The sequence below is a fragment of the Ornithodoros turicata genome, chromosome 2 (genome assembly GCF_037126465.1).
Source record: "Ornithodoros turicata isolate Travis chromosome 2, ASM3712646v1, whole genome shotgun sequence".
Taxonomy (NCBI): Eukaryota; Metazoa; Arthropoda; class Arachnida; order Ixodida; family Argasidae; genus Ornithodoros; species Ornithodoros turicata.
The window spans coordinates 9786330-9930508 of NC_088202.1; the positions used below are offsets into that span (position 1 = coordinate 9786330).

General features: G+C 45.6%; 2 protein-coding genes and 1 long non-coding RNA gene across 6 annotated transcripts; 1 reads left to right on the plus strand and 2 right to left on the minus strand.

Moving 5' to 3' along the window:
• Positions 1-1618: 1618 nt before the first annotated feature.
• Positions 1619-47600, minus strand: LOC135385179 (uncharacterized). The gene is made up of 3 exons (XM_064614369.1): positions 47436-47600; positions 12188-12341; positions 1619-2109 (listed from the first exon to the last, which is right to left on the minus strand). The coding sequence occupies exons 1-3, from the start codon at positions 47479-47481 to the stop codon at positions 1887-1889; spliced, it is 423 nt and encodes a 140-aa protein (XP_064470439.1). The 5' UTR covers positions 47482-47600; the 3' UTR covers positions 1619-1886.
• A 58-nt stretch (positions 47601-47658) lies between these two features.
• Positions 47659-51391, plus strand: LOC135385180 (uncharacterized). The gene is made up of 3 exons (XR_010420338.1): positions 47659-47941; positions 51027-51067; positions 51167-51391. It is a non-coding gene; the product is annotated as an uncharacterized LOC135385180 (long non-coding RNA).
• A 41502-nt stretch (positions 51392-92893) lies between these two features.
• On the minus strand, positions 92894-141524 carry LOC135383086 (uncharacterized). Of its 4 annotated transcripts, none has more exons than XM_064612708.1 (14): positions 141429-141524; positions 141078-141119; positions 139741-139797; positions 131571-131586; positions 119770-119864; positions 119161-119449; positions 113168-113490; positions 110807-111041; positions 109961-110132; positions 107974-108104; positions 104271-104394; positions 102849-103025; positions 95583-95702; positions 92894-93240 (listed from the first exon to the last, which is right to left on the minus strand). In XM_064612708.1, the coding sequence occupies exons 2-14, from the start codon at positions 141103-141105 to the stop codon at positions 93064-93066; spliced, it is 1944 nt and encodes a 647-aa protein (XP_064468778.1). In that variant the 5' UTR covers positions 141106-141119; positions 141429-141524; the 3' UTR covers positions 92894-93063. The 4 variants fall into 4 exon arrangements, with proteins under 4 accessions (XP_064468778.1, XP_064468777.1, XP_064468780.1 ...); XM_064612707.1 differs by having other exon boundaries at positions 119770-119867; XM_064612710.1 differs by lacking the exons at positions 131571-131586; positions 141078-141119 and adding an exon at positions 122991-123074 and having other exon boundaries at positions 141429-141523.
• Between the last annotated feature and the right edge of the window lie 2655 nt (positions 141525-144179).

Here is a 144179-nt window from a genome sequence, read left to right on the forward strand (position 1 = left end):
CTGATAGGCTGATAAGGTTGATAGGTGCCCACCAGCATGCTTTGCGCGGCGGCGAAACGTAATTGATGACGTAGGGGTGCAGGTCGTCTATAACCTCGAACCGGTCTTCTCGTGACGTCACATGTTTGTAAACAGAGGGTCGTCTATATCACTAAAGCCACTGCTTCGTTCCAAACAAAAAGGAAACGACTACATGCGTACTATCCTGAGAGTGCGGAAGATTGCTGCATAAAATACATTGCCTGTACATTTTGTTGTGCCATATCTGAAATGTTGCTTCTTATCTTTGTTCTCTGAAGCGTCTAATTGACCGCGTTGTAACACAACATTTCGCACAGCAATAGATCGCGATTTCAAAGCGAACGCCGAACGAAACCGAAACATGCGCATGTGTCACGTCAAACATGTGTCACGGAATCTAAACTTTGTCACAAGAAAAGTACGTGCGGAGTATCTGTTAAAGTACCTTACTTCTTTGTGAGGCAAGCGTTCCCAGGCGAACTCATCTTGGTTGTCGTTTAAGCCAGAGTTTATAAAGTTTTGGTTTGCTCCAATTGAGCGAAATTTCGGACCTGAAGTTCGAAGACCCAGCATGCGTAGCGCCACTTCTCAACTTGAAAACCACCCATTGGGCAGGAAACGTGGGTCATTCTTACCGACAGCAAGGCCTCATTAGATATATTATCGTCATATCGCCCCAGCGTAAGTGATTTGCGCGCCATGACACTTCAGAAATTCACTCAACTCTTAGCCACTGGTCACAACATCACGTTCCAATGGGTCGCTGGCCATGGCCTGTATGGAAACATCCGAGCTAACGCAGTAGCGAGATATGCGCTATGGCTGATGACACTTCGGCCCTGGCGCGTCTGCCGCTTACAGCCTCCACATGCTGTTTACATGTTCTTTGTCGGTGTGCCGCATGTGCCCGGCAGTTCCGTGTCGGAACTATACCATTTATAACTCATTCCTACGGTCTATCGACCCATTGATGGAGCTTGTCGTCGCTTGCCACTGCAGTCGTATATAGAAGAATATCTCCTCTGCCACCTACGACTCAATATGTTAAAACGTAATCCGTCGCTTCCCTTCGAAATGGGCCGGTTAAGTTCCCCAAACTGCACTGTCTGTGGCATGGAAGCTGACATCTCTCACGAACTCCTGTATTGTCAATAGCACCTTCACCTTCGTTGCGGTCTACTCCAGATTGGCTGTAATGACTTTTCCTTTGCCACTCTCCTTGCCCTCGTCCTGCACCCCAACCAGTGGGCTGTCACTGCCCTCCGTTTTCTGCGAACCGCATGTCGGTCCATACGTAACTCGTCGGCATCTTCGCCGCCTAAAGACGACGAGCGCCCAGCTCGCTGGAGCAAGCGACGACGAGCGCTCAACAGACCCGAGCGCGAGCGCCTGGAATAAACCACTTCCAGTTCTGACACTGAACTAGCTGGTTGTCGGCTCTTTCTTCCGTGGCACCTTTGCCACACTTTCTTCGTTTGGAAATTTACCCTCAGGGCGGCTGTATATAATCTGCTTTCAACAGGTTTGCGCAGGTATATCCTTGTGAATCTGTGGAATTCATGGGATTTTGTTCCATAATGACATTTTCCTTAACGGATGTCAATAAATGGGAATTTATTTATTTATTGAGGACGTAGCCCTCACACTCGTGGCCTTTGACGAAGTCAACGCACCTTTATCACATGAAAGATTCAGTAACACAAAAGCAACAACGCCCGCCCTATACCATAAAGAGGGCTACCACGGCTTTGAAATGACACTGTGAAGTAATTTGCACACAGATTCTAATGGCATTGGTTTCAATCGATGCGTCTTTAAATTCTCCGTCGGCTGGGATAATCGAGAACACCGCGATGTTCTTTCCGCTATTGAAGGTTTTGCTTGAAAAGAAGCGACGCAAAAACGGCAACGGTAGCCAGGACCCACGTGGGTTTCAGAGTAACACTTCCATTGAGACACTCGTAGTTGCACGGGCCACCGCCGAGGTTCTTCACTGTATCCTTGTTGTCGCTGATCATCCGCTCCACGAGTGAAGAACAGCCCCTGGGCTGTTTCCTTCGGTAACATCTTGCTAGTACTTTCTCCATACTGAAAGAAAAAGACAAAAGAAAGCAAAACACATAACGAACCCGGTGAAGTGCATTATGCTGTCATACCCTATATTTAGAGTGTATGCTAAAAATGTCGACAACGGGCACGATGCTCAACTGAACATACCGTTCGTTATCCTTATTAGTGAGTGTTATTAGGACCCTATACCTAGCGGCACCAACGACATGCAAGCTGCCATTGGTTCCGGTCAGACTTGTACGTAACGCGTTAGAAGTAATTGAGTTACTTGTAATCAATTACAGTCGACCCCCGTTTATCCGGACTTCAGTTATCCGGATCCCGCGGTATCCGGACAAAAGGCACGGGAACAGATTTTCCTCCATGTATTTTGTTCGCGTTTATCCGGACTTCAGCTTCCGGACTCGGACAAGAACTCCATGAAACGAAAGTCGAAAATTCTTGTAATTCAGCTTCAGTTATCCGGACTAGCGTGAATAAAAGGAGACGCTGACCCCACTTCGTCACCATTTTCGCTGTGTTTGGGTTATTCCTGTCACACGTCAGTGACCTACATTCTCCCGAAGGGGACGATGACCCCCTTTTCTATTTGTGTGCGTTCGGTCACGTTGACCATAAAGGTACGTTGACCATAAAGGTACGTTGACCATAACCCAAGAGGGTGGCGATGACGCCAGTGAGAAAGAAGGCCCCGTTGAGGAAGAAGCCCCTGTTGTGACAGTTGAGCATGCGGGATCGGCATTAAGGACTGCACTGACATTTTTCTAGCAGCGCAACAACGTGGCTCAAGTCTATGCAATTAGCAAAAGTTTGCAGGAATTGAGTGCCTACACTACTATGAAACGCTGTCATTCACGAGCTTTCTGTGTTTTAATTAAACCTTGCTCTGTATGACGTTTCTATTCGGTCGTTTCATTTATCCGGATGCCCCGGTATCCGGACGATTTCGCCGGGAACGGCACCCTCCGGATAAACGGGGGACGACTGTACTGTTTTTGTAATTTTTCGAGTAATCCGATTACAATTTTGAGTAATCAATTCCCAAGCAGCACAACATCTTGGCCCAATATTGGCAATGTGGGCCCAATATTGCTGCTTGGGTTACTTTTGAAGTAGAGCCACATTCCTAATACTAATGCTCTGTACCAAATTTGCTGTGTCTTTGTTGGGCCGTTGTAGTGTAGTGAGTGGAAGTCATCATAATAGCGTTCTGGAATTCTATGCCCCTCTACCTAATCCCCCTACTCCTCTTTCCCCACTGTAGTGTCACAGCGTAGTGGGTCATGCTCCGGAATCCTTGTGAGTCATGTGCAACTTCCCAGTACATACTAGTTGTCAGTCCCTTAGGTTTTCTACTGTTGAGTCCTCAAAGGGTCAATGTCTTGACAGGGAATAAACATGGTAGTCGTACCGTCGGCTGCTTATAGTTAGGCTGGTCTCTGTTAGTTGCGACGAGTTAGACTTGCGCGTAACTAGTAATTGCGTTACTTGTAATCAATTACTTTTTGAGTAATCAGTTACTGTACTGTCAAAGTAATTTTGCGAGTAATCAATTACTTTTCTGAATAATCGATATCCCATTAATTGATTACTTTTCCGGCAGAGATTTACTTATCTTTGAGATGCTCTGCCCCTCAAGCCTCTCGTGCCGTCAGCCTTTGTTGGGCCGTTCTACTATAGCAAGCGGAGTTCGTTGTAATGACATTCTGACATTTCAGGGTCGCTCTCCCTAATCTATTCCTACAAAAGTGTGGTGGTACCTGAACCTTTGGAGGTTTAGTGAGTCATGGGGAAGTTCCACGCAATGCTATTCTACAATCGGGTCAACGTCTTCCCGGACGATAAATAAGGTAGACGTACAGTACATATCTACTTGTCCTACACGCGTTTGTCGTGTTATTTCATCTGTTCCGCTGTTGAACCTTTTTTTCTTTCTTTTCTGAGGCACACAAAGACGGGTAGAATTTTCGTGAATGCAAAGTAACGACCGGAGTAACGCATTACTTTTCTACTCGTTACTCACTTACATTTGGAGTCGAGTAATTGGCAATCAATTAATTTTTTCGAGTAACGGGCACAAGTCTGGTTGTGGTTCTTCTGCCGACGTGAGATGCTGTCATCTCACGGGGGAAGGGACTTGGAGTCCGCAAGCGAATACCGAATGATCAAAAAAAAGAGCAGACACGGAGGACTACTTCAGCTTCACCATGCCCATGCTCAAAGTCATTGGGATGAAATGGTGTTGTGTCGCGGTACCCAGAGGCGGTATACCTTTCCTGTCCTAGCAACGCTTCCCTGTCAGTTCTCACCAGGTACCTGATTACACGGTAAGTGTTTTTCACGTACAGTGCTAGACATATCGTTACGAAACACGCTCAGCGCTCTGATTGGCCGTCTCCAATCTAAGCCTACCGATTGGCCCGTTATAAGCCCACTGATTGGCCGACTAACATTGCCTTCACCAGCACCCGTCAGATGGTGTGCTCGTTAGTGGCTTTATCTCAGATGTCCAAACTTACCTCGTTAGAGTGCTACCAGCTGGCGTAACTCTTTATTGGCTCTGCCTACTTCATGCTGATTGGTCCATTCTAAGCCTACTGATCCAGACTTCTAATCCAGACCACGCTATGCCTACTGATTGGCCCTTCACACTGGTTGGTCCATTCTAAGCCTACCAACAGCCGGACCTGATTGGTCCACGCTAAGCCTACTGCACAGTGATTGGCTAGCCTGAATTTGTCGGAACCGGGCAGTGGCTTTAGACAAGACACAACAATTGTTGATTTCAACCTTTATTTGGTATAACAGCCTCTTGCCATTGGTCCATCTGTGGGTTGGTCAACTGCATCAGAGAGATCATTGGTCACTCATGTATCGTTATCTACATGCGTCACATGTATCACAGCGTTGTGTGATCACTGTTTACTTTCGGTATACGTTTTAATACGAGTGGCCTCGATGACTCGAAAAACGTGATTTACGACCTCCGAAGCTTTGATATAAAACAGATGGCTCGAACACGTTGTGGCAGGCTCATCTTCAAGGTGACCCAGTTTCTCGGACTTGCAACCGTAGAGAAACAAGCGAGCATTGATATAAAACAGATGGCCCTAACATGTTGGGGCACGGACCGAGAGGGGTATATTACGCGCCTGTGTTCCGGCTATCTAGTTTTCTGTGCGGCTGGCACGATAAGCTGAGCACGGTCTTTGTCGACATGGGGGTACACTTGTGAACCTGGAAGGTGCGCGACATTTTGGTGGTGTCTATATCGGCGCATTTTGCGAGGTGTGCGCGGGCAGGCTAAAATCGTGTGAGTTGTCCACGCGGCCGAAATTAGTGCCCTGCTGTACCGCGAGTTTGTGAATCTATGTGCCCGTCTGTGATGCTCTTAAAATGAGCCCATTTTTTTAATGAGATGAACTTGTTCATTATGCGACGAGCATTGCATCATCCTAAATTTATATTTCTAATATGGGTGCTTCTAGTAGAGCTCTGTGTAGAAGGAACGCGGAGGTGTGAATATACGCAGGCTATATTTGCGCAGAATGTTCTGCGGGAGAGCAATCTCATATTGTGTTTCTTCATACTCAGCTTGGGTTGAATGTTGTTTTTAAGAGTGAGTACGCGCGAAGCTTCACTGCATAGCACCAACCAATTTCGATTTAATAAGCGTTGGAGCGTCAGTGAGAGCCTCACCACATAGCATCACTGTGCTTTATCATTCTGCTTGATTTAGTTAATTTCTTATGTTCAACGCACACTGTCTAAAACCGCAATATACGCCGACATGGGCAGGCTAAAGTCGCGTGAGCTGTCCACGCGCCGTCGGAAATTCGTGCTTCAGATATTGCAGCATGGTGCTCGTGAATCTATGTGCGCGTCTGCGATGCTCCTAAGGTGAGCACATTTGTTCTGAGCTGAACCTGTTCATAGTGCTTCTTACTGTTCAGTAGTCCTTTGTCTCGAAGGAACGCGTGCGAGGTGTGTTGCGTGAAATATACGCTGGCTATGTTTGCACAGAATGTTCTGGGAGAGCTCTGAAGGCAATCTGAAATTGTGTTTCTTCGTACTCTGCTTGGGTTGAGTCTTCTTTTTAAGACTGAGTACGTGCGATGCAGTAGAAACGATAAACATGCGATGCGATTCACTGCATAGCATTGTTTAGGAAGCGTTGGAGCGTCAGTGCGAGAAACAATCTTGAGCCTCACCGCATAGCACCACTATGCTTTGTCATTATGCTTGATTTAGTTAATTTCGCATGTTCAAGTGCAACGCACGCTGTCTAAAACAAAAACGAGCCCAAGCTTCACAGCTCTATATGGTTTCTTGATCATTCAAATTGTTTTTCTCTCAAACCAGCTTCTCTTCACAGCATCAACTATCGATATTTTCTTGATCACGTGCTACTTCCTGCTCAGCTATTTTATTTCGAACGCGTGCGGGCTTCGATGCTTAGCATCACGACATTTGTGAATTTTTTTTTGCCATTCTGCTTGATAACCATTGAAATCAATTTTTATGTTGAAGTGCAAAGAACGCACGGTAGGAAAACCAATCCTAGGCTTGTTCCCACGGTCACCTAACGCACACATGCAACCAGGTCAAGCCAACTTTACTTGTGTTCTATGTAGGTGGTTAGAGTGTTTTGAGATGTGTACATCATACCCTGAACACGTTTTATTTTATTTCCCATTAGCAACTGTGGCTATGAGAAGTGTGAACAGCAGGAGGTGGCGCCAGGTTGATGTAAGCTGTTTTATTCATGTTCAGCAATGAATGGGCCTTCTAACGCTGGCTCTCTATCTACAAATATGAACCAATAAGCAGTTGGATAGAAATGAGTCACCAATGCAGCTAGAATGGACCTTTTTTCACACCCGCGTTGCGGCTGTCCATCGCCAGCCTCAGCCTTCTTTGCAAAGAGGGTGCAAGTATATAACCTATATGGAGTATTCCCTGAAGGGCTTAAAGTCGCGCGGGTGACACCCATAATTAAAAAAGGTGGTGTACCTGGCTTCAGTAACTACCGACCAATTTCTGTTCTTCCCCTATTTTCGAAAATTGTGGAGAGATTGTTAAACAATAGATTAGTTTCTTATCTGCGGTCATGTAACGCAATTACCACTGCCCAGTATGGGTTTTTGAAAGACAGTTCCACAGAATCTGCACTTTTATTCGTGAAAGAGCGAATTCTGGAAAATTTTGAACATCGTCTTATGACAGCTGGTTTGTTCTTAGATATTGCGAAAGCATTCGATTCCTTAAGCCACAAGATTTTATTGGAGAAATTATCGTTCTACGGTATCCGGGGTATTGCTCATCAGCTTTTCAATGACTATCTCCATGGTCGCTCCCAGTATGTTGTTGTAAATGGTGTGCGCTCACAAACGTTACCTGTAACTAGTGGTGTGCCACAGGGGTCCATTTTAGGTCCCACGCTATTTTTGGTGTTTATCAATGACATTGTAAATGCGTCGAGCGATGTTAGTTTCGTCTTGTATGCGGACGACACGAATATATTTTTCCCTTGTGAGTCTGAAAATTCAGTTGCAAACAAACTGAACATTTTGTTGAGTGATTTGAGTAGCTGGCTACTAGCGAACCACTTGCGCCTTAACGTTAGTAAGACTAAGTATATGTTGTTTAGACCGCGCGGAAAAATGCTGGTCTCTGAACCAAATGTTGTCCTCAATGGTGCCCCTGTGGCGCGTGTACATGAATTGAAGTTTTTGGGAGTTGTTTTTCAAGAGAATCTCTCCTGGAATAGTCATGTTCAAATGTTGAGGCAGGAGCTCGCAAAGGCTATCGGGCTGCTCAACAGAGCACGAATGATACTCCCCATGCATGTTAAATTGATTCTTTACTATTCATTGGTGTTCTCGCGGTTATCGTACTGTATTTTGGTTTGGGGTTCGACGTCCCCAACCAATTTTTCAGTTATTCAACGCTCCCAAAACAAGGCTGTTCGGGCCGTTGGTAATCTGCCGTTTCTTTCGCCTGTAAGCGACATCATGAAAAAACATCGCATTTTAAGTGTACAGGCTATGTATCAGCATAACTTGGTGTTAAAATTTTTCAAGGAATTTAAAAAGAACCCGGACATTTTTTGTAGTAAATATGGTATTAATACTCTCGTTGTTCCTTATCTCTTACGTACTGCTCCACTGGTTTGTATCCCTAGATGCAGGACGAAATATGGGGAAGAAAGATTGTCTTTCTTAGCTGCTAAGTATTTTAACAGCTTTTATGATTTAATGGTGAAATGCGACTCTGTTCGAACTTTCAGAAAAGAATTAGCAGGTGTTCTCTTGTAGCTCTTCGGAGCATTGATCGATGAATACGTATCGTTGTAAGATTTGTTTTGCTTTTATTACTTTATTATTTTATTACTGCTTTATACTAATAGATTATCGTCTTCACTGTCTTGTTTGTTTGATTGTATTGGCTGTGCTCTCGCCATGTCGGGGACTGTGTCCCTTTTGCGCGTGCACATTACCAAATAAACCTGAAACCTGAAAACCAGCGCCATCTATTGTATATGTAGGGAACCTTCTTCGGCGCCGTCAGAGCATGCGCAGAAACGTTGCGAAAAAGTTTCATTGTGAACCAGTGAGCAGCCGGATGGAGGCATGGGCCAATAGCAGTGGGAGCCTACCAGCGTAAGACCCCGCCCCTAAACTAAACACATCATGGCTAAAGTTCCAATAGGCCACAGTTAAACTTATATTATCTTATCTAGAGATTAGAGGGAGTGACCAATGAGTGGCTTGCAGTTCGACGGACCAAAAGCAGTTAGATCTAGCAATGAGTGGAAGTGACCAATCACAGTTGGAGTCTGTTAGGGAGCTCAAGAGATGAGTGGCCATGAGTGCCTTTGAGTGACCAATGAGACGCTTGTAGTCAGATGGGCCAATGAGCAGACCACTTGCAGTTAGATGAACCAATGGCAGTTGGTGTTTACCGACGGAGCTGAGTAACCGGCTAGCAATAAGCGCTAGAGATGACCGGATAGAAATGTGAACCAATTGGGTAGAAGGTTCCAATAACCCTGGCTACACTTATCTCATCTAGAGATGAGTGTGAGCGACCAATGGGTGGCTTGCAGTTCAATGGACCAATAGCAGTTGGTGAGTGGCCACTTGCAGTCAGATGGGACAACGAGCGGACCACTTGCAGTTACATGAACCAATAGCAGATGGCATCTACCGAGGGAGCTGCGTGACCGGCTAGCAATGAGTGCAAGAGATGACATCATAGAATTATGGACCAATGAGTGGATTGATACATGTGTGACCAATGATCTCTCTGATGCAGTTGACCAACCCACAGATGGACCAATGGCAAGAGGCTGTTATACCAAATAAATGTTGAAATCAACAATTGTTGTGTCTTGTCTAAAGCCACGGCCCGGTGCCGACAAATTCAGGCTAGCCAATCACTGTGCAGTAGGCTTAGAATGGACCAATCAGTGTGAAGGACCAATCAGTAGGCATAGCGTGGTCTGGATTAGAAGTCTGGATCAGTAGGCTTAGAATGGACCAATCAGCATGAAGTAGGCAGAGCCAGTAAAGAGTTGCGCCATCTGGTGGCACTCTAACGAGGTAAGTTTGGACATCTGAGATTGAGCCACTGCCGAGCACACCATCTGGCGGGCGCTGGTGAAGGCTATGTTAGTCGGCCAATCAGTGGGCTTAGCGCCATCTGGTGGCACGAGGTAAGTTTGGACATCTGAGATAGAGGCACAGCGGGGCCACTGCCGAGCGGGCGGGCGCTAGTGAAGGCTATGTGAGTCAGCCAATCAGTGGGCTTATAACGGGCCAATCGGTAGGCTTAGATTGGAGACGGCCAATTAGAGTGCTTAGAAAGTCTGTAAAATGTGGAAAGTGATCAGTAGGCTTAGAATGGACCAATCAGTGGAGCCGGTTAATTAGCATAAAAGCTCAGCGATCAGCACGCACCAATCAGCGTGAAGTGGGCGGAGCCAAGTAATTAGCATGGGCCTATCAGCGTGAAGTGGGCGGAGCCAAGCCAACTAATTAGCATAAAGGAGCGGTGCTACGGTCAACCAATCAACGATCAGTAGGCTTAGCATGGGCCAATGAACGTGAAGTGGGCGGAGCTAATGACACAAATTAGATGGCTTAGAATTGGCTTGTGTTGGATTACAACTGGATTGTGTTGGATTAGAACTGGATTTTCGCTTAGAATTGGATTAGAATAGGCTTCTCTTGGATTAGAGAAAACTCTTGGCCATAGGACAACTACTCATAGTGCATAGGCCCCACATATTACACAAGGCTTGAAAGCTTTAAAGAAAAGGTTGTGCCAGATTTAGTTCGCTTACGTGACACATTGGCGCACACCGTGATTCGCTACGAGACACGGTCATAGTGTACCACCATACACCTTGGCAACTGTGTGCTGATGCTCCCTCCCCTCCAAGGTGAGTTCAAGCGCTGTGTGCACCACTCATGCGGTAGTCGTTGTCGCTGCGTATTTGAGTAAACGTTATATGTATGGAGCTTTGACGCAGAATACAAAGTTGGAGTAGTTGAGATTGTAGCCGGGGGGGTGGGGAGGGGCATGTGTTGCTATAGCTGGTGAGCATGGCAGAGGACGCTGACAGCCGTCATCACACTGTTTCTGGTATACGGGTGTATGAAACTTCACATATGATCAAGTAGGGTCCGGGTACCGAGATTTCGCGAGGCCAATTTCCGGGATTCCGGGATAATAAGTTTCGGCTTTCTTGACAACTAATATTCAGCGGTACGAGTGAAAAGGAAACAACGGTGTCTTACTGACTTTTGGTTTCGAACGTCTCTTTCCCGGAAAATATCATTTGCAATCCGAAACCTAACCAACCTCCTATCTGCTGACTCACGTGAACGACACAAACCACAGCTGAGACCCTGAGGCCCTCAGGCCTCAAGTATAGCATTAAATCTGCTACGAAATCAGAAGGAGCCTTCCGATCCATAAGGCTACACAAAATATTGCAGAATCTCCCTCTCTACAGAATCTCCCTTTTTGTTCTTTTGATCCTCACGAATACGTACATTTGAAAGTAAAAAGAGAAAATGGCTACAGGCTTTTCAGAAAACTAGACTCGGCTGCTCCAGACAGAACACCACAGTTACTGTGGATGAGTAGAAGGGTAGAAATGCAAAACGCACCATCCCATGTATTCACACAAGCGACATTCCCCAGAATACTCCAGCGGAAAATGCGAAAAACTTAGCTGCCTCGTAAGTACAAGAGGTCAACATTACTTCTCGTGCGCTGCTCACTGCGGGAAATATCCTGGGGCGCAGCCATAAGATTGGCAGACGACAAGAGGAGACGCGTTTTAACGCAAAGTCGATATTCCGGCACGGTGCGAATTCTCAGTAGAATACGCGGAAAACTTCTGGCCCGTGACGAGTTTTTCTTTTTCTTGCGTTTTCCTGTACTAGAATGCACGGTGGGGATGACAAGAAACGCGCATTGTATCGCAATTTGTGATAGCGTGGTTACGCAGGTGGATACAGTCCCATACGACATCTTGGGGATAGTTGCGAAAAATCCCGATCCAGTTCCGGGATCCACATTTAGAAACCACGAAATCTGGGATTTGCAAAAAAACGGCTAGAGATTTCGAACCCTGTCGTCAAGTTATTGCCAGAAATGGATTCTTAAGATGCATGCTCTAAACCGTCATTTTGTTACTCTCAGACGTGTCATCACATTTTGCGCTTAGCGCCCTCCAACGACCTTTCTGAGCCCCGTAGCAAGCGCCCTTTGCGTTAAGTTCGTCACATGCTTTCAGTGTGAGAGTCGTGATGTGATGTCATGTGATAAAGAAGCAAATGAAGATGTGAGTTTCGGGAGAGTCGTGAAGCTTTCCAGCCAGGTATAATGCATGGATGCCTAAGTGGTGCGAGCCCACCTAACGTAATCCACTTTAAAACTGGTATTTTCACAATAGTTCATAGTCAACAGTTGTTCATCTTGTATTTTTTCCGCTTTTTGTCGTACTGAACCAAAGACGCAGCACAGTGCGCAGAAAGCTTTACGTAAACCTGTATAGAGATGTATCAACTCAATCGCTTACCAGCATCCAATCTTGTGGTCCTGAGCATTGTCTTTCTGCAGAGTTCCCAATCCGGTGTGTTCTCCGAACTCGTCTATTTTAGCCAGCTCGGGAACGCATTCAAACTGAATCTTAATTGATTCTTCGAAGCCGCAACCGGATGAAGAAGGGAGAGCTGCGTAGTAGTACAATGAAATTAGTTCTCCTACCATTACTATGCATCTCGAACGAATCGAGAAACCGTTCACTGCACACATGCACGCACAAGATACTATTCACCCTTTCACTGTTTTCCAACAGAAGGCACAACCGGAAGTTGCCTAGAGTCCGAAGCGGCTGCATGTGGCGCCACGCCCTCATTTGAGTCATTTGTCACTCATTTGAGCTCAACCCTTTCACTATTTGTAAACAGTGAAAGGGTTTAACTGAAATGAGTGACACGGCGTGGCGCCACATGTGGCCGCTGACACTGGGAACCCTACCCAACTTCCGGTTGTGCCTTCTATTTGTAAACAGTGAAAGGGTCAACGTGTTTAAAACATGAACAAACAACGTTGGTGGAATGACTGTAAAGCCCGGCTTACACTAACCGGAAATACGAGAAATTCTCGTTAGCCTTATGAGACAGTTCAAACAGTTGACTGAGTCCGCACAAACTCTAACCGGCAAAATCGGGCAAATTGACGTTTCACGTGAAGCTAACAAACTCGTCTCACTTCTCTATACGCGCACCGTGCGCAGAGAGAGAGAGAGAGAGAGAAAAGAAGAGGGTTTTTGGTCTCTATATGTATTGGCATCGAGGAGGGTTTTTGGTCTCAGTGTGCTTTCTCTTTACATTACACGGGCCACGACTACGAAGGCTCAGAGGATAATCCCTTTACGAGCAGCTAAGCAACCATTTGTACTGGTGTCGGAGGTCATGCCCTAAGTCAGTGGGCCATTAAAGTAATGAGAAGAGAGAGAAAGACGATGCAGGAACCAGGATGGTGTCATCCACACCCCCACACCACCCATACGAGCCAGCACTATGCTGCGCATGCGCACCGCTTGCTCGGCGGATGGATACGGTCGGCGCAGTTTTCCCTGTGCGACAGCAGATGGCGACACAGAGTGACATGGTTCAATGAGCTTTCAGTCGGTGTATATGTGTACTCATATTTCATGCTTTTTTATAAAAACGAAAAGCGGTAGTCATATAAATTTGGTGTCTATCGATTCTTGAAATATATCGAAAAAATTTTAAATGATCATTTTTTTTCGCAATGGCTATAGAAGTAAAACATGTTCAAAGAGGAACGAGAAAAATTGTGTATTTTTTTCACGTTCGTGACGTCGCCGTAAAATACATACTACATGTTTCAGAACAAATTTTCATAAAAAGGGGAGTTGCCTTAGGGCGGTTTTACTTTCGCCATTGGATTACTCGACGGGGCTGCTACTAGGAAGCCGTATTTATTACCAATTCGGGGACTAATTTACAGATATATTTTCATCAACTTTTTAATTATTGACTTTAGGGAGCACATTGCAATTGTAATATTAAAGCCTGATCTTCACATGATGCGCTAGAACCACTGACGAAGCACGAAAGTAATCGCAGCGCGCGCCACAGGCCTAATTATTTCACCTCAGCCACCTGTTTCGCAACTCAAGTGGTCGGCAAAAGAGCGACGGTGACGTCGATATCTCGGCCCTCACTTAGCGTCACAGAAAAACGATCTTTGTTTGTTTTTCTTTTTCTTTTTTTGCTTGCAAAGAGCTTTGCGCATCACCAGTACATATCAGCGCTTATCGTACCGCGGAAGGGCAATAGCTGTGTCCGGCAGGATGAAATGACTGATGCGGCAAGCGACTGCGAATACATGAAGGAACGAAAGGAACGAAAAAGAAAAACAAAACAAACATCGTGAAACATACCGCGATAAGGGTTTGCATCGTGTGTGACGTTTTTCTGTGACGTTAAGTGAGGGCGGAGATATCAACGTCACCGTCGCTCTTTTGGCGATCACTTTGTTTCCAGCGGAAGACCGAGGTGAAATACTTAGGTCTATAGCACGCGCTGAGATTACTTTAGCGTATCATCAGTGGTTCGAGCGGATCATGTGGTGATCAGGCTTTAATGTTGAAATCGCAACGTGCTCCCTAAAGTCAATAATTAAAAAGTTGACCGAAATATCTTCGTTAGTTAGTCCCCTAATTGAGCAAAAAATTGGTTTCCTAGTAGCAGCCCCGTCGATTAATTCAATGACATAAGTAAAATTGCCCTAAGGCAACTCCCCGTTTTATGAAAATGTGTTGCAGATATAAGGAAACACCCTGTATTATTATTCAATCTGCACAGTGGCGCAGTGCTAAAAGTGCAAAAAATTTCTGTTTGTGGTGTATGCCTTCTCTCTTGCATGCTCCTGAGCGTCGACTTTATTATTTTACCACGTGATTCTTAATACAGCACTCAAATTTTGTCTGACTTCGCAGTTCGCACCAACGACGATGAAAAACAATGCTTATATTTACACTTTTAATGCCTATTTCGAGGTGCACAGTCAGTGCATATTTTTGGTAACATGGTTGCATGCATATTTCTGGAGTTCTTATTACATATTTATCTGTGATTATATTATTATCAGACAATGCGGTCCCGCTATATCGAAGCGTAATTTTCTGCGGCAATGTCACCGTAAAATCATAACGCGGAAGCACGGTGTGCGCTAGTTGCCCAAAACGACATCGGGCACTTGACGACATCATTTTCTTCACGTAACAGTGACCTACCCAGAGTTCATACTGCACAATACCCGTCGCATTTTGCCATCTACTCTCTCAGTTCCCCAGGCAGCAGGTATGTTGCGGTGCTACCAGTAACAAAAAGGAAAACGAGCGCCAGAAGGCTCTGATTTACATAACCGATATAATAGCCCGAATGCGTCACTTCTTTATGCGTTGGAGCTCGCCTCCACGCACACCTGCACTGAAGCGGTGCAGAACTAATAGCGCGAGAACGCCAAGGTCAACCCTCATCTCCTGTCCCTTACGGATGCCATCCAAGTGCAGCGCAACCGAGCCCCCGACTCAGAGTACTACAACGCTGAACGGCAGCCCTTCCACTCCCCTCCCACACACCCGATATAACATCCCAACGCGACGCGTCTTTATTCTGGAGCCAGCTCCACACCACAGTGACCACACCTGCGATGCAAAACTAATAGCGCAAGAATGCCAAGGTCAACCTTCCTTCCCCGCTTCTTAAGGATGCCATCCATCCAAGTGCAGCGCCGCCCCACCGACCGACATCCCGACTCCGAAGTCTGAATGCAACGTTGAACAGCAAATACCCTTCCCCTCCCTTCCACCGGCAGCAAGGTCACGCATACGACTAGAACCTTCCCGCTACTGGTAAACTCATTATCACAAGACACAAGGACAGGATCACTGAAACACTGAAACTGGGGCACCATATCCATGTTAGTCAAAGCATACTTCTATGCAACTCCCCGCCCCTCCCCCGGAATTGCCAATATGAAAACCGACAAACAACGACGGTATCAACTTGAAAAACTCATCACAGGGACTTCAAACTCAATATCACATAATTGCCCGTCATTCAACATCAAACGTAACATCACATCATTACTCATAATTCAACATGATTTTCAAAACCAAATCACATAATGCCGATCACTCAACATCAAACTCAACCTGACATCACATCATTGTCCATCGTTCAACATCACATCAGTCTGAGTGATGTGATGGTGAATGATGTTGGTGATGGCCGTCATGAGTGAATTCGCCGACCTATGTCTGTCAGTGTCCTTTCACCTCCTCCTCCTCCTCACGTAACCTATATAACCTCTGCAGCGGGACACAATACAGTAGCTAAAGTAGTGACTGTAGGACGCAAAGAATACCGCAGCAGGAGAGAATGAAGTGACGCCGAAAGCCCGTGCCCACATTTCCCCACCCTGCGACACCCAGAGTACGTCTTTCTGGGGTGAAATTTCATATCGTGTAGATGCCAACGATTTATAATGCCGATAATGAATCATAGATCTCAAGCCGGCGAAAAGTGATGCAGAGATTCCTTAAGTCGGGGAATACACTGCAGCAACACGGGAGCAAGACCGGGTATTAGTTGGTACTGGTTTATAAAAATCGTATTGCAGCCGAGTGACCAGACACAGGGGTAAGGTATAAACGGAATCAGACAAGGGCACTGCTCTGTCGCGTTGTCGGCTCTAGAAATTGATAATCTTTGTACGGACCGTGACCAGTTCATTTTTAAAATGCGATACCATTATAGGACTCACTCCTCACAAATTACTGTGCCGAATCTCTGCGCCGAAAACTCAGTTCGGACGATAGATGGCGCCTATAGTTACCGTGGGGGCGGAAAAGTTTGACTATTTCCCTGTCCCCGCATACAGCTCGCTGGCGGTTAGGAGTTCGTAGTAAACCATAGCATCGGGCGTGTCTGCGACGTGTGGCTATGGCGAGGCGGCTGCGGGCATCGGAATACTACCTTATATTGTTACGACGACGACGACGACGACGGTGTCAGCAGCGGCGGGCGCATGTCACGCACGGTCATTCTCATTCTGTCCATTAAACCATTGCCATCACCACGCTGTGCCGCCCGTATCATTTGGTGGAGGTGCGGGCTATCCTTTTTCGAAAGCGCTGTTGTCGTGGCCATCGACGCCCCAGCCCCGACCCTATGACGAGCCGACGACGACGTTCCGGACACGGCAATGACGAGGCCCCGAAGATGCCCCAGCCCCGACGACGCCCACGACGGCAGCGCCCTGTGAGGGATACTCTCGGCACCGACCCCGTGGAGGCAGCACAGCGTCAATTCACCAGCGCCCCATCATCGGCCACCTGTCCGCCCTTTGTACGACACCGAATCGAGACATATCTCCATCATCCGCCCCACCGTTGCCTTGCTCATCCTCGACTACATCGCCAGTTGTGCCCCCCGCAGCACCGCATTCTCCATCTGTCGTGCCCCGGAGGTCACGCCTCGGGGAGGGGGGCAATGTTACGACGACGACGACGACGATGTCAGCAGCGGCGGGCGCATGTCACGCACGGTCATTCTCATTCTGTCCATTAAACCATTGCCATCACCACGCTGTGCTGCCCGTATCAATATTACATCTTGCAAGCGAGACTGCCTAGGCGGAAGAGCGACGTCGTGCTCCGTCGTGTAGTGGGCATGCCGACATGACCAAACGGACTTCCCATGTTGGTGGCCTTTGTCTACGCGTTGCAGTAAACTCATTTTCAGGTTTCATGTGAATGCTTCAGCTCAATAAAATCAATGGCTCTCAAAATACACGTAAAAAAAACTGTGCATCATTCACTCGAGGTGCTTGCCACGGGCAACGCACGACAATCGACTTTGAAATTGATTGTGAAATTGAGATGATGAAAAATACCGATTCTGTAAAGCATATCAGAAATAGTATGCAATAGTATTACTCTGGTACAAGCACAGGTCATCCTGGCCGCTGTAAGAAAAAAAAAACTTCAGTAGTCGCGTGTCGTCCACTGGTCTCGCGCAGGAGGCTCACATATTGCCCCTAAAAGGATATGCAGGCGGCAGGGGTGGGCAGTAATATTAATATTAAGTAATATTAATACTTTGTACTATAATACTATTCCTGTAATTCTTTTGAGTATTTGTATTATGTGTTATGATAGTCAAATTCAAGTATTACATGTACTACGAATCTGTAAAAGGTGTGTAGAGGAGGTGGTGTTCCCCTACATCAGTCCTGACCGGCGATGATGGAATGTTCCAGCAGGCACATGTTCGAGGCCACAGGCTTGGACGGTGCCGGTAGAACTGAGGAGCAGGTGCTCCAGGCGCGTGTCCATCCTCGTCGTTCTTCAGGGTCTACCACGTCACTACCCTCTCACACGCGGAGCGGCGATAAAGCAGAAGAACCCACGACTTAACTGGAGGAAGACAGCGAGTGCGACCGTGGATGACGTGCACGGTTGAACAGGTGCATGGCACGGCACACGTTGACGAATGATCACAGCTGCTGAGCAACGGGAACGACAATCCGTTAGCCCGAGAAGGGCTGAGAAGAGAGTAAGGCGCTGTCGGAGTCGTGGTCCTGGGGTGCCGCGACCGACACGGGAGCCGAAGCTCTGAGAGTCCCAGGTTAAGTGAGAGTGAGGCTGAGGTTGTGCGAGCCGTGGTGAGATACCAAGACGCCGGCTGGAACGTGCCGTGGCATCGGCTGCCGCGACTGCCGCGACCGGCAGGTGAGCGCGAGGCTCGAGCGTCGCGGCCGGCAGGGAAAGGGAGCCGGGGTGCGGTGAACATCGGGCAGGAGTGGAGGTGGACGTAGCTGTCGAGTGCGTGTGAGCCGGAGGGACGTGCTTCGCAGTATGGCATCAGTAGCACAGCTGTGGTCTTTGCCGACTAGAGGAAGCCGTTGAAAATGTCGCAAGGTCGAGGCCAGGCCGGTTTGAAGGAGTCGAATCGCAGTTGGATGATCGTTGCGCTGCGTTGGGCGTAACTTTCACTCTTACATGTATTCTCACTCACTCACACATTCAAACTACGAGGTCGACGCGGGCGGCATCTGTTGAACACGATGGAAGTTGATGTTCTGAGGCTGAGAGCAATGAATAAAGAAGAAGATGAATGAATGAAAATATGCGTTCGAGTCCTACAGCTGGCTCACCTTTTCAGTGACTTCTTTCATTGTTCTTAGGCACTTGAGGCTTTGTGTGTTTGTCCATCTTCTCTGTTCCATCCTCAGAACATCAATTTTCATCGTGTCCAACAGATGCCGCTTGCGTCGACCCCGTCGTTTGAATGTGTGTGTGAGTGAGAACACGTGTAACAGTGAAAGTGGAATGAGTGAGTGAGTTGGTGTGATCTGTCCCTTCATATGACGCAACCTTGGAAGTCACTGGGGAGGAGTGTTAGCTTAGTTAAATTGGTAGATCCCAGGGGCCCGATGTTGAACTGAACATACCGTTCGTTATCGTTATTATTTGAAGCTCCCGCGCTTCACGTCATCAAACTACAGCTAAACCCCGCCCACGCAGCGGGTTAGCGATAGCTTTCGGTATGGGCGTAACGATTGGTATACTTTATCGCACCGTGAAGTTTGAAACGCGGAGAACCAGAATCATGGCTGACTTGTGCAGCCTGCTAGCTGCTGTTGTTGCTGTGCGTAGTTTTTGAAGGGTAGGGCTACATTAAGCAGACGACATACAAGGGAAGAGACGAGATTGCAGAGCAGACGAAATTTATTCCCGAAAGTTAATTCAATACAGCTATTACACCATGCATCCAAACGTATAAAAAAAGGCGACCCTGTTGTCGTTGTGTTCATGATTGCATTGAAAGTCGAATATTGTGTTACACAAAATGCGAGTACCACGCAGACGACACACAGTGCGCATGCACTATGTGGTTATCGATGTTCATACCTTGCTCCCGGCGGTATTTTCATTACTGAATGCACAGTTATGCATCTGTCAATATCACAGCGCCGTCCGTTGCTTCCTTGTGTCCTATTACTCCACAGTACGCAGACATTGGAAAGGGAGTTCGTGGGTGCGGGTTCACCTTTGAAAGTTTGCGAAGCACACGCAAGTTGCGCCGGTGATGAACCTTCGCCGAAGTCAGTTCGGTTAACGTAGATCATTCTCGAACCATAAGTACCTCTACTAAGAGCCACTAGATAACCTTATTTAGGGACTCTACTTCTGCTGTATCACACAAAATCACTCACAGCACACGCAACGTAGTCCCAGCTGCACACGTAGGGTGAAATGGAACTTCACGACACACTGAAAGACACCGAATGCAAATACCGGCACTAGGTAGTATTCATCTTCCTAAACACAGTATAACGGCGAAAACAACCACAAATATGACACAGTTCTTCTTGCTCTCCTGCTTCAAGCGGTCTTTATCAAAACTGATCGAGCAATACGTCACCGCTGTCCTTAAGCCTTTTCGAAGCGAGATCTACCGCCGCTGCCATTTTGGTCGGCTAGGGAATTAAACAAGTGCTGTCATTCGCCACGTTTGCTACTACGCTCTTGGCGATGGGAGGCGCTACGGTTAAGATAACTATCGGTATTGAGCAGCGTAACGAACTTTACGTATGTCATCAAAGGAAACAATAACGAACGATATATATGGACGGAGCATCCACATAACGAAAAGTTCAGCATCGGGCCCCTGGACCGGTAATCCAGAAGATGCGGGTTCAATTCCTACAGCTGGCTAATCCTTTTCAGTGACTTTCTTCCCTCTTCATTCATTGTTCTTTGGCACTTGATGCTTTGTGTGTTTGTCCTTCTTCTGTGTTCCAGCCTCAGAACATCAATTTCTATTGGGCATAGTTCCAAGAATGAAGCGGAGGACGGTAGTGTCGGCATTCCCGGCGTTCGGAGCACAGTGCGAACGAGAGGGTCGCCAAAGCCGTAAAAGCGGTGAATGAGTTTCAGGCTTTCGCGGCTTTGGCTGATGTGCTGTGAACGTTGCATTATGCATGGAATAGCGTGCGTGCGCCATATGTCCCAGGTATCGCGGCGCGGTGAGTCACGGAAGAAGCGCGCTGCGCAGGTGGAACGATGCGACGTTGGGTATCACGTGAAGTGTGGTGATGCAGGTGGCGGGAGTGGAAACCACAACACGCCAGGCCGTTCGTCAGGATGAATCCCCCGAGGAAGGTTCTTAGAGCAGAACAGATTGCTGCAAGGAAGGCGCGGAATGCAGAGGGGCTAAAAGCTCGCCGTGCCCAGATGAGCGAAGAAGCCTAGGTTCAACCTGCAACTGCGGAACGAGCGTATTGGAAGGAGAAAGAAGAAAGCACAAGTCTGAGCAATTTGAAGAGGAATATGTGAAACGTGCACTCTTAAAAATGAACTTCACCGCATAGCACGCTCTTAGCAAACCATCGTCCTGAATAGCATCGTTCTTGCCCCTGATTTGTCGAAAACAGGAGGCTTACGGCATTTTGTACCTTATGCAGTACATAATTGATACAAAAAAAGTGTACGCCTCCCGTTTTCAACAAATCAGAGGCGAGAACGCTATCATTCGGGATAATGGTTGACTAGGGTGCTATGCGGCGAAGTTCATTGTTAAGAGTGTATTTGTGTTCACCGTTGGCAGTGTGCGGATTCGCATTTCAAGCGTGCGATACTGAACACCTAGTTTGGAGCCGTTTGCAGTGTGGGCGACAGGCGTTGGTTCGAGAACGACGTGCGGCCGGTGAACAGGGTTCGAGGCGGAATGCATTCGTGAGATATAATTTCGAAATATTACCATGTTATATGTTAAGAACTCTCAATGACAGAGAAATATTCATGTTAAAGCATGCCCGCAATGCGTAGCGACACAGCTCTCGCTGTATTTCAGCTGCGAGTAGGCCTACCAAAGGTTGCACAGCTATTCGGAATTTTTTTAGCCAAGCAAAATACTTTTTCGACAGTGCGGAAAAGCACCTGCACATAGGCCGCAACAACGGCCCTGTGTCCTTCTGTCGCTTGGGAAGGGCGTCGGAAAGAATGCCGCGTAGCAGCCTGTGGCTAGGGCGCTAGCTCGGTGCAAAGGGAACCTGGCGAAATGAAGGCGGTTTAGTTGACGGTTGAGAGTGTCTTTCACAAGGTGGTCACAGGAACGCTTTAGGCAGAACTCAGGATATTGGAGGCGACACCTTCCTTTACAATTTTTGAAGATCAGGGGTCAACGGTAGTAGAACTTTAGCGGACTGTTGCCTGAACTCCCAACAATTTGTGTTAAAATTATGCTTTTTAAATACGACATTGGACGTTCATCATGGTGACAGTCGCTTCCTGATATTGTGGTCTTTCGGGTAGCAGGTTTTTTTTTTGCTTTCCCTGTTCGTTTTTTCTTTTTTCTGCTTAATGGAGCCGTAAGTGCGTATAGGGAACTAGGGGAAGGGGGCAGGTTATTATTTTTTTTAGAAAACTGTCCTAATTCGAAACGTACTTGGGGGAGTAGGCGTTTCAGTGAACTTGCTGCACTGGTCATCCCTCTGGATACTGTGGAATAAAAATGACGCGAATGTTTCACTGTGGCCAAAAGGTTTTAATATGCAGCAGGAGGCAGAGTGTTTCAGTATGCCCCAACCTTGGGGCAAGTATCAACAGGCTAAGGGTATGTTCAGACAACTGGGTATTGCATAAGGCAGGAATCAAGGATTTGCTGTGCACAGGTCATGGCAAACGTATAATACGTCTTTGATAATACAATCCCAATGTGACTAGCTTTTGCAAATCTTGCACTGAACCTGCTCCTAGCTCGGTTCGTACTTCTTATACCACACCAGGCAGTAATATTCTATGAAGTCATCCACAACAGTATTTGGGCGCCGTTTATTCCTGGACGTCCTAGTCTTTGCTCTGCTTAATGTTTGCAGTGTTTTGCTTCTCTCTGCGATGTACATACCACATTTACGATTCCAAGTTGAAGCACTTGTTGCAATCTGCCACATAGCAGCATGGTAAACGCCATTTTGGTGCCGAGGGAGACGCCACAAGATACTAGAGTTTCGGAAGTTAAAACCGCAAAAGAAGAACCTACAAGTACGTCCCAATTTCATGCTTCTTGTGCAATCATTCACGAGCACACAGCCAATAAATGTAGTGAGATAAAATTTGCTCTCGAGGCCAGGAACCACTTTTTGTTGTCTCGGGGGCGATCCGCTCTACGTAGCATCGTGACGCTGTTCTCAATGGAGCAGAAGTGTGGAACGATGCTACCGTAGAAAGGTGGAGCTGTTTGCGCCACAGGGGAACCAGAAAAGCGTACTGTTTCAGTATACCCCGTGTTTCAATGTGCCCCCCTTTCCCCTACACGCCTAACGGCCAATTTCTGTTTTTAAACTCGCGACTCGTTGCGATGTGTCGACAATTATGCGGTAGCTGACACCAGCTCCTTACTGTTATATTTTAAGCAGCTTGGGTTGGCTCGCGCAAGAGACATTGTAGATATTATGCAGCAAAAGGACACGCAAGAGCTCGTGGCGAAACACGGGCTGAAGTGATGCAGTGAAAGGTCAGCTATGCCGGTATCCTAAATAGTCGAAACGGTTGTGATATTCTGAAAGCCCACATCCAACTCTCCCCAAAATGCACCTTCATTCTCCCAGTTCGGTACAGTACCACGTAAAAAAAAAACAGAGAATTCCGAAACACACATGGGCGCAGCCATGTTTTATGGCGTAGATGCACCCGAACGTGCACTGTGACATGTACGGGCCTTTGTACTTGTCAGTAGATTCCAGCTACGGCATTTCGTGGCTTCACGTATGTTTGCCTGAAGACGACGGACAGCCGGGTTCCACTGGTTCCGCGATGAGTAAACAGTGCAGCAGCTGCGAATTCATTCGTGAACCAAGCTCTCTGCGATGTTGTGACTGGAATTCGTCGTTTCGTGTTTTGTGAGCTCGAACAATTTGTATCAACTCGCGTCAGCGTTAGCTCCCTTACAGCCCTTCAATGTCATCATGGCCTCTCGTCCTGCGCTGCTGCCCCACAACACGCGTCTCACGCTATATGCCAAAGACATCTGCTTATGGACATCTGCCGCTCGCCCCGACACCATTCAGCATCGACTGCAGGGAGGTTTAGATATCATCGTCACGTACCTTGCCGACCGCGGCCTCTCCGTTTCACCCAGTAAGACTGTGGCCATGGTGTTCACTCGTCGATCATTCAAGCAGTTCCCGCTCGTCATTGAAGGCTCACCCCTGCTATTTGTCCCGTACTGCAAGTATCTGGGCGTAGTACTCGACCGTGACACTTCCTGATCTCGCCACATTAAGACTCTCACCACCAAGATTAACAGTTGATTGGCGGTTCTTCGTTACCTTGCTGGTTCGCGATAGGGCCCGTCCTTCTCCGATCTCCACCGTGTCCACCAATCCCTCGTGCTGGGTTTTATCCGGCAGAGCCTTCCCATCTTGCATGGCCTCAGCCGAAGCAGAAATCGATATCTCTTTAGCCAAGCCAGGAGCCTCCGCGTCTGCTTGGGAGTCCCTTCGACCACCGAGACATACTCTGTCTTAGCCGAGGCACGCGAACCGCCGATCGACGTCCTGCGGGACGGCGCAACCCTCCGCGTTCTCGCACGGTACCTTACTCGGCACCCTCTACACTACCTTCGCCACGTCGATGAGGACTGCCCGACCTCAGACTTCGGCCGTGCTACCGTTCGCCTAAAAGGGTCCGTCCCTGCACAGTTCTCCCAGGGTGTCCCAGAAAACGTGTCATTGAATTATAATAAAAAAACTACGCCACCTAGAATCATGCGGTCAACAGCATTTGTTCTTATTAGGTTTTTGCCACCTCCTAATGTGAACGTCATGTACTCCAAGTTTAATTATGTAAATATCTGCAAACTGAACTTGGAAAGTTGCCAAGTAAAGGTCACTTTTTTACCGCACCAATATGAAGAGCGTGCCGAATTCACTCAAATTCATGATAATCCACAGTGATACTCACGAGCTATCCCATCGGAAAAGATAGCCGAATATCATGCTTTTCGGAGCACCGAACCATAGCGCGCGATGACTTTTTGAGCGCAATCGCTCGCAGTGCGACGAAAGGAGGTTCCAAAGCCAGCCCACAGAGTGAAAGTAGAAAAAGTAACAGTTCCTAAAATTGGGAGATTGAAAGCATTATCCCAGCGAAAGTCGGACGTGATAAGCCGTGCCTCTTTTATCTCTTTCTGCGACGTCGGGGAGGGCTGGGTTTCCAACCTCCTTTCGTCGGACTGACAAAGATTGCGCTGAAAAATTCATCGTGCGCTATTCTGTGCGACCTCCGTATAGAGCATGATGTTCGGCTATTTTCTCCGATGGGATAGCTTCTGAATATCCCTGTCAATTATCATTAATTTGACTAAATTAGACAGACTGAGAGCGATTGCGCTCAAAAAGTCATCGCGCGCTATGGTCCAGTGCCCCGAAAAGCATGATATTCGGCTATTTTTTCCGATGGAATAGCTCGTGAATATCACTGTGAATTGTCATGAATTTGAGTGAATTCGGCACGCTCTTCACATTGGTGGGGTAAAAAAGTGACCTTTACTAGGCAAATTTCCGACTTGAGCTCGCAAAAATTTACATCATTAAATTTACGTTACACGACATTCACACGAAGAGGTGGCAAAAACCCAGTAAGAACAAATGCCATTGACCGCATGACTCTAGGTGGTGTAGTTTTTTATTATAATTCAATGACACGTTTGCTGGGACACCTTGTATACTGATGGGTCGGTAGAGAATGAATCATCAGCGGCGGCCTTCTACAACTCGCAGGAAACCCGTGACCTCGCCCTTCGACCTCCCTACACAGTGTCCTCCACGGATGCGGAGCTGCTCGGTCTGCTCGCCGCTCTGCGGCATATCGCAGTATCTGCGGGTACACCCACCTCTCCTCGGCAGGCCACCGTATCTTCCTTCAGTGGGTACCCGGGCATACAGGGCTACACGGAAACACCTGTGCTGACGCGGCTGTGAGACGCGCCGCGATGGCTGCGGCCACGCCAGTGCCCCTACTGCCGCTCCCGGTGTCTGCGTGTCGCCTGCTAGTACGGCGTCTCTGCGGGGAAGGCACTCGCCCGTTTCTTGTAGACGCCATCCGATCTCATGCATTCCTGCAGTCCATCGACCCCTCACTGGAGTTTGTCATCGGCTGCCGCTGTACGCTGAACGTTGCCCTCACCCGTTCACTCGTGTTCAAAATGGGCCGCGTCCCATCTCCCACGTGCCCCTGCTGCGCCGTAGAAGACGATATCTCCCATCAGCTCCTCCACTGTCAGCGTCACCTTCACCATCGGGCCGTGCTCTGGCAACGCCTCTCAGAGCTTGGGTGCCCGGAAGTTTCCCTCGCAACACTCCTTGGCCCCGTGCAGCCAGCTATCCAGTGGAGTGTCACAAAGGCGGTGCTCCGCTTTCTCCGTGATACGGGCCTCCTGGGCTCTCTGTGAGCAGGTTTTTTTTAGTTATTGTTTTTTTTATTGTGATTAATTTTTTAGGGAATAGCAAGCCGGCGGGCTGCATGGCTGACCTTTCCCTTTTATCTTTCCTTTTCCCCTTTTTTCTGCCAATAAATCCCCCTCCCTTTTATAGCGCTTACCCAGTGTAGGGACAAGACGCAAAGGAAATACCAGAGCACGTATTGCCACTTAGAAATGATGTTTCGGGGGTCTGAAGAGTTAGGGCATAGCATAGGTCCTAGAATTCCAATCAGCGGGTGTACCTTATCCCTCTGTAGAGTGCTATTTCAACTCACAACTCAGCCCATGGGGTGTAAAAGTGATAGAGGCAATTTATGTGACTGTCGTCATTGGTGAAATCACTGCTCAGCCTCGGAATTAATTCCATTCGCAGGAATTATTGCACAAGTTACTTCTTACTTAATGTTTATCATGTAGAACATGCTAAGCAATTTGTAAGTTGCAACCATGTCTGCAGCATTCTCGACTGCCTCTTACCTTTTTCAGTTAGAGATACTTTACCAAACGATTCACAAAGGCAAGTCTTACAGGGCCCGTGTAACTCGAGTCTTCATGGAAGTTATGCTTTCGCATAACCATCGCACATGAAGTACAATTATATATGCTTGCATACAAAATTATTTTTTATGCGCATGCTATACCTTCCTAGTCATACATGTGCACATGAATAACAGTGAATATATGTGAAGTGGCAAAAAACAATGCTAGACTCTACCATCATTGTGCCCCATTAACTTTGCAACGTTTATGTCTTGTGAACAGGGAATATCTCGCTAGAAAAGACAACACTTCTGTATCGTTTGGTAAGCAAATAAATCTCTTTATTTACATTTTCCATCAATCAGCAATGTTGGAACCTGGTGCAAATATCAATGTCAACAAGGAAGTACTTACAAACTATTCCTATATAATCAAACGCAGATATGACAATGATCTTTTTGTACCTCAGCACAGTACGGTTTCAAAATTAACGAACTATACAGGACCAGCAATCTTAAAATAACTCGACAGGGGAATCACATAAAGCTCCAATAATAGGCTGGACAATCGAAGCTCCAAACGACAAAATAGTTCCAGAAAAATTTGAATAATTGGTTGCTGTTGTGATGTGTACTACTATATGTACAGTTCATGAATGGAACATGTTACCTCATTGCGTTGCCTCCGTGTAAGCACTACAACAGGCAGCTTTCCAGGTCGCTCTTTTTGTGTTTTTCTTTTACAATAGCAAACATGCCCGTAGTGAAACACAAGCAGCCAAGGACAGGATGAGACAGCTACAACACAACAGCTAGTTCTCAACTGATAGATTTATTAACAGACTGGAATATACACACACATGTTGCTAAACAAATGACAATTTAACCAATAGAATCACAGACAAGAAAAAAAATTATATATCTTTCCCCTCTCCTTATTCTATTTCACAGGCAGCCGTAGTACCACCCTGAGTGTACCCGTGCGTGCCCTTTGAGATGACGTATCTCGGACAGAAGCAAATCCTACCACGGACTGCTTACACATGCATTTGTCTTGGATTTCTCTAACCACTTGTTGTTGAAACGCAGCCTGTGTTCGGGAAATTTGGGGAGCATCCAGAGTCCCTACAATGTATTGCCAAGTTTCCTCAGGGCATCAAAAGTCTGCCCTTGGCTGCCTGTGTTTTTATTATGGTTCTCAGGTACAAACTACCCCATTTCAACACAGTAGTAAATACAGATTTGTAAATAGTACCTATTAAATTGTACTGTAAATTGTCTCTGTAAATAGTACTACATCTTGTGCGATAATGTCAGTAATACAAGAAAGCTAGATTTGAAACCGCTCTTACTTCGTAGTAGCAGTAGTTTTTGTGTGAAGCTACGCAATTCCTGTCCACCAAATAATTTAGACCATATGTTCCATCTGCCAGCATGATAATCCCTTGAAGGCAATTCTCACTTGGCTGGATCTACCGGTTCTAGAACCTATCCCTAACATGTGTAGCATCAGGGAGGAAAACCAAGGGGCACAGTGGAAAAGACAAACACACGGGCTATGTTCTCACTGTGTAACAGCTGCTCTGGCAACTAATATGAACATGTTCGAAATTAATACAACATGACTTGACACGATACGCTGGTGAAAGGTAAGAAATAAAATAAGTAGTTAAATGTACAATATATAAACACTTGTCATACCATGACAGTTTTCTTCCTGTATGCGCTGCCATTCCTCCCACTTTAAGGAAGTACTGAACTACGAGGGGTGTTCAAGTCAAACAGGGACTTTTCATTTTTCGCAAAAGTAAAATGAACTTCCAGGCGAGAAATTAGTTGTTTTTTTCAACGTAATCTCCAGCTGCACTAATGCACTTGTCCCAGCGTTTCACAAGGGCTTGAATGCCAGCAGCGTAGAAATCCTTACCGGCGCGTAGCAGCCATGATCGGACCGCATTCTTGACCTCGTCGTCGCAGCTGAAGTGGCGGCCCCCAAGGAACGCCTTCAGTGGCCCGAAGAGATGGTAATCGCTGGGGGCGAGGTCTGGACTGTAAGAGGGATGTGGCAGCAACTCCCAGCCAAGTTCCTGTAAGGTGCGTGTCGTGAGATGCGCGGTATGCGGGCGTGCGTTGTCCTGTAGGAGGAGGACTCCTTTGGTGATGAGGCCCGGCCGCTTTTGCTTCAGCGCCTTATGCACATCCCTGAGAACCTGGCAGTAATATGCACTATTGATGGTGGTGCCACTGGGCAGAAAATCAACATGAACAACGCCAGCCTTGTCCCAGAAAACCGTGGCCATGACCTTACCCGCAGACGGGGTGCTTCGGAACTTCTTGGGAGCTGGCGAGCCCGGATGCTTCCACTGTTTTGATTTGTTTTTAGACTCAGGAGTGAAATGGTGCACCCACGTTTCATCGCACGTGATGATCCGATCAAGGAACGGCTGTCCTTCAGTGTCGAAACGGTACCTTAGCTCTTGGGAGATTTCCAGTCATCTCCGCCGGTCAACCACAGAGAGCTGCCTCGGGACCCAACGCGCACTAACTTTCCGAAACTGGAGGTGTTCATGAATGATAGTGTTCAACGTTCCCACAGAAAGGTCCGTCTTTCGAGCCAGTTCGAGACATGTTATCCGTCGGTCCTTGATGATCAGGCGCTCCACAAGTTGGATGTTCTCAGGAGCTCTGACACTGGGCTCTGAGCCGCCCCGGCCGGGATCGTCCTGCACTGATGTACGGCCGTCTCGGAACCGTTTGCACCACTTAAACGCTTTGCTGAGGCTAAGTGTATCGTGGCCATACTGAGCCTGAAGTCTTCTGTGAATTTCAGATGACTTTACGCCTTCATTCACGAGAAAACTTCATGACAATTCGCTGTTCGATGTGCGCGCTCACCTCGTTGTCGGCCATCTTGTCCAGCACGTGTCTTCTGTTTTGCACAAACTTTGGACCACCACGCGGTGAACGCGGAGGCCTGTCGCGTGTGAAAATGACGAAAAAGAAGTTGCGCGAGCCATTTGTACTCCCAGGAGACAGAAAGTCCCGGTTTGACTTGAACACCTCTCGTATATTACTACATTTCGTGGCATTACACGGTCCTTTGACAGAACTTGAACAGCACTACATGGCACGGAATAAAAGTACAGTGAATATAATTTGCGGCTTTCCACTCACACTTAATGGCCGCAGCAGTAGTGCAGGAAGGCCACTGCAAAGTTGTGTTGAAAAACACCGCTTCCTGTTTGCCATGTCTAAATGAAGTGTACCTAACCTGATCCAAAGTAGGTGTTCTGAGGCTGGAACACACAAACAGAATACACAGCACAAGCCGCAACATTAACAGATAGGCAAATGAGCTGTGACGAGCTCCACCTTGGGACAAAGTCAACAAGTAATTCACGAACAGTCCATGAGTGCCTGAAATGTAGCATCCCTGAATGGTAGCAGGAGGGCCCATGTTCAACTCCTGGTGCTAGCACTCACTGGCTTTTTCATGAATTATTTGTTGTAGCTTACATGTGCCTGAGAACGACATGAACCACGCATCGACCACTGGATCCGCATGAAATGATGGTGGTTCGTCATCCCAAAGAGACTCCCTTTCTTGCATGTGTCCTCAGGGTTGCTCACCACTGCAGAAAAAAAAAGAAGAATTTAATGACAAGAAATGGATAGTCATGTTTACTTTATAATGATTTTGCACAACAGAAAGGAGACGGTTGAAAGCAGAGACGAGACTTTCGTGCAGAAGGCTGCACTTCTTCAGGTCTAACATCATGTTGCAAAATTCCAGAATGTATAAGACATGTTGTAAGGTAGAGAGCGAGGGTTGGTACAAACATAAAAATACCAACACATATAATAAAATAAAACGGGGGTATCACTCCATCAGTTTCAAACAGACAAGTGATGAATTGACAAGACACTGTAGCATAATACATGAATGGCCACAGTGGTGAGGTCAGTATTTGGCACAAAAGGCATTCATGGGCGACATTCAGGGAAAAATTGCTACAGTGTCTTGTCGACTCATCCTTTGTCTGTTTCAAACCGATGGAGTCATACCCCCTTTTTATTTTATTATATGCTTGTATTTTTATTTTCATGTTTGTGCCAACCCTCGCTCTCTACCTTACAGCATGTCTTATATATTCTGGAATTTTGTAACATGATGTTAGACCTGAGGAAGTGTAGCCTTGTGCACGAAAGTCTCGTCTCATTAAAATTTAGATGCCGTCAACAGTCTTCTTTTTGTTGTGAATCTCTATCGCCGGATACTTGCACATTGCTCTTCTACGTACTAGATTTTGCAGTAAGGTTATGGACTTTGAATAAAAAGACTACACAGCACTGCTCAGGTATTTTTGCCTAGTGAACAGCATGTTTGCAGTATGCACGCAGTATTTGTGCAATAGACCCACTAAAAATGTAATGAATGTGGCATTGCCCACAGTAATGCACCAAGTGCAACACAAGTATTGTAGAATGCAGGTATTTTAGCTAACGTGCCAATCCAGTATCACAATCAAGTGTGAAGTTGTGACAAATAAATAGTTCCCATTTTTATTAGCTCTCAGAACACAGACAGTGAATTAATAAGAGTAGACAATGTTAGCATGAATTCTGGGCTATTCTTCAATCAAACATTCATAGATAGTAAAGGCACCTTCCTCAATGGACGTTGATGACAGTGAAAATTCTAAAAACTTATCGGAAACGACATCAGCTTCTCCGTGTCAGAAAGGATTGTATGTCCAACAGTAATCCAGCTAACAGTAACAAAAATGTGCAAAAGGCAAATTAGCTGAACTAATGTAACGTACCTTCTCTTATCAGACAGTGAAGCTTGTACCACCCCATCTACAGGAGCCAGTGTTTGGACAGCAAAAGTGCTTGAACTGGAAGATAGCAGTTAATCGGAATGGCGATCTTTGTTTTCCACCCTGAAAGCAGAGGTTACAATGTTGAGGGCAGATTTAAGAGTAGAGCGAAGGATGTCTGCATGATAGCGCCCATGAAAGGTGGAATATAGGTGGATTCTCAAATTACAACATCACATTGTCATACCTGTTAGCAGCTAGACTGCAAGTGACGTGTCAGCAATTTCTTCACCCCTGCTTCATTTCCGCCTTCAGCATGCACCTGTGGTAATTCACAAGTTAGATTATCAATACTGTTGGTTCGCTAATCGATACTATATCACAGGAAGGGCAGTAGGACAGCTGCACAATCGATTCATGAAGCTTCGCATTTTTATATATGTTCCGCTTTAGGAGCTATATTTCTCCATAAACATCAACTTGAACCTCGACTTACCTTTTGCTCTCATTTTTTGCCTTGGTCCTCCGCGGCACGTTCAAAATTTGTGTGTCGAGCATCACTTCAGACGATTTCGTGCCGAGATTCCAAATTGCCTCAGGAGTCGCGCGTAACCTATGATAACATTCGTGGACGAAATCCTTGGGGTGGAACTGCGTCCGCACGGCTGTCGCTGTCAGAGCTTCGCACTGCTAGGTCTTTTGGCAAATTATGGTAGGCAATACTTGAATGCTCCGATGAATTGTTATAACAGCGTAGCAGCGTCGCATTCTCGACAACATCGCCGTGGCATATCACTAGGGCCAGGATTTTTAGGCATTTGCCTAAAAATGCCTATAAATGCCTAAACTGAACATTTTCATGCATAAATGCCTTTTCCAAGTTTCGTGCCTAGAATTGCCTATTCGAGGCAATGTGGGACCGGACCTTCTTTCATGTTATATACTATCACGGCAGAACGGGAGGTTTTGTCCCCTTCCAACACACATTTATTCTCGTCGCAACCTTGACGACTATATAGGGCAACCATCGCGTCACAAAGCCTGAAAAATACGTTGACCCCTCCGATAGCCATCTTTTCTGCACCCCTGTGACTCATCGACCCTTCTTAAGAGGGATACGTTGATCCCCTCGATAGCCTTCTACCGTGGGCCTCTGTGACTCACGGGCACGTAACCTCCTTAACAGAAACTCGTGTGAGGCTAGCTTTTTGTGTCTCCTGTCGTAGAGTAGAGTTAGTTAACAAGGCTGCTCACCGCATCAGTTGGTTGCCATCAGTACAACGCAGTGAACCGAAAATTTCTCCTGCCTGTCGACGAACATGAAAAAGCTAGAAACAGTTGCCATTTCTTTGAATGAATCTCTAAAGATCCTACAACGTGTCCGCTCTGCGCTCCAAAACCTGGAAGAGAAAGGCTCCAGAGCCACCACGAAGATGGAGGCACTCATTCAAAAGAATCGGGCCCTTTCCACACTGCTGAAGATTGGAGAGATCCTAAATGGCGGGGACACACCGACGAGATTTCATATTTCAAGTTTGCACCTGTGACGTCATGTGACGTGGAAAGAAGCTTCTCCCGCTACAAGGCCCTATTTAGAGCAAACAGATCAAGTTTCAAGTTTGCAAACTTGAGAACGACTTTCATTGTGCCATGCTACGAGAATAGTGAACAAATGAGTCAGTAGAATCTTACAATGTTATTGTGCCTATATTTGCCTATTTCGCTGTTTTTAGGGCCTAAATGCCTGCCTACTCGCACTTTCTTAGTGCCTAAAAGTCCTGGCCCTACATATCACATATCATATCGCTTCAGCTCATAAAAGGCAAGGTCAGAAAAAGCAAGTGCGCTTGACAAACGAAGTCGTGCCAAAGAGATGTTCACATGCTTTGTTTCCGGCTTGGCAATAACATAACAGCTGTGTGTTAACGCACGATGCACAGAGAATGAAACCAAAGAAGCCAAGCGGTCAAGCCAAGAGTCCATGCCAAGACAAATACACATAAACCTAGTGCAGTGACGGGGGTGCGCCCGTGCGCAGGCTTTGCCAACGATCTGACGGGTGTTTAAAAAAAATGTTGATCTAAAAAACTACAAACAGTTGGACCAAGATATTTCGCACACATATACAGTTTTCGCTAATGAACACAGAGCACGGGTATCGCTCAGTTCTGAGGTACTTTAAAATCGGCATATCTGACCTTTAAACTCGGGGGGGGGGGGGGACATGCTGATTAAGAAAAAATAAAGGAAAGGTCAGCCACACGGAGGTCGGCTTGCTATTCCAAAAAAAGGGGGAAGAAAAGAAAAGGAGAAGAAAAAGAAAAAAGAAAAGAAAATGAGAAGAGAAAGAAGAAAACAAAAGGAAAGGAAAGGAAGAAAAGGGGGAAGAAAAGAAAAGGAAAAGAAAAAGAAGAAAAGGGGAAAGGAAAGAAAAGAAAAGGAGCTGAAAAAAAAGAAAAGAAAAGGAAGAACATAAAACTAAAACTGAAAAGTCACACACACACGGTCACACAATCACAAGGCGTTGACAAGGTTCGAAGCGTGGGGAAAGCGGAGGAGCGCAGTCGTGACGGCCCACTGGGTCGACTGACGAACGGGACCCAGTAAGGTAGCCAGTGTCATAGTGCCGTAGCCAAGTTGGGATAGACGACGACAGAGGGCGTCACGGTGCAGAAGGTGTTGCCGGCAGTGTAGAATGCAGTGGGGAATATCACCCACCACGCCTCAGCTAGTGACTTTAAACTCACATTTGCAAAACACAAACACGTATGAATAATGGGCTACGAAGCTATAGTTACCATCATGCGATCAGTTGCAAATGTAGCGTGAGCGTGTTGACAGAAAATTTCAAACTCTATTTTGCAACTTAGCTTACACAGGATGCCGAGTGCGTTACCTTCTCGCATTGAATACGTTACACAGTAGGTATGTGAACCAAACAAACAAAAAAAAAAAAAATTCGGGAGTCAGTGTATGCCAACATGCTTCCCTGCTGAAAAAAATCACAGAGCCATCTGCATGAGCAATACAGCTCATATATGTGTTTATGTATCACATATGTATGTGTTGTATGAGCAATCACATGAGCTTCTATGAGCATGTTTGAGCTATATGAGCACTCTCAAGCTATATGAGCATTCTCGTACAGCGTATGAGCTATATGAGCATTCTCGTACAGCGTCTGAGCTACATGAGCAATCTCATACAGCGTATGAGCCATATGAGCATTCTCATTCAGATTTCAACAATGTATTGAAGACTGCAGTGCTGTGGTGTTAAATGACGGCTCACCGACATATTTCCGGGATCCCTCTTATTCAAGCTGCCTGGATATTACAGTCTGCTCTCCCGATCTGGTTTCTCGCATGCACTGGAGGACGGATTTAGATACACTAGGAAGCGACCACATACCTATACTCATCTCTTACTCCCCAATGGTTGCCGGATCACGACAAGAAAGAGTCACAGACTGGAAAGTATCCAAACGCAGGACAGAGGAACTTCTACAGAATGTCACCACTTTTGACGAATTCAACGAGGCGCTGTCATCTAGTATTGCAGCTGCAACAAAAAAGATATCGTGCCCGATCAAATATCGCAGCGTGGACGCCGAGTTCGAAAGGTTGCGGACAATACGTCGTAGGGCGGAAAGAAGACTGCGAAGATCGGGTTGCATTGAGGATTATCGCGAGCTTTGCAGGCTGCGATCACTAATTCGCACTCATCTTCAACGTCTAGCCAAGCAGAGATGGAGAGCACTCTGTTCTACATTATCTCCATACACACCTACGGGACATGTCTGGCGGATCATCAAGGGCCTAAGCTCCCCGGTTGAACAAGTTAAGCCGTTTGGAGCACTAGCCGTTCATCAGGGCACGACCGAAAAATCTGTTGGGGAAGACTTTTGTAGGCTTTTTATTAGGCCCTCAGATGCGTCATGCACAACATCCCACAGGGACTCGGCACAAGCCGCGTATAGGGCGGTTGTTTTTACACAGCCAGCTGAAGACCCCTATATGGACAGTGACATCACGATACAGTAATTGGAGGCTGCTATCCACCTGTCCACGAAGCGGTCAGCTCCAGGGCCCGATGGGGTCTCATACAAAGCTATAGCCTCCTTGGGACCGACGTCGCGCACTTTACTTTTGAATTTGATCAACGACTCTTGGAGACGCGGCTTTGTCCCTCCGTCATGGAAGACGTCGCAAGTTGTGCCAGTCCTGAAGCCTGGAAAATCACCTAGAGAGTTGACGTCATTTCGGCCCATCAGTCTTACAAGCTGCGTGTGTAAGATCATGGAAAGGATTATCCTACGCCGAATAGAGTGGTTCCTAGAGTTCCGGCGTCTGCTACCTACCGAAATGGCAGGTTTCAGAAAGGCTCGGACCTCGATAGACTGCATCATAAACTTGGTCACTCACATTGAAGAAGCTAGATTTCGGGGTGAGCTTACAGCAGCTGTTTTCTTGGACATAAAGAGAGCATATGATACGACGAGCTACAACCATGTCCTTTACGACCTATACAGTTTCAACGTCACTGGCCGGGCTCTTCGCTGGATTGCTGCTTTTCTTAATGGTCGGTCTGTTTTCGTGAGAACAGCAAAAGGCGACACGAGTTTGCATACATTGTCAGCAGGGGTACCACAGGGGAGCGTACTCAGTCCTTTACTTTTCAATGCTGTCATGGCTGCCCTGCCTCGTCTCTTGCCCAAAGGGGTATTTGTTAGTCTCTACGCAGATGACATCTGTATATGGTCATCGGGAAAGCAATGGCCTGCTTTACAGCGTCGCCTTCCGACTTCACTTGATCGCGTAGTGCACTTCCTGCTGGAGAGAGGCATGGACTTGTCTCCAGAAAAGACTGTAATGCTGCCTTGTACGCGTCGCCATCTTAAAAGATTTCAGCTACAAATTGGTCATCATCAGGTACGTCGTGTACCACATCACCGCTTTCTCGGCGTTACTCTCGACCGGAGTTTGTCATGGGTAGCGGAGGTGCGCTGTCTAAAAGCAAGAGCTGAGAGTCGTCTTAATGTTCTTCGTTACTTATGCGGTTCCCGGTGGGGCACATCTCCTCGGGCAATGCTCAGCGTTCACACATCTCTTATAAGTCAGATGGTTGCGCATCACATCCCCTTGCTACACAACCTCCCTGTTACCACAGAGAAGGTGTTAGAGTCTATCCTAGCAAAGGGCGTCAAGCTCTGTCTTGGCCTTCCTCGAGCAACGTCAAACGCTTTAGCCATGGCAGAAGCACGGGAACCACATGTATCAGCTCTCAGGATGCAAGAAACGTTCCGCCACTACGTGCGGTTGGCAACGCGTCACCATCGCCATCCTCAGCTTCGAGCCATTATGAGTCGTCACCACTCTTCTTTTACCCAAGCTATCCAGACACAACGTGGTCTTATTCCGAAACACAAGCCACATGCATTACCAGATATCCCAACATGGGTCCTGCAGCCTCCTGAAGTAAGAACTAGTGTGCCTGGACTCCCGGGAAAGAAGGATATACCAACGCATGTTCTTCGTTAGTTCAGTCTTGAGCTACTAAACAGCTCCGCAGGCAGGATGCAGATTTTCAGGCGGATGCCTCTACGACATCATCCGGCTCCTCGTGTGCATTTGTTATCCCGGAGGCGAATATTGAGAGAGCGGTGCGGCCGTCTCACGTCACCTCTGCAACGGCCGCTGAACTTTATGGAGTCCTCTTGGCAATAAGTTTCATCAACTCACAATCTTCAGCTGCTCGCTGGACCATCTATAGCGACTCAAAATGTGCGTTACAGACCCTAGCTACCATGTTTACTACGGGATCTCGGGCGACACCAGCACAAGATGTCTTACACGCACACCATGCAGCAGTTTTAAAAGGTCATGACATCCAAATGCAGTGGATCCCTAGCCACTGTGGCATTGCAGGTAACGAGGCTGTGGACGCTGCTGCACGCCGGGCTCTTCAACTAAGGCGCGCCCAGGTGTTGCCCATTTATTTCACCAAGGGTGACGCGGGGCGAATGCTGAACGAGTTAAAACAAAGAATGTGCAATACCTCCTGGTTAACAGGATCGGCTCGGGATTCGCTTCTGTATAAGGTCGACCCAGGGTTACGCTTTCGAGTACCACCTTCCTTTACGCGACAAACGACAACTGTCCTACATAGGCTACGGCTCAATGTACCGTACAGCGCACGTCTCCTCTTCAAAATCGGAAAGCGAGACTCTCCGAACTGTAGTGAGTGTGGCGTTGTAGAGGATGTAGAACACATCCTTCTCAGGTGTCAGAAGTACGTCGATGCTCGAAGGGCATTAGAGACAAGCCTCTCTCGTTTGGACTCCCGAGCCTTCGACATCACGAAACTATTAGGTCCTCCTTCGTCCGACAAGGCGCTAAGGGCACTTGAAGACTTTTTGCATGCAACCGGGCTTATGGACATCCTATGACACGGTGAATGTGTGATGTGTCCTGTGTGTGCCCCCGGTGATTCCGCCACTTTACTCTAACTTGGGCGCAGCTCTTGAACTTTTGACCTACATGTTGAACTCAATTATCATCTCTGTTCGTCTCTGGACATCATCCTTTTGCGTTTTCATCATCTCATCATCAGATTGAACTTTCTGTATTAAGTGTACTGGGGTAGCCAGTTTGACTTCGTCGAAACTTACATCCCCATTTTTTTCTTTATTCACATCACATCACATCACTCATTCAGATTATTCATGTACATGAATGCACACGTGCAACATGCGTTATTAAGCTAAAATGACAACACGTGATTACAAAATACCGGTTTATTCAGGTACTGGCGCGACGTAGGTCCCTCAGAAAGCTTGCCAAATGCTTTTTGATGAGCCTTTTCCGTTTCTGTACAGGCACCTTTGATGGCGATGGTATACCTTCTTCTCCATATGTGACGAAAGTGTCTCTTAAGGAAGAGAGAACAAATTCAGAAACTGCGCTAAATTTCTGCGTCTAGAAGTATTCCAGTTCCCTCAACTTATACAACCGTATGGGTTCATGCTTACATGAACATGATTAGGGCATGTTTTTCATCCCAAACGCATAGATCACACCTTCAAAGCATTAAGTTGCATTTAGTCAGTTAGAATAACGCACGAGGTCATTTTGCCGATTAAACTTGAACGTAACCTTCCTCCAATCAACGCGGTTCTGAAACATCTCAGTGTGTTTGCGCAGTGCTTGCAAAACTGCATGACTACATATAGTTCTTCTTCGCTGGCCACTACAGCAACAGGTTAGTCACACCCAGTGTTTGCAGCTTGCTTCAATTTGGGGCATCCAAATAAACACACTTTTGGAGCTTGCTAACAAGCGATTTCGGTGCGCCCTGGAGCACGTAGCCACAAAATTTTGGTACAAGAATTTAGTGCACGACTTTATTTAAACACTCCACACACATGTAAAGGCTATCAGCCAACGGTTTCAACAAAGAGCCTCAAAAAGCACGAATATTGCAGAGAGCTAACCCGATAGACATAACGAACGATAAATGAAAAACAGGACTGCAACGTACCTGTAATGCGCACACGCTTCCCACGGCTTCCGTAGGTTGATTCGAAGGTACACACACAAAACAGCTTCAGTGATCACTGAAACGCCACAAAGGCACTGCCACAGCATCGAGACGGCGAGGAAAATATGAGTTCCACGCAGAGCGGAGCAAAATACGTCCAGACGGCTCCGAGAAACAGGGTAGAATAAGCAAGTAAGCGCCCAAGCACTGAGACTGCACTCGCAACGGCTTGGATGAGAATCCAGGAGCCAACTAGAATGTTGTAGGAAACGGAATGGGCAACGTGCACCCAAAATTTGAACAGAATCGGACGAAGGGGAACGGGGTTACGGCAGTTACGGCCCGCCAACAGTGACGACCGTCTCCTGAAAAGCCATCACCAGACGCTGTGGCGCCAGCACTCCTAGGTGAATAACTGGTTAACTAAACGGTCCGCGCTCATACTTTCCTCGTACTGTTCAAAATGTACCTCATACTGCGCGTGACGTCGCTCATACTGCTCATTGCTTTTCTCATATTGCTTATATCTGCGCACATATAGCGTGTCGTTGGCCTCGTCGTACGGTTCATAACATTGCTCGTACTGCCATAACGTTGCTCATACTGGCCATAGCGTTGCTCATACGGCTAAATGATTTTCTCATATTGCTCATTGCATTTTCTGATATTGCTCATTTCTTTACACGTAGAGAGTTCTTTTTTTTTTTCAACAGGGAATTATTAATGAATTCTGCATACTTGCTTGGAGCGGGACACAGGCGACCAACTTTACAGCAATTGTTTACAGCGTTTGACATGCTTATAGAAAAAAGTGACATGTTATATCTTTTTTTCTTTAAATACTTCATTACGGAGGTAATATCACATGGGTAGACTCTTCCTGGTGAACTCCTACTCCCGAAAAAAGAGTACTAAACGTAGTACTTTTCGTATAATCAAGGTATGAGGTGAATCGCCCACCTCATCATCATCCTATGTATGTGTGTGTGTGTGTGTGTGTCGTATAATCAACCGCTTTGTATGAGAAGCATTCGTGTGGACAGAAGAACGGAAGCAGGGGATAGGCAACAACAGTAACTCCTAATAGACCTCTCCCCGTTTGTAAACAAATGACGTTATAGTGTTCGACAGCGCCACCAATTTGGTAGAGTTGAACTATGCTCGAAGCTAGGGGCGAACAAGGTCGCGCCCGACGTCATTCGTTTGATCTTTTTACCACCTGGTAGCTACTTATTGATGACTCTATGAGTGGTCGTTTATTATGGTCGTTATTATTATTATTACCACAGGGAAAACTGATCAATCCGTCGACAGTAAGCAACGGCGTAAGCGGCGGCGTATAGACGGCAGGCAGAAACAGAAAGGGGCAGATGTATAGTGACATGAGTGACAACTTGTGCAGCACGTCGTGCAGCCGCATCTGCGCGTGGGTTACCGGATAGGCCCACATGACCTGGAATCCATTGCAGAGAAAGAACGTGACCATTTGCACAGAGCCGATTGTATGCCTGGGTGATCATGCTGGGCAGGTCACGTATGATGGCGTGGCGGGAAGACAGCAAAAGAAGGAGGGACGCCCTGCTCTCAGTGAGGCCAACCCAGGACCAGGGAAGGAGAACGGATGTATTTTCGTTACAGTTTCCGTTACTGCTATATTTTCATTTCCGTTATCCGTTTCTGATAACGGCCTTTCAATTTCGTTTCCGTTACGTTTCCGTTACTGTTTCCGGTAATGATAGTAACGAAAATCTCCAACCAAGCTACAGGACGGGGATACCCGACGTTTCGGAGCCAGTTCGGCTCCTTCCTCAGGGGTGACTGTAGTGGCCGTTGGCGGCAGCGTTCTTGCCGTGGTTCGAATTTCGTGATGCGCCGGATTGTTTTTCAGTCACGTGACGGAGGCCGTTGACGTATACGCTGGGTAACGCTCCAACAGATCGGTTAAGGTTTCCAGGTGTGGATTGTATATGCCAGGACTCTACAAACATTCTTTTGATTTGATTACCCTCAAGGTCGATTATGCAGGCGTTTTGAAAGTCGATAGGATGGTCTCGAACTTGACAGTGTTCAGCGAGAGCGCTTCGTTCGATGTCCGACTTCCGTACATCATTCTTATGTTGCCGTAGCCTTTCGGGGAAGTTCTTTGTCTCGCCGATATATGATGCGCTGCATTTGTTGCATGGAATTTTATAGACTACACCTTGTGCTTTTTCTTTGGTGGGCGATCTTTGGGCCGCGGTATATAGTGTCCGATTGTTGAGACGGGTTTGTGAGACACACGTATTCCTTCCTTCGCTAGTATACGTGTCAGAGACTCGCTGATTCCCTTCACATATGGCATGGTGATTCGTCTAGTCTGACAGGTCTGGTCGTTAGTTGGACGTGGTCGGTTTCGGAGACCGCGAGCTTGACGACGGGCGACTCTCTGAACAAAGCTACTTGTGTATCCGTTCTTTTTTAAATCGGAAGTGATTGCTGCTTCTTCTTTTTTCCTGTCTTTCTCCGACAAACAAATCTTCTTAGCTCTCGAAAAAAGGGACGAAACCACCGAAGCCTTGTGACACGTAGGGTGATTGGAATCAAACCTTAGATATCGTCCCGTATGAGTGGGCTTCCTGTACACGGTGAACTTTAGGTCACTTCCTTCTCTCTTTACGAGTACATCGAGAAAAGGCAAAACGTTGTCCCTCTCGAGTTCCACGGTAAACTGGATGGATGGCTCGATGCGGTTTAGGCGTGCCAAAAACTCGTCAACATCGGAATTCTTCAAAATACAGAAGCAATCGTCAACGTACCGTAAGAATGTTTTCGGTTTAATATCGGGGGATTGCAGGGCCCTTTCTTCAATTGATTCCATCACCAAGTTCGCTGCGGTTACAGATATTGACGCACCCATTGCTGTTCCGGTAGTCTGCTTGTAGTACTCTCCGTTGAATGAGAAGTACGTTCCGCTGAGGCAGAAATCTAGGAGGCGGCACACTTCGTGAACACTGAGGTTGGTTCTAGTCGCCAGGTCGTTGTCCCTCTCAAGTGCCATCCTGGCAGCGTCCACTGCCAGTGGGACCGGCACGTTCGTGAAGAGAGACACAACGTCAAACGAAACGAGGCACTCGTCAGCGCTGATGGTGAGTGGTGAGACGCGCTCCACGAAGTGGGCAGAGTTTCGTACATGAGTTGGGGTGTTTCCGGTGAGCGGGGATAAAACCTTGTGTAGGTAGCAGGATAACGCCCGAAGAGGGGACGATCTGAAGTCTACAATGGGGCGAAGTGGGATACCGGGCTTGTGGATCTTAGGGAGACCATAGAAACCAGGCGCGTTACCGTTCCTGCAGATAAGTCGTAAGTAGAGGGCTCTTGCATCTGGGTATTTCTTGAATATATCAGCAAGTATCTTATTAAGCTTAGTCTGAATCTGCGATGTCGGGTCTTTTTTGAGATTTTCATACGTACTGTTGTCAAGGAGGTCTCGGATTTTGCCATCGTAGTCCTGCCGGTCTAGGACGACCGTTGAGTTTCCCTTGTCAGCAGGCAGAATGACAATCCTCGAGTCTTCCTGGAGGCTTCGAAGTGCTTTATGCTCTTCCCTGGTTATGTTGTGACATTGCTGTTTTTGGATTTTTGACATAATTCCAATCGCTTTCAGTCTTACTTGTTCTTGAATGCTGGAATCCAGGTGTCTTATACCGTCTTCGACAGCTGCGACCATCTTTGCCAGAGGTGGTCGTGCCGTTGTAAGGTTGAAGCCGTGACCTTTCGCCAGCACACTTGTCTCGATGGGTGAGAGCTGTCTCGAAGAGATGTTTTTTACAAATCCGGCGACGTCGGCGCTGGGCTGCGTCCTGTCTGCCTTCGTTAGCGACGTAAGTTTTCGGTCCTGAGATATCCGCTGTTTTTTTGCCACAGTGGAGGCACAAGTCCTGGCAAACGAGTCCAGTGAATGAAATAAGTCTGGGATGCGATGTTCGAGTTGCCGACGAATGAAAAAGAGATCAAGATCTTTTCTTCTTTCTGGTAATGGAACAGCTGTTACAGAGCTGCGGGAGGACAGCCCGTCCGGCTCTATTAGTACCCTGTTTTGCCCAAGCGCTGCTTCGGTGTCTCGCGTACACACTACACAAGTAATTTTGCGTCCTTGGGATGCGCACACCTTGAGTTATGTTCCTCCTCGGGGTGGGCCAGTTAGGTTCCTCCTCGGGGTGGGCCTAGCGATGATGAGACATTCGGCGGCCCAAATCCCGGATTGTACCGACACCTTGCTTGAAGAACGGACTCGCAGGCGAAGTCAACAGACAAACAACTATTTACATTTATTTACAACATATGATGGCACGTTGACAACCGACAATCAACCCCAATGATCAAGAAGCGTCGCCTTTTAACGGAAAGGCCACACCTCCTTCACCAATCAGATAATTACAAACTGACGTCAAGGTTTACACGTGAACATGAGCTGATATGGAAAACTTTCACTTTCAAACATAGCTTTATCCGAAGTGGGTAACAAAGGCATACTGGTCCGGCTGACCCGCTTTCCACGACTCCGGACGTTCCGATGGTTTGAAAGGGACGCTGGCTCCGGACGACCTAGACAGTATATACCGTAATCCCCATTGAGGGATCCAAAAGCGTATGTCGTTCTTCTAACGTGTCCTTCACGTAGGCAGCCAACAGATGCACATTGAAAGTTAATTAACAGCAAAATTATGTGTTTGCTCGGCTAGATGCCTAACACCTTGCAAGCCTTAAAATAAATAATGTAGGAACATGTCTTTGGTCACTCCGAGTCCAGCAACTCAAGATGTGCGTAACCTTCATCCAATGTCGCATTCATAAGCGGACGCTTTCAGTAGTAAATAATACTGCCATGGACACCGTGAAATAAAAAAAAAAGTACGAAATAAGTAACTGAAAATCGTAGGTTCTCATCCTCGTGCTATGTGTTGATGTCATGGAGTTACGAGGTCTGGGACGAGGTAAACGAGGAATGCACGCTCGAGATCCATTATTGTGCCTTCTTTCCATGCTGTCCTGTACCAGAGATGGGCAGTAATAGTAATACTGTGTATTATAATACTATTACTGTAATACTTTTGAGTATTTGTATTATGTATTATAATACTCATTTTTGAAATGTATTTGTATCTGTATTATAATACACAAAACGAGGTATTACATGTATTATAATACTTTTGAAGGTGTAATACTTTCCCAGAGGTCGTAAGTTCGACCTCCAAAGTGTCACCCGTGCACTTTATCAGTAATTTTTCGGGTCCCACAAACATTTGAACACGAACAAGGCTCCTATTACAGTGTTCCCCTGCCCCAAATTATCCCAAAGCGAGTGACTTTGGGGCCACAGGTTACTGGAGGTTTCCTCGCATTCCTTCTACTTCAGAATCCGTAAGGATGAGTCATACCAGTACAAGCCCTTTGTCTTATGAAAGAGTGCGTGCAGCCAGTCACCCCTGTACTTGGTTGCACTATGGGCAGTCACAGGTTTTTGAACGGCCCACATTTTATCGTCCAGAGTGGATGAAATCGGGGCTCTGCCACAGTGAGAGCAAGTTGTTCACTGCGATCGAATTGATCAGCGCTATCTGATCTTATTCGGAAAAATCAGGCAATGTGCAAAAATGTATGTGTGAATAAAACGTCATTGGAGAATGATTGTCTCGACAAGTAATGGGCATATATCTAAGTAATTCTTCTGTTCTTTTCCTTTTTTTCTTCCCAAGTTAAGTATATTACAAGCGTATTACAAGTATTACTCGTGTAATACACAGAAGTATTAGTATTATGTATTATAGTACTCATTTTTGAAATGTATTTGTATCTGTATTATAATACCGATTTCTAGGAAGTAGTATGTATTAGTATTATAATACAAAATATGAGTATTACTGCCCATCCCTGTCCTGTACTATGTAGAGCATTACAGGGAATGGAGTCATCAAAATTCAAAAACAAAAATGGAAAGTCACTCAAGTTCCATCGCACAACAGGAATAGCCATTACCCGAATTCAATGCCGGACGATAATTTTCGTTTCCGTTTCTGTTTCCGGTAATGGAGGACCGTGGTATGCGTTTCCGATTCCGTTACCGTTACCATCGCCAATTTCGGTAATATACTGTTTCTGTTTCCGTTACCATTACCGCTGCTGTTCCCTGGCCAGGACTTCTCAGGTGGCAGGCCAGCAATGTACACTTACTTACATCATACTTGTTTCAAGGGATTGAGGAACTGTCTCTAACTGCATGTTTTTGAAGCAGTGTTTGTATTATTGTAGTTCACGCACAAAGTCCCATACTTGTGTCCCGGACACGCTGCATAACACTAAACAAACAAACAAAAACAGAAGAAAAGAAAAGAAGCAGGGAATGCGCTTGTCACAGCTGTACTGACAGAGCGCGACGTTAAACGGGGAATTTTCCTGTGGAGAAGCTGGGAGAAGCAGACAGTTTACCGTGGGAGCAAATACTCTTCGCACACTCTCACGAAGAGGAGGACGCGTCGTTAGCGTCCGTACCCAAGCGGCACAATGTACTAGAAGTCCAGTGCAATAGGGGTGAACTGTATGTATCTTATCAATGTTCTTTAGTTTCACGAGACTGTTCAAGGCCTTCCACCTACCCGTCCACCCTATTGCGCTCGGCTTTCAGTACATTGTGCTGCCTGGGTAGTAAAACGCGAGTCACGTGACCCTCGGAGAGTGTAACCCAAGTATTCGAGACGCACCGTATCACGGAAATGCCCAACACGCTGAACTGCAGTTTCTCGCTCACTTCTTGCTGTAGGCAGATGAAACTTGGTACAAGAATGGAAATGCCCCTGGCTCTGGCCTCGTCGACCGCCATTGAGGTTCTACGCTGATCGTGAACGGCACGCCGTTTTATGTAACATCCACAAAATCTTGGCCATGAAGCGGTCCACAAACGCGACTTTGACGTCATTCCGCTATCATGTTTTTTACATTTCACGCGCCTATCTCAATCTGCGCGGGAGCTATCGTCCAAGACGACGTCCTGGACGTCGTCTTCTCGTCGGCGTCCAGGACGAAGTCCTGGACGCGTGTGACATTTTACAGCGTCAGCAGAAAACGTGCCCCACCCCCCCTCCTCCAAGAGTGTAGTCCAACCAGCAATGCGAAGACAGTGTGCGAAACAGTGTGCGAAAACATGAGTTGAAAGAGCAGAGAGACCGAACTGGTCGTGACAACGTATGATGCGAGGGGTGACATTGCGAAAGCACGACCGGATTGGCCTATAGACATCGTATGATGGTAACCATTTCAATCATTGTATTTTAAGAACCACTATACATTGATTCACACACAGCTGACGCTGAAAAATCGCGTTACAATTCTGTAAACGTCCCTTCATTTTTTTCAAGATAACACGTGTTATATTTGTGGAGATTGAGAGATACGGGGAGCACGTATCCGTCGCAGTGCCAGACTTTCGGTGCGCATTAGCTTTCCAAAGCGGGATATCATCTGCATAGGACTTTCCTCCGTATATTCGAGACACGAACCTCCTCAGCATTAGCGTGACTCCTCCAAAAATACGGTGTTTGCCCTAGTGATGTCACCATGGAGGGGTGACGCGCCGCTGCAGGGCGAGGCTTCCACTTTTTCTCTGGAGCGCGATGATGCCAAAAATAACCTGGAGGAGCCCTCTTGTTAGCACGTGATTTTTTTTTTTCGGCGTGTAGTGTGTTTTGTTAAATATCATGTAGCGCCTGGTATGGAAAGGGTTCCAGTATGGTGTGTGGGGGTGGGGGGCGCAAAGAGTTCACGCAGCGGGTGACGTACACCCAGGGGCGGATACAGACCCTCGGTTTGGGGGGGGCGGTTTCTTTGCCGGAGCGCGCAGTGGGGGAGGGGGAGAGGGAAATGCAATGCATAAACTGACGTTTTGGGGGGGGCGATCGCCCAACCGCCCCCCCCTTGGATCCGCCACTGCGTACACCCTAGTGACACCACTGGTTGCCCTTTACAGTGAGGAATGCATTCCCATATTCTGGCGAAAAGGAGAAAGAGAGTGAAGGAAACTCGTTACACAACATTTGCCGGAGCCGACGTCGGATCGCACTCGCGCGGCGGTGGCAGCCAAGGTCGCGGCAACTGCCAACAGAAGGACCACTAGAATTAAGCGCAACGATGGCGTAAAATTGACACTAACAAGGACGACGAGTACAAATGCATGAAAATGGTGGGAGTTCCGCAGACGGTTGACCTACTTGGCAGGATGATCTCCGAGATAACGCGGGTGTCCCGAAAGCAACACAACGCTCACTTTCGCCTCGCCGCCACTTTTGCTTTTCATATCCATTATGCAAACCGAGAGAGAATAATAATATTGAAATATGGTGGGCGTCAAAAAAGCCAGGCGAACTCACCAAACATAAAGAATAGAGCGATGCCGTACACCGGTATAGGATTCATCTTGAATGCAGAAGCGTAACACTAACTGTATAACTTCGCCTGTCGGAGAGCCTTCACTGAAATAGCGTGCGAGACCCAATGCAAGAGGGCGTGGCCACTGATGTTGCTGCTTCCTGCCCGCCCTTGCTTTTTCCCTCACAGCTTGGCTTTGAACGTAGTCACATGCCTTCACACGTGGTCGTCGCGAATATCGCCTCTAACGGGAGATCTCGACCCGCAAGTTTCGAAGGGGTGACTCGAAGCTGCATGAGTAGGTGTGGTAGTAGACGTTGACATCTCTGCGTGATATTGGGGACGTGTGGACTATGGGTGGAGCACGGTGTCCAGACGTCGCTTTGCCTCTGTGAAGGTTGTATCGATACAAAGAGAAATGACGCAGTTCCGTTAGTTGAAAAGCTTAGAAGCTACTGCTTTGTGAGAGCAACGCTGCAACACCGCCCCAAGCAAAGGTTGTGCATAGGTCGGTAAATTCATTCATTCATCTGATTTGTTCGTCAGCTCGTTTTTGTGCCCTTAACAGCAAACGCCTCGTGGACATAATTCCCCTTACATAAGGAAAAACTAGGAGATGTTGAGTGATTGATGATGATGAGATGAACAGAGATGTCGATGTTATATGATGGCTGATAAAGTGATGGGCGTCGATGCTGATGTCCAACGTTGATATACTATGTAGACGGGTAGAAATCCAGCGAACCGGTAGAGAATATACTATGTTGTTCATTTGTGGGGTATCATGTGTAGTGACAACTGTGATGTTCCAATAGACGTCCTTAATTCTACTCGTGGACTTAAATGAATAATAGGTGGGTTCACGGTGTTTTGAGCAGTCTTGGGTAAGTTACTTATAAAACGTAACTGAGTTACAGTTACAGTTTATGTGCTAAAAATAGTAACTAAGTTACAGTTATAGTTACTTTCTTGGTCGAGTAACTAGTTACAGTTACAGTTACTGGGAGAAAGTAACTTAGTTACATTACAGTTACTTTTTATAAAAATGACCATGAGAGGGTGATACAATTGTTAAAAACATCCATTTATTAACATTTACTGAAGTGCTATAAAAATTGCCTTGAACTTAACCAGAAGCAGTATAAGTTAATACGCGGTTATCCCACACTGAAAAATACGACATGTGCATGTGCCTGGCGCATCGCGGTGAAAAAGAACAGCACGGTGACACGCACATGTTTCGTAACGTGTAGAGAGAGAGAGACATACGCAAGAACAAGGAACTCGCCTCAAGATGCTTTTTCTAGTCTGAAGTTGACGTCGTGCTTGCAGAGTACGTCTTATTCCATAGCGTGCACTTTACAGTTAAATTATTCTCGTCCTTCCATAATAAAAACTCGAAGGTTGCTTCGTAGACCGGCCACGAAAGCTTGTGGTAGCAGCAACCGGAGCATGGTTAGCCATTGCACTGATCGGAGCGCAAGTGCGCTGACCGGAAAGTTTCACTTTGTGCATAATCATTCCCTTGTCCATGTCCACAGGAGGCAGGATCCCGTGCTAGGGCAGTGATACTATTACTCACATATGACTCACTCCGTCGGTTGAGGGTCACTAACTTCAACTAATTTCTGTTCGCAAAGCTGGAATTCCCTGCTTGGTCAAGAGCCCAAGGCACGGGGCAAATACCGATTACGGATAAAAGGAAGGAAGACACTGTTACGGGGAAGTAGGGGAAGGTAGGGTAAAGAAAAAAAAACGAACGACATTTATTCGAGTAACTAGTTACATTTTGCAGTTACTTTCACAGAAATAGTAACTAGTTACAGTTAAAAGCTACTTCTCTGGAAATGTAACTAGCTACTGTAACTGGTTACCCCCAAAACTAACTAGTTACAGTTACAAGTTAAAAGTAACTTAGTTACTACCCAAGACTGGTTTTGAGCCTGTCAATAGAGAGTTTTAGGTAACCGTGAGCATACAACGTTTCCTTTTCGTTTCTGATTTGCGTAACCTGGCAACAGAAAGTGAGTTTTAGGGCAGCAGTGCTACGACTCCCTCACAGAGCCGTTTATAGAGAAAGTTTGGCCATTAGGAGGAGCCTAAATTGAAGCACGTCATGCGACATCACGGTTGAACGACACCCTTTGCCGCGCTGTATAGACGACACGAAACCGTACGCCAATGTAAATGCTATGCAGGGAAGTTTTGACGCGCCAATGTTCTTCTAAGACGGACCAAAAAGCCCTTTCACGCAGTGGCGTATCTAGGGTGTGGCAGGTGTGGACAGGTGCCATGAGCGCCAGGTGAACAGGGGCGCCATTATGTGGTCGGGTGTGAATGTGCCAGGTCGGGCACTCAACCTGGCACATTCATAAATGATCTGAAGCACCCGCTATTATAGAGGTTGTAGTGTGAAACCTAGTGCGGAACACACGAAAACGCATCCCCAAGGACATCGTGTTAACCATGTTGCCATGGGCGCAGGTAGCTCTAGATACGCCACTGCTTTCACGCACGGCGACGCGGCGTTGTTTCACAAAGCTAAACGTGGGGAGACAAAGTTAAAATATACACGCACAAATCACGTCTGCCCTACGGTTTCTACAATCACGTGGTACGGCCGCGAGTGAAATGGACAACCCGCCTAGAGAAATAGTCCCGCTTAGGATTTAGTCTTAAAGATTTATTAGCGTAACCCCCTTATACCTGAACTGCCCAAAGCAAGGTGAACTGCAAGCAAGGGACTTAACTAACCTCACAGGGCCAAACTAGCCTAAGCTATCCCAAACTAACCCCAACTTAACCCTTTCGGCCCTGGAATTGTTTATTTTGAGCCAGATTTTTTCAAATTTACTTTTCGTTACTAATGTGCACCCATATAGTATGCTTACACCAAAAAAATATTCAGTTCATAGTTATTTCCTAAAATGGCCACGTGTCGTCAAAACAGGACACCAGGGCTCAATGGTTGTTGACTGCGGAGGCATATGGGAGACGAAGGCTGCGAGTCTAGTGAATGGTAGGAGGGTAGTTTCATTTTAAATAGAACAACGTGTGAAAGTCGTATTTTTTAATTCGCCCAGAAAAAAATATATGTTAGAAGACAGCTCAAACGACGCAAATCGCGCCACGTGCGACGCTCGTGCGTGTAGTAGTTTCCGCGTAGGAGAGGAGGAAAGTCTGAGGCTGCTTGCGCACGCTTTCTTCTGGACCGGCTTTGACGGGATCTAGCGCCGCTAATTTTATGTCTAGAAACTGGAGTTTTTTTTTTTGTGATTATAGGCTGCACCATACACACTGTCAACAGTCACCCACAGAACTCTGAGAGCCACAGATTTGCTTTTAAAAAATGCCAAACTTGGCGTAAACGTTCAAAAAGGCCAAACTTAGTAGTGGATACTATCGAGTAGTGTGGATACTATCGAGGCATGGAAATATTGCATGTTGTTGCACTACACTGAACACGAAAATTGAGCAGATTTTGCGTTCCCAGATTATGAAAATAGTGGGGCAAAAGCGAACGAGGTCCCCATTTTCCGTGGATTAACATGCAAGTATAGATGAAACTGAAATGTGTGTTTTACTTATTTCAGCATGCCACAGCAGAAGAGACCAATGGAAAACAATTCTTCAGGTATTGTGTTACTAGTGTTACATTGAAAAACATTCAAGAAGACAGCTGCTTACTTCTATTTTGATTTATCGTCTGGTAACAGCAGATCTGCTTTTGTAGGGCTGGTTGTGCAAAAGACACTACATAGCAGTGTGCTAAAGGAGGCTGGAGACCTTTTGGAAGCATCATTACTTTCGACGTTAACTATTGCAGGTACATAACCATGACCAATCACTGACAGTTTTTGTGTATTGTATAAGCACAGATATTCTGGAGATCCTTTCTCAAAAATTCTCTGTTGTGGACTAATTCATCACAACAAGTTTGTATTCGTGAGATTTTTGTTTATATTCAGACAATAAAGGCTATTACGTAGTTCCACAAGGATGTCTTTTTTCATAGAGGCATGCACTCTTGATACCCTGCTCAATTAGTTGGTGAAGTCACATGAGAACATAAGTGAGCAATGGCGCACAAGGAAAAAAATCCTTGCTACATTCCACATGCTGACTCCACTAATATATCTGAGGTGTACTGCAAAACAGCTGAATTGCACAGGAATCAAGGGCAATGTGTACAGAAACTTTGAGCTCCCTTGCTCACATTGTACTGCATTTAAAGTTGAAAATTAGATAGCACCTTCCAGAGAAATAGGCTACATAGGCTAAAAACATAGGCTACAGACTTATCAATAGATGGTATTGACAGTTATAATAGTAGCCAGCTGGTACATGCAACATCAAAATGGAAATGTGGTTCTGCCATAACTGTAGCATGAGTGCATGGAAATATTGTGTATGGCCACATGACTATTGTCTACTGTTTCGTTTTAGAACCCCCCTCTCCTCCCACATTTTCTATTGCACCCTTAGGGGTGCATAAAGTTCAGTAAAGTGGAACGAAATAATTACATGTTCATCTTGTGCGCTAACGTAATGCATTTGCCCGGAACCTGTGAAACTGTTGCTTTGGGTGCTGGTATATCTTGCAAACCATTTCCCCATATATCATGTATTAATTTCCTGAAGTTGCCTGAAGACATTGCATGTTCATCACTCGTTGCTGAATTTCGGTGGTTAGTCATGCAGAGGCATCTATATTATTACATATTCAGTGTTATGTCCCATACATCTGCTCCCAGACTTTGTCCTTCATGATGCAGTACACCATGCTCACTACATTAAACTGTCCAGTTGCATAGATTTGTGGTGACACAACTTGGTGAATATGTCGGCCACTCCAAAGTGATAACTACCAGAGTGGCTAAAAAAATAACTGAAATTGTGGAAGAAAGATATACAATACTGTAAATTTTAATAAAAGTAATACAGCACATTGTAGCTAAGATGCACCTGATTTCAAGTAGCATTCCTTTCTTTGTGTGAGCTTATTTGTGTTGCGTATATTTGTCCATTGCAAACTTCATCTTACTGTTTGCTATAGATCAATACAAAAAGCAAGCAGAAAATTATCAGTGCTACTACAGAGATTTCATGCTAGAATGAACACCTCCAGGTGTGTCTTGCTTTGATATTCCACTGTGTTGTTTCTCAAGAAATAGCACAATTTCTTAATACAAAGCTGTACAGCAAACTGCATAACCACACAGTGCAGAAATGCAGCCTGCGCAATAATTTTTCAGAGCTTTATCATGTTTGTAAAGAACGAGAATTAGTCGAGGCAGGTCACAAACATGAGCGATACAATCATGTAATCCTCAAATGCCCAGTTGCTTGAATTACCGTGTGTGTATCTTAGGATGTCTGCAATCCAATAAAGCATGGAAAACTGGGAAAATAATCCAAGAACTATTCCATGACTGGAAAAGTAAAAAAAAAATGCCAAGAAAGCGGTGAAGAGCTGCTGAAAAATGTGCTTGTGAAAAATGTGAAAAAAAAAAAGCTTGTGCTAAATATTAACAAAATAAGTTTACACAATTATAGAGTGGCAGTTATCATTCTCATGGCATCACACAGTCCTCTTATGTCATTTCACAGTCAAAGTTGAGTGATCTGTGTTAGAGTGGAGTGATAACGAGCTGCATCACTACGCAAATTCTTTCTCAACAAGAATCCTAAATTAAAAACCTGAATAAGGAGTGATTTCACAGAGCGTAGTGCATGATGCAGTCGTCCGTGTCATCGTTCTTCTGTCTGCGTCTTTTGGCTGTCTACACACCATAATTCGTACGACCTACCCCGCCTTCCTACGCTTGTTTAGTGCATGATGTGCTTTTGGCAGCCGTATTATAGCATGGCATGGCATGAGCTGTGGGCAGTTTTTAGGCATTGGTGGTGGTGCGATGATAATGCTAGTGAAATTTACAATGCCAGTATGAAGTTGAGAGAGAAGCGTGTAAAGAATGAGCATGGAAAATATGTAAGTCCCCAACCAGTTGTGTAAAAGTGTTTCCTCAATAATATATGACGTTGAAGAAATAAGCACAATGCAATTATAGAACAAAATAGCAGCACAGGCTTGTTTGTAGCTGATGTTGCAGCTGTTGTATGTGTTTTCTTTGGTCCATTCCTGTTTGCTCCATCCTTGAAACACCACTCTTGAAACTGGTATAAGGCCTCCTTCTTTATGAGATATTTGGTTCATTTTAACATCTATATTTTGTGTACATGGCCTCAATAAACTACAAATTCTGAATGGCTCAGATGTAGTGTAATGGCATTAAAGTGCGGCCGTTTATTTTAACAATGTCAAATGCATCATATCAGATGACAAGTATGCTCAGTAACTAATGACAAATATATACATTAGGTATGTTCCTATTTTGTGAAATTTCATCAGAGCAAGAGACAGTCACAACGTAACGATGAATCTTTGTGGGCTGAACAGCACAATCAATTTAGTGCTTAGTGATTTGTACAATAATCTGATATGCTCAAATGCAAAAATAAAAGAGGTCAGAGTTAAGCACAGCAGCGCACCGCACTGACAGGGGGTCACAACACTTCCACGTTCACAAGCAAGGACGCCCTGGGTAACATGACGAAAACAGCGCTAAACAAACAAACGAAACGCACACACACACACAGGACGAGGACGTAAACAAGGCAGCACCCTGAATACGTTTTCCGTATGAGTTGCGCTCCAAAGAAACACAGCCAACAAAGAGATGCTCTAACGCGTTGCAGGTTTGTGACACGTTGAAAGTACCACGTCGATTTCTTAAAACGATAACACCGTAAAAGTTGTGCGTGTGGGAGTCCCATGCAGCATAAGGCCACCCTTTCATCAACATTCTTTCTGTTTACATAGCCAACAGTGATCAAACACTTGCACACACGTTGCGCGCATGACACCAGGCTCGAAAGCGTATAAAGGACGCTGCTGGAATGCCCCAGCAATCGAGAGGCAATCTTGATCGTTGCAGTTCACCACACAGATCGCACAACAGACGATAAATACGCGATGGTCGATGCGGATGAAATTATTACACGCAACCACAATCGACGACCAAACACTGACAGTAGCACAACGATCACTCCGTGAGGATACCTACTACTGTCTTTCAAATAACACGGCAAACGCTCTCTATGTACACCTTTTTAGCGACCATAACAACCATATCTCGCGGAGCTTGTCGTTAAGAGGAGGGGAGGCGCTAGATCCTGAGGGGTATCATTCGTTGTGTTCGTACGCCTCGGCGGCGGTGGCTATGAATGTAGTGCCCTGGTCAGCGCATGAAGACATCAATTGTTCTCTCAGTCGTCGGTTTCGCGCTGTCGTAGGTGGACGTGTGTGTCTTGTGCTTCTTGTTTCATGCTAGTTACCACATGGAGGTAAGTAATTTTAGTTCCTTGATGTTTGTACTCCCGAATTTTTAGTGAAACATTCGCGCCCTGTTTCAGCTGTGGTGGAATTCGTTAAATAAGTTCAATTTCGGAGGATTTACAGGCAACAGTGCCGAATGATACTCCGATCAAATTGGGACAATCAAAAAACGTATATCTGTTCTTATATAGTCTTCCATAGCTTATAAATAGCCTCAGTGAGTGATTTAACGTGTGATACAGTTAGAGTTAGGGCTCAAACCCCTGCAGTGAAGCAGCAGTTACCAATGATACCCCTCAGGTTTTAAGCGCCGACCGAATTACAACAGCCGAACGACGTTTTCCTGTTCTCGTGCAAGTTTCTATAGCTTATACAAGCCTCAGTAAGTGATTTAACGTGTAATACACTTAGAATTTAGCGCTCAAAACCCTGCAGTGAAGCAGCAGTTACGAATGATACCCCTCAGGTTTTAAGCTCCGATCAAGTTGCAACAACCGAACGACGTTTTCCTGTTCTCGTGCAGCTTTCGATAGCTTATAAAAGCCTCAGTGAGTGATTTAACGTGTGATACAGTTAGAATTTAGCGCTCAAAACCCTGCAGTCAAGCAGCAGTTACGAATGATACCCCTCAGGTTTTAAGCTCCGATCAAGTTGCAACAACCGAACGACGTTTTCCAGTTCTCGTGCAGCTTTCGATAGCTTATAAAAGCCTCAGTGAGTGATTTAACGTGTGATACCCTTAGAATTTAGCGCTCAAAACCCTGCAGTGAAGCAGCAGTTACGAATGATACCCCTCAGGTTTTAAGCTCTGATACAGTATCAACAACAGAACATAGCTTTCCTGTCCTCATATAGCCTTCGATAGCTTATAAAGGCCACAGTGAGTGATGTAACATGTGATACAGTCAGAATTTAAGGCTGAGAAATCCGCAATCAAGCAGCGGTGTCGAGTGATACCGCTCAGGTTTTAAGCTCCGACCTGATTTGAACAACCAAACAACGTTTTCCTGTCCTCGTATGGCCTTTGATAGCTTAGAAATACCACAGGGAGTGATCCGATGGTTTTCTTTTCAAAAATTGTAGAGGTTTTTATAAATGACACTGCCAAAATTTAAGGCTTGCAAATGATGATTACGGAGAGTAAAATGCTATCCAGCATGTTAAAAGCTGCAAACTTGAAGCTTTTTGTTGCCTAAATACATTTCACCCTGTTGTTTCCAGGTGGAACCCCTGTAACTGACCAGAAAGGCCAGGACAGTCAGATGCCATACATGAATTGGGTATGGGATAGAGAGAGAAGTATTGGGATTCTATTGGAGAATTTGCATACCCCTGCTTATGCTAGTCCTCACTAGGCCAATCAAAGCAGGCACACAATTGTTCTCGTGCTGAGCTGACAGATTTGTAACTGACACTGTTTACTTATAATTCTCAGTAATTTCACACTACTCACAATTATGTTTTACTTTCAGTTCAAGGTCTTCAAACAGAGCTGACCCAGCAGAAGGCCTCTGGTGGCATACTGTAATCAAGTGCGCCACTCCTACGGGATTATTGCATTGGCCTTTTGCATTCATGCCTGAATGCTGTCCAGGGCATCTCACAGGCACCAGCTGCGTGACGATGCCCCACCCCATGGATTGTCTTATGCCAACAGCGTGCTCCCGTAGGGAACTATGGACACTAGAAGATGGACTGTGGACATGCTAAGGAATTCTTCAGTAGCTTCATGGTGCGCGGAAGAAGAAACAGCAGACCTGGACGAAGTAAACAAACAGCCCTTATCAGGGCCACCATATGTCTGCCACAATGGCTAGCGTTCTGCTGATAGAACAAACCCTGATGGTGATAGAAGATCACTGAACTAACCCTAACTCAAGCACGATGGCTACAACAGTGCTGATAGAAAGCAATCATTGCAGTTGCAAATGCCATACATTTCGTTAAGCACTATATTTTTGATGACAGTAATATTTAGAGTTGAAGGAGTCATGTTCTGCCACTTTTTGGATGGTCAAAGTATGCATCACAGAACATATTGCTAAGGTGAACATTATGTGGAACCGACTATAACTCCTGTTATTCATCCGCACAGAAAATATTAAGCAGAAAATGTCGAGGCTGTTGCGAGAGACCTGTACTATGTCTGTTCTATGTCTTTTGCAAAAGCTATCACCGTTTCTCGACAAAAGTGACGTGGAGAATGTACTGGATGCCTCCGTTTTTCCCCTTTCTCTCTGTACTATAAAGGTAGTTCTTTTCGTGTAGTCCAATAATACGAGAATTTGAAAAAAGGTCTTTGGGTGTACTTGACATAATTGTATGCCAGTCTATATCATTGAACCCCCGTGGCACTGAGGACAAAACTTTACGAGACAGTATATTTGGGTCCGAAGAACGCCATTGGAGCCACAGGGCACATTGACTTTAGACCACATCATGGAGGGCCACGAGGAAAAGAAACGACTGTAGTTACCATAAAACTTTGGTATATCATACATAACATTGTACACAAAAACAGGACCCATAGCTATTGTGGAGTCGGATAGTGGATAACACAAAAAATTAACGGGCTTACTAGGCTAACGCCAATAAATGGGTGGCCTTTCAAATAGAGTGCTGAAAGTATGAAAAACTATTCGACCTTCACAAAGGTTTAGGAGAATGTTCAGGAGCACTCCAAATTATCTATTTACTTACTGTATTGCTGCCTTAGCTCACAGTTGGAAAAATAAGTATGGAAAATCAAAGAGAAAGAGCTAGCTGGCATATTCACGGTGGGTTATGGCTTCGGGTTTGCTATGTTGTGTTTAATGAGAAGTGCAGAAATTTGGGCCAGTTTGTACATAACTGCAAAAGGGAATAAGAGCATACAGACGGGACAATGGAGAGACAGAGCTGCTTACAACTAAACTATAATGATAGGAAACCCGACGGAGTCATGTGCGCAGGTGCATTGGTATCCCACCATGTCAAAACAACGAATACAGTGCTAGACAAATGTTAGAGAACACGTTCCGGCGCATTCCTTCCTTAGAGTGACAGTGAATGGGACCATACAGACTTCGACATGTGCGTATAGGTAGCCAAGTCACCTGTATGCAAGTCCGTACGATACCATTCGCTGCCAGCTTGTCACTCGGAGGGAGGAGTGCGCCAGAGTATGTTCCATAAACTTTTGTCCAGCACTTTACAAGTATATAACTGATTAACAATGTAGAGTGGGCTAGTTGGTATGATATCTTAGACTATGGAGCTACGGCAGACAACGACAACACACCACTCCACAATGAACTGGTTTATTTCTGGAAAAACAGAAAAGGTAGGTTGAACGTTGGGATTGGGGGTTTTGAGACAACCTGTTTGGAAAGGAACTTTACACCTAGTGGTGATCTTTTCCTGCTGTCCTTCTCTGCCATAGCTCCGTAGTGAAGAAGTCCGTACAAGTATGTCAGACAAGACCCTAAAAATGACATTTTTAGGCATGTGGAAACAAAACCACCGTAGTGATAAGGGGTGATACAAGTGAAAAAAATTCCTATGATTTGAATAAAAACTCAAGTTCCTTATCCATCAGAAAAATAGAATCTTCAGTAGTACAACTGAAAGAACCACTTATTTAAGCCACTTCGACTACCTCTCTTTCGAACTGACAGTTTGCTTTTCTTTTTGGCTGAGTTCTCTCAAAAGCCGGCTTTTAATGTCACTATTTCATTTAGTATAAGAATTAGGATGGACAGAAGATCGACTCAATCCTCGCATTAGCTACGGTGTGCTAGTGTACCATACCGCACGCGAATACCAGGTTGCCGTCTCCGTAATTTTGTGAGGTTCGAGAGCCTGCTTGAACTGCTCGAGAACTGCTCGCATGCAGTGTATTCTACCTAACATGGACAGCGCAGCAGCAGTACGGCGGGCCAGGCTGAAAACAATGCCTGAAAATCTGTTCTCCTAATTCGTCTTTAAATTTTTCGAGAGGGTAGCTTCGTTCTCTTTGGCGGCCAAGAGGGCGCGTGTTTGAGATCCCTGTAGATAGGGCAATCACTTTCGAAACTAAACAACAAGGATCAGAAACGTAACGCTGTCCTATATCTGCGCAGAAGCACCATAGCTCATGTACAAAGCAGGTTGGTTGGTAAAACAACAAGAGGAGATTGAATTCGCGCAAGCGAATTCTGCTACCCCCCAAAAAAGGTCTTCCAAAGGCATGAACGGGTTTTTCCGAGGAACCACCACCGTGGGAAAACAGACACAAGTGCAAGTGGTAAATGTGAATCATGTGTCGCCCCCAAGATTTTTCTAGAATTTCTTTGAGAGATGTTCAAAATTTAGTTTGCAGTTTATTGAGTTTATATACGTATATATCCAGCACCGCGGGTCCCGTACGTGATTTCTGTCCTTTTTTTTAATATATATATATGATTCATTTGCTACAGCAATTCACATATAACATCGACTTAGTGAAAGTATACTTTATGTAGTAATTGTAATTTTAATGCTTTTCATATCTTACGGCTCCTCTTTGTTCGGTTTTTCGATAGTTCTGTCTTCCGACTTTCCAGCTTTCTGATAGTTCGGTCTCATGATTTTCGGCCTTACATGATTGCCCCTGCTCTTGAGCCCCGGATCCCGACAGCCTCGAAATACCCTTATCTCGTGACCACTTCTCCTTCCAACTGGTTACAAAAAGTGAAGTGTTCATAACCAAAGGACTATCCTTGACTTTGCTGTATGTTGATGCTGTATGTTGATATGCATATTAACTAGAAAGGAAGAGAGGCAGAATAAAATGACAAAAACATAAGAGAAGGCGACAAATTGTCTTCGATCAAGAATACTTCTTTATTGATACTAAGGTCACAAAATGATCACGATGATCGGGTATGTTTAGGGCAAATCGTGCAACACAGTCCCCAAAGAAAATGACAAAAATATATACACAGTACCGAGAGGATAGAGGTAGCAAGCGAGCTGGTGGTGTAGATCCATAACACAGACAAGCTTTCTGTGTTTGTCGTTTTTTGTCCCAAAGTCTCCGGTTTTTAATTTAGAGATAACCATATATAAAGTAATTGAACCTCTGTATGCAGTAAACAATCCATACATGTAATGCATGTAATGCAATCCCCTTTCGTGTATTTTTGCTGCAATGACATCCACATACCAGCATGTACCTGCCATAGAAAATTTAGGACCGTATTGCAATTTATTGACCTGTTACAGGAGGGTAAGAAACGAGAAATGTATGTATGTCAATGGGATGGGCAGTCAGATCTTGCCCCTTTTCTACACACGCATACAAATGATAGCTTAAATTGAACTGCGGCTTCCACTCGAAAAACACGTTCTTCCTAACACGACTGTGTCGGCAGTGATACTGAGCGTTGTAATCGAAAAAAAAGAAAGAAAAAACGTGAGCACTAAGCTAATAAGTCATATTATGCTGGTCACCTACGATATTATTTTCGGGATTGTGCTCGTTTAGCAGCGCGATACGCTCCACCCATGCTGCTCTGCAACGCACAGGTGACTTCACCCCAAGGGCGGATCAAGAATTTTCCCGGAGGTGGGGGGGTCCGCTATGGACAAGTGCCAGGTGCATGCTGGGATTGGTCCATTGAACCCTATGTTCAAGTCAGGAATTGAGGGGGGCTGAGGACATCCGGACCCCCCCCCCCTAAATCCGCCCCTGCTTCACCCTACCTGGTTCTTCAGCAATCCAAGTACGACTTGTGAAAGCTGCTTGTATTTGCGCGATAACCCTGTGTGCATGCGGTGTTACATTGAAAAATGATATATCATGCTCACGGACAATTTCTGCTAAGTCACAGACCCAAAAAAACACAAACATATATGTTACACATTTTCCATTGCATTAGTCAAGGTAACCCGGCTGCAATCACTTTACCAAATACTCACTTGAGGTTTTCTCGGTTTGGGATTTTTCGACTTATCCCCTTCTTGCATACAGGGGTTCAATTGTGAACTGAAGGGAAACTATATACATGCCATCAGCACAAAGATTGCCTGTCTGTATAAAAAAAAAAATGAAAGAAAATAAACACACGGGGCACCAAATTTATAAACTAGAGCGGGACGAAGAATCTGTTAACAGTAAGCAGAGCAATGCGCTTCCCATGAAGAAAAACGGCATTCCTATACCTAAACGTTGTTCGGTCTAGTTGGGCCGAGCTTGCGAAGAAGAGGGTTCGGCCAAGCTTTCATTGAGATCGGCCTTACTCGGGCCAACTGAATACCGCCAACTTTGGGCCAGTATGTGACAGACCGTCCTAACAAACACGGGGACCAACATGCATTGCCGTTGGGGCCATTGTAGAACCAAGCTTGGTTTCTAGTCGGGCATTAGTTGACTAGATAGCGTCCCATGAGGCACCAGCAATGATGGCCTTACAACTGTATCTGGCAGGTGTGTATATTGCAAAAAATCAAATTCAAAGGTTGAAAGTGCTGCTGCTGGTCTTGTGTGGCCTGTCTTACCATCCGCTATTGGAATAGATATATATACGTACCAACCTGCTCGACAGCTGTTATTGTCAAAGGTTATACACATTACAAACGAGTAGGAAATGGAAATTCCTACTCGTTTAAGTAATGCTCTCCGTGTCACTATGGCTCGATGTATGAAGCTGGTTTTCACCTTGTCTGAAAATAATTTTGCAAGCTGAAGAAAAAATGTAGAAATGGACTTGTATACATCGAATTGAACTACATAGACTAGCATCGTTGCTTTGTTGTTTCGAGCAGCAGCTGCTGTTTTGGAGTTTCCTCTCAACGCTGGGCCAATATTGGCCCGCATTTATATGCCGGGGTTTGGGGGGTTTAACCCCCCCCCCCAAAAAAAAAAATTGTAAGTTTGGTTAGTGCATTTGGAAGAGGGAGATGATAATGAAATCCTCCTCATCCATGTAAAGTCCCCATAGAACTCCCCCATAAATATTTTTGGGCTAGGCCACTGCTTTGAGCCCAACGCAGTTTACGAACTGCCTTCGCAGGTGACAATATGACGACGTCAGCAAAAGTTGCAGCGACTTGTGCCAACCAAATACCGATCTCCGGCAGATTTTAGGCAATTTTCACTTGGACTTTTTGTCTAGCTGGACACAAGGCTATTGAAAGATGTAACATTTCCTTGAGTTTGAAGAACACAGAAGACGACGAGGACGATACAAGACTCAAATACGAACTAAAAAAAAACGTTATAGAGTACATCAGTTCTCTTGCATTATATTAATTTGTTCATACATGATCATTGTTTTCAATATAGTAGTGTGGTATTGCAGCGAAATTGTAAAAGCTCCTCGTGACATATTGCACCCGGACTGTTTCCACACGCCTGTCAACTTGTATTCTTCGAAATCTGAAGTATTCCTCATATATCCTCAGGTGGGCAAAAGCAATCCACAGACCGACCGCAGTGGCGTCGCTCATGATCTTCGTTGTCTCGCGACGTAAACTCCCAATTATATATCCTCATATATATTCTTGATACCTTTAACTTTTTACTGGAGAACCGGTTCCGAAGCGTTGCGTGTCTGTACATTAGAAGAAAAAAAAGAAAAAAAATTCTTCATCTCCGGCTAACCTGACACGATATACTTTCAATGAATAGCAGCACGACGCTCTTAAGTTGACCACCTGGCTATGTTTTCTACCAAATTCTCCAAATTTCTGGATTCTGCAGAGGATTTGACAAACCCGGATTTGAAATGGGATTTGATTTGGCATGAAAAAAGGCAAATAAGCAAGAAAGATGCTTCACTTTGTTTTCCATAATATTAAACGGGCTAGTACTCGAGTTAAAAGGGATGCATACATTACTATGGTTCGCCCTACTTTGGATTGTGCATGTACAGTATGGGATCCGCACGAAATGTTTTAATTCAGGAGAGGGTTCAGAATATTGCGGCCAGATGAGTTGCATGGATGTTAGTATAAGCGAGATAAAGCCAAGGTTAGGTTGGGATAGTTTGTCGACAAGGAGACAACAGTTACGTTTGCAATTTTCAGATAATATTATTCATGATAAAATTAGTATATGACAAAGGAACCTCCATCGTGCATATCGAGATTGATCATTGCAGGAAAATTCAGCCCAACGGATGTATAGAGCTTATTTTTTTGGGACCTGAGTACCTGTTGTCTAAGACAAGTGTGCTTTTTAATTTTTCTTTTTGTATGCTGTACTTATTGCTTACTTTTATTTGTATGTATCCCCGCCACAGTAATGTCGTAAGGCGTTGTTGCGTAAGAGCAGAAATAAACAAATACAAAAAAAAAACTTTAATTCTGGATACATAATGACTTCATTTGCTTCTCGAAAATAAAAACTTGACTTGAATCCGATTTGTTCCATCAAATCCATATCACTGGCGTGAGGTACCTCATGATGACCCATGACAAACATAGCGGTGATACAAATGCTGACAAATTACGAAGTGCTTCGCATGCTTCAGATACACTTTCAACGTTTCGAATATGAGCGGGCTTCTATAGCCATGACGGCTTCAACCGGTTTCAACGACTTCAACCTTCAACACACTACAAAGCAGGCAAAAAGTTCCCAGTATGTCAACAACGCGAAAAAGATCGTCCGTGCAACATTCGTGTGAAAGAACAGGCCTATTAATAAACAGTACAACAAAAGTAGATGAAATTGAAATAATGGCTTCATTTTTCCCGCGGAGGCAACTAGAATGCAAGGCGTCCCACGCAGCAGCCAATGAGAAGTAGGAGCTACATTTCTGCGCGGAAGCACCTGGAAGAGTGAGTGACGCGGCAATGATACCCCTTAGGATCTAGCGTCTTGTAACAGACAGCGGGCCCTATTCCGAGGCAGTGTTGCCAACATTCTAGACGAATGATCCGCCAGAGTAGCCAATCGATTCCGCCAGAATCCGTTAAACTTTGCGAAGAAGCCGCTAAAATCGGTCTCTGACCAGAACCTGGTCAATGTCCTTGTTTGTATGGATAACGAACCTACATGGTGCCTCCAAGTTACAACTGAAACGTTTCGTCTCTGCGGAGCCGCCAACTATTCCAAACAAGGAGCCGAAAAGCGGTTTCGATTTCTGCCCTCAACTGGTGCGATCAGCGCAAAACTCTAGCTATTATGCAGTGGTTTTCCCATGTGTATGACGTCAAACGCCCGCGACGTTTATTGGTGGAAAGTCCACACCGGAAGTTCTGGTGGTTTCCGCAACTTCCGTATTGCTGGGTGCTTTTTCAATATGGGCGCGGAAGCACAGCGGGGTCGACAAGTCAGCTTTTCAGCTACCTTTCAGCAGCTGAGACGCACCTGCTACGTGCAGCAGAGTTTGGAGGCCTTGCTTTTGAAATGTTGAGCCGCGAATCGACTTCAGCATGAAGAGGAAGTTCCAACGACAGACTGTTAGATGAGCTTTCAGCATCCATCACGATGAAGCACATGAACAGCTTGTGTAAATTTCATGTTTGACGGCACCGTGTAAAGGGGCCGGAGTAGTTCATTGCATAATAATGCCGAAAGAAGTCGAGTGCTTATGTTGCAAGGAGCTGCTCTTAAAGTAGCATATTTAGAACTTCGAGGGCAGCACGAACGTAGCGCTCATACTCACAAGTAAGAAGCGTGCGTGTCTCATGCACAATCATGCTGGTTGGTTTCAATACAAAATAGTTTTTCTGAACTTTATTGTTCGTCACTTATTCAGAAAGAGTGCAGCTGAATTAATACTCGGCGTCCTACTAGCTTTAGCTTTGTTCAAAGCTTGCCTGTCTCATACAGGAAATAGATACGTACACTACATACCAACAGTTCGTGAGATGGATGTTGCACAAACTTGAAAAAAAAAAAACAAGAGAATCGTTATACCAGTCTGCGCGGTGAACAGGATACGCAAAGCCTTTCCCATAGTAACTACTACATGCTTTAAATACCCAAGATACTAGGTGGAAGTACCCCCTACAGGGGGTGCCTTTGCAATTTCAGCTGTAGACTAATGATGCAACTATAATAATGACCCCCGTTCCCCCCGAACTTTTTTCAACACATCTCCATGCTTAGGATTCTGGATAAACCACTGTGCTGCCCCTGACACAAAGCACCATCTCATCAGCCTGGTAAGAATTACATTGGGCTCTCAATTCCATCACAGACACAAATCCAATCCTGTTCTGACGCATCCTTTTGTCCACCCATTCAGTCAATGTCGTAAGTGTTGTTCGAACTCTTACTGTCTGATAGCACCCAAACAGTATTGTTTAGGCACCTCAAGTATTTTAATTATCGTTATGTGGAAGTAAATCAGACTGTTATGCAGGTTACCCTGTGTGTGACCTCGGTTCCTGCTCTCAGTCCTCCAGAAGTGCTCACTACACAAGTTGATTATCGAAAACCTTAATCTTCCATGCATGATGTAAAACCCCAGTTCGCTTGCTTCCTAGCCATTTTCTCATTCTCAATTCCTCTTGTGTGCAAAGTGCACACCCAGTTCGAGTAGGATGTAGACCTTGAGGAACCAAGCTTTGTACTTGGGCTGCTCGAATACTCAAATAGGCATGTTTTAGTCAAAGATGATGTAACATGAAATGTGGTTCATATAGTTTATTGTGGCACTCAGATAATATCTTCATAATATGTCTGCAGAGATTGCTCCAAAATGGCATATGTGATGCAGCGTTATACATTATTGGGCTTCTGGGAAAAATCATGAATCACCTGATACAGACGGCAGCCTTTGTAACGGTGTCTGTCACGTTTTTAGCAGCCACTGTTTTAAGATATGCATTAAAAATGCTGCAATTATGAAAGTATCACGAAGTTCTTCATTTCATTTGTTTACTTAAAGACCCTTGTGAAGGGATTTACATAAATGTGGGAGGTTTTTTATCCAAAAAAGACAAATACCAAAATGATGTACACAAAATTCGTTCACTCACCACAAAGAAATTCATTCGATCTGAAAACGATCATAGCACTTGGAAATAAATGACGATACATTTTGTTCTGATGCTATGTGGGCAGGAACGTCATTCCAGTTTGACACCATCAGCTGGTGCGGAGCGAGGAATTTTTTTGTTTGTGTAGGTGGAGCAAGTACTTTGTGCGAGTCATCAAGTCTTGGAAGTAACTTGTGAGGGGATTGACACTAAGTGGGGTGGGGAGGAGTGTGACTGTAATATAACTTATGAAAGAATGCCAGGCCTGATACCTTTCATCTGGTAATCAAAGGAGTAAGAAAGAGTTTGGCTTTAATGGCTGAGACGCTGGAAAAAGGATGATAATCACGAGCAACAAACCGTGCGGTTCTGTACAAATTCTACTTTGTCGATTAAGAGATGTTGGGATGGGTTCCAGATTGCAGAGGCATATTCCAGTTCTTTTGAACATGGCAGTTGATGTTCTGAGACTGGAACACATAGAAAAGGCAAATACGTACAAAGCATCAAGTGCCTAAGAAATGAATGATGGAAGAAGGCAGTCACTGGAAAGGTTAGGCAGTAGTAGGACTTGAACCCACATCTTCTGTATTACCGATCCAGGGCCCTTACCAATTGAGCTAAGCGAACACGCCTCTCCAGTGACTTCCAAGAGTGCGGATGTACCCTAGGAATAGGTTTGTGGGCAGGAGAACATTTACAGGAACTCACAGGCACAAAACTTGCTTAATAAATATGTAATAACCTCAAACAGCTATTATATATAATAACTGGGACATGGAACTCCAATAGCAGATGGTCTGGCAGTACAACACAGGTAATCTTGCCATCACTATATTTTTCCCAAAATGTTGAAAATAAATTGATAGAATTACTGCAGTGAACTGCTCAATTTTTCACCTCAGATATATTTTTAGCACTCTGTCTTTCCTGTTCCAAAATATACATGCATCGAATCTGCAGAAGCCTGTGTGTGTAAGTAGAGTCACACATCTCATGTGCAACAGGCAGGTCTAAGTTGTATTGAGATATGTCAATTCCTTACGCGTGCTCACCACCTGTAGATTCCTTTAAAGGGAACAAGAAACTTTTTGTTAGTAACAACTTCACTCTATATGCCGCATTTATAAAAGAAATTGGTCTCGTACCTGACGGACAACTGTCATGACCATTGCCAGATGTCTTCCTCTCCTGTTCCTTCCACTTCCATGAAGTCATCACCCTAACTTTGTTAAAAAAAAGCCATATAAATGCGATAACTGAGATATTACCACTACGAGCATACAGCAAATCACAACCACATAAATAAAATACACAATTGCACCGAGCTGTCCACATTTTCACACACACACACACACACACACACACACACACACACACACACACACACACACACACACACACACACACACACACACACAAATACATAACACAGTGGACTGTCTCTAATAACACTTCAACAAGTTTGTGTAACTCTGTTTTAAAACTGGACACAGGAAGGCCATTTCCAATCAGCTGAAAAAATTTGTTCGGAAGAGGAACAGTTTCTGCTGATTTCTGTAGTTGGTCCGTAGCAGTGGAACCTTGTAAGGTGGTACAGTGATAGATTTCATACCGTAATGGCAAGTGTTTGGGATGGCGCTAAAAGATCCTGAATTTGCAAGGCAATTTTGTGTAAATGTCTGATTTCCAAGTGAACGCTTTGTTTACTATATTTTGCATGTGTTGAAGGAGCTGAGGGGCTGGATGGATGGATTGTAGTGGCACCACTGGTGGGCCTCTTTGCAACGAGGGTCCAGCACATTGCACCTGTAGACAACCTGTAGACATGGTTGTCGTGTACCAGGCTTTCTTCCTTTCTTTTTTTGTGCACTGCAATTTTATCGTAGTTGCCCTCTGTGGTGTTTCCCCAGATTAGACAACAATAGTACAGCTTGGGGTAAACTAAGGATTTCAACTGCGTTGGTTTAGAATCCAGAACCCTTCTTTACTATGTGCAGTATGCTGCATATTATAAGGAAAACAAATAGAAGAAAACTTGTACCTGATCCCTGCCTTGTATTTCCAACATTTGGTTCCACATCATGTCCAAGGAAGTCATGAACTACATTGGTGCACACTGCTGTGACAATTATAATGTTACATCTAGATGCGGAATACACAGCTTCATTTTACGTACTGTGAATGTTGCTTACTGCATGGCTGCATTCAGCAACACTCGGAATTGTATAGTAATCTTTTGATTTAGTGCGTAAACTTCAATTTTCTTTAATCCGTATTTTGCTTTGTTGCGTAAATGGTCTACTAACATCTGCATGCCACAAGGTAATTCTCACAAGGAGAGTAATCACTGTATAAATTATACAGAAGACACTAACCTCGTCACGTCCAGATGCAACAGTCTTGGAAGATAGATTCACTGGGGACTGCTGTAGGCGGAGGTTCTTTGTACTCAAACTGAGGGGTCCGTCTCATAGTCTGCATTCTTCAAATACGATTGTCAAAATCCGCTGCCAACCATACCTGCCGCTGCGGTTGAACGCGCAGTATCGTACGGAACTGAATGCCCGCCGAATAATCTCGCTTTGACGACACAACCGAGGCACGTCAAATGAAGTAAGGGCTGTACCTCGATAAATTGGTCGTTGTTCCAAAAGTTATAACTAAAGAAAACTTGGAAATGCACACACTACGCTAACGCAGTGAAATAGCGCGCTGGATCCCGAAAGTCGTCGTAGCTTGTAGCCTCGTAGCTCCTCTTTCCACGGAAGTCGCTAATTGGATTATCGCAGTTATAAAACAGGTCGTAGATTTCGAAGTATATACATACTTTTCATTTCCAGACATTGTGACAACAGTATATCGGCGTAAAAATGTTGGTTCTTGCTGAAAGTTGTTGTTGTAGTGCTCGGTCACGTGACGGCATTCTGCGCGCTGGTTGCATGGGCGATTGACGTCATCCCGGTGGGATGACCAGATGAGTTTTCTATATATGCGTACATTTTCTTGGTTTGACGCTAGGTGTGCCAGCGTCGGCGCGAACCGCGATGTTCAAAATTCGAGTTTACGAAAACTACGAGGTGTTGAGGCATGAATTTTCGTATATGGAAGTGCTTTTGTGTATTCTATCGGTAGCCACTGCGGAAAAGGCTCTCCAGCTTCTGGTCAGAGACCCTTTAACGCTGAAAAGTGCATGAACACGTTGAGATTTATGTATATTTCACCTCTGTTTATGATGTTCGGGATCGTGTTTCGCATTCTCGTTCATTTCTTCTTCGTCGTACGGGGGAGGGCGTACTCGAAGCAGCTCTTCGCGTGCCATCTCAAGCCCGTGTCTTGACCATGTCCGGCTCTATTTTATTGCGCAACTTGTCCTTTATCAAGTTCAGCTAGCTGAAGGTGCGATGAAGATCATCCTTGAAGTGCCTATAAAGCACGTTCTTCAAGATAGCTGAACATTTGGGGCGATACATCTTTTATTCCTTTGTCTGGAATTTTCGCACTGTCCGGGAAAGACTTGTTGTAAAATTCCCCGACATGATCGGCGGTCAGCACTGAACTGTGTTCAGCAATAAAAAGCTCTGTCCCGCCTTCAGCCTCATGCGCTGGATCGACTTTCCCCGGGGCGATGCGAACTTTCTGTTGACCGGACGTGAAATGACTGCTTCGTACCCAGCACAGACTCACACCAGCACTACACCGAAGAACTAGAACCAGCATTATACCGTTTCGTCCAATCTGCAGCCGTTCTGAACCGTTCCTTAGCACAGGGTCCCGAAGCCATTCCTTGCAAAGTTTTTATTTGTAACTCACTTTTGGCATTTCAACAAACTAGAAGAGTGCCATAGACGCTAGTGAAGAAGAGAAACGAAGCCACCTCGCATTGGGAACAGCAATCGGTAGACTTTGTTGGCTACCGTAAGAGGGAGCAAGATGTCCATACAAACTTTAATTCGTGTTCTGGTGCAAAATCTCGGGTTATGTGTCATCATTTCCCGTAGTCAACAATGCTGTGCTGGGCGAGAGCAGCATTTAAGGCTTTAGTAGTTAGGGCCTTAATTTCACGCCCTAAGGACAGAGCAAAGTCGCTTCTGTCCGCCGCGAGATTACGGCCCTAACATATAAGACATTAAATGTTGTCGTCTGACCGAGGTATTGGTGGTGTGTTCTCCAAAACAGATCAAAAAGGTTCTACCACAAAGGAAAGAGAGCAAATCGAAAGTGAGCTTCTTGTGCGCAAACAGTCGTCAGATACCAAATTTCAGGTGACTGGTTTCCGTTCGGAAGTTAGCATACTGTAGGGAATAAATTGATTTTTCGGGCTTTTCACCCAAAATGCGGCGAAAGTCTGAATCCGCTAGAATCCCCTAAATTCATCCAGGGCTCCGTCAGAAATTCCGCTAGCCGCTAAAGACACTTTTTTCCCGCTAGATGCAAGTCGAATCCGCCAGATCTGGCGGTAAATCCGCTAAATTGGCAACATTGTTCCGAGGTGCCTCGCTCGCGCAATCGAGTCTTTTGCAAGCGACGGCACGTGGTGTGTGATGTCATCGAACGACAGCGCCGAGACTTTGGTATTCCTGTGCTTCCAGACGAGCCGCGCGTGAACGATCCAGTCGTTTGACCGATGCGCACGCTTGTTCAGCGGGGAGAGCTCAGCAGAAGGAAACGTGAAAAAGAGCAACTTTCAACACGAACCACCAGAAGACGACTGCCGCCTGGTTACGACCCTCATAAGCTAGCAACGTGTGTAATGCTTTTTTTTTTTTTGCTACATTCTATAGTGGCTTCCCGCTCTAGCAAATTTTTCCACGGCTGACAGTGAATACATGCAGTGAAAAGCAGTCGGAGGTGCGAAAGGCAAAGGAACCAGTGACAACTTCCCAATCCGTTGAGCAGCTACAACATGTAGTTCCAGACCACCGACGGTGTCAATAGGCGAAGCGATCGAGGCGGCGGGAACGATACATGTCACTTTTGGTATTTCGGGTTACGTCTACCGATCGCGCGCTTGTGTTATTTACCATCGTTCAGCTCTCGGCCCTTGGGACACCGCGGCCCACTCCAGGGCGGCCTTACGTGATGTACACATCTCGCTCTTGTACTCGGTACACAGGTACACGTCATGTACCTCACGCTCTTTTGAGGCGACAGGCCTAAAGAGCTCATTATGACCCCAGCAGTGCTCTCGGACATTACCACCATCACGATCACGTTCATCATCCCCATCGCCGCTCCGATTATTCCCGTCATCTCTCATCGTCATCACTCATCATTGTCACCACTCATATTAGACCCTCTATAGCTATGGGGTAGCGTTCCACTCCTATAGTGGAAAACCTCCCCCTTCATCATCAGAATATATATGTTGTTGTTGTTGCAATATCCCCCTGCTTGATTGAAGTTATGTTTAATGGGAACTTTTAGACGTGGACCGACTGGAAAAGCGCCACCAAAGCCAAGGCAGCTCACATCTCACACGAGACGCGGGGGACGGGAGGAGGTCCTCCCCCCGAAAGAATCGCTCTCTGAGCTGGAGGAGCGGCTCGCCTCTGTGATAGGGCAAGTAGCGACGACCTGGATGCAGGAAACTCGGGATACTGGCACTGCCGGCCTCGGAGTCCGCATCAACGGTCATTTATATGGCACCGCCCGAGGCCGCTTCTGCCTCACAGAGCGATGAAGGCAGGTCGACGTGTACATAGGTTCTGACCGCGTTGGCCTCGATAGCAGCCACGCGAAGTAACTTGCAGCCATCTCCGTTGTATGCTCTGGCTAATCGACAGGCCAAACGACTGGGTCCGAACAGTCGCTCGTGCACCGACACTCAGCCGATAGCGTCGTTCCCAAGCGACACGTTTAGAAGGCAAGGAAATACCAAATGCTCGGTGCCGTCGTTACGTGACATCACGCATCACGTGCCATCCGTTGCAAACAACTCGCTAGCTCGTGCGGTGCACCTCGCGATTCAAACACGCCGCGCCGTCGGAATATCACAAGTTGCATGTGTCGTTCCCGCAATGTCGATCGAGAGCGAGCGATCCTCGCCTACCGACAGTGTCGGTCACGCGCAATCGGTAGCTCGGAATAGGGCCCCAGGGTGCTATGGTTTATCCAGAATCCCAAGCATGAGGGTCTTGCAAAAAACTTGCACCCAACATTGGATAATTTATTCTATGAGCAACACGCTTTTTGGTATGCACTCCGAAAAGAAATGCATCGATATGGTGCGTCACTCTTGTAGATCGTTGCAAGCTGTCACCTGGTCAAGCTGTCAGCTGAGAAGAGATGTGACACTGGCGCACATTTCTTCTCATTATCACGATGGTTCACTACTCGTGCCTTCATACACTGATGTGCTCTTTTCGCTGCCTTCGCTGCTTTATCTTTGCTCGATCGCCCCCTCGCCTCGCCCCGAACGAATCCAGCAATAAGGCATGTCCGTACCCCTCCCCCTCATGTACGTCCTTCGAGAAAGAGCCCCCCTCCCCCCAGAGTGATGGTCTGGAAGGCCCCTATTTGAAAATCATGAGAAAGTACCAAAATCAAGAAGATGATCGCAAGTTATGCGACAAGTGCTGCATGAACCATCGACATACGCGCCCTATTTGCACAACCACTGAGCCCTGATGGTGTCAAAATCGCCCAAGTGGTTAACACCCCGGAATTCAAAAGGTAAGCGCGCACCGATCACTTTCTCAACGCAGTGACGTTTCGTAGGTCTCACTTTATGTCATAGAAAAAGATAAATGTTGTTACCCTGTAGAGAAAGCCGTAATAAAATGACAAAGTTCACCCATTCCGCGTTCATGACCACGGCCCACCTCCGCCATTTTTAGCGCTTCGTCTTCGTATCGGCACGCGACTAACAAAAGAAAATTGATGCCGTCAACGCGTGCGATGCCCAACATACAGTTCTATGTCGGTTCCAGCGGTTTCGGTTACCTACCATAACCGAACATAACCAGGGCCCGCTTGCACGAAACAAACTTAGTGTGATACTTAAGGCGGAATCACCCCAATGTATTCTCTATGGGCATTGCTTTGTCCAGTTCATCTCGAAAACTACTGCAGTAATGAAGCAGTACGCCGAGCTGGTAATACATGGGCAAATTCTGCACGTCCTGACATATTTTTATCTGAATACAGCAAATAGGCGAATTTACACTATTTTTTGTTTCTGTGAATGCGAATACATGGAGTCCTATGAGAGCAGCAGAAAACACTTCCTCATATCTTTCAGCGAGGAAATAAACGCCTGAAAAATATGTCAGGACGTGCATCTGTGTCCTCTGATGACAGTACAAGTTGAGTTGCAACGTTAACCTTCGTATTATTCAAGATGAACTGGCCAAAAGTGTGGACATTTGTCATCTGCTAGCATAGACCAGTGCCGTGTATGCCAAAGGGAGTCTGGCCATTAATGGAACATGCCTATACCTGGAGCTCCACCCACTTTTTGAGCTCTCTGGCCAATCACGAGCCAAAATACAGTTCGCTATTAATCCCAGGCTATCCAAGCTACACTTTACCGTGATTCACTGGGTGCCGACATTTTCGGGAAACTGGATTGGATTGAATTGAATAGGATATTCCCTGTCGACCTAGCAACATAATGGATTTTGCGTCCACTTTTAACGGCGCCACCTGGATGGAGAGGGGCATGTCGGGACGCTGAATTTGATTGACAGGTCGAGCCTACTTTTTAGGCTCCTCCTAATGGCCAGACTCCCTTTGGCATACACGGCACTGGCATAGACTGCATTGTGCTGCCGCCGCAATGGGCTTCCGCTCCGGGAGAGAGGGATACATCGGGAATGAAGCTACAGAGAGAGAGGGTAACCACAGTAAGCAGCAACAACGGCTAGGCCACAGGAGGGCCACTGCGAGAGTTTCGCGACCGCGCCAAGTATATCACCACGGTAGTATCGATTAGGACGTCCTCACTTCGCAAGACATCTTCATCACGAAAACAAAACCCGACTTAATAGGTGTACTTCTTCTACAACAACTGAACAAAGTGCGAGCCTACGTTTCTTTGAGTAAACTCGTTCTCTTCGATTTAGAATGTGTGTGTCAGGTGGTTACATTCCTTCAACCACCAGCAAGCAATCCGAAACTTTGGGCGCGAGCTTTGAACCGTGGACCGCTGGAGTGGTAACAGTGGAAGGCGGAAGCTGGTGCGTTAGTGTGCGCTTTGTATCAACCTGTATTTTTCAAAGTAAGTAAGAGTAGAAATATTATGAGTTACGATGAATGTGCCTGGGTGGGTGCGTGAACTCTTATGCGATTTTGTATTACACAGATGTGATAGACACCAGTTCCGGATACAGGGATATGCGTCAAGCAAAATCGCACTGGTAAGGATATTTTTACGCCGATGGAATGGTTGCGAGCGGTGTCTGCGATGGTCATGTAATTCTGTGCTGTTGCAGGGCATTTTATTTCGAGGATTCCGTCGTTGTCGATAAGGCGGTCACGAGTGGTGCATACGAAGGGTATATCAGGGTCGACGAAAAGGCCACATTTTTTTTCACTTCAACGTTCGCATATCTCGCTTCCTGCGTCTTCCTCGTTGTCGACGCCGTACTGGCAATCTTTGCTGCGGAACGACGTGGGATACATTATGGCCTTGACTAAGGAAGGGTGCTGGAATGTTTTTCTGCGTGGGCGACATATACTGTGTACTGAGGTTGATGGTATCCTCGTCTTTCTTTGTGAATGCCATACGTCAGACTTGTTCTGTGCCAGTGTGGACATCTGCTGACTGTCAGCTTCCCGGTTGGTCAACTGTATTCCACGCTCAAAGTCCTTGGCTTTCTCAACAAAAATTGTCATGTCCAGATCTGGTCTTGAGACTGTCCTCCATGGCCCTTGTCTCCAACGGTGCTTGTGAATTTTGGGTGTTCTCGAGTTTGGAGCCTTGTCGAAACGTAACGTCCATTGCGCTTTTGTCTTGATTTTATTAGTTCAGAGCGGATGATGGGCGTTTCGCGAAAGGCTTGCACAGATAGAAGTTGTGCCATCTTGTACTCTCATGCATAGATTGAGAAGTTACCCGTCAAAAAGAACTCGTTACAAGTTAAGTTACCGTGTCCAAAATGTAACTAAGTTAATAACGAATTTCTTCAGCCTGAAATGTAACTCGCAGTTATTGAGTTACTCAAAACAAATAACGAGTTACTTCCAAGCTACTTCGGACACAAAATAGCATAACGCAGGTGCAGCGCGCGTGAGCAGTTGAGTTAGATTTTGAGTTACGTGCGGAGGAGTGCAACACGCTTGAGTCGTTTTCGCTTATGTCGAACAATAGACCTCTCTCTGCTTGTAAAGAAATGACGTCATAGTGTTCGACAGCCCCACAAATGTGGTAGAACTGAACTACGCTCGAAGCTAGAGGTGAACAAGGTCACGCCCAAAAGCCACGGTCTTGAGGGGATTAGGATGTGGTCCCTGAAAGGGACGCGACCCTCGGTCCTGCTTTTCTTGCAATGGGAGGCAGCGAACAAGTGCCCGTTCGTGGAACCCAGCCCTCTCCACCCCATTTGTTTCGGTTTCAGTCTGTCTACCAATGTCATGATGACGTTTCTCTGGTAGAGGTCTATTCGAACGCTTTGCATCTTACTACCTGTGGGCGCACAATGGTTCAACTTCATTTCAATGGCAGCCCCACTTACTTCCTGAATAAAGTATTGTCACTGATTGGATATCACGTTTCATGGCAAAGAATGCCATGAAGAAACCGGAGAGAAAGCAAGAAAATATGTGGACGTGAGTGAAAAGCGAGTTAAAAGTAACTTGGAACTTAACTAAGTTACTTTGGCAAAGTTACCTGAAAAAGGAACGAGTTCCTCTGAAAGTTACCAGGGCGCAAAAGTACCGAGTTAAGTTACAAGTTATCAAAAAAAAAAAAGGAACTTAGTTACAGTAACGAGTTACGTGTAACGAGTTACCTCGAACTCTGCTCTCATGTTGTATGCAAGTGATGCCACGCGGCATATGTTACCGTAACTTTTACCATTTGCATAGTCATCGTGTTTGCCACCGACTGTACGCACCACCATGCTCATGCAGGTTTCAGTGGCATTACTTGTTGCATCGAGGAGCAGCATATCGGGTATGTCTTCGACTAGGTGTATTGCTTTCTGGATTTCAGGCATCATGTTGGATCTCACAAGAAGTTTGCCCTTTTCCGTTCTGCCTCGAAGAAGTTCCACAGCTACGCCTCTCTTGACAGAGGAGTGCTCGCTCGGCGGACAACCGCTGTAGATACCAAATACGTGATATGGGCCGTTCTTCAGTTGATGGCGCAGGCTACTGACAGCAGCAGGCGATACTGCAGTACTCGAAACGTAACGTCCATTGCGCTTTTGTCTTGATTTTATTAGTTCAGAGCGGATGATGGACGTTTCGCGAAAGACTTGCACAGATAGAAGTTGTGCCATCTTGTACTCTCATGCATAGATTGAGAAGTTACCCGTCAAAAAGAACTCGTTAGAAGTTAAGTTACCGTGTCCAAAATGTAACTAAGTTAATAACGAAGTTCTTCAGCCTGAAATGTAACTCGCAGTTACTGAGTTACTCGAAACAAATAACGAGTTACTTCCAAGCTACTTCGGACACAAAATAGCATAACGCAGGTGCAGCGCGCGTGAGCAGTTGAGTTAGACCTTGAGTTACGTGCGGAGGAGTGCAACACGCTTGGATCGTTTTCGCTTATGTCCAACAATAGACCTCTCTCTGCTTGTAAAGAAATGACGTCATAGTGTTTGACAGCCCCACAAATGTGGTAGAACTGAACCACGCTCGAAGCTAGAGGTGAACAAGGTCGCGCCCGAAAGCCACGGTCTTGAGGGCATTAGGATGTGGTCCCTGAAAGGGACGCGACCCTCGGTCCTGCTTTTCTTGCAATGGGAGGCAGCGAACAAAGTGCCCGTTCGTGGAACCCAGCACCCAGCATATCGGGTATGTCTGTGACTAGGTGTATTGCATTCTGGATTTCAGGCATCATGTTGGATCTCACAAGAAGTTTGCCCTTTTCCGTTCTGCTTCGAAGAAGTTCCACAGCTACGCCTCTCTTGACAGAGCAGTGCTCGCTCGGCGGACACCCGCTGTAGATGCCAAATACGTGATATGGGCCGTTCTTCACTTGATGGCGCAGGCTACTGACTGCAGCAGGCGGTACTGCAGTGTTCTCTAGTGCATGCCGTCTTATTGTGGATCTGGCAAGAACTTTCAGGGCTTTCATGTTACTGTTACACGATAGCTTCCCGGCGTCTTGGCCCTCAGGTTGGCGATTGTTTTAGTATCCTTTGCTATGTTATACAGCCGTTTGGTATAGTTTATTTTTTAATATTATTTCAATGATTGATGCATTCTACCTTTCTCACTGAACTGCCATAAGGAACTTGTTCCTGGACTGCAACTAAAACACTACTATGGTCGCCTCCAATCAATGTAGTGTACCTAAGGCCGTACATTTCTTCTCTTGAAGCCGCGCGTCATTTATGTCACCATATGCGCGTCATCATCCTGCGCAGGACTTCTTCAGATATTTTTTTTAAATTTATAACTGGGCTTATACACAGAAAAATCCGGTACTTTTATCAGTGTGAGTTATATGTAAGGAATATTTTTCTGTAAAATCGCTTTTCAGATGTAACAGCGCAGGATTTCAACACTTTTCAGAGAAGCGGTATGGCTTGGTATTTTGCTCGGGACTGATATTTATTATATTCATCAAGGTGTGCCCATTTTGGACAATTGCACTCGGTGACTCAGTGGAATATGCTTCTTCTGCAGCGTGCATCTGGCGTGAACACCAACAATTTGCTTCTTCCGCCGTGTGATATAAAATCTACAAATAGTTCAGTTACAGAATCAATTCGAAGGTGTCCGCCTATTTGATGGAACGCCATTTGATCGAACGGCCCCGAAAAAGTGGTCTGGAAAATTTCGTAACGGAACAAGTGGTATCGGAAAAGATGGCCCCGAGGGGTTGGAGCAGAAAAAGCGGTCCCATGCGTAGACACGGTTTGCGACTTTCAAACCCCTCCCGAAATCGCACCTTTGGTAGCGCATTTGGGAGAGGAAGTGTAAACCCTTATCTCTTATGCAGATTTCCTCCTGAGCCCCTCCAGACATATTTTTTCTGGCTACGCTACTGCCGTGCCCGGTTTCGTTACATTCGCAGATTTATTGTGCGTCATAGTATTTTTCAAGAGAAGGTTGAAAAGCTTTTAATGTGGCAAACGAATAGGTTGAATAAAATCAATAAAAATATCTATGCACAGAGCCTACACCAACCTCTGCCGAGCAAAATACTGAACACTGTAAGGGTTCATATTCATTTGTATATTACTTTTTGTCACATTTATGTCTTATTTGCATGAAAATTCGTTTCTTAATTTCAGTACTTTTATTTTTAGTTAGATACCTTTTTCTCCTCTGTGGCATTCCGCATTTAATTAATAATTGGCATATCAGCAAAGAAAATGTCTAGGTCGCTCATAGTCTTCCCTACTGGTTTGGTGCCATATGACCATTTGGGCCATGCAGGGCTGGGATGTGTTACAACACTTTGTTATATTTCATTTCATTTCGTTTATTTAACCCTTAAAGGCCCGAGGGCATTACATAAGGGACATATAGGCAAAGCAGAACACAGTAATGCTAATTACAATGTTACAAGTTATAATAATAACAATAACAATAATAGTAACAATAACAAGTTACAAAACAAAAACAATGACGACGATGATGATGCATCTCATTAGTGTACAGCCTACTTTGCAACTATCAAGGTAAGTCTAGTGATAATGAAAACATCTAACAGTTAGGTCAGTGTTAATCTTTCAGGTGTTCTGTCAGAGACTGTTGAAAGCGTGTGTTATCTGTGATCGTCACTATGCTGTTCGGCATGTTATTCCAGAGGTCAATAGTTTGTGGTAAAAAAGAGTTTTGGAACGAGGTTGTAGAAGCATGAATTGGACAGATTTTTTTAAGGTTGTTAATGCGTGATGAAGACCGGAAGGGTTTCAATATCATGTCGTGTTTTATGTCAAGAGGGCTGTGGAAAAGTTTATGAAGGAATGTTATGCTGCCATGTATACGTCTTTGTTTCAATGTGGGTAATTCGAGGGTATGTCTCATATCTGTGATACTGCTGTGCGGGTTATAGTTGTTCATTATAAACCTGATGGCGCGGTTTTGAGTAGACTCCAATTCAGTGCTTAGTGCTTCCTGCCAGGGGTGCCATATAACAGATGCGTATTCAAGCTTGGGTCTCACTATTGTTGTGTACGCAAGCTTTTTAACAAGTGGTGAAGCCATACGTATGTTTCGCCTGAGGTAGCCAAAGGATTTGTTTGCACTGGATGAGATAGCACGGATGTGTGTGCGCCATGATAGGTCTGGTGTTAGGTGAAGTCTAAGGTATTTATAGTTATTTACCTGCGTTAGTACTGATGTTCCCAAAACGTAATTCAAGTTAGAAGGTTGGCATGACCGAGTGAAAGTCATCGACTTACATTTCGAGTAGTTAGCTTCCATTAGCCAGTCGGAACACCACAGATGAAAAGAATGTAAGTCGTTTTGTAATATGGCTCGATCATGTTCATTATGTATGGTTCTATATATGACACAGTCATCAGCATACAGGCATATATTGGACTTGATGTAGTTTGGTAAGTCGTTGATGTAGATCAAAAAGACCAACGGACCAAGCACGGATCCCTGCGGTACTCCGGATGTTACTGGTGAAATGCTTGAACAGGTGTTATTTGCAATTCTGTACTGAACCCGTGAGTGAAGAAAATGCCGAATCCATTCTGAAACTGCGTTATCAATGTTTAGTCGAGATAGCTTGTGGAGTAAACGTGAATGCGGGACCTTATCGACTGCTTTCGAAAAATCTATAAAAAAAAACAGCGTTTGTCGGTATCCTGTTGTCCAAGTTAAGATGAATGTCATGAGTAAACCGTAACAGCTGTGTCTCACAGCTTAGTCCCTTGCGAAAACCATGTTGAGTGTTAGATAACAAAGAGTTGCTTTCAAGAAAATTAATGATAGATGAGTACAAAGTGTGTTCCATGAGCTTTCCTGATACACTTGTCAACGAGATGGGTCGATAGTTTGATGGTGTATATCTGCTTCCTGATTTTTAAATTGGTGTCACGCGAGCAGTTTTCCAGTCTTCAGGAACAACACCTAACCGAAGGGACTGGTTGAAAATGTCACACAAGAATAGTGATGAAACCATTTTAGTACTTTTAAGTATCTTAGCGTTGATACCGTCGTCACCAATATAAAAGTATTACTGTAATAATTCTCTTTATTTGTATTACGTATTGTAATACAGGTTTCAGAAAAGTATCTGTATTACGTATTATAATACACAATAACGCATATTACAAGTATTATAATACTCCAGTAATACTTCTCGGATTCGTTCACCCCCTATGCGCTATCAGCACGATGATAATCGGGTCTGGTGGGTCAGCACATCCCACGTTTTAGGTCATCCGCTCTTTGAAGACCTACTCCTTTGTGGATTAGTCAGTGTACGCTCTCTGGTAATAAAAATCCCCCCCCCCCAAAAAAAAATTAACAATGGGAAGGGTTTCTAGCTCTGTGTCCAAGGTAAACGTACGCACCAGGACCTACTTCTCTCCCTTCTCATGATAAGAGTAGGGGTCAGCTCAGGAGGAACAGTTGACGCCTTGTGGCAAATATCCAGGGGGATTCTTCATTGGGGCACGTAGTGGGAGAGAGGGAAATCCAATGTATAAACTGACTTTTTGGGTGGCGCCGATCGCCCAACCGACCCCCCTCCTCTAGATTTTTGACGACTGACTGACGACTGAATTTGTGACAAAATGTTACTAAAGCCAAATAACTAGTAATGCATCTATTGTTTCACACAGCAGGCACTGTAAATTGTGAAATAAATGTTCTGTATGCCCTTGGGCTTTTCAAAAAGTTATGTATTCCTTTATTACCATAATGCATTATGATACAGTATTATTATTATGTGTTATAATACACACTTTCAAAACGTATTTGTATTACTATTATAATACGCGTTTTTGTGAAGTATTATATATTAGTATCATAATACGAAAAAAATAGTATTACTGCCTATCCCTGGGGCCATATGACTATTTCGGCCTTCTGGAAACCTTACCGTGCCCTGTTGATTTGACCCAAATGCTCAAAAGGCCCATTCTTTTTTCCAGTCTTATGAACATTTGTCCGTTCTTATCACTTGGGCAGAGTTGATCCAACGCTCGCTTTACGCATGCCACGAAACATCACTCGTCAAGATGCTGCATTAATCCACCGAATGCGCCTCGATGTGGCCTTTACAGCTCAGTGGCGTTACCGCTTGAGACAAGTTGACTCTCCCACCTGCTGCCACTGTGGTGTGCTTGAGGATCCCGAGCATATCTTTCTTCATTGCTGCCACTACCAACCTTCCCGAACCACACTCGCCGAGTCTCTTCGTCAGCTGGACTCTTGCCCCTTTTCGCTATCGAAATTGCTTGGTCCCTGGCCTAATCCAGCCCAGCAACGCTCTGCGCTCAAAGCCCTTCTGACATTTCTGGACACCACCGGACTTCGATCGTTATTGTGACGGGGCTCGTTATTTTATTCCCCACATTCCCACCAGCAATGGGGTAGAGTATCGCCTGTGGCGATGAACCTCCCCACTCTCCAAAGCCAAAATAAAGTTGTTGTTGTCCTCATGCTGTAAATGAGCCCAATGTTACAATCCAAACTGCGAAGAACGAAAGATCAAACACAAGTTTGTCGCTCGGTTTTGCTCAGTTCTGCCTCACCCAATTAGCGTCCCTCATTCTTAGAGTTCTTTGTTTTCAGGATAAACCAGATTTTTTACGATAGTTCCCCCCGAACAAGTTTTCAAGAATTCGGGTAAAACCCGACATCCTTGCGGTCCTTCAACTTGTCATTTCCAGTAAACTGTCAGAAAAGTGAATCCTAATATCAGCAAAGTTATTGTGACAACCTATTTGTCCTATTCTTTTATGATCCCCTCCTGCAAGAGTCTGATACGAGCTTTTGTGAACCTCGGGCAAGTGTTTGAACACCGCGGTCATTCACTGCCCCAGTTTCGAGCGGAAATATAAAGACTCTTGTTTCTCATCTCAGTGTCGCAGCTGTGGCTTGTTTTATATGCCTTTCGTTTCAGAGCAAAATTCGCCGGTGACATATCACACAGATATCATAGCGCCCGATTTCTCCCCGTATCCTCGTCTGTAAATGGCACCCCATTTTTCCCTCCCGAATTTAAAGAAATCATAAAACCCGAAAACGAAGAGCCCTACATTCCGTAAAGAAGTCCAAATGGATTATCACTTCAAACCGTTCGCGAAACGTTCAGCAAAGCTTCAAATTGATGACAAACCAACCGAGACGATCGGAGAAGCTAAGCCACACGCCACATCTGAAACACGCGCCGCGACGAAAAACAATAAAAATATAGACATATAGGAGCAAACGATACGTGAATCATAGTTCAAGGTCAGGCCGGTCATGACACACCCAGCCTGCTCTCGATGGCTCCGCGCTTACGAGGAGGAAACCGTCACTTCCATAAAGGAGAGCAACGAGGGTGAAAAAAAGCGAAGCATAAAAATTTCTACAGCGCGCCATCTAGTGAAAGAAGAAGACGTCACGAAGCCGGAGCGTTCCCCCTTAAGGCTTCTGTCCCACTCCTCTTGTGAAAACGGCCATGTTTGCCAAGAGATTGCGCCGCTCTTATTTGTCTGATGTTGGAAGTATTGATGTCGTAGGAAAGCATTTTTTCTATACAAATGTGCTACAGCGCCCCTTTGTTTATACATCGCTCAGCTGTTCTACTATAAAGCAAGGAACATGACCATATTCTAATTTTTCGCTCATCTTCGCCGAGGTTTTACGCGAAGAAAAAAGAAAATAGCGCTATGTAGTTTTTTGCAGCGTTGTGTCCTGGGATACACAAAGTGTGCCACAGCCCCGTATTATTGATATTTGACGTAGGCAATTTATAAACACTCTTAAGAAAACCTGAAAAATTTGATTTTTGAACTTGTCATTTCGGATTGTTCTAGTGCTTGTTTCAAAGCAAAATCCGCACTGAAGAGAGACAATTATGCACAGAACAAATCCTGAAATTTTCACCGTAATCGGAGTGTATCAACGGAGGCCCGAATGCCTAAAAGCTACCCACTCAACGCCCAGCGAAACCGAAACCGATGGGCTGTGGCAAGCGAGATTTACCGAGTAAGTTGGTAACCATGGTTTGTAAGTTCCAGCCTTCCCCGAGAGATGCCGCAGGCAAATACCGAAAGGAGACGTTTTCTGCTACAGCTGTTTCTGCACTTTTCGTTGTCTTCTTCTTTTTTTTTTTTCTGTCATGAACTTTCTGTGAATTATGCCGTTCATTTTCTTCATTCTTTTTTTAATGCAGTGTATTGGTTTCATTGAATTGAACTCGGGAATTTGCCGCCAGTCACTGTAACCGAGGCGTCACTCTGCGAACTTTTTTCCCTTTTCAACCGTATTTATCTTTCTCGTGTTTTTTCTTATTATTATTTTTTAGACAAAATGCGAATGGTAGATACCAAAGCACGTAAACTCGCGAACTGAAAGTTCCTAACCTCAATCCACATAGCAAACAATGCACTTTGTGCCTTTCGCGCTCCACAAAATCTGCCGTGCACTTTTGCTTTCGATAAAGAAAAGTTGAATTAGCTTGTCAATGTTATCTGCATACTTACTGGAATTAGTATGAAATAAATACGTAACGGCAGATTACGGCAAAGGTTCACACTAAGAAGACTGCCAACCGCATACATTTTTCCGGCTTATATTTTGGAGTGGCAATCAGGGCGTGTTGCTTGCCCATCTCAGAATCACAATTGTTCTTATTCGTATCTTGTGTTTGTATTTTGTTCGTAAAAGGTCTCTATTCGATGTCCGATGTTCGTTTTCGCAGCGTCAAAACGTCGCGCGTACGCCATGGCCTTGCACACGCGGCGAAGAAACGGCAGCGAGGCGACCACCCGAAACGCACGGGACGCGTACGGAGCGTGTGACGCACGCCACTGTTGCTATATTCGTCGACCACAAAAATCTGTTAGAACGTGCAGATGCTCTTATTTTCTGTGGTTCCTGCGTTCGTTCATTCCAGATACCATTAAAATGTCCACATAAATTAAGTATGATGGATAATGTCCCAAAAATTTATGCGAACTGCTCATACGCCACCTTGTCTGCTGCACGACGGCCATGGTTCTGTCTAGTTCTCGGAAAACGCGCGCGAATATCTGTAGTCGACAGATTCCGGCGTACGCCCTCCGCGCGCGTTGAAAAACTGGTTTTTACGAGGTCACACGCACGCCGAGCGCGCGCGCATCCTGAAAGCGTCGGTAAAACGCTTCATGCGTTTAGCCCTTTAACGAGTTCCCCACTTAGTGTAGTGCCGGAGCCGTAAGTGGCTTGCACGAAACTTTTACAACGCTAAAGTGGTGGCGCTAGCTCCGCGCAATTTAGCACGCTGGCCAAGGGTCCTAGAAGCACCCTAAACTACCGTACTAAAGCTTAGGACTAACATGTCAGCCGATATGAACCGTGTAGCGAGGATTGGTCGTCGGCACCAACTGTATCTCGCAATACAGTACGCATTTTCCTGGCAATACCAACGTCGTCTCATTTTTTTATGCTGTGGATGCCGTACGTTTTGTGCGTTTCGTAAGCGACATCTCTCAAAATGATCGCCGCGCGAAGTGCCTCTCACCGGTACTGCCGGTGGAGATAATCTCTCCATCATCAAGGAATTCGAGACCTACTTTGGGCCACAGGCTTTATTTTATTTAACGAAAGTACGCAACAAGTGACCTAATGCGTTTTTGCAGCTACAGTGATATTACAATACCTTATTTTGGATCTACAAACTGTTTACGTGGGACGGCAGAAGCAGACGACTTCCCACAATCCAAACATGCAGTGACGCACGACTTCCTGGGATGAACTGCGGAGGTTTTCTTTCTTCAAATGAGAGCCTCAGAAAACTGCTACTGCTCTTAGCCACGATCCACATTAGAACACTTAACTTAGGGCGTTCGTCAAAGTGTTCGTGCAAACCACTTAACTGCAACCCTAAACTTAGTGCACTAACGCGTTAGTACAACACTTGCCAAGTGTTACACTTCGGAAGGTATCGTGCAAGCGGGCCCTGATCTAACCCGACGCAGAATGCAATCAATCCGCCTCAGTGCTGCATGTTGAGGGGATTTTGAAACAGTTTACCTTTAATGGTGGATTCTTAAGCGGTGATCTCTAAACGGAGATTTATTTTAAACCGTGTATTTTTTAAGCGGTTTATTCTTGAATGTTTTATTCTTAAGCGGTTTATTCTTAATGGGGGATTTCGGGTACCACCCCCCAAAAAATCAGAGCGTTTCTTGCCTTAAATCAACTACAGCTTCCATGCAAAGGTCACGGGATAAAATGTGACCCACGTGTTCCGCAAATCAGATCCTCTCTTACAACCAACTTGACAACTTGTAGTGTTTCTCCTCAATCATAACCTGGCAGACGCGAAGTGGAGTAACAAGAACAATGTCCAGCAATGAGCGGAGACCATTTGGGTTCTTTACTTCCCTTCGTGGAACATAGTGTTTGAAGCAGATATCACGTCCAATAGAACGTGACAGCACGTATGCTACGACGTGTTTGCTTATATATGAACTTAGCAAATTATAACATCTGTGTTGGAAAGGAGCAGGAATCAAGCTTTAGGTAACGTTTAACGGCAGATGACTAAGACCGACTGTGCGGATGACGATGGCTAGAACAACTGCGGGTGAAGCGCGCACAGGCCACGAGCGTCAAGGGACGAAACATCAGCTTCCTTTTTCTTACACTCCGGGCGGCGCATGGGTAAGACGGAGCCTGTGGTTGGCCAGATGGTACAGTTTCTTGTGACAGTAGCAACGATACTGACTGGGTGACGGCTGTCTGGGGTTTTTCCTGGGTTTTCCTCAGACGCTTTCAGACATATGTCGGCACAGTTCCCTTAGAAGTCGGCCCAGGACGCACATTCCCCCAGGGCGTGAGTCGTGACGTTGCCCACATACGTGAGGCCGACAACGGCAAGCCCTATCACCACCACCACCACCGGGTGACGGCTTCTGATAACGAGATCTGAAGGGAGTAGTCCTTGCATTTGCAGGGCTGCGGTACCTGTTGCAATATATAATGCAAGGCGAGGATTCGCGATCCGTTGCGTATAAAGGATGCAGTGGGTCTTGCTTCAGCGGATGTGGTGCTGCAAAGAGCATGGGTAGTCGGGAAGATTTAGCCGTAGATGGCGGTGGTATGTCCTGTAACAGCAAGCTTTGAGGTACGGGACGATTCAGTGGGGTCGACGACTTGCCAGTTCAGAGGTTTCTATCCCGATCGGACTTTAGGGTCAAAGGACAGACACTGGAGTCCGGTGGCATTTCGGCTTCCCGGAGTTGGATGTCCTTGAAGAGAGTCGGTTGTGGCATCGTTGTCCAAAAGATATCGTACAAGTTCCGTTTGATCGTTCCCCTGGTGGTAGTCGAGTTAGTCGATGGATTTTCTTCTGTCATTTCAACTTTCATATCTGTATATTCAGGGTGGTCGTTGTCAATTAGGGCGTCTTGAACTTCTGGTGTTAGTGACTCGTAATCTGAGTGCTTTCGCGTTGGTGCTTCGGTGAACGATGGTGCTAAGAGGCTTACATGCTGCGATGTATTCCTTGAAGTTGTGGATGCAGGGCTAGGGTTCGTAGTCAGGTCATGATTTGTCGAGAGGTAGCGCTTGGCATTCAAAGTTACTCGTGTGATGAGTTCCAGGTAGTTGTCGCATTTCTCTGTCTCACTTTCAATTTCGTCATCGTCTATGAGTGCTGCAATGTTATGATCCAGATCAGCGAGCAGGGATGACTTCTTCGTAAGTGAGGCGAGTTTGAGGTGGATCTTTGTCTTGGATGGAGCTGTTTCTTGAAGTGATGCCATGATGTCATCCACCAGCTTCTGAACACAGGAACGAAGAGGGGCACGTGGCGTCTGGAGCTGTTCTATGTGTCGTCCTGTTCCTGCAGTCCTTTCGTCCTAGATAGGGAAGGCGATGCCTCCGTCCCGGGTTTCGGCACCAAAATGTTGGAAAGGAGCAGGAATCAAGCTTTAGGTAACGTTTAATGACAGATGACTGAGACCGACTGTGCGGATGACGATGGGAACAACTGCGGGTGAAGCGCGCACAGGCCATGAGCGTCAAGGGACGAAACATCAGCTTCCTTTTTGCTTACAATCTGATTAGCACTTAACCTTGGTCTTTATGGTTTCAGAGCATTTGTCAAGGATGCTCACTAAAGCTTTGCCAAAAGAGCAAGACACAGATACTACACAGTGACATGGAAAGTGATACAAATTAAATTGGCGATGTACTTGATCAGTACTTTGTACTTTACGTGAAGTACATTTGGAATTGGGTACTTTGTACTGTACTTGAAGTACTAATGACACCAGGTACTTGGTACTTTACTTTAAGTATAATTTTGAGGTACTTTGCCCATCACTGCACGTATGCAACGACGTGTTTGCTTATATATGAACTTAGCGGCTGGCTGGACAGTGTCAAGATATGTTAGCTATTTCTCTTTGTGTGCATGTGTGTCCGAAGCCTGCCCTTTTTTCTTAGGCGCACTTTGAAAAGGACCAGTTTCAGTAAAATCGAGCTGATACAAGAGAAATAAGCTGAAACAGACATCAGTGCCAACCATTTTTGATCCAGCCATAGAGCAAAGGCAGAGTGAACTTCACTCACAGTAAGCAAGCATATATTGTTTTTCCCTCATGGCACCCATGCATGTACGTTGGTGAAAACAGCTTGAGGTTTAGCGCTGTGTTCCATTCTTCTTTGCTTTTCTGTCCTTCTTGTGACATGTATATTTGCGTCTCACTTTTCTACTGCAGCCACTACATCAGAACTGTCCGACCCCTGAGAGCGATGAGCAAGTGCTGCCGTACACGGGACAACGATCTCCAAGGCCGGTTGGTACGTGTTAAGTGGACGCAAAATGTCTATTCCTTTCCGTAAACGTGTGTCTTGTATGTGACACCTAAATAGTTAAATCAACATTGAAACAAACAGGGCTGACATTCGAAAATCGCACATGCTTGCGATTGCACATGCAATTAAATATACTCATAAGGTAGGTTGGAGATCAGTATGTGTGAAGACCTCGTGGGTGCATACTTTTTTCTAGCAAGCGGAAAGCACAGAGGAGAACGGGCCTCCATCTTGAGCATCCGTGGCCCACACCGCAGCACCAAACACGGTGGGCTCAGTTTTTGTTTATAGCGAAGTTTCTGCTGTGCAGGGTCTGCTGTCTCTCTCTTCCTGTCTTTTGCAGAAAAGCAAGCCGCACGTGTGTCCCATTGATAACCAGGCTATCCCATCCGCAGCTGTTACCGTGTGCAGCCATGGCCAGACATGCTCAGCTGAAGGCAGAATACTGGCATAATTAGAACGGTACGTGGGGTGCATGTATAACGCCTCTTGCAGTTCCTTCTGTCGAAATTAAAAGTGATGATCCTGCTGCGAGGCATAATGTGAGAGTTTCCTTCGGGGTCTGGACAGCTTCCCTCATCGTATCGTTTCCGATCTGTTAAAACTCCCGAAAGCGTTCTTCTTTCGCCTCCGAAATGAAGTTGTCATTCTTCGTCTGTTATGTATGTATAATGCTAGTAATGCTCTCGCATTTCATACGCGTTTGGCAGTGCACCAAAGAGTACAGTAACTTTTTATTATAATGTAAGTAAGTAGTAATAATGTATTAAATGTAAGTAACTTTTTATTATATGTCTGGGACACCCTGTATAAACAAACACATATATTATGCAGCTTTAGATATTTGGAATACTTTTTCTCGATATGCATTCATGTACACGTAACTTTAATTTAACGTAGAAATTGACCTCTAATGTGGGACCTTGAAAAATATCAGTTGGATTGGATTGGATATGAAAGAAAAATATGGTGAGGATGCAATAAATATATCAATCTTTGATGACCGTTGCACTACTTGTATTTGTAAATTTCGCTGTGCATGTGTGTACGGTGGTTTTTGACCATGCCATTATCCAGTGCGCCATTTTGTGTTTTTCAGCCATTGCTTGCTATTTTCCCTGTACTTCATCTACACATACACATAGACATACACAAGAACCTAGTTACGCAGTTTTCGAATTTTCGTTTTATTCCAACTCTCACGCTGTCCCCACGGAAGTACATGTCTTTCCAACCTGATTATTCGAAGCAAGCAGACTCCACTTGGTGCGATGGGCAAGTCGGCGAGACCTCGTATTGCCACCGTTGCTTCGCGGTGCTAACATATTTCTTGTGAACCTGAAAACCGAAAGCATTATCATCGACCTAACCCTTTTGAAAAGAAGAGGAAGAAGGATAAATGTCAGAATACTTGTGTGTCTGTATGGACGACGACGCGAGAGAGACAAAGAAAAGGCTGTCAATCGAATAGCGAATATGATTTTTACGTTCGGACTTCTGCTGAATGTGGCGATAAAAATCTGCACCGTGGGGGATGTCATGAGCGAAGTCAGTGCGGATCAACTCACATTGACAAATACGATGGGGAGCAGTGATACTGTCGCAACATTGCGGACTTCCACGCAGAACGGAGCAGCGGAGCAGATACAGAGGTATGCCTTCCTCAATGACATGGTTCGATTATACTCGAAGAGCTTTCATTATACCAAGCGCATCCGACACCACAAGATCTTTGTTTTGAAACCCGACAACAATCATACTATGGACTCTGAAAGTGTCCAGCGGCGGAACGGCAGTTACAGCGAAGTCATTAACATAGGTGAAGAAACAGTGGATGTATCAAGACTATTTGATAACACACACGAACCATATTTTACTGTTCTCATGCTGGGTTCAGATAAGGAAAACAAGGTGATATTCTCTGCCAGTGCTACTTACCAGCACAATATTACTTTCGCATGGCATCTGAACGGACGCAAGTTCAAAGAGGTCACGGCGACACGAAGTCTAGATCTCTTCAGCTTGCAAGAAGGAAACAGGACATTCCATAAACGCATCAGCTTACTCTTTGTGCAACACCTTCTTAAGCTGCCCACCATCACTGGCGAGTACCACGTCACTTGTACAATTACCGCGGACGACCACTCCGTAGCCTTGGAGCATGTCCTAAAACCAACAGTGACAGACGATTGCCCGCCATCTAATTGCGACGACCGCAATGCTGCCTGCAAAAATGGCCGCTGTGCGTGCTTTCCACTGTTTCCGGTGAAAATACGGTCCGCGCACACGACTTGTCGTGCAGCGTCGTTCCTTGAACATCCTTGTCACTATGACGAACAGTGCGCGTACCACACGAACAACAGCGAGTGTACAGAGGAGGGCTGGTGTGCCTGTCAGCAAGGTTATGGGCCTTCAAAACGGGGACAGTGTGTCAGGACGCACGGGCTCAACGCCCGTTGCGATGTTAATGACGAGTGTCGTGCGCTGAATGCTATTTGTGTATTCAGCCGCTGTACTTGTAAGTATCCCACGATTGAACACAACGGCTTCTGCGTCAAGCTAGGGATGCCTGTTCAGCACCGGTATTCGGTTTCTTCAAAACTTGCGGCTTGGAACTGGTGTTTTTCCGGTGTACTTGCAGTTGTAACGCTCTATGCTGCACCTCGTTGCTTGCGGTTGTTACCAATATGATGTCTCGACTGGACAAGCAATGAATTAAGATTTTCGCGAATAAAATATATGATATGTATTTTGCTGTCTCTTGGAAGACATTCTCAGCCCGACACTCTTTAACGTGGTGATGGCCGGCCTACAATCAGTAATTCCACGCAAAGTGTCGTTCTCCGTGTATGCAGATGACGTCGAGATGGCTTACCACACTATCTACGCCGCAGGCCACAGGCTAGTTCTCCAGTGGGTTCCAGCCCATTGTGGTGTCGTGGGGAACGAGCAGGCCGACAGCGCCGCAGAAGCAGCACTCTCGTATCGGAAACGGACCCGTATTGTTCTGCTGAGAGGAGACCGCCGTTCCATTCTGCGACGCCTAGTGACACCCCTGGCTTCCCGCCAACGGACAACCGACATTCTTCCCCCCTCTATGTTGAACAGAGTTGATCCCACGCTCGCTTTCCGCATGCCACGAAACACCTCTCGTCAAGATGCTGCATTAATCCACCGAATGCGCCTCGATGTGGCCTTTACAGCTCAGTGGCGTTACCGCTTGAGACAAGTTGACTCTCCCACCTGCTGCCACTGTGGTGCTCTTGAGGATCTGGAGCACATTCTTCTTCATTGCCCTCACTACGAACCTTCCCGAACCACACTCTCCGAGTCTCTTCGTCAGCTGGACTCTCGCCCTTTCTCCCTATCGAAATTGCTTGGTCCCTGGCCCAATCCAGCCCAGCAACGCTCTGCGCTCAAAGCTCTTCTGACATTTCTGGACACCATCGGACTTCGATCGTTATTGTGAAGGGGCTCGTTATTTTATTCCCCCCATTCCATCCAGCAATGGGGTAGAGTATCGCCTGTGGCGATGAAACTCCCCACTCTCCAAGGTCGGAAATAAAGTTGTTGTTGTTCTTGGAAGACATGTGACAAAGGGAGTCCATATGTAACCTCGGAGAATGCATTTGTTGCGTAATGTAACGTTGCGCGAGGTTGTAGATACGATTAGAAATAAGAAATTTCATGATTGGTTTCATAGCCCATTACGATGTGAACGACAGCGACATCCGCGAAGTGCACAAGAACTATCGTCAACAGTAGTTCTATGAGAGACTTCAGCGTTGGAATTTACTGTTTTCTACAAATCTACATTAACGCGTGAAAATAGAAAACTGGGAACGCGGTACACTATGTAAGAATGATGCTGCATATAGATATGCATAATCAAGTCTGTACGCCGCTCATAGGCACAGTTGCTTCGCGGCGCTAACGCGGAAGTTAAAAAAAAACATATGCCTAACGTTGCTTAAGTCCAAAGACTAAAACACCCAATGAATTATTTTTCAAAAGTCTCGCCTTTAGTGCAGGCTTTCTTACTATATGTATGTTTACAGAGGCTCTTTCAGACGGTGGTCTACCACGCTCAAAACGCTAATCCGTGTGTCGTGTGTCGTATATATAGGACGACATTTCTACGTGCCATTTAGTGTGGAAACACATGCGCACTCATGACCCTGTACGTGCTGCCATCAATCGCTTTCACCGTGCATCTCCACCCTTTATCAGCGTGGAGTAGCACTGGACATATGACCATGACCCCTTGCTCAAAGAAGTCCACATGGATGACACCCTGCATGTTCCAGAAGACAGTTCCCATGGACTTCCCAGCAGACGGCTGCGTCATGCTTTTCTTTGGCGGCGGGGAAGCCTTATGTCGCCATTACATGCTCCTTTTTGTCTCTGGGGTGAAGTGATATATCCAAGTTTCATCGCAGACTGATGATTGATTGTAAACGTCATCCATCCCGAATTGAAACCGGTTCAGCAGCAGCTTCTGCCATGTGCGCTCCCTTCTGGTCACAAATGAGGTGTCTGGGAACCCATCTTGCACAGCTAGACTTCGCGGTACAGTAAGTGCTCGTGAATGATTCTCTCCACGCTGCCGACATTAATATTACGGTGGGCCGCTGGGCCGGTTCTCGAGGATGGCTTGCTCATTGGCTGCGATGTTCAGTGGCGTGGCCGCAGTTGGATGGACGTGTCCATGTGGTTCATTCATCGCCATATTCAGACCTTCGCAAAATTGTCTGCACAATTCATACACTCTTCCCTTTGACATCGTTTGTTCCCCATACTGTGCCTGTAACCTTTACAAAATCTCAGCTGGTTTGACGTTCTCCTTCGCAAGGAAGTCCTCCACAGCTACAGACGCACTTTACTCGTTTACAATTACTCTCGATTTTTCTCGAGCAAAATTCTCGGTCAACCTTGAACGACACTTGTACATAAACACCTATTGGTTTATTGCATTTAGAAACAGAAGAAAGCAGAAACAGAAAACAGAAATAGACACGCAAAAATAGTTGGGTTCATGTATATATTAACGACAATATGTTGCCATATATGAACCTATTGCACGATCAATAATATATTCATATAAGCTGGCGAGTACCCGTGCATTATAAGTTCCTTCGTTAAGAATTTGGAAATGCGTCGTCACACGCTCGTTATGGAACGCCTCCCCGCTGTTAACACCTCTCGTTCTGACGGAATGACCGGACGATGAAATTAAGTATCCAGTGGAGGATGGCAAAGCCGTCAGTGAAGGTGACGTCGCCGCAGGAGTTTTGCACGTCCGAAAATTCGATGTCGTACGCTGCCCATCCTGTTGGACGGGGGAGGTCGGCGTGAGCTACATGGCACATCTGAAACAGAATTAAGCGTTCTTTGTTATTGTTGGGGCTGCGCAAGTTATTTTTGACAGGATGAGTAACACTGATATCTTGCGCACTGTACCCTCTTATAAACAGAACTTCACTGCACACAACGCCCATGACCAACCTACACTCTCAGAAAGAAGGGTGGAGCAGTTACACCTTTTAGGAAGTAATAGTTGTCGCATATGTTGTGCCTAAAAGGTTGCGAAGGTCTACCTGCTACCTACGAATGATAGGATTACCGCTTCTCATTCGACGAGCGAGGGGGGCGTACGCCTTTTTGTAGTAATTTGGATATATGATAATTGCTTTTACCACCCTATTACACCCTTTATCAGACGCTATGTTGACCTAGGTAGTAACTATAGAAGTTACCACCGTTTTACTCCCTCTTTTTTTAGAGTGTACATTCCAGAATAGTAACGCTCTTGCACACCGGTAGGGTCGTAACGTTCAGTATGTACAAGGAAGATGGACATGGAATACAGAAGTCAAGGAGTGAAAGACGACATTCGACCGTGCTGCGTCAAATGAGTGGTCTTTTCGCAACTTCATCGTGCAGTTACACTAAGATTGCCACTTCTTCCAGAACAGCAGCATTTTATGCTTAGGAAACAGAAATTGTTAAATTTACGTCAACATGTTTGCTGCTAGACTTTCTCAGACAGCTCAATATTTTACGTTTTAATCTATGGCGACCTTGAAAGGCTCCGGCACCGTTTCATGGATAAGCCAGAAGCTGGTACCACCATATACAGGGTGTTTGCTCTAACATGTCCAGAAATTTCATATAAAGCGAGCGATAAAAGAGAAACGAGCGCTACTTTTCTGCTACTTGACTAAGAAACAGGCGCTACTAGTGAAGCAGTACAACTTGCTTTTCTTCTATCGCTCGCTTTAAATATAATTTCTGGACACGTTAGAGCAAACACCCTGTATACAATTGTACAGTTTAAGGGGGGGCTGGGCCTTGTCAGGAGGTATTTAAACGGTAAAGCTTTTGAGACCAAAGGGCTGCCAAATATATGACCCAAAAAGGGGTACGCCCCCCTCTTTTTTCGGTTCCGTTTTTACAGCATGTAACATCCTGCTCCCGATACATCGCTGCTGTTCTTAAGTACGCTTGGCCTTTAATAGATGAAATGTCTCGGATTCATTCTGGGACAGTGCTCACACCCTTGCCGTTTTATTAAAGTAGCACAGAAGTCATTTTTAACAACCAGTTTTCTTCCTATAAAACTGTTAAGTAGGCCAGTAAGGTACACCATGCGAATTAATTTACACCACAGTCATAATTATCGCAGAAATTGAATTTAAAATACGCCACAAAAAGCGACCGTGCGCAACGGTGGTGAAGAGCAGTACCAGCCTGTGATCTGCCTGGAACCTCGCGCTGACGCTATTAGGGGAACGCTCGCCGATTGGCCTAGAGAAATGTCTGCTACTCCACTGTCGTCTGCTGCTCGGCTGTTCGGGGTTCTGATAAAGCCTTTCTCCTTGCTCGGTAATGCTTCGGCCGCTCCTTCTATCCCCAATTCTCCGGGAAAACTGGCAAAACAGGTTTACGGCGGCAAAGGGACAAGGCGCTGACCCCCGCTGACCGGCAAGCCAGAACGAGTCTCCTTATGCCGTCATCGGTGATGTGCCATCATTCCTCCTCATCCTCATTATAGCTGGAGTGGCGAGTTAAGGGTGAAGGCGCGGAGCTATGTTTTTGTGATTTTTTTTTTCTGGGAAACAAATTGCACACATCAAAACCTTTCGCGATATTCGGTGTAATGATACACAAACTATCATCAGATGTCTTAATCTGAATTTTTTTCGGATGGCCCTCTGTACTCCTTTAAGACCTCCCAACACTTTGTTGTGGAGCGCGTTGCCACACTGGCCTTTGTCTTTGCCAGGCACGCTGTCGCGGGGTACAGTTACGTTTTCAAAAGCACGCAATGAGATATACACGTACCTGAAATCGAATGATTAAGTCAGTGATACGTCAAAAGACTTGAGCTGCACCTGTTCTGCCGTCACAAATACCTGCATGTCTTCCAACGTAATATTACATGCCCGCAATCCGTGCACGTTGCGCAATCTAATTCAATTTTTGATTTCACTTAGCGCACGTGTGAATCGTATTTCATGCTTGATTGATATGCAGAAGATGAACGGAATTCGTGCGACGGAAGGCAACATTGAAACCCAAGTCGTCGCTTTCCGCTGGTACCCCCCTATTAAGTCAGCGGAAAAACGACGACAGCTGAGGGGTGATCATGCTTTGTTTCCGTGAGGTCCGTGCAAAAATAGGGATAACGTCCTTCGGTGCACAAACTAACCTTTGAACGTACGGTGACGTTTGTGTCGAAAACGAACACCCAGGATCCTTCGTTGTGAACTGCCCATGTTTGAATGCCTTTACGATCCTTCCAAACGTAGGTGGCTTTATTCAGACACGCCTAAACAAAACGAAAAATACATGGTATTACCGCACAATGACAGCACCCAAAACGAACGTGTACAAATGGATGCTACGTGAAGCAGCTGGCCTCATAACAATGAGAACGGGAAGCATCAGAGAGTGGTGTTACAGAAGGGGGTGGTCTTCCAACTAAGGGAAACTACTCCAATGGAGTTATGGGGTACCACTGGAGTAGAAAGAAAATGTCGGTGGTAGATGTTTCTGATTCGATAAGGTCAATCAAAATGCTCCACCATGCGAAAGGACTTCCTGGACGTCGCACGTCAAGACTGGGAGCTACCCGGGTTCGAATCCCGGTGCCGGCTGTCTGAGTTTTTCCTGGGTTTTCCCCAGACGCTTGCAGACGTACGTCGGCACAGTTCTCTTAGGAGTCGTCTCAGGACCAGTCTTGGATAGTAACTAAGTTACTTTTAACTTGTAACTGTAACTAGTTACTTTTGGGGGTAACTGGTTACATTTCCACCTAGCTACATTTCCAGAAAAGTAGCTTTTAACTGTAACTAGTTACTATTTCTGTTAATGTAACTGCAAAATGTAACTAGTTACTAGAATAAACGTCGTCCCTTTTTTTCTTTAACCAACCGTACCCTACTTCCCCCTAACAGTGCCTTCCTTCCTTTTGTCCGTAGTCGGTATGTGCCCCATGCCTTGTGCTCTTTGCCAGCAGAAATTAGTTGAAGATAAGGTAACTGATGTTCTGAGGCTGGAACAACATAGAAGGGACAATCACATACAAGGCCTCAAGTTGCCTAAGAAATTAACGATGAAAGATGAAAGTCACTGAAAATTCTTTCACCTTTCACAGTTGAAGATAGTTACGCTCAAGGGTCGGAGTGTGTCATATGTGAGTAATGGTGTCAATGCTCTGGCACGGGGTCCTACCTGCTCTGGATATGAACAAGGGAAGGATTATGCCCAAGGAGAAACTTTCCGGTCAGCTCACTTGCCCACTAACCAGTGCAATAGCTAATCCTGCCCTGGTTGCTGCTATCATTGCTACAAAGCTTCCCTGGGCGCTCTGTGAAGCAACCATCGAGTTTTTATCATGGAAGGACGAAAATAATTAAATTGTAAAGTACAAGATATGGAATAAGACGTTCTCGGCAAACAGGACATCAACGTCAAACCTGAAAAAGCATCTTGAGGCGAGTTCCTTATCCTTGTGTATGTCTCTGTCTACACGCTAGGAAACGCGTGCGTGTCACCACGCTGTTCTTTTTCACCGAGATGCGCCAGGACGCGTACACATTGTATTTTTCCCCGTGGGAGAGCCACATATCGACTTATACATCTTCTGGTTAAATGCAATAATACTTTTATTGCACTTAAGTAAATATAAATAAATTACGTTTTTAACAATTGTATCACCCTCTCATGGTCATCTTTATAAAAAGTAACTGTAATGTAACTAAGTTACTTTCTCTCAGTCACTGTATCTGTAACTAGTTACTTGACCAAGACTGTAACTCAGTTACTTTTTAGAAGTAACTCACCCAAGACTGCTCAGGACACACATTTCCTCAGGTCGTCAGTCGTGACGTTGCCCACCTCAGTGAGGCCGACAACGGCGGGCTATTTCACCAGCTCCTCCACCTACTTTAGCTGTAACCTAGGCCTCCATGTATTATGCTAGGCCTAAAAGCTCACTGTGTTCCCTTACAAAACTTACAATACCTGACCACAATGGTGCTAGTGACATGGCCCATAATGCTGGCAATGTCGTTAGAACGCAATGAGTGCAAAATGTTATAACGGGTTTTAGAACAATCGAATAGCGATTGATCGCACTCATTTTTTAAGACTTCAAGTCTAGCAATTGCCGAGTAGATAAATGTTCATACGAGCATATGATAGAAAAAGTGCGATAACGAAGGTAAGCGTCGGCTGCCACGATAATCCGTGGTCGCAGAATGTTCCGCTCGATGACCACCATTTGAATGACTTCGAATTCGCTTTCTTTCCCAACGTTTAGTAGGTATGACGCTTACTAGATGACACAGTAGTAACGAATTACACATAGGTGGCGCACACAATGCTTGAAACCACTTTGAAGAGCAGCTGCACCATGCAGTTGCCAGGATGGACAGAGGTACACTACAACTGTTTCCCGTAGCGGATCGGGTTTTGCTTAACGACCTTTTTGGCCGCTTAGAGAGCGCCAATTTTCTCTTATAATAACACTACATTACACTGCATTAATATTTTTGTCGCGGCTGGTCGCAGTGAAGCGCAAAAGGACGCTCTTCCGCTTCCTTTTCACCAATGAATTATGTCCATACGCCAAAGAATTACGTCCTTTTTCGCTGCACCGCGATCAGCCGCGACAATATATGTAAACCGAAACCAATTAATTACTGCAACAAGTGACAGGCTTCGGTGGCAGATTTTTCTCTAAAAGGTGTCCACTGAAGGTCACAAAAGGGGCAGTACCCTTTTAATGCCGACAGCGCCCTGCTTTAGAAGTTGTGCTTTTTAGTAAACTCATTGGAATTTTTATTTCAAATAATGAGCACGTCCCACTCATTCACACGGTGCGCAGCTTGTAGGTGGTACCGGACAGATACTTGTAAAAGCGAAAGTTCGTCGATTGGTGTCGTTAATGTTGGTGTCGATTGGTGTCGTTAAAACGTTATAATTGGTGTCATATATAGGTCGCCCCAGTGTAGCGTGACTGACTTTCTTGTAAAACTAGACGAAGTTCTTAGTGGTCTCCTTCTCTCCCAATACAACGTTATAATAATGGGTGACATTAACATCAACATGCTTTAACATAGTCAGTCCAGTGAGTACTTGCATACTTTGCTTGCGAATGGTATGGATCAGTGGATCCGAGAGCCCACTCGTACTCCGGCTGACTGTGACGGCACCTTAATAGATCATGTCATATCGAATTTGAACGCGACTGTTTTCAAAGCTGGGGTGGTACCGTGCGATATGACGGATCATGATATCATCTTTGCTGTTGGATTGTTATCGTCTCATGTTATCACAGAACAAGTGACTCGTTCCCAAATCTGCGACTTTGATGTGGCAAGAACACTCCTGGGTGGTGTGGATTGGTCCTTTGTAAACACTGACATTTCCGCTGCTGCTAAGTTTAGTAAATTCCACAAAGTGCTCCTCGAATGTGTTGACGCATCATCTAGAACCATTTTGCGATCTCGGAGACAGATAAGACGTAAGCCATGGGTTACGGCTGCCTTGTTGCGATCCATAAACCATCGCGCTAATATGTATCAAAAGGTGCGCAATAATCCTGATAATTTGAGAATAAAAGAACGGTACATAAGATATCGGAATCTGACGACGAAATTACTACGCGTGTCAAAGAGAAATTATTTTCAACAAAAATTTTCTGCCGCGTTTGGAAATCCACGACAATCGTGGAATCTTATCAATAGTGCATTAGGGAAGGTGAAGCCAACTTCTGCTGTCTTAAACATAATGGATGACACCGGAACCCAAACTAGTAATCAGAAAGCTATATGTAACATATTGAACAAACATTTCTTAAGTGTTGTTTCACCGGTAGTTGCTGGCGATAATGAAAGGCAAGACAATATTTTGCCATCCCACAACGAATACACGTGTTTCTTTTCACCTTCTTGTCCCGGCGAAGTAGAATCAGTCATTCGGAGACTGAAACAAACCGCAGCTGTGGGGTACGATAAGATATCGGTTTCCTTTCTCAAGAACACAGTATGCTTGATATCTGAACCCTTGTCGTGTATTTTTAATGAGCTGATAAGCGAAGGATGTTTTCCTGATGAATTAAAAATTGCCAAGGTCTGCCCTATTTTTAAAAAATGTAGTAGAGTACAACCGGAGAATTACAGGCCAATATCTATCTTGCCCACACTTGCTAAAATATTTGAACGTCTACTGCTTACTAGACTTGAGGACTTTTTTCAGAAACACAATTTATTATCAGACTTTCAGTTTGGATTCCGTAGAAATAAATCAACGGAATTGGCTGCCCTCTCCATTAGTGAACTGATTAAACGTAATATAGAATTAAAATTGTTAACCATGGGCGTTTTTGTGGATCTTAAAAAAGCGTTCGACACTATAGATCATTCTCTATTGTGCATAAAATTGGAACGCTATGGAGTCCGTGGCGTCGCTCACAGTTTAATACGTAATTATCTCCGGAATCGAAGACAATTTGTACAACTCGGGGAAACGTCTTCATTTCTTGGGTCCAATTCTACTGGTGTTCCACAAGGATCCATTTTGGGACCGTTTTTATTTCTTGTTTACATAAACGACTTGGCTTCATACCTTAACTCTCAAACAATCTTATATGCAGATGACACATCAATCTTTGTTGAGAGTCATGACGTTGTGGACTTGTATGCAAAAGCTAATAACGTTCTTTTAAGGTTAAACACCTGGTTAACTTACAATCAACTCGTAGTCAGTCCAGCCAAATCATCCTATGTCTTATTCAAGCCACCACAAGTGCACATTCGATCACACGGCATATCTCTGGCCCTAGGTGCACATATCATTGAGAGACGTTCGTCAGTTAAACTGTTAGGCTTAGTGTTTGATGAACATCTCTCATGGCATGAACATATTTCGCACATCTGTCAAAAAATATACTCAGGTATATATGCTATTGTAAAACTTCGATATCTCTTTCCCTTATCAGTTCTCAGAACAGTATACATGTCACATATTCAAAGTTATATATCTTATGGCATTGAATGTTATGCATTGACATACCGGTCCACGACACATCCAGTGCGCATAGCGCAGAATAAGGCGCTTCGTGCCATGTTATCGCTATCGCCTCAAGAAAGTGTCTCTTTTGTATATCATGTTTTCAATATACCGTCGGTTCAGGTTTTGCTTATGCGTAGATTGTGTGTAATTGTTTTCAAACTGCGGCACAGTCTAATTTCCGTACCGTTTGTAAGTTTACAGGCCAAGACCTGCGTAATCCCATTAAGGAATCAGGGATCATTTGTCTTGACTTTGCCTAGTATTCGAACCAACTATGGCTACTTTTCTTTCCAGTATTTCGCGGCCAAAGTTTGGAACTCGCTTCCACCTTATATTCATACTTGTAATTCGTTAGTGGTTCTCAGGAAGATGATTCATGATTATTTCATGGGTGAAAGCGCTGTGTAATTGTCGTTGGTGCTTTACATATCAGGTGTTGACTCTTCATGTTGTTGATATTGGTGTTTTCTTCTTTGATTGAAAGGTCCTGGTCCTGTATGAGTCGTTTGTAATACTAATTATTTTTTATTTTTTATTTTGTGTTTCCTAGCGATCACTGTCGTATGTCAGCTTGAGTTGTATTCATACAATATTGGATCAATTCCACGCCTATGGCGTTTGATCCTTCTAATACGTGTCGTATAATGCATTCAATTTCTTTACCCCATTTTGTATGGCATTACCTCTGTACAAGCTGTAAAATAAAACATTTGAACTGAACTGAACTGAACTGGTGCACGCGTTCGCGAATTATTTAGCCCGGGGATTTAACTGAAACACCCGGTATATGCTGGATTTGGAATTAATCTTGACAGAGCGCACGTGACCTGCCTCTGTCACTGCTGCTGCAGTTACCCGGTAAGGTGTCTTAGAGCCATCTACATAGAATTCTGCAAAACCTCTATAAGTGTTCTTTATTTCCAGAAACTGTGCTTTAATGGCAAGAAAAGACGCAAGTTTCTTGTCGTATTTTCCCAGCTCAAAATTACACTGGATCTCCCTTTTCTTCTATGAAGCAGTCGTCCTTGTGTGAAAGAATGTGTTCAGGTGTGAGCTCCAATGCACAAGCCTTCTTCGAAGTGTTAAAGCGTTCTAAGCATTCGACATATAGACTTTCGACTGGAGATGTGCGATATGCCATGCCTCCCCCCCCCCCCCCCCACCTGTTACCATTCTGATAGCTGAGTGGTGAACGAGATCGATGCACTTGAGCGTGGATGGTTGAGGTGACCTATACATGATACTTCCGTAATCGATTTCAGACCGTATCAAAGATCGGTATACGGGGAGTGAGCATACCCTATGAGTACCCTATGTCTTGTGAGAGCGAATTTTTAAAATGTTTGATGCTTTCTGTGTTCGTATTTTTAAGTCACGAATGTGAGCTCCGAATGTCAGCTTTGAGTCAAATATTACGCCGAGAAACTTATATTGAGGCTTAGCCGGTATCCTCAGGAATGCAATAGACTGCACGCCACACTTGCTCGAAAAGCAAACGCAGGCGGTTTTCTCCGTGAAGAACTTAAATCCGTTCTCGTCTGCCCATTTGGTCAAACGACTGATAGTGATCTGCATTTACCGTTCACATATAACAATATTACAGGAAGCAAAGCTTATCTGTAAATCGTCCACGTACAAAGAGTAATGGACCGTGGGGGGAATAACGCTGGTGACTGAGTTAATTTTAAGAGCGAAAAGTGTGACACTCAGTACACTTTCTTGAGGAACTCCCGTTTTCTTGCACATATACATCTGAGAGTGTGTTCCCCAGACCAAGATGAAAAGAAAGTTCGTTGAGAGAGGAAGTCCTGAATGGATCGAAACATATTTCCTCCTTTTCCACAATTTATAAGGTCTTGAAGGATTCCGTATCTCCATGTTGTGTCGTAAGCCTTCAGAAGATAAAAAAATACCCATGAGCTTCTCTAATCTGTGTTTCCAGTCGTGTTAAGGGATCGAGTGTTGATCGGTGACGTCGAAAACCACATTGGAAACAACCTATTTTCTGTGTGATCTCTAAGATGTGGACTAATCGGCTGTTGACAAGTCGCTCAAATGTGTTGCAGAGACAACTCGTCAATGTTACTGGCCGGTAGATTTCTGCACGGCAGTGGTCTTTATTGGGTTTAAGGATCGGTATGACGATAGCTGTTTTCCATTCTTTGGGTATTATGCCCTCCTTCCAAATTCTGTTAAAGAAGCTAAGCCATGACTGAAGGGTTCAACTGGGAAGGGAAGAACTGGGTCAGGACGTGCATTATGTCCAAACTATATGCCACTGTATATAATACGTAATGAGGTGGTCACACGGAGATACCCCTGTTTCGCAAAGGTACGCACTTTTCCTTCTGTGTCTCGCTGTATTCTGTTTGACGACTTCGTGACTTATACTTACCCGTTCCGGACTGTCTAGGTAGTCCTCTGTGACGTCACCGCAAGTGTTGCCCGCCTCAAGCTGGTCGTTGTCAAATGGCTTCGGTGAGTTGTACAGCCTCCCAGCCAATGTCAGAGACAAGAAAGGCTTCACGTTCTGTGGGAGATCCAACGTTTGCAGCAGTTCCACAGCGGATAGCTACGATAACGAATACCGCTATTATTAGTACGGACCACGGGCGGTTGGCATCGTTGCGGCTATAGGGTTGCGAGGATGTCTCGCATTTTAAGACGAATAACATATACATTTGAAACAATGACTCTGCCTTCCCACATTCCTGTTGCGCAGTGATTGACGAAGCACATCAAAATTGTACAGCACGAAGCACTTGGCACCACTGCTACATTGGTTGCACTGCAAAGTACAATGTCGCGATCGTTGCTCCTATATACGTACACTCTAATAAAAAAAAAAGGTAGAATTTCCTACCATTCTACAATTTCCTGCAAATTCACACGCGGCTTCTCCCCCGCGGGTATAAGCGGCGGCGTCCCTGTCCCTTTCTCCCCTCTCTCACACGTTTGCTCTAAGAGAAAATGATAGAATTTTCTACCCAAGCTGGTAGAACGACAGATTCTACTCTGTAGTTTGTTTCTACTCTGCAGTAATACCCAAAAGGTAAAACTGGTTGGAGTAGAAATGTGGTTGCAATGCAGTTCTACCGAAATGGGTACAAAATCATACCTTTTTTTCTTAGAGTGTAGTACAACGCGGAGTACGTTTAACTATTCGTAAGTCACGCTGTATTCCCTATCAATCCGCGTTTAGCGGTGGTATTCAAAGAGGCAAGAGAAGCAGAGATTACGAAGTGGTACCTCAGTGCTGAGTTAAGTGCTACTTACGAAGCATCACCAGTTCTTGACCGCTCGATGTTAATCAGTTAACACGAGCCTTATATATGGCGGCGCTGATATTGTTGGAAAGGCGGCTGGTTAAGTATCGCGGATAGCACTGCAGAGGAAATATTCAAGGTGCCATAACGCAGCAGAATGACAGGTTATGTTGCCGGTGTAGTTTAACAGCTTGTTGCTTGTAAACCCAGCACTACAAGTAAGACACATGACAAGGAACGCTAGCTACTTTTAATTTGCTAGTAACGTTGCTGTAAAATTGCTCAGGTCGATGTCTGGTGGGAAATAATCCCCAATTGTGTATGTACGAAAAATGTACGCGTTTGTTGAAATACGGCAGTAGTCGAAAAAGCCGGAGAGCGGCTGCAATCGAACCCACACATCTTGGCTACTGGGCAAGTGGCAGGAGTAACGTGCCACTTACAAAGCTTGTCTCGTGCTTTGATTTTTTTTCGAGTGCCGTCATAGGGCAGATGTTAAGTTTTGTGTCATCTCACCAAACACACATCATCGAGTCTCGAGGATCACATACCATGGTTGGCTTTTTAGGGCTATGCACGCGGTCCCAGGTGTTGGGCCCTGTCATTTGGCAGCCGGTTCCACCGTCCTTCTCCGTGAAATGAGAGTTGAGGATGAGGGCGTTGATCGGAGCATCGCTGGAATACAAAAGCATAGGAGTTCATGGACAGCGTGTTTCTTAGTGGGGTGTGAGTATGGGCTTCCAATGAAAAGATCACTCGGACATCCAGTGGCGTGACTAGGGTATCTTCTGGAAGCAGCGGTCCACCATTAGAATTGATCAGAAACAACTACTCTCGGATGCTCTCGCTGTTTTGCAGCGCCAGGTAAAAAACATTACCTCCTGTGGACAGGCAGCTAGGCATCGACCTAAATATTCAGCTTAAGTCAGCTTCAATAAGCACGCACCTCACTGCAGCAAGAACAAGATTACCGACTGGTCCTCCGACAAACGGCATTCGTCGAAGGTCCCGAACATTCAACCGGGGGATCTTCGAATGGTTCGGAAAGGGTCACTCCGGACCAGGTCTGCACATCATAGGCCCCTATGTCGTACATAAGACGGCTCACAAGAACGGAGTACCGAAAACCGCTGTTTACACTGAAACTGGTGGAGACACTGAATGGGCTGCGGCAAACAACATGAGAGAGGACGCACAACCTGTGTAGTGGACGAGGAAGAAGGGGAGAGAGTCTCGAGAGTGGGGGACTGAGGTATTTGGAAAAAAAGCTACTCTGTCCCTGAGTCTTATGTACTTATGTCTTATGAGTCTTATGTCTTAAGCACTGCGTAATTCGCTAGGAGTGTGCGATGCGGTGAAGTTTTTTGAGAGTATATCAGAATCTGCCTCTAAAAACAGAACGTCACCGCATACACTCTAAAAACAGAACTTCACCGCATAGCACGCTCTGCACCAACCATTGCCACGAATGATAGGGTTATCGCTTCTGATTCGAACAGTTAGGGGGGCGTACGCCTTTTTGTGGCAATTATCATATCCAAATTGACACAAAAAGACGTACGCCCCCGCCGTTCTTCGTATTACAAGCGATAACCCTATCATTCCTGACAATGGTTGGCGCAGAGCGTGCTATGCGGTGAAGTTCTGCTTTTAGAGTGTAGCTCGCTGTGCGCCATCTAGGTTATCGCTTCCGATTCGAAGAGAGTGGGATGGATATCATTTGGATTTGTGGGATGTCCGATGGATATCATTCTGTGTCCTGATTTGTTGAAAATGGAAGGAAGACGCCTATCTGAGAAATGCATAATGTGTCCCAGATAAGCGCCTAACCCTGTTCTGAACAAATCAGGACAAAGAATGATATCAATCGCAATGGTGGTTTGCTAAGAGAGTGCTATGTGGTGAAGTTTTAACAGTGCACTCTTTAAAATGAACTTCACCACACAGCACGCTACTAGACAACCACCATCCCGAATGACAACGTTCTCGCCCCTGATTTGTTGAAAACGTTGTCATTCGGGATGATGGTTCTCTAGGAGCGTGCTATGTGGTGAAGTTCATTTTTAAGAATGTGTGGTTGGCGCACAGCAAGCTGCTCGGTGCAGTTCTGTTTTTAAAGTGCAGGCAGTGTCTGGCATGCTGTACATTTTTAGACGTGTGGTGGAAAACCGAAAACTGGACGGTGTGAGGTCGATGTACTATACAAAATAAAATAAAAATGTAGTTTTTTTTTTAAATACGGAGTGGCTCTACAAGAGAGTTCAATCCTGTTCAGCTGTGTGTTTAGAGGGGTCACTGAGCCAATCATTGTGCGGACTGACAGTCCACGAGGACAGAACACTGGCTAGTGCTCTTCCAGACGTATAACGGGAGAGCATATGTGGAGGCAATGATTATCTATACGGGAACGGGGAATCAGCCAGAAAATACCGGGGCCCTGATTTATCTCAGAAGCCTTCAACGTGACCACAGGAACCTGACGGACACCTATACTCTGGCTCAACGGGATGTGTAGATATATAATGATTACTCCCGACGTGATTTCGCTTGTTTACATCTGAGCCACAACAAACTAATAACAAACTGGTACACTAGCAACCTTTTATACAGACATCAGGGGTGTCAAAGTAGTATTTACATCTATGCTTGTACAAGTCCCTATTTTCCTACTCTTGCTAACTGTGGTTCCTACAGTATATATATTCTGCGTAGACGGTATACCACCTGCATTACTTTACATAGGCTTACGTCGATGATTGTGAACCTCGATAGTCGCGAGATTATTTTATGCACGGTCCTTATCACTATAGCTGCATATTATAGCGCATAGTATATACTTAATCGAGGCGATTAAATTACACAGATTGAACGTGTGCTCCACTTTGCTACATGGAACTACGCAGAATGCTGCAGAGACTTTGAAAAAGGGTGATTCGGTAGTGTTGATTGCTTGGCTGCCTGGTTCAACAATGATCTTGTTGTTGAACAGCTTGGTTTAACAATCCTGCCGCTATTTCTCTCCACGCTGTCGCGAAAGAGCTATCAACTTAGCCTATCTGGCTTTGTTTGAGATATTTCGCTTTTTTATCTTGGTAGTATTTTGATTCTAAAGCGGATATCTTATTAGTGATGCTGTCGTAGTATTTTTTGTATACGTCCTCTGTCTTTAGTCCCGCACTGAGGGTTGTATCGATTTTAATTACGAGTTACCAACCCGCCCATGTTTTAACCCTTTTTCACTGGATATCCCAAGTCCCTATACACCATGCTACCGGGAACGACAAGACGAGTGTTTTCTACGATTACATGGCATGCAGGTAAGTATTCGCCGCTCCTTCCACCGCACGCTTCTGCTTCTAAACCCTGTATCGCATGGTCATAGCTAGCAGGCCACGCAGAATTAGCGGCAACGAAAGGTAACGGAATCTTTTGTTTTCGTTACCACCTCCGTTACTGGACCTTATTTGTTTCTATTCCAGTTTCGGTTACCACCATTGCTGCTTTCGTTTCTGTTACGTTTCCGTTTCGGTTTTCGGTACCGCCCCACCTCCAGCTTTTTGTTTTCTTTCTTTCTTTTCTTTCTTTTGTTTTTAAGAAAACACCATTGAGACCGTGACAAAACTTAATCCCTCTACGTTCTGAAGTCTATTTCGAGGACTCCAGGGATACATGCATACAAGAGACAACGTTTATTCAAAATACACATATAGGTACGTGATTTCTGTGAACAGCTAATATGAACATGGTTTCCAGGAATGTTACTCACGCTTGCCACTTCCAGGTCACCATAAGCGTATAAGAACTATGCTTCTTGTATTTACTGTATACTACTTACTTATATGCTCCAGTTTGATAGTTCATTTTAATTTTAGCTCTTCAGTTAATTTTAGTTTGCTTCATTGAGGTTTATTTCATAAATTTATCTACTTGATATGGTGAAGAAGTGCAATTATTCGGGTCCTGCGGTACCCGAATTATTACCGTAAATTATTGTTTCCGTTTCTGTTTCAGGTATTCTAACTGTGCGATATCCGTTTCCGTTTCTTTTACCGTTACTTGCTATATTTCCGGTATAATACCGTTTCCGTTTCTGTTACAGTTTCTGTTACCTTTCCCTGATTAGCGGCAACATAATTTTGTTATAGCTCTCTGCACAAGAAAGTCCAATACTGTAGCGAAAGTACTGTACAGAAGTTACATATTATGTTACGGGTATTTGAGGGTACGGTCTTTGAGGTTGTGACGCGAACTAACCTGAGCAGGAGATTTAGCCTCCAATTGTAATCTGAGTACAGCCCTGCAGTTGAACGGTGTGGGGCGGAAACTCCAGTGAAGATGTAACTTCCAGGTCCGTCGCTGTAACGATGTTGCAGCTCTTTGAACATCTGTGACGACAAAAAAACAAATAAAAATAAAACGTTGTTTAATGCAGTTAGTGAACGTCCTGTTGGCGAGCGGAGACGGTGTAGGAAAGGGGAAATAAAAAAATTGCCTGCCAAAATTCCAAGGTACGTCAATGAGATCTAGAAACGAAATGCACTGAAAGTGTGAAAATGAGGGGATGTCTCATGCTCGAATGTTCTCGTGAACTGATGAGCTGCACACATTGAGCCCCCGTCAGGTAGAACTTGAAGAAAATCAATGTGCAAGTTTCCGGCGATGCATAATCGAAAATAACGTTTACAAGTGTTTACTATACCGGGTGTTTCCGCTAAATCCCCGGGCTAAATAATTCGCGAGCGGGTGCACCAATCGGCGAACTTTTTTTTCTACAAGTATCTGTGCGATACCACCTACAAGCTGCGCACCGTGTGAATGAGTGGGATGCGCTCATTATTTAAATAAATATTCAAATGAGTTTCGTAAAAAAACATAACTTCTAAAGCAGGGCGCTGTCGACATTAAAATGGGTACTACCCCTTTTGGGACCTTCAGTGGACACCTTTTAGAGAGAAATCTGCCACCGAAGCGGGTCATTTGTTGCTGTAATTAATTGGTTTCGGTTTACATATTTTGTCGGGGCTGGTCGCGGTGAAGCGGAAAGGGATGCAATTCATTGGTGTAATTTATTGGTGTAAGGACATAATTCATTGGTGGATAAGGGAATGAAAGAGCGTCCTTTTGCGCTTCACTGCGACCAGCCGCGACAAAAATATGTAAACCGAAACCAATTAATTACTGCAACAAATGACCGGCTTCGGTGGCAGATTTTTCTCTAAAAGGTGTCCACTGAAGGTCCCAAAAGGGGCAGTACCCATTTTAATGCCGATAGCGCTCTGCTTTAGAAGTTATATGTTTTTTTACGAAACTCATTTGAATTTTTATTTAAATAATGAGCGCCTCCCACTCATTCACACGGTGCGCAGCATGTAGGTGGTATCGGACAGATACTTGTAAAAAAGAAAGTTCGTCGATTGGTGCACCTGTTCGCGAATTATTTGGCCCGGGGATTTAACTGAAACACCCGGTATACAGATTAAAAACAAGACTTTCGTGCAGTAGGCTGCACTTCTTGAGGTTTGAAGACCTGTTACAAGCGGTGCAGGATATATCGAAGTCATGTCACATGGTACAAGAGAAAAGGGTGAGGGCTAAGGGAAATACAAACAAATGCAATACAAATACAAACATCGCAGATCTGAACTACCCCGCCGTGCTTGCGAAATCAAATTGCAGTCAAATTGTAACTGTTGAACACTTCGGTCTCGTTAGATGCGTACTGTTAGGGTCCTTGAGTTGTAATCTGGACACAAATTGGCCTTCTGTGTAGAAGGTCGAATAATTCATGAACGCGACCATTCAATATAGGATGCAGCTTCGTGTGAACAACCAAGGTAGCTCTTGAAGAAATGAATTATTACCAAGATCGCAATACTGACACTTTTTCTTTTCAAATTCACCTGTCTATACGCTCTGCAAGTAACCAACCGTTCTGCGCATATCTCCTCTCCCGGTTACTCCACTCGGGAAGCCCCATTGGCTACAGCGGCGCCCTCCCTCTTCCCTCTCACTGCCTCCTCTCATGCGCAGAGACGCACTTGCACAGCGTATAGTACCATTACCGAGGTATCAGCGACCGGTCTTGTTCTGATCTAAGGCTTAATCCTCTTAGCTTAAATCCAAGCTTCAGGCAAGGCATTCTGATTTAGGAAAAGATTATCCTAATCGAAAACTGACTAATCACAGGTTTGAAGTCAGACAATTTAAAAACATCTCCAGTCAGCGTAGCGTTGGAACGTGCCTTTAGAAGACCCACGATGGCAGCCAATCCAGAGGCATCTGACACGGGCGAATCGTCGTCACTGATGGGAATGTCTAGGATGCCATGCTGACGGATATTCTTGTCCCACAGTTGCTTGAAGGCACTTCCCCCCTCGGTAGTATTTAGGCCTTCCAAGCAGTGATCAGCGTTCCTAAAGAGACGATCTTATCTTAGGATAAGAGAAAACGCTTAGACTCCTCAAACACTAACAGGAATTGCATTATCAGTACTTTTGGGCATCCAGTTTCGTAAGTTTTCTCCCATTCTTTTATATCGATTCTAAACACAGGATGTTTATTTTTATCTCCCACATATTTTGATTAAAAACACATAACAATATACATGTCGTTTTTGCAGTTCAGTTACATGGTCAGGCGGATAGCCTATCGAAGAAAGTATGTAACCACAAGATGAATGACTACTTGAAATTCACTAATTGACTCTTTAATTAGGGATTTCGAGCAAAAGCGGGATAGCAGGACGGGAGACTATCCTCGTTCAAATCCATTCCATGTTTAGAAAACCCTGTAAACCGCGTGCGCGTTGAAGTATCCATAACCGAATTTTGCATGTCGATGTCAATTTCCGTTGCTGGCAGAGCCCATACACTCCCGCTTTTGTTATGGGAGGGGGACGCCAACTCTGGATTACGTCACCTACTCTTGGAGAACTGAAATTAATTGAGTTTGAATAGAGTTGATGTTCACTGACGTCATTTAATATGTTACGTACTCGGTATTTGAGTGACGTTGATTTATAATACAATATAAAATGAATATAACTTTCAGTCCCTTATAACACCTTCAAGTGAGCTATAGAGCGTACCTGTGACTAACGGCTATGCCGTAGGATGACACTCTTGCGTCGTAGGCTGCTGCGACAAAACGGCTGAAGGTACCGGGAGGAGTACCGCTGTAACCTTCCGCGAACTCCAGGCTGTTGTTCATTGTGACTGAATCGAATAAGATGTAAGCGCAAACTCCATCCGAGGGGTAGACCGTTTTCGTTGTCGCGTGTCTCCCAACTGTGCATACCAACGTCGAACTTGAAAGTGGACGGCCTGCAGTATTTACAAAGGGAGGTTATTATACGCCATGCGCGAACCTATACTTTCAATTATGAAAGTCAGAAGGACATGTTGCCGGGAGCTTACTTTGCGGTTGTTCAAGTATTTTCTTTAATGAGGCTCGTGCACATGACGTCACGCGCAGCCTTTGAGCAACGTGACGTGCCATGGGGAAATAAGGGGCATTCGCATACAGCGGGCCGAATAAGGCAACTGCGCGCGTTTTTACAATTAATTCTCGTAAGTGCATGCATACCGCAACCAGCTCACTTCATGACCTCCTACACCGCGACTGCGGTGCGGAAACATGTTTTCCAAGTCACATGACAAAGATGACGTCACTGCACAAGCCTCATTGCCTGAGTGCGCCGTAAGTGTTCAAATAAACGTACGATTGTTCTTTTAAAAGTGAATGGCAGTATATTGACCATAGAAGCAGTTGTGATTCTTAGGGTTACGCTCCTTGGGTGGGCTTCTCGTTTTAGTCATTCTTTTTACAGCATAGTGTAGTCCTAAGAGTTACAGCCCCCCCCCCCCCCCCCCATAGTGAGATAAAGCCACGCGGGACTCTTACAGCTTGCGTCAGACGCACACGTGAAAGACCAGCGAAATTTCACTGAGTGAGCTAGTACAACGAGATTCTTCGCAGCATATCTCTCGGAGCCAACCGTCTTTCAGAATTATATCGTTAAGCCTCGTGATTTGTTGATAATGGGATGGACCCTCCCATCTCTGGACACTTTGTATTTTGCCCAATGTATCCAAAAAGGGGCGTACGCCAACTGTCTTCGACAGGGCAAAAATAACGATATCATTCTGAACCACAGTTGGTTCCGCGGTTGGTATGCGGTGAGGTTCTCCCACCCCTCCCCTCTCCCACTTTCCTTTTTTTTTGCTATAGTCGTGACGATGCCCACTTGAGTGCGGCCAACAACGGCAAGCTACCTCGACCCCCCCCCCCCCTGTTTTAGCAGTCTAGTGTTATAACGTTATAACACGTGTGCACCTTCTTCAGTACACTGGATCAATCAATAAATATTCGTCAGCGCATAAAGGTACACACGGCGCAGGGAAAAGTGCACACAGCGGAAAAAGAAAGAGTGAAACGCTTCATCTTAGGATTTGGCGCATGGTTGCAGCTCTAAAAACGCATACAGGGTGTCCCAGAAAACGTGTAATTGAATTATAATAAAAAACTACGCCACCTAGAATCATGCGGTCAACGGCATTTGTGTTTTAGCCACCTTCTAAAGTTGATGTCATGTACCCCAAGTTTAATTATGTAAATATTTGCGAACTGAACTCGGAAATTCGCCAAGTAAAGGTCACTTTTTTACGCCACCAATAAGAAGAGCGTGCAGAATTCAATCAAATCATGATAATTGACAGTGATATTCACGAGCTATCCCATCGGAAAAAATAGCCGAATATCATGCTTTTCGGAGCACTGGACAATAGCGCGCGATGACTTTTTGAGCACAATCGCTCGCAGTCCGACGAAAGAAGGTTCCAAACCCAGCCCACAGAGTGATGGTAGAAAAAGTAACAGTTCCTAAAATTGGGAGAGTGAACGCATTATCCCAGCGAAAGTCGGACGCGATAAGCCATGTCTGTGTTATTTGACTTATCTTTCTGCGATGCCGGGGTGGGGTGGGCTGGGCTTCTAACCTCCTTTCGTCGGACTGACAAAGATTGCGCTGAAAAATTCATCGTGCGCTATTCTGTGCGACTTCCGTAGAGCATGGTGTTCAGCTATTTTTTCCGATGGGATAGCTCCTGAATATCCCTGTCAATTATCATTAATTTGAGTGAATTAGAAACGCTCTTCACATTGGTGGGGTAAAAAAGTGACATTGACTAGGTAAATTTCCGACTTAAGCTCGCAAAAATTTACATAATTAAACTTCGTTACACAGCATTAACATCAGGAGATGGCAAAGAGCCAGTAAGAACAAATGCAATTGACCGCATGACTCTAGGTGGTGTAGTTTTTTTTATGATAATTCAATGACACGTTTTCTGGGACACCCTGTATATTACGCCATCTATCTCAGTTGAACATAAAAATTTTGCATATATGTACTACTCGAATGTACTGGGAATAATTGTTAATGTCTCACTTGTGGTCGTGGTGGTCTCTGTGGTTAGCGTTGAAATTTTAATTTCTTTCGACGTCAACGCACTAGTAGAACTTGCTTGTGAGGAAGAAGTAGAATAAGTTATTGTAGGTGTTGTCCTTTCAGTGCTTGTGGTGGAAGGACTTGTCTTCGTGGTGGTGTGGACTGGCGTAGCTGTAGCAGTCTGGACTGGCGTAGTAGTGGTGGCTGCGGTGGTGGCGTTCGCGTTTCCACTGGTGTTCCATCTTGGCACGCGTACAGATACCGTGGTTCTCAATGTCGTCGCTCCTGTCTTCGCTCTCCAACGCCGTCTTCGACGAGAAGACCTGGAATCGCACCAAGAACATTCAACAAGATTGAACCCCACCCCAACCCCACCCCTATAAGAACATCAGAAAACACACCAATGCTTGACCTATATTCTTTGTTTCAACTAATGAACAGTTGCCATGGGGGCCATGGTGGAGTACCGAGGGACGAGACGGACCAAGCCACAGTAGAAGCGCGCATCCGGAAAACGCTCCCCGGGGACTCGCCCGTTCCTTTTATTGTCAACAAGTCAACCGTCGCGCCCACTTGTGGCCGCATAGACAACCACATCAGGTATCGAGAACGATAGCCCATAATGAACAGATAGTATCCACCATTCAGATGAAATAAATCAATCCCTACTTCTTCCCAGGGGCGCTCTAGTACGTGAGACGTCATAAGAGGTTCGCTCTGCTGTTCTGGACTCTGTGCACAGTTTGCGGAATCGTTGACCAGACGAGCTCTCTGCGAACATATCGAATGCCACTATGCGCTTTTCCAAGGTCCTTGCCTTGCATCGACGTCCTTGTTTCATGGTTCTTGATGTCCGTCATGGAGAGCTTGTAGCTGGCAGGACTATGCAGTAGTAGGCCTCTGCAGACAGACAGTTCCCCACAATACTTCCAATACTCTCTTGCGTTATGAGGGAGCTCTTTCTCTCTTGACCAACTGCATTGACTCAGGAGGGCATGTTCTCCGGAATACTTTTCATGACCACGGCAACGTACATTCCAGTGGCCTGGGCCTGATCTCCTGCTATTTCTTCCTGTTCTTCCTGGGTTCTGCCCAGGCGAGCGTGTCGGCTGTAGCCAAGAGACGGCCCCGGACATAGGCAACGTCGAATTTGGATCGCCCTCCATTGAAGCAATTCATTCCGCGTGGTTTTGTTAGAATATCCGTTGAATCTGAACTATAGAAAGAAGTGTCAACACATAGGTGTTTCTATAAGACGTCTCTCGATCGCGTATCAGTGGAATAAGAGCTCAGTGGAATAAGAGCTCAGTGGAATAAGAGGAGTTTTATTCCTGGGGGACATATTGTCACCTTGTTGGCTTTATGGCAGAATACATTGGCGTGCTTTTTGTCTTATACTTCGCCAATACACTGGGTTCCCCAGAAAGTGCCCATGTCAGGCCTGATAGGTGGACCCGTTTTCTACGCTTTGCAGCTTTGCGCACAACTGTAGAATGCTCCTGTTTTGCTTCCACAGCAAAACAAGTGATGCCTGGCTCAGCGACGGGATGCTATGAGGTGTTGCCTGAGTGGGGTAGATCATAGATTCAGCTTTTTTCTTCTTTCTCTATTTTCCTATATTTTTATTATTATTATTCTTTGTAAAGAGCGTTCTGAGAGTCACGGCAAGGCGAGAATGCCAGACTTTTCTTCTTGCAGGGCTTATTAATGCCGTACCGGCACTATAGCATACTGCATGACTGTTCCGTTTTGCTTTCATTGCGGTAATGCTGCGCGATTGCCTGTGCGCTTAATATCTGAAAGGTAAATGACTTTCCATCGCATTCCGCTTTCCGCATGTCATCGTTGCAGGAAGTCCCTGTTTTGCAAAGTGCCATGCGTGTTTATTGCAGTTCAGATACCTGTCATTCATTTAACATAAATATCGGACGGACGTGTGGCTTAAACCTACTTTGTTCTCGGTCAAGGCTCAACTCATCAAATTTTGACTAATGGTGGGAGTAATTGAGATGCACAAAAATGCAAACTTTAGAACTCCATGTTGAACTCCATCCCTTTAACTCATTCATCAGTTTGTGTACATTCTTTGTGTGAGCGCCCTCGGTGGGAGGTAGTGTCTCTTGTTTAAATAGTGTTTGCATCTCTATTTTTCCCGCTTCTCATATTACAAAGTCTACCCTTCATCTGGGACTGTGAAGACTGTTATGACCTAGTTGAAGTCTCTTATCTCACGTTATCAATGGCAAGAGCATATGCTAATTTTCACTAAACTTCAATACGCATCAAACGCCCGCAAAAATTCTGGAAGAATGGAGCTCACGGACGTTTGCGCGACATTACTGTTGGTGCGATGAAAGTAAACTTTTATATGACATCCGTTGATACCTACTATCCCTACCGTTTGCAATTACATCTTTCTTCCTTCTTTTGTTTCTCGTGCTTAGTTGAGCAGAGTTTACCAATCACTTTTCGTATCATATCATAGGTTTGACTGGATAGGTAGGACTGGAAAATTGGGAAAGTCATTCCCTTGTTTAAATTTGGTGACAAACTGTGCGCTACTAACTACCGCCCCATCTCACTAACCAGCATTTCATGCAAAATAATGAAGCACATTGTTTATTCACACGTAGTCAAGCACCTTGAATTTAACTTTTTCATCACAGCCAACACGGGTTCAGAAAACATTACTCATGTGAAACCCAGCTGGTGTCTTTCATTAACGATCTCCACAAGGCCTTGGATCGTGGTCCTAACACGGATTGCATATTGTCACGAAGCGAAATCGGTCGGAGAGTCGTCGAATAAAAGCGAACGGTTTATTAGACTACTTGGTAGCAAAACACAAGAGTGATAGCTCTCTGAACACAACTGAGTCCAAAGAATGAATGCTCCAGTTTGGAGCGCACAAGCATTTAAGCGTCGCGCCGAAAAGTCACGTGCGTTTGCCAGACAGCAGGTCTGGAAGCTTCTTGCTTCTTCTTCAGCATGCGCCGGGATGAAATGTACCGTGAGATGTGCCTGCCCTGGAAGTATGGCGGGCTACTGGAAGTTTCGCGATGATGATTCGTGGCATTGCCCCCTCCGTAGGCGTGGCATCGTCTCGATGCCGTTTCTTCTTTTTTTTTTTGTCATGTTGTCTCCTTCCAGCCAGTCTTCAGCGCTACCTGCTGTAGTACGGCTTGAGTCGAACGACGTGAACTATTTCAGTCCTCGGGGGTCGTCGAGAGGGAACACTGCCCTCAGGTACCACTTCGTAATCCAGGTCTCCAATGCGTCGAAGTACTTTGCAGGGACCGAAGTACCGCTTCAGTAGCTTCTCGCTCAGGCCTCGTCGTCGAATCGGCCTCCAAACCCATACCAAGTCGCCTGGACTGAAGCGTACGTCTCGTCGGCGCAAATTGTATCTTCTTTCATCGACGCGTTGTTGTTGACCAATGCGTAGTCTGGCCAGCTGGCGGGCTTCTTCTGCTCGCTGTGTGAAGTCCAGAACGTCGTTTTCCACATCACTGGGTTCGTGGGCAGCATCGCGTGGAGCATAGTCGATGCGTCATGGCCGTGTGCAAGGCGGAACGGTGTGAATCCCGTTGTTTCCTGGACAGCCGTGTTATAGGCGCACGTGACGTATGGCAGTATTTCGTCCCATGTCTTGTGCTCGACGTCGACGTACATCGAAATCATGTCGGCAACGGTTTTGTTTAGGCGTTCGGTGAGCCCGTTCGTTTGCGGATGGTACGCCGTTGTCCTCCGGTGAGCGGTGTGGCTGAGTCGAAGGATTTCTTGTGTTAGCCTGCTTGTAAATGCCGTTCCCCTATCGGTGATTAAGACGGTCGGAGCTCCGTGCCGTAGTACGATGTTCTCGATGAAGAACTTCGCCACTTCTGTTGCTGTGCCCTGCAGAAGTGCCTTAGTCTCAGCATAGCGTGTCAGGTAGTCGATGGCGACGATTATCCAACGATTTCCGAAAGACGAACGTGGGAAGGGCCCGAGTAGATCCATCCCAATCTGCTCGAACAGCGCCGACGGCGGTGCGATTGGCTGAAGGTACCCAGAAGGTCGTACCGGCGGCGTTTTTCGTCGTTGGCATTCCCGGCACGTCCTTACGTAGTGGTGTACGGTCTTGGCCAGTTTCGGCCAGTAGTACTTTTCCCTTGACAGAATGGCTAGCTGGCTAGCGCCTATCATGGTAATTTTCCCTTATACGGGCCAGTGTCCGGCTGTATCCCAAATGACCTGATGACGGTTCGTCGTGGCAGGATTCAAGAATCGATGCGCATGTCCCCAGGCACAACGAGAAGCCACGCAGCGCCTTGTGGTGCGTGGTTTTCTTTGTAGAGGACTCCATTACGTAGGGAAAAACTTGGGAGTGATCTTCTGAAGATGGGAGGAACATTGTCGGCGCGGTCCTGCAGATAGTCGACGAGTGTCTTCAATTCGGGGTCGTTGTACTGCTTGGTAGTCATGATAGTCGCGCTCATTAGACCGACGAAGGCGTCGTCGTCCTCGAGGCTGTTGTCCTGTCGCTGGGGTGGTGCTCGGGACAGGCAGTCGGCGTCGTTGTGTTTTCTTCCTGATTTGTAAGTGACGGTTACGTCATACTCCCGTAATCGGAGGCTCCATCTCGCTAGGCGTCCTGAGGGGTCCCTTAAACCAGCCAGCCAGCACAGAGAATGGTGGTCTGTTACCACCTTGAACGGCCGTCCGTACAGGTAGGGACGCAACTTTGTGATGGCCCATATGAGTGCAAGGACTCTTTTTCGGTCGTCGAATAGTTCTTCTCAGCGTTGGTTAGCGTTCTGCTTGCGCAAGTGATGACACGTTCGACGCCGTCGTGAAGTTGAACGAGCGCGGCTCCTAGACCATCGTTGCTTGCGTCGGTGTGTATTTCTGTTTCGGCGTTTGGATCGAAGTGGGCAAGCACGGGTGCGGTCTCTAGACGCGTCTTCAATTCATCAAACGCCTGTTGCTGGGCTTCACTCCAGATAAACGTGGATCCGTCCTTGGTGAGGGCATTCAGGGGTGACGCAATTCTCGAAAAGTTCGGAATGAACCGTCGGTAGTAGGTGCAAAGACCAAGAAAACTTCGAACGTCTTTCACGTAAGAAGGAACAGGGTAATTTGCGATGGCCGCCGTCTTCTCGGGGTCGGGGCGTACGCCGTCGCTGCTCAAGAGATGGCCGAGAAATCTGAGTTCCTCGTAGCCGAATCGACACTTCTGAGGCTTCAACGTCAGCCCTGCAGTTCTGATAGGTTATGTTAATCGGTACAAAAACCTCTACGCTTTAAGTTTCACATAAATGAAAAGTGATAATGGCGCCATTCTTTCCAATGTGGTCAAGTTCTCCACCCCACGGTTCGGTAATTTCCACAGAAAAAGGTGGCAATCTTACTTTGAGAGCAGGGCTCATAGGACGTGCACGGATGCACGTCTCACTGACAGCTCGTTTTGCTCTGATCTGTAGCGTATAGACAGGAAAATATGTTGGGAGGAGTTTTATGGGAACTTTACATGGGGAGGAGGATTTTACTACCGTTTTATCATCCCCAGATGCACTACTAAATGTTACGACTCAAGAGGTCCAACTCACCCCCTCCCTGGCTACACCACTGGCCCTGGTTGCCTTTTGTGCACATAGCATGACTTTCTTTTAGCTTAAAACCTGTACAGCAGGTAGTGAAAAGCAACGGGCACTATGAACGCATAGAATGCGCATAAAACACGCATAAAATGCGTTCATAATGCATAAAATCGTTCTTCGTGTTTTAGCATCTTTTAAACTTTCCATGACATATGAGCCGCACTTCCCACATAAGGTTTTGCAACGCACTGGCTGGCGACCCTCATGAGAAAATACGTGTACCTCTGGAAATACAACGATTCCTAGCGAAAGTCCTCGCATTGGATATGTTTTAGTCAAACGGCTCCCGTTAGACGTACTTGTTTCAATTAAGCTAGAGTACGAACCTTCCATTTAACATAAATTCCCACCAACCTCGAAGGCGGCCTTGTCGTAGTCACTCGTGTCCTGGATCTTCTCCTTGAGGTGAATGTGGTCAGTCTTTCTTCTCTCTTCGTGCGTCCGTTTCGTAAAGTGGTAATTGTCTTATGCGTACTCTTGCTTTTAGTGAATGAAAGGTGACGCACGGAAGCTTTTGTCGTAACCGAAGGCTTTGTCGATAGCGTTGTCGTTTTCGGTGCGCCTTCGGTGCACACGGTAAAATAACGTTGTTCCGTATATACCATCTCCTCTGTCGTCGGTTGCGTATGTGCAACTTCACCAGCTGCACAGAATGGTTGTCAATGCAGGGGGAGCTCTCGTCAGTGCAATTATGTTAGTCACGAAATAACGCCCGGCACTTTCTCTGATCTGTGCAGGTTCTAGGTTGTCAGATATCGTGAGGAGACGTACTTTTACGATGTGACAGAAGAAAATGCTACTCATGTAACAACGAACAATCAGGAATGAAACACGTAGCCAATTTTTTTGTGTAAGTCGTTAGTGAGTTGCTGTCGTTAGTAAGTCGCATGAGCATCATGGCTCTGCGAGGCACCGCCTTAGGAGGATCTGTGGCAGGGAACAGTTAGAGAAGATAATACGTACAGGAAGGTGCGCCGTAGATTATGAGGAACGCGGCTGCCGCTAGCGTGGCGGTGACGATCGCCGCAAGAACCAGATACAGCCTGGTCCTTGATGGTCTACTAGAAAAAAGTATGAAACACTCTTAAAAACAGACCTACACTGACCACATTGCGCCATTGCGCCACATGATACAGTTATCACCTCTGCTTTGAGCGGAGGGTACGCGTTTTTGCTTCTCTCTCTCTCTGTCTTTGTGTGTGTGCAGAAGGTGTCATATCTTCAACAAATCGGGAAAGAGACCTCTAATTGATGTCTAATTGATGACTAATTATAATCCTGAATGGAGTTGGTTTTTAGCGTGCTATGCGGTGAAGTGCTGTTTTTTAGCTGAAGAAAACATGAGGTGAACAGAAAGCACAGCCACAGGCACAAAAAAGCCTTGCAAGCAGGGAAAGGTCAAAGTTCAATTAATCGAAATGGAGTGCACACAGAAAAGATGGACGAAGACAAGACAAGCAGTTTTACTGCAACCACGTTAACAGACAACGCGTACGGGGTGGAATAAGGTCAGGTAGGAAGAGTTCAAGTAGGGAGAGGAGTATTTCCGAGAATGGTCAGTTCATCGGGAAGCTGGATCATTTGCTAGCGGTTCGGCGTATTGCTGAAAAGGCTCCCACGGAACAACAAGCAAGCCTCACCTCTCATTGCCTTCAGTCCAATCTTCCGAATCGGTGCCCCTCGAAAGTAAGATTGGCCAAGAAGGAGGTAAAATATAAAATAGCTCCTCCTGGTTGATGCCGACAAAGACACCGGTTTCGTAGTTCTCTTTCAGAGTGAGTACGCTAAATGCTCCGAGAAGGCCATACCGAAGAGTTTCATTTTCCTACCATCCGACTTAACAAAAGTTGCCAAAACCAAAGCAATCGGAATTTGAAAAATGACCTCCTCTGACTCCGAGATCGTGTTTCGAAGGCCAAGAAAAGCATCCTCTTTCTCCGCCAAGACCCACAAAGAAACGATCCCCTTCAAAAAATAGTTTCCGAGAAAGATTCCTGGCAATAGAACTTCGGAAGGTTTCTACAGAAAATACTTTCCTCCTTCCCCAGAATCCAACTTTTCCAGGTCAATGATTTGTCGGAGGGTGTTACCAAGCTGCTCCCTTTCATGGTGCGGACATGAATGCCTTCTTGTTGGACATCACCGATTTCTGCTAGAGCTTCAACCCGAAGCTCCTCCTAGACTTTGTCAATGGCTTCATTCACGAAGAAGGTGTAATTCCGTCCCAGAATGACTCAGGCGTGACCGTTCACACCTTCCTAAAGCGTCTCCAATTGTTATCTTCAAGCCGCTGTCATACATGTTGACGGCAATTTGCACAGACAACGCTCTTAAGTTTGTATTAGATCCTGCTTCGTCCTGTTGCTAAGCGACATATATATTTTTCATGTTGATCGCTGGCTACAACATAGACCGGAAATCATTAGACTGGATCATTAGACTGGACCGGGATATTCGCCCTCAGGTACGTCGACCACTACCTTGTATAGTACACTCACAGCCGTATACACCCAAAGCACTTTTTTATGCTTTGAACACGGCCCCCTTCGGGCTATCATTCGCCTATCATGTGTATCGTCAATAGTAGCAGTAATATAGATAGTTTTGTTAAACGTGCTTGTCTGTTCCTATTTCTGATTCTCAGTACACTATATGCAAACAATTAGTAGCCTGCTAACAGCTGGGACACCTTTGCAGTAGAAAGAAACCTTTGATATCTTGTTGTATTGTTGACTGGTTTGATGAGTCGCTAACATTAATGAGTACATCCCAAGCAGCTTTAGTACCGGAATAACGAGCAGGCCGTGTTGGTTGAATGTTGCACATTCATGTATGCATGACAGGATCCCTTCGTGGTGTTTTATGATGCTCGACTATTAAACATTATTATGTTTCACGCATTCGACCCCGTGAGGTACTTGGCTCCTCAGCGCCCTCACGAGGCTCTGAAAGCTGTGCACAGTTTTGAACGCTTAGAGAAAAACAAACAGGACAGCACTAACACTGTGTTCGTGCTGTGCTGCCGCGCTTGCACTGTCCTGCTTTCTCTCTCTCTCACACACACACACGTCTAGAGCTATGCACAGCTTTTAGTGCATTGTGAGGTTCCTGACGGACCAAGTACATCACGGGATTGAACGCATGAGACATCATAATATTCAACAGTGGAGCGTCACAGAACACCAGGGATCCTGGTGTGCAACAACAGAGCACACACATCAGAGGTCCTGGTGTGGAACATCAGAGAACAGACACTAGGAACACCAGGGTATCCTGATGCTAACATCAGAAAAGAAAGCACCAGGAATGTCCCAAATCACAGCCACCAAAAACACCAGAATGATTCTAGTGATTTTTCAATAGGGAGAATATGGAAAGAAAAATGGGGAGTTGTTTTACAGGTTGTGTGTGTGTGTGTGTGTGTGTGTGTGCTTATCATTATTTTAGTTTATTTTATGCGAGAAATGATATTTGCGGGTTAAATAATTGAAGTGGGTCTGCGTGGATGTTCAAACCGTGACGATTCAGAGACTGGAATTTTGCGATTAAAAAGGATTCGCGATTTTTGCGCTTCATGTCACTGTTATAACGCGATTCAAGGATAACGATTTTGAGGTCTGTACCCAAAGCGTGTTCAGGAAAGTTAAAATGTGTAGAAACAGGTGGTAGGATGGTTGTTCACAATATAGAATTTATGGTCGTAAAACCTTTCCCTCATGGTTTTCGAGGTTCCTCCGATATACTGAGTACAGCATTTAGTGCACATAATAAGGTAACATATGTTAAAAGAGTTGCAGTGCAATCCCTGTCGGATTTCGAAAGTAAAATAATTTGAGGTGCTCGAGATAAATGTACATGGGCTAATGAAATGACATGTTTGGCAGCGTTTGTTACCACAAGGGGATCACCCAGGATTCCCAGACGGTAACGGTGCAACGACGACGGGAAATCGCCCTAACTCAGCGAGCCCACACCGCAACCTCAACATCCCCAGCGGTTTCCACCACCACCCCGAAGAATTCCCTTCCATCAGGAACCGTCCTAAGTTGCCGCCTTCGTCTACACGGTCACCTACCCGGCGAAATGCCCCCGTGATCATTGTGCTGCCCAGTCCACGTCCTGCGCCAACCCTGTGTACAGCCCTCATCCCCAAACGTCCGTAGTGCCCTCAAACAGAAGCTCACCGTGTTCACATCGCACCGCGGACGTCACTGCTCAGACAGACACCCCCATCGCTGCCACAACTCCCTCGTTCCGGACACGCCTGCCTAAGAAGAAACGACGTGTGACACGGAAGTACAACACAAGGAGCTCTCATTGACTATGTGCAGACAATCAATATAAACTCTATAACGTTCCTTAGGGCACGTAGGTAGTTAGATAGAAAAGCTAGATTTGTTTCTCACTTCCATTTCTACTCTGACTGTACAGCACAGAATGTTGTACCCAAAGGTTTAATGGTTGACGTTCACCTGACATTTAATTTCCACTCACCGCGAAGTTCCAAGAGATGGCGTGACATATTAACGCATGCTTCTATAGAACTGATCAGAATTTTTCGAACAGAAAGTTCTTTTCAGAATCAAAGACATAGACAACCAGCTCCGTCAACTAGCTCACGCTCTGATGCCCAGAAGAGGTTTTTCGTTTTTCTACCGATAAGCTCGCCCAAGTACACCGTACGAAGTGTAAGAAAGCTTGTCGTGATAATATCCATCTTACCGACATTTCCAATCTTAATCTATGTACTGCTTTATTAGACCAACCACAGACCGCTGTAGGTCCACCGCTAAATGTTGTTTTTAACCTATCAGACGTTACATTAGGCAAAGCTGAAACTATCCAAAGGACTGAGCTTTGTCCCCTCTCCTCATGGTGTTGATGAATATGAAGTTCTAAACGATCTCCAAAATTTAGGTAGACGAATGCATTTGCAAACATTTTTTCAGGGCAGTGCACGCACTGAAGTAACGCCATTTAAGAGACCTTCCGCCTGGACCCCTGACCCACCAAAAACTAGCTCTATGATCGACAATTATATTAAAGCAGTATCCAATGACATTAAAGGCCTTCTTAACAATTTTGATAACCGGGGATCATTTATCTAAGGAAGCACGGATAGCATTACGGAATGTCAAATCTCGTGATGACATCATAATCAGGCCCGCTGATAAAGGCGGAGGAATTGTCTTGATGAATACTTCAGACTACATCAGCAAAGCAAATGAGCACCTCAGTAATGCTAGGTTTCACAAGCCTCTTGACTTTGACCCCACTCCACTATTTTGTCGCACAATTAACCAGGTGATCAGCGCACTAATCTCTAACGATTCAATTCCACGTAACATTGCGGAGTTCATTAGACCCAAAAATGCTACTCCAGGATCGTTTTACCTATTGATTGAGGTACACAAGAAAAATAACCCCGGCAGGCCTATAATATCGGTAATAAACACACCCACCTTTTACCCTCCTCCCTCTCCTTTTAGATCGTTGTATTAAACACGTTCCTCCGCTTCTCCCCTCTTACGTAAAAGACACCAATGACTTTCTCCTTAAAGTCAATTCGATTAATAAGCAGAACAGCGATTTGAGCAACGTCATCTTGGCTACTATGGATGTTACATCCCTTTATACAAACATACCACACGATGAGTGTCTCGATGCGGTGAAAGTTTTTCTTGAATCTTTCCCGTCTGAAGTTCTCCAGACATCAGCTGTCCTCTCGCTTCTTGAGCTTGTGCTCATGTATAACAACTTTATAGTTAACGAGAAACATTTTGTCCAAATTCAAGGCGCAGCAATGGGATCACGCGTGTCTCCCAACTATGCGAATCTTTTCATGGGGACAATTTGAAGAAAAAACATTAGCATCCTTCCCGATCAAACCTTTAGTCTTCCTTAAGGTACATTGACGTCATTTTCATCGTATGGTCGGGTGATGAACCATCCTTAATTGCGTTTTTCGAGCATTTTAACTCGTATATCAGGCCATCAAGTTCACGTGTAACCTTTCTCAAGCATCAGTGAATTTTCTTGACATGACTGTCTCTTTACAGTCTGGTAAGCTGGTCACGAGTCTATACAAGCAACCCACTGACAAACGCCAGTACCTTCATTTTGACAGTCCCCATCGTAATACTCAGAAAAGGAACATCCCCTTTGGTCAGTTCACACGTCTAAATCGGATATGCTCTTACCCAGAAGATTTTGAGGCATGCGCTGATCGAAGAAATGGCGAATGGTTTTAGAAAACGAAATTACCCTCCGAACCTTATAAACAATGCTCTCTCCACGTGCAAATCTCTAGATCAGGATAAATTACTTTCACATGAACCGCGGCAGCAACAAAATCCCTTATCCTTCGTTACCGCCTATAACAAAGCACTGATTGGCGCAGGATTCATCTTCACCAGCCATCTCAACATACTTCACAGCGACGAAACACTCAAAATAATATTTCCTGCTCCCCCCCAATATCACATTCCGCCGATCACGTAACATTCGTAACTTACTAGTTTCATCCCATCTATCCCGACCAAATCCTGGGTGTTCCCCTTGTGGTAACAAACGCTGCCAAACATGTCATTTCATTAGCCCATGTACATTTATCTCCAGCACCTCAAATTCTTTTACTTTCGAAATCCGACAGGGATTGCACTGCAACTATTTTAACATATGTTACCTTATTATGTGCACTAAATGCTGTACTCAGTATATTGGAGAAACCTCGAACACCATGAGGGAAAGGTTTTACGGCCATAAATCCGATATTGTGAACAACCATCCTACACCCGTTTCTACACATTTTAACCTTCCTTGACTCGCTTTGGGTACGGAGCTCAAAATCGTTATATTTGAATCGGAATCCTTGAATCGGGTTATAACAGCGACATGAAGCGCAAAAATCACGAATCCTTTTTAATCGCAAAATTCCAGTCTCTGAAGCCTCCGGTTTGAACATCCACGCAGGCCTGTGACGGACCCTTCTGGTGAACGTGGGACATGAACAATATGCTGGGTGGGTCAGGTAATGCAGACCAGGTGACGTACAAAGGAGCAAGCGACGCGACAAGGCGCGTACTCCGAGCCGAATGAAAACCATATGTGCGGCGTGTTCGAAGGGAAACAAGCAGGCGAGCGAGAAACAAAGGGACCGGGCCTTCGCGTTAAGGAAGAGTTTTGACGGTGGACAGAGAGGAGACCCGACAACGAACGAGAAAACATCTCCTGACGATTGGGAGCTGTGAGATCGCCTGTTCGCCGGTTGACACTAACCGCCTCTCGGAACAACGCCGACCAGGCCCTGCGTCACAGCCGACATGTCTGCGTCCCCGGATCTGAAAACTGAACACCAACGGGGTGCGACCGAGACCATCGCCCAGGGTGCCGTCGTCAACGGAGGCCTGTCAGCCTGAACAGCCTGAAAGCCACGTCGAAAGGGTGAGCCTGTCACACATGATGCGATGTTGTACGGCTAGGAAAGTAAAGATGATAACTGTAAAGCGGTCTCGTCTCGTTTTTCCTCGCCTCAGCGTGGGCCCACCCGTTTTGGTTGTGTTAAACATTAATGTGGATGCAACGCGAGCAGGCGGGTGCATCTCAGGCCCACTACAATTATTTAACCCGCAAATATCATTTCTCGCATAAAATAAAATAATGATAAACACACACACACCCAAACTAAAATAACTCTCCATTTTTCTATCCATATTTTCTTCGTTTGACTCTCTCCTTAGACCAACCACCTCTGTCTTCACGTTCTCATGGTCCACTGGTCACCTTTGTACTCCGCACGTGTGTCCTTCGGTCACCATAACCCCATTTTTATCCCTAATTCCTGGAACGTCACCTAAATGGTTCCGGGACATTTCATCGAACGTCGTTTGGTCGAAAGCCGTTTGATCGAACGCGGGACATTTGGTCGAAAGCCATTTGATCGAACGCCGTTTGATCGAAACGGCAGCGGTCGTTTGATCGATTTTTTTTATTGGTTCGCTTGTAGCGTTTATGTAACAAAAACACGAAGAGAAACAAAAGAAAGCGTCATTCCTAGATGCTGTTATCCTAGGGAATATTTAACCCTGTGTAATACGCTTGCCCATAAACACATTCCTCATCCTAACCCACTTCTTCGCATCCAGAAAGCGGTTCAAGGGCCTGGGTTGTTCACCCTCTCCCGTTCTACAACTTGATGGGTTTTTCTTCTCTGGCAGATAGTGACTAAACATGACATACATGCCTTTCACCCCTAGTCCCCCAACACTTTGTCAAATCATAATTGACGTCAATTGTCAAATAATAAACAATTTTGACAAATAAATAAATAAATGAGATTCTTGAATGGTTTATTCGCGTCGAACGTAGACAAATTTTAACAATGTATTATTAATGTTTGTAGTCAATAACTGACATTGTATAGGAGAAAGAACAGTTTTAGTTTATTTACTTTGCGCCTATGTGCAAGTGAATCTAAATTTGGTTCTTGCGACATACATGGAACTGAAGAAGTCCCTCGAAACCCAGACAATATAAGCCGGGGAGCTGATCTCTGTACTTTGTCTACTTTTTCCTTCTTCTTTTTCTTTCTTTCTTTTTTTTTATTTTTATTGCGTGCATGTGTAGGGATAACAGACTGCTGATGCATTCTCTAACCAAGGTTGAACTAAGGTTTTATATGGCTGTTAATTTAATATCATTATTTTGTAACATGAAGAAACTTCCTTCTTAGCATCCACAGACTTCGAGTGGCTTTCGCGCACGGATCCAGGACAATTGCTCACCGGAAAATTGCTCACCAAAAAACTGCTGAGGCCGGGCAATTGCTCACCACAGAACCGCTGAAGCCGGATAACTGCTCACCGCCTCATTCACCGCACTTATATGCAATTTTATTTCGCGTTTTTATGTGATGTGCTTTTATTTCTCGTTTATGGCGCTCATATACTTGACTTTTTTATGTTAGCTGAACTTGGGTTACCACGAAATAAAGTGATCGAAATCCTCATTGCAAAATAAACTACTGTAAATAAATGTTATCTGACTGTAAAATGCACAGTCGCGCGCGGGAAAGTGTCAACAGCGAACTTAGACTAACCTGGACATAGCAATGCAAACACTGGACTTGGACTAACCTAATACGTGCTGTTCAGTCGTGTCCGCCCTGCTAAGCGAATCGGGCGCTAAAATGTGGCTTGCGTTCGCTAAACCGACTTGGACAGACATTGAAAAATTTGTGAATTTGAGTGATTAAATAGAGATGTGTTCTTAAATCTCCCCCAGCTTGTGTCTTGGAAGATCCTGGTGACGCATGGGCGTACCGAGAGGGGGGCAAGGTCACTTGTGAAAATTTTGCACCCTTTATTCATAGGTCATGATTTTTTTCTAATATGAACCTGTGAACCCCCGCACAGTCCGCAGCGTCCGCCCCAGGGAAGGAGGTGAGGTGAATGCACGCTTTGCCCCTGTAAGCACTTTGCTACCAGCTCCGGTGGCGCAGCGGTAACGCGTGCGCTTGGAGACTGGGAGGTCCGCGGTTCGAATCCGCGGGCCGGCTGTGCCGTCTGGGGTTTTTCCTGGGTTTCCCTCAGATGTGTAATAGGCGTATGCCGGCACAGTTCCCCTGAAGTCGGCCCATGGACGCAGCTATCCTCCCCCCGAGCGGATTCCGCTCGGTCTTCCACTTCACCCTCTCCTCTCCTCCTCTCCACCACCTTTCCCTTCCCGCGAAACATGCCGCCTAATCTGGCAGGCAAGGAACCCTCTCGGGTTCCTCCCAACGACACTCCTCCTCCTCCTCCTCCTCCTCAGCACTTTGCTGTTCACCCCTTGGAAAAAAATCCTATAGGAACGCCCCATGGACGCAGGTCCTGACAAAGACGCTTCAGGCGTGCCTGCAAGTGGACGACCTCTCGCCTCAGCCTCTTCACTGGTGGATTTCCTAGATCTATTTGAAGCAACTTAGACAGCTAAAAAAGAAGTTCAGCTAACATAAAAAAAGTCAAGCGCCATAAACGCGAAATAAAATCACAATATAAGTGTGGTGGAAGAGGCGATGAGTAATTGTCCGGCTACAACGGTCCACAAATTGTCCAGTGAGCAATTGTCCGCGCCCCTTCGCGCACATATGGCTATCCCATTTCAGATAGTTCCCTTTAAATTTGTCGCCAGCAATAAAAATGATGCCCAGAAGAGGCACAGACTATCGGCTGCTCGCAACCTGAGGCCATTTGCTTCCATATGTGTCCTACGGTTCGCCGGATTCTTCCGCATTGTTCTATTCAGCTGTGCTGTTCGTGAATGACAAAGGTCTGCAAATAACCAGAGGTCTCCCCTGTTTAGTTAAAAAAAAAGAAAAAAGAAGGAGAGGACACTGATTGCCTGCTTCCGTATGCTCGAGTCAAAAGTTACAGAAAAGAGGTGCTAAGGACACGCTGCGAGCTTTGAACTGCCTTCGACCAACCGGCTTTCGATCAAACGGCGTCGACCAACCGGCTTTCGATCAAACGGCTTTCGACCAAGTGGCGTTCGATCAAACGGCTTCAATCAAACGACGTTCGACCAAACGGCGTTCGAACAAATGGGCGGACACCCACCTAAATGCGTTCTCGTTTCCTGTATAATCCCTTGGACTCGCGTTATGTTGCGCTTCTGATACCCCTGCGTTTGTATTTGTGTTCTTTTCATTTTTACCTGTATTTGCATCCTTTCCATCACCCTATTACCCTGTCGTGCCAAAACTCCCCCGTCAACTGTATATATGTTCCTGTACCATGTTTATATTTTGTAACCTGAAGAAGTGCAGTCTGGTTACCATGTGTAAGTAAATAAGTTGCTCCTACCGTTTAATATCACTCTGACTTTCCTCGGAAAGACTCCTCTCCCTACTTGAGCGCTTGCCACCTGACCTCATTCCGCCTCCTGCACTCTTAAAAATGAACTTCACCACATAGCACGCTCCTAGCCAACCATCATCCCGAGTGACATCGTTCTCTCCCCTGATTTGTTGAAAACGGGAGGCGTACGCCTTTTTGTGACACTTATGTAGAAATGTTAATTGTCACAGAAAGGCGGACGCCTCCCGCTTTCAACAAATCAGGGGAGGGAACGATGTCACTCGGGATGATGGTTGGCTAGGAGCGTGCTATGTGGTGAAGTTCATTTTTAAGAGTGTGTTTTGTCTGTTAACTGATAGCAACTTCAACTGGTTGTTTTCGTCAAGCGCATTTCAGCGTAGAAACGAACGAAGGGCGAACGCAAGGACCAATGAAACGCGACGCACATTGGATTCAAGTAGCCGTGTGACTTGCACACTCGAACCAGTGCACCTTTTTCTGCACGAAAACGACCAGCTGAATTCGCTATTAGTTGCAGCAAAGTGCTTATCGAATCTTCGTTTATAGTTTCTGCGTGCACGCCATGTCGATTATGCGCCACCTACTTGCCCGACTATCCGTCGTCATTGGTGAGAGCTCCTACATTCGAAAAACACACCATCACATCATAAGCGCAACCGTCTGCATAAGGCACTCCGGACAACGAGCATTCAGAAGGATGTGGCACTGTCAGCTGACTCGCTGAGGACGAGGGGCGTATGCCACTTACGCATGCAGTGACACAGCAGACAGAAGACAGCGCGATACCATTCTGAGTGCTGGCTGGTCATGGGCGGGCTACGCGGTCAAGTTCCGTGTACATTGAGCAGCATTTGTTACGGCAGTCAGTGTACGAATCTTCCATTTTCACCGGCAAATCGACTACCGGCACCTGCGAGAGCACTGGAACCATGTGCAAAAACTGAAAAAAAAAAATTAACAACTCAACATGATGGAGTCTTTACGTAGTCGTAGTTCCATTACGAATATGAAAGAGCAAGCAACACTCGGTGGCGGTACTTGTGAGTTCATCCTCTCACCCTGTTTTACAGAGACAGCTGTTAGTGCTTTGCTTCCATGGATAGCGGTGTCGATGTCGTCCGCAGAAGGAAGAAGTGAGAGGAGGAGAGTGCAAAGGAGGACAGAAGATGTGTCCAGTGTAGAAACCGCAACTGCATCATTGCGCTCTGTTCCATCCTGTGTTTCTCAGGGACGAAGATGGATACTAACGAACTGTTGCGGGTGAACGGGTTTAAGTATAGTTGTGACTCTCAACGCGGCTGCAAGAGCCTGCCGCGCTGCCGGAGTGGCCATGTACATGCGAAATGGGGTCAACGGATCTCTTTCGCGACTGCGAAGACGTGGCTGGGGTGTGTGCGGTGTAATTTGAGAGAAGTCATCGTCGTGGCGGCCTACTTTGGCCGCACCGCAACAGTTCCGCGTGTTATAACATACCTCACCTACGCCTTAACAGTCCACATGTCATCACCGATACTGAAGGACGCTGGAGGACTTTAACATCGACGCAAAGACCACCAAATTCATCAGCGGTCTACAAGAAGCGTTCATGTTGAATGGGCCAGAAGGACAGAGGCCGTAACAGCCTCGAGAAAGACCTGCATTGATTTGGTCTACCAAAACTGAAACCTCGTCAAGAATATCGACCACGTCTCCCCTCACTTCACAGACCCACAAGATAGTACTCCTCACTCTAAGGTACTTGTGCATACAGCAGCCATACAAGTGTCAACACTCTACCATAACAGCTGTCGCCGAAATTCGCGTTACACGAAGTAACCGTCCTGTGATTTTTTGTTTTTCATTACATCGATCTTGCTCAGCAATTATTGTATGTTACGCCTAGGACACGCGGAATATAGGTATACTTACCCCTCTAGCGAAGAACCTGCAAAAGACGAAGCTGTTATTTCTCCGAGCCTGACATCGTACCAATGTGGTGTTCTTGCGATTTTTGCGGTGCTTTCTCTGGCTTTGGTCGTACGTGCTAATGTCCGCCAGAAATCATATAACCCTAAAACCGCGTTTCCACTTTTTGATGCGGCCATTTTTATATAGTTTTGGTATCAAGTGGTGGATGCTACTCATTGCTTAGTAGTTGACGTTAGACGCATCGAAAACTTCCCCACAACCCATTCATGGAAAATAGAAAGTAACACCTTCATTCATAATTCGGTGGCTATCTCATGTATGTGTGCATCACTGCCTGTCGCGTATATTACGTTGAGGAAAATCTACATATCACACTACGGCTTTGTGTCTTCCTCAACCTGTACATGTACTATGAAAGCGTTATGATCCTCTGATTTGCAGCGGAAGAAGTCGCAACAAGAATCATGCAGGGTACAAATTTATTCTAAATTGAAAAAGAATACCCGAAGTGGCCGAATTTGGTTGGAACCACAAACACCCTTTCATTGTGCCCTTGAATGTTGACGCTGTACGCCTGTGTACACTCGTACAGCTTCAACGGATATTAACTACACAGAACGGAGCCGTTGTACGTAATCAATCATAAATGCAAACGACAGAAATATTGTCGGTAAGGTGGATACTTTGATAGGGTTAGAAAGAGTGAAAAGCGTTTTATTATTATGGCAATGAGGATGGCGATGATGGAAACGAAATCCGTCTCTGATGCCCCTTTTAGGTATGAGAAGAGGGTTTGCAAAGGAAGCTGCGACATATGACTGAGGCCGTGAGACATAGGTAGACACTGCTGAGCGCCAACGACCGCCCTTAGAAAGGTCCACAGGGCACATGAGGTAAACCAAGTGAGATGCTCAGAGGACCTCACATAGGCCGACTTAAAGTGCAGCTCCGCTGCTGTTCCGAAAGTATGAAGACGTTGTGATATTCAGAACCGTGGTCCCAACTTCATTCATAAACACACATTGCTTTCCAAATTTCCATACTCCTTCGTGAGAAATTTGAGAAAAACTACCGGGCGGCGGTTCCACTTGTGACGTCATACTTGGAACTGCGCGGATTGGATAGCCACACCTAGCCAGCTCTGCCTGGCAACCAGTTTGTGTTTACACTCCGTCATGGCCGCTGTATGGTGCTGAAATAGCTGTCACGAGCTATCGGGGACCACCGCACCGTTTTATCATGTTTCTTATAAGAAATACTTCGTCTTCGAGCACGTACTCGTTCCCGTTCTCAATAGCTTTGGTGGTGCTTTCTGCACGCGCAGCAAGTCCGCGCATAGTGCGCTGCCAAAGCTATTGAGAATGCGTACGAGTACGTCACACGTTAGGTCTTGTTGGTAGCATGAAGCACAGTGCGGGCACAGAATGTCCGCTCACGACGGCCGTCGTTGCACAACGAGGCCATCCTGTAAGGCTTGTTAAAGAAGACCGGCAAAACTATCTTTGAGGCTATTAACGACAGCAATTATCACGGAACACACCCAAAACATTCACCTTCGCCCATAGATCTCCGCCATCGCATCGACGATTTGGCGTTAGCCAAGCCACGAGCGCGGCTAAGCCAGGACGAAGCCGGGATTGGTCAGGGTTTGCCGACCACAGGACCGCCGTGCCAGGGAAATTTAAAAAAATGTTTTCTTAAAAACTACAAACAAATGGGTGAAAATTTTTCACATGTATGCTCCCTGTGCGGAAACGAACGCACAGCCCAAGCATGGCTCCATTCTGTCGCAGTCGAAAATCGGCGGAGCTGAGCTTTAACATGATGATTTTAGTGGGTGTCCGAGACTTACGTAGAGGAACCCAAAACCGAACAAGCTGTCCGGGGCTGTAAACGACGTGTACGTGAGCTTCATCGTGGAGCCTCTTGGCCGAATCTTGGGCAACCAGAGCACGACACCTGTCGATTTGTGGGCACTCCCTGGCGGGACAAGTTGTATCCGCAAGGACGGGGTTGGCAGTGTCTGGACAATAAGGGGAATGCGTGTCGATAGCATGCAGATGTTCACCGCCATATGATAAGTTGGACGGGCCGCATCGCGTTGTCGACTGCGTGGGGGATTTGGTGGCAAAACTGAGGAGAGGAAGAAAGTCGTCCCAGTTGTCTTGCCTGTGTGAAATACAAAATGATATTTTGTCTGCTAGCGTGCGATTAAATCGTGCCGTGAGCCCGAAGGGAATGTCACGCGGTGGAAAAATGAAGCAGCTCGGAGGCATCACATGGAGGAATAAGGACAACCCCTCTCACCTGTACCCCTGGTGCTCCGCGTGTAAGGAGTATAGGGATGAAGAAAAGTGTTTGAGATGCCAGTTGCCGCAGCTTTCGGGAATGCGGGAGAAACGATTTACATGATGCCTCCAAGGCGGATATTCTAGCCGCGTCAATCCACTAATCGAGTTGAGACAAGCGCGTAATGTCCTCATGAGAAGTCCCTCTGTCTGCGGAGACATAGCGCCCAGCGACAAATACCACCAAGAGGATCGCTCAACAATGTTATGTGCAACGATGGCAGATATCATGAAGTGTGGTGATTTGTTACGACGCAATAATAAATACAACGATCGAATATTCTTATAACGTAAATGATATCTGCGTCGGCCTATAACTGCACCCAACACTCTTAAAAATAAGTTTCACCGCATAGCACCCTCCTAGCCAACAATCATCTCGAATGATATCGTTATCTGCCCTGATTTGTTGAAAACGGGAGGCGTACGCCTTTTTTGTGACACTTATGCTGTTCATAATTGTCACAAAAAAAGGCGTACGCCTCCCGTTATCAACAAATCAGGGCAGATAACGATATCATTCGAGATAATGGTTGGCTAGGAGCGTGCTATGCGGTGAAACTAATTTTTAAGAGTGAATCCTACGTATTCCTTATGGGGCTGAAGAACTAAACTGCCAGAGAATAGGAGCGCCCTGTTGTGTCAGCTTTCGAATCCGAATTCCATTGAGAGTTTTTGTCCCGAGAAAGTACAGGTGCGAGCGATGCGACAGAATATGCGTTTATCCGTTGCTAAAATTGTGAAAGTGACTACAGCTCCAAAGCTTGTGTCTTGTGTATATTTGACACAGAATCTTGACTTCAGCAAATTCCAAACGGCGGAGGTACATCCTCCTACGTCAACAAGACGATCCTCGTAGCGTTCACGCAATGAGAAGTCGTCTACACAAACAGTGCGACCTACCTTCCAGCCTTGAACGCTTCCCATTGGAGTACTGATGACCTGATATACTTGATATGACCTCAATGACTTGAATGACCTGATATACCTGATCTGACCTGAATGAACTGATATACCTGATATCACGCAGTAATAGCAAAGAAAACGGGGACACAACTGAGGCATTATGATGCTGGCGAGGACGACAGGTCGAATGGTTGGGGCATAACTTGGTTCCTGAGACACTGCGTCAATCGAGGATCTCGGCGGCAGTGTAGGACTCATAGTGATGATAATGAAGTGGTATGATACGTTGTGTCAGTGATTATCATGAACAACAAGAATGGATTTGGAAGAATGTGACAGCTTGTTGTCGATCTCGATGCATCTTCTCGAACAATGCCTCGAATAAATGTCTAGATAGACACATGACCAAGTAGATTTCCCAGAGTCACGATTTAGGTGACTGTATCATAGTGGATGTTCATCTGGCCATTACTTAGGATTTTGGCGTTCAGACTTACGGAATTTATTCAGAAATGCAACGTTTGGACAAGGGTGTATCCGATACAGGACATGTGCGGTTCTTCAAGCTGCTGAACTCGGGAAGAAAGCTTAATGTTTGGCGTCAGGCTTTCCGAAGCGATCTCGAAACCACCGAGTACATAATTTGTTTTCTCACTCGGTTTCGTCGTCCACGAACCAAGCCTTCGCCACACTGTAGTGATAATGCGAGCGTTAGTGAATAAACGAGGGCAGACTAGGTCATGACTCTTGCCATGTTTACGCCGCAGTGAAAGTGGGCGTACCCAACTGACGCAACACTCAGTCACTGACAACTGGTTGTGCACGCGATGAAGGAATCCTGTGCCAGTAGCACATGGACAGTAGCAATGGCTAATTTGGGACGTCAGATGCCTGTGATTTCTATGTTACTTGGAGATAAAGATCTCTCTCGTGCCTCCGTCACGATGATGAGGTTTGAAAAATAAGCTTCATTGTGATGATGTACGATGACGTACGATGAAGGTCTCAATGAGAATGAATGAAATTCGCCTCACGATATTGTACCCTAGTCACACGGCAAACTTCTGCATTAAGCGGAATGGCATTTTTCTTTATCTCCTAACCAACCATCATTGTTGAAGCCTGATTTGTTGAAAACAGGTGCCGTACGCCTCCTGTTTTTAACAAATCAGGGGAGAGAATGATGGCATTCGAGATTATGGTTGGTTAGGAGGTGACGTAAATGTGATTCCGTTTAATGCAGTAAGTTTGCCGTGTGGCTAGGGTATTAGCACGGTTCCTTGTTAGCTTCCTGGTCACGCAGCTTCTCCGTAACTCTATGGGGAAGCTTTGTCCAGGGACCGGAGCGCCCGCGTGGTGGCGCTGCCATCGGAACGCGGGAGAGAGACGCCAGCGTCGCCCATTGCAGTACACGTTTTTCGACTGTTGTCGCGTAATAACCATGTGCTAGCAGCATGCCAGAGACATGCTGTGTTACCAAATGTCGCTTTGGGTATTCGGGGGGGGGGGGGGGCAAGGTATACATGTTTGCTTTTCCTGCGTATTCTGACAAGCGTGAGAAGTGGAAACGTGCCATCCATCGCATTGATGGTGGGCAGTTCAGGTTTGACTCTCCACATACGTGTCTGCGAGAAGCACTTTGACCAAAGCGATGTCGTATGGCACAACGAACTCGTCATCAACGGCGATAAACTGCTAAGCGTGGAAAGTCAAAGCTTCGAGACAGGGGCGGATCCAGGATTTTTCTGAGAGGGGGGTCCAGCCTTGGCCCGCATGGTACATACACGATCTAGGTAAACTAAACACTATGCGAAGACAGAAATTGAGGTGGGGGGTCAGGACATCGTGACCCCCCCCCCCCTATAGATCCGCCCCTGCTTCGAGAAGGTGCAGTGCCGTGCAGTGCATATTCGACGGCTGCCGTCGTATCTGAGCACGCCGAAACTGCGAAGCCGTTCCGTCAGACAACGATGCCCGGGAAACAGCCCCGTAAAAAGAAAGCGTCTGCCGTCCCCAACAACAAACTCAGTGCTTTTATGGATAGAATCTGAAAGAAAATTGCTCATGCAACTGGGGCTTTTGAGCTGATTTGACTCCCAGGGATGTCAACATTTGTAATTATCGTATAACCTCGATCGAGCGATCGCGTCAAATACCAAGGCAGCGTTCATACGGGCCAACTTTTTCTAGCAACTATGAGCAACTTTGGAGTTATTGGCAGTCGGCCGACACCGGCTACCTCCAGCAACTCGAGCTGCTCGTAATCGCTCCTCGAACGAAAACTTGACAAGTTGCTCGCGCGCTGGCCAATCAGCGAGAGGAGTACTATCACGTGGCTCGATAGGGCGTGGAGGATTTCGTTCGTGCATTCACGGGTTCAAATCCTGCAAGTGCAGCTCAGAAATAACTTGCTTCTTTTTTTGCGAACGTCACGAAAATATGTCAATTGCCAAAGGTAATAATGATCTGTTCGCGCAAAAAAACAACAAAAAAAACATTATAATTCGACAAACGGTTGATAAGGAAAACACTCCACCAGTTGGATTGGAAGTTGGAAACCCTCACACTTTCCGGTCGCCGTAAGGTTGCTTGTGGGTGGAGCTACAGAGTTGCTACATGTGAACGCCGCCTCTAAGCGGTCATGTAACTGTCTGCGATTAACTGTAGAAAGTCCTTTACACGCCAAATAAAGTACGCATTATTAAAGTTGTTTAGCATGGCAGGATAAAAAGGCCGCTCGAGATTGATTCACGGAAGCATGTCGGATACATGGCGGTTCCTTTCAGTTTCGTAAAAGAAATGAGGTCGACACGATAGATGACTAAAACAAGAGATGAACGACAGGGACACAGTGGTTAAATTTCGTGACATGTCTGTCAGTCGGGATCTTTTTAGACGCTATACTTTTGTCTTCATCAGCTTCGCGGCAACAACTGAGAGTAACTCATCTGGTACCTCGTGAAAGGACTGGCGGAATTGCGATCGGCCGACGCGTCAATTAGTATGCCGTCATGAGCGCAGCAACTGTCCGCAATAAACTGTGAAAGGTAATGTTCCCGCTAAGTAAAGTACAGATCAACTTATCACCGTGCCCTATGCGCATAAACTGCGCTAGAATCTCCGGTTGAGGACTGAAGATAGGACACTCGCGACAATACGTCCGTGCCACTCGTAGTGGTCGGCAGCATAAAAAAATGCAATAATGAAACCATTGCAACAAATAATTTCCTCGTAGGATGCTTGGAAAAGAGTAAAAACAACACTGCATCTTGCCGTTCCCATGATTGGCCCGAGCGAGAGATTCTACCGGGTTTCTGATCGCGGCGCCACTACGCGGCTCCCGCTGTCCCTAGGCCAACTTTTTGAGGGAGCTGCATGACCAGAAAGCTATCAAGGGACCGTGGTATTAGTTTGCTAGGCGCGTTCAGCTCATTTTGATATCATCTACACTCTTAGTAATGAACTTCAACGCATAGCACGCTCCTAGCCAACCATCATGTCGAACGATTTCGTTATCTGCTCCGATTAGTTTAAATCGGGAGGCGTAAGCCTTTTTTGCGACACTCATACTGTTCATAATTGTCCGCATGCAGTGCAGTATATAGCATGCATAATTGTTTGCAGTGCAGTGGACAAGCACCAATGTACGAATTGAGCATTCCATGTTGCAAGCACTGCACTCTGACATTGGATAACTTGGGTGTTATTTGGTACGATATGATAACCTCAGTTGGTGTGACACGTTTGCTGTGTGAGTGTCGGCACTGCATAGAAACCGCATAGGAACAATGTAAAGAAAGCGTACGCCTCTCGTTTTGAACAAGTCAGGCCATATAACGATATCATTCGAGATGATGGTTGGCTAGGAGCGCGCTATGCGGTGAAGTTCATTTCTAAGAGTGTACTTATAAACGAGCGAGTGAGAAACGAGCATGGCTAGAAGTAGGATAGTTATGTACTTGCAAGCGCAGGAGATGTTACAAATGTTCGGGATTGTGGACGGCTGTTTGAGCGACAAGCAAATAACCGTCTCAGTTACCTGGTGCGGGTGATATATTTCTTCGACACGCTACGACAGTATGTAGCTCCGCCGACAATAGGTAAGAATGGGAAACAGGGAAGCTGTGAAGACGGCTGACCTACTTGCATAGCTTTTGCGATGAGATTGCGAATGCTCTCGCTTGTTGGTAAAAGGGACGAGCAGAGTCCCAACCGCGTATCACCGTTCACGCAGGTACTCGGCATCGGCTCAGCATCCTCAGCATTGGAAGGTGATGGTGATACGACATACGTCTCTTTGCATATGAAGGGTAAAAACCATATTGACTATACAGAAGACCTGCTCAATGCCTCCGGCTCCACCTTTCCTACGCTCTAATGAAAAGACTTCACCCCATAACACGGTCAAGGCCAATCATTGTATGGATAGTGTCGTTCTGTCTTGAGTCTCCTGAAAAGCGAAAGCGTACCGCTCCTCTGCAACGTTTTACATGCGCGCAAAGTGCTACAAGAATGGTGTATGCCCTTCGTTCTTGACGAGTCTGACGAGGGGACAATGCCATTATGAACACTGGTAGTTCTTGAATAGTTCTTGAGTATACGTGTCGCAGTCTGCTGCACCCAATCAGCGTAACTACGAATTCGATCACTCGCAGATGATTTAAACAAATGGACCAGGACTACGAACCTATGCAAATGAAAGCGTCTAGAAGACATCACGAGAAGCATGACAGTGATTGGTGGCGCTACTGATAGTACGCCGATTTCAGTATCGAGTGGATCTTGTTTATTCAAGGTGGTCGCGGTACATGCTTCACATAGCACGTTATTAGGATGTATCATTCTTTTTTGTGTTGTACTCCCTGTTGTGTTTGCGTGCAGGAGAGGACATGGGAATATCTTGAAACACAACTCACCATCAGCCTTCGAATCGTACCCGGAAGTCCACTGACTCTTCTGAGTGTCCGTCCAGTCTGAAATGAATCACTGTTTCTTTAGCCTGGAAGTATTCAATTAGACAGACGGAACGGTATTCGACTTCCACTGATATCAAGAGGTGCGACTTGAATATGAATATGGTAATATAGTTGCCAATAATTTGTTTTCCACTCGTGTGGTTCGAGAGGAGTAATTGGACTGAACGGTATTCGTGTACCGTCTAGAGCTTACAACAGATGATGCCTGTGCTCTTGCGCGAACCCTCAGTATTCGCTCTCTGGATTAGGTTTCCCCATTTGAAGGTTCTTCAATGTGCACAGGACTGTAAGTGTGTCTCGCACTTCCATCGCATCCCAAATTGAAGGCGCTTATGGGGCTATTGCGGGGATATGCAAGAGACAATGCATAAAAACTGGGGTTTATCGGTACGTGTAACTGAAAGTCCACGAGAAGGTACGGCTCAGCTGTAGTATCTGAACTACTATATACGGTAGTTTTCTATAACTGTGGTGTCTAAATTTTGGCCATAGCGATACCGATACCTTGTTCTACCGAAACAGTTTGTATCAACGCGGATTTTCGGAGTGAACTGCTTTTTAAGGCGGAAATTTCTCCACAAACTCCCAATATAACTCCCAAAATTTGTGTTAGCATACCGTGTGATGGTGTAGGTTATGCTAGGTTAGGTTGTCATGGCTGACAAGACAGACTTCCTGTTGGCGAGGGAATGCTGCACTTCCTTGATGCAAGGTGGATAAATCGATAGCACACTGTAGTATATGAGTTTCATAGTAGGTGAAGTCGGGTTAACTCGGCTGGCACAATACAGTTCGCAGTGCAGTGGACACGCAGCAATGTACGAATTGAACTTTCCATGTTGCAAGCACTGCACTCTGACATTGGATAACTTGGGTGTTATTTGGTACGATATGATCACCTCAGTTGGTGTGACAGGTTTGCTGTGTGAGTGCCGGCACTGCATAGAAACCGCATGCCAACAGTGTTGCCCAGCCATCTATTTGGTTATTGTATCGTCACGGCCATCAGGAGTACTGCCAGGGTTTAATGCTATACACTTGCTTTACATATGTCATGTTACGATTTTTTTTTATCTTTTGTGCTACAACAGCGAATAAGTGGGCATAATAATTTATTTTCCTCGTATTTCTGCATTACACCTTTGATGTGTTTGTTTCCTACAAGAGGAAAATAAAAGCAAGAAGCCGTAGAACTATATGATCAGTCTTTCCGGCTGTCGCATTGCTATACATTAGCCAAGGTTCAACATTTTAGATGAACAAAATGGCTAACTTACATTCCGTCTGATAACGTGGTGGCGACATTTAACCTCGCTTGCCTGCGAGAAGATATGTAAAGTCAGCTGAGATGTTACTCGGCCTATTGCACTCCACTGTCAAGTTTCCGAAGAACATGGTGTCTACGTGAAATCGTAATACTTCTCTTTTCACCACTGCCGTTGCGAAACAATACATTTGCTCAAACGATACCCCAGAAAACACTGTTCCTGACAACGACTGCAAAACACGACAACAAATGGACACTGAAGAAACGAAACTTCAACACGCTTGGACAAAAGATAACACAAAACTTAGCTACTGCAACGGTTTGGAGACTTGTGATTGAGAATTCTAAATTGTAAACTCACAGATTCCGGAATAGTTGGTGGACTGTGCCGGGTACCAGAATGGCTGGGCCTGTTCTTTGTCGCTCTTCGTTTTTCTTCACCATGCGCCGATCACGATGTTCGGAAAGATGCACGAGAAACGCACTTGGACGAAATTATTACATGCCACTTCAGGTTCCTCATGTAATAATAATAATTGATAGTTCTTATGTGGTAACTTTTCTGGGCAAGTATTGAAGGACAAGGTTGACGCAGAGTGTAGAGGCTTCAACAGGGATGTTCCATTCATCTGGCTTTTTGTCAGCACTGCGAAGCAACATTTGCTATATGCCGTGCATAGACGCGGACAGATGAACTAAGGACAGCAGGAAGGAGACAAGGACGACAAGGCGATTACTCTGCATTCCAGTCTGACTTCACGACAAGCTGTCCCGACAACTGTCTGGCAGACTTGTACACGTCACCGAAAGAAAAAAAAAAGCTCTTACTCCTGACTTCGAAAAGTGAAAAAGAACTAAATACGTTACGAGTTTCTTTCCCGTTACAAAGGGTGTTCTAAACATATTTTAATCTTCATTGATATTTCACATTGGATTTAATTTCAGCAGCAATTGACGCTCGAAATATCCGTCGGACATTTTTGTACGGTTTCTCGAGAGCATATCAGCGGCGACACTGAACAGGTGAACAGTTGAAGTACTTGAAGGCACAGGCATCTTTGTTGGGTGCATACTCACGTGTTTAGCGATCCCAAATGGCCAACAGGCAATGCGCCAACTAAAGCCATCTAACCCAGTTTGTGGTGAAGATGAAAACTGCTCGCCGTGGTTGGCCAAACCCAGTCTGTAGCGAAGACGCTGGAAAAAAGCTTTCATTATTTCGAGCTGCAAATGACCGCCCCTCATCCAGCACCTATTCGATAGAACAAAAAATATTGTAGGGTTACGTGTGTATGTGTTTCAAATTTGAGTACGGAATGCATTTCGGAATGCAAAGAAGGCACAGAAATACTAAATTAGCATCAAATCAAAGGGCATACCGATGGAGGAATACTTTGAGACACGGAACGAAGAAAAAGAGGACACTGCACATGTTATCAGTCACGGCAAAATTAATCACACTTCAAGACCCTTTAAAGGGGCATTTTCTTATTCAAATCCGGCAACTCCGAGTTACTTTGAGCCGGCGAAAAATAGCCAGAGTAGCGGAAATGATGTCATAACTCTGCAGGAAAATTAGCCAGAGTAGCCATGGAGTAGCAACTCTTGTCTACCCTGCTCTGAAGTACGGTAAGCCGGCGTTATAACGTCACACACACGCGCGTCTGCTGCATGCTACATGCGTCGTCTGCAATTATCCTGTTGACAGACAATTGTGCAAATGTATCAGTGTTCTCTCTGCGATTTGGAAATTGAGGACTGGTTAAAAACTGTAGAACATTTTCAAAATGTGCATGGAGTGCACGCGTCTGTATAAAACAGTAAGTTGTCAGACAGTAATGCTAGATAGCGTGAGCTCAGTGTCCCGTTGTAATTTTGCTATCCTCTTGTGCTTTGCAAGCCCTGTGCGAGATGCTTCTTTATCTTTTTGTTCAATAGCCGTTTCACAAAGTGGTGTACCGGGTGCACCAAATGGCCAGATAGACACCACTGTCCCAAAGAGTCAAGAAGACTCGCCGGCAGCGTCAGCGACAAATTTCCACTCGCCGGATGCTGCGGTGCCTCTCGATATCGATGAGTGCCGAATAGAAGAGGGCAGCGGAACGATAAATTGTGCGAAAGGGTTCTGGAAACTGTAAACGTCCTCTCTCAGCAGCAGACTTCTCTAGTTACCATAAGGCTTATAATTTTTAGCTACATTCTCGACACTTACAGCTTCCACCTGTTTTCTTTTGTTCTCAGCTGCGATGGAGAAACCTATGGTTACTCCGTTTCATCAAACAAATGTGAGTATATGTAGAAGAACATGAAAAGCAATACAAGATAATCAAGGACAACAACAGCACAAGTGGCCACGCCATGTGAGAGTGGTACGAGACTCTATGTCAACATCCTTGCATGTGAAAGGTGGTTTCTCTGTGATGTAGCTTCACGTATACATTATTTGCATTATAGGAAGACGTGGCCGTGTCTAGAACGTATGGATTAAATTTTCTACTGGCGGCCGGAGATTACTCCTCCAGCAATTGCGTCAACCTCAAGAGGCCTCGAAGTAACGGTGGGAGATCCAGAGTACTCTGCGCACCCCACTCTTGGGTCCCGTTCCCCACAGAAGCGAAAAGCGGACAGGACGAGTGGATGCGAGAAAATTTTTTTTTGAAAAATCAAAAGTTGAACAACTTAAACGGTTCCATCACCTTATGGAAACATTTTTGGACAAGTTTGGAAATAAACTTTAGCGCCATTGCTGTTGTCTTTAACAGGTATTTGCCTTGAATGAACTTCAGGTAAGATTCATGTGCTAAACGTTGATCATGTATTAGCACGGTTACGTATATTGCAGAGGCTGGACGTACAAGGGGTGTGGGCTCAAGTTCACCGGGTTGGGTTCACCGACACTCGCTGGCTGTCAGCTTCAGTCTTTCACAGCGCTGTTAGCTTTTATGGCTTGCTTCTGACACGTCGAATAAGCCTAAAATCTTTTAGTTTCAACAAAAGCACTTTATTCATGCTCATGAACGTAAATCACAGGAGTGCTCGGCCTTGTGTTATTGCCTCTCTCTTCTGCGTTCCAAGCCGCTTGGCCTCCGCACTGCTGTGTCACTGGCGCTCA

Bases quoted from the DNA above. Each gene is read 5' to 3' on its own strand.
- LOC135385179 (XM_064614369.1), bottom strand. From the start codon at position 47,481: ATGAATCCTATACCGGTGTACGGCATCGCTCTATTCTTTATGTTTG. The intron at 12,342-47,435 runs GTGAGTTCGCCT...ACTACTACGCAG, and splicing joins CGCTCTATTCTTTATGTTTG to CTCTCCCTTCTTCATCCGGT. The intron at 2,110-12,187 runs GTAAGCGATTGA...TTTTTCTTTCAG, and splicing joins GACCACAAGATTGGATGCTG to TATGGAGAAAGTACTAGCAA.
- LOC135383086 (XM_064612707.1), bottom strand. From the start codon at position 141,105: ATGTCGCCACCACGTTATCAGACGGAAT. The intron at 111,042-113,167 runs GTGAGACATTAA...TAAATACTGCAG, and splicing joins AGAGACCACCACGACCACAA to GCCGTCCACTTTCAAGTTCG. The intron at 108,105-109,960 runs GCACGTTCCAAC...TTGTCGTCACAG, and splicing joins CCATCGTGGGTCTTCTAAAG to ATGTTCAAAGAGCTGCAACA.